This window comes from Anguilla anguilla, chromosome 6, assembly GCF_013347855.1.
Source record: "Anguilla anguilla isolate fAngAng1 chromosome 6, fAngAng1.pri, whole genome shotgun sequence".
In the NCBI taxonomy this organism is placed as follows: domain Eukaryota; kingdom Metazoa; phylum Chordata; class Actinopteri; order Anguilliformes; family Anguillidae; genus Anguilla; species Anguilla anguilla.
The window spans coordinates 31,120,428-31,240,571 of NC_049206.1; the positions used below are offsets into that span (position 1 = coordinate 31,120,428).

General features: G+C 42.3%; 6 protein-coding genes across 10 annotated transcripts; 1 reads left to right on the plus strand and 5 right to left on the minus strand.

Moving 5' to 3' along the window:
* Nucleotides 1–16,595: 16,595 nt before the first annotated feature.
* Nucleotides 16,596–21,117, minus strand: LOC118229834. The gene is given in 6 exon segments (XM_035422279.1): nt 16,596–17,297; nt 17,300–17,483; nt 17,486–17,607; nt 17,610–18,048; nt 18,050–19,788; nt 19,791–21,117. Coding segments are annotated over 6 exon segments (3,966 nt in total). The 5' UTR covers nt 20,848–21,117; the 3' UTR covers nt 16,596–16,872.
* Nucleotides 21,118–26,145: 5,028 nt separating this feature from the next.
* On the minus strand, nt 26,146–30,500 carry LOC118229838. The gene is made up of 2 exons (XM_035422286.1): nt 30,376–30,500; nt 26,146–29,816 (listed from the first exon to the last, which is right to left on the minus strand). Exons 1-2 carry the CDS (start codon nt 30,470–30,472, stop codon nt 28,129–28,131), a joined length of 1,785 nt encoding a protein of 594 aa, XP_035278177.1. The 5' UTR covers nt 30,473–30,500; the 3' UTR covers nt 26,146–28,128.
* On the minus strand, nt 30,375–33,550 carry LOC118229836. The gene is made up of 7 exons (XM_035422284.1): nt 33,443–33,550; nt 32,989–33,267; nt 32,706–32,848; nt 32,359–32,597; nt 32,165–32,224; nt 31,987–32,066; nt 30,375–31,875 (listed from the first exon to the last, which is right to left on the minus strand). Exons 2-7 carry the CDS (start codon nt 33,208–33,210, stop codon nt 30,655–30,657), a joined length of 1,965 nt encoding a protein of 654 aa, XP_035278175.1. The 5' UTR covers nt 33,211–33,267; nt 33,443–33,550; the 3' UTR covers nt 30,375–30,654.
* A 19,523-nt stretch (nt 33,551–53,073) lies between these two features.
* On the plus strand, nt 53,074–55,081 carry LOC118229848. 2 transcript variants are annotated; one of them, XM_035422311.1, is made up of 3 exons: nt 53,074–53,311; nt 53,673–53,749; nt 54,428–55,081. In XM_035422311.1, the coding sequence occupies exons 1-3, from the start codon at nt 53,081–53,083 to the stop codon at nt 54,876–54,878; spliced, it is 759 nt and encodes a 252-aa protein (XP_035278202.1). In that variant the 5' UTR covers nt 53,074–53,080; the 3' UTR covers nt 54,879–55,081. The 2 variants fall into 2 exon arrangements, with proteins under 2 accessions (XP_035278202.1, XP_035278203.1); XM_035422312.1 differs by lacking the exon at nt 53,074–53,311 and having other exon boundaries at nt 53,628–53,749.
* Nucleotides 55,082–98,650: 43,569 nt separating this feature from the next.
* On the minus strand, nt 98,651–106,215 carry LOC118229845. 4 transcript variants are annotated; one of them, XR_004765736.1, is made up of 3 exons: nt 105,926–106,215; nt 102,987–105,385; nt 98,651–99,990 (listed from the first exon to the last, which is right to left on the minus strand). XR_004765736.1 is itself a non-coding variant. In XM_035422307.1 (2 exons), the coding sequence occupies exons 1-2, from the start codon at nt 103,055–103,057 to the stop codon at nt 99,541–99,543; spliced, it is 366 nt and encodes a 121-aa protein (XP_035278198.1). In that variant the 5' UTR covers nt 103,058–105,666; the 3' UTR covers nt 98,651–99,540. The 4 variants fall into 3 exon arrangements, 1 of the variants encoding a protein (XP_035278198.1); XR_004765735.1 differs by having other exon boundaries at nt 105,912–106,215; XR_004765734.1 differs by lacking the exon at nt 105,926–106,215 and having other exon boundaries at nt 98,651–99,835; nt 102,987–105,666.
* On the minus strand, nt 98,874–102,980 carry LOC118229843. Its single transcript, XM_035422305.1, has 2 exons — nt 102,168–102,980; nt 98,874–101,079 (listed from the first exon to the last, which is right to left on the minus strand). The coding sequence occupies exons 1-2, from the start codon at nt 102,943–102,945 to the stop codon at nt 100,553–100,555; spliced, it is 1,305 nt and encodes a 434-aa protein (XP_035278196.1). The 5' UTR covers nt 102,946–102,980; the 3' UTR covers nt 98,874–100,552.
* Nucleotides 106,216–120,144: the final 13,929 nt, after the last annotated feature.

A 120,144-nucleotide genomic window follows, 5' to 3' on the forward strand; every position in this document is an offset into this window, starting at 1 on the left:
GAATTGGACATTTCTATTTTTGTGAATTGTACGAAGTTTTAAAAAATAATTTTTTCCAATAAATATAGCTGCAAGCAAGTACAAATGGAGGACGAAAGCAAGAAATGAAGCTAATTATGTTGACATTGAGACATGATTGAGATATTTTAGTAGGTTAAGTTGGAATATGAAAGTGTTAAGTAACTGCTTTGAAAATAAATTACACTTATAATATGTATACATGGCAAAATTTCACAGAACTCAAGACAGATTGATCAGAACAGGCTTCTCAGAATAGCATTGCCAAATTGAATTTGAAAATACACTGAATGTGTTATAAAATAAAATAGATTTCTAACTTGCATAAAACTATTTGTGAGAAATATTAACTCAGCCAGCCAATCTTGGTAGCAGAGATTCTATTAGTGTGCATATACAATACTGTATGCCCAATTTAGACTCACTTTTAGAAGCAAGGGTAAGACATAGTAATACACAAGCTGATAACTGAGTTTTGATACATGCAAGTAGTTGGTTCACTATGAAAAAACCCAAACAATTATGGTTAATCAAAAGTACTAAGAAAGAATTTTAAATAATCACATCCATTACTCAAAGACAAACAAAGACAACATTAACATCCTTTCATTTAAAAAAAAAAAAAAAAAAAAAAACGAATTATTGCATTCTGACCGGACTCAAATTATATCTTTCAAGCACAGAATACTTGATAGGGCTCTATACCTCAAATTAGTCTAAATTTTGAGGAAAATGGTCTGAAAAGTATGTCTTTGTCCTAAATATTATGGAGGGCACTGTATATAGTTACTTACACAAACCCTTACATTTCTACCAGTTTGATTTCTCAAGTAGCCACTGTAAAGTGGGGTTCTCAGTTGCGTACCTGGTTAAATAAAGGTTAGAAAAGTAGCATGCAGACTAGGAGAACAGGAAGCAGGACTGAAGGTCCATGGGATAGTGCTCTCGCCCAATGATTTAGAACACTGGTTCCCAACCTCAGCCCTGGGGGACCCCTGGATATGCTCATTTTCATTCTAAACACAAATTGTACCTCAGATTTTTTGCTATTCCAGAAACTTATTTTTTTCTTAATGCATGCATATAACAAGTTGATGACTTGGTTGAGACATTAGACAAAATATAACCTGTTGTTCTTAGTTCAAATACAAGACTGAAGTGGGCTTAGTAGCTTCACTTAGTCTATATATTGAATCACTTGATAAAGTACCACAGGAGAGACTTATGGCCAAAAAAGGAAGCCCTATATGAGTTATTTCCAGAGGTGGACATTCCAGGGGTGAGAAAGTAAAAGTCCTGCCATGTATTACATCCACCCTGAACTCAGCCAGCTGATTTAGCTCTACCTCCTGGCTGAAGGATGGTGCTCATTAGCAAATCCAGGTGACTGGAACAAAATCCTGGGATGAACTTTTACTTTCTGAACCTGGATTGTCCACCTCTGGTTATTTCAGAGTGGATGAGAAATTGACAGTATTGCATTCCCACTGAAGGCAGAATACGAGACCAACTGTAGGAATTATCATTTTTAAGAAAGGTTCTATGGGATGTTCCACAAGGATTGTTATTGGGATCTCTGCAAATTAAAGTAGCTAGATTTAAGGAAAATAGGAGATGCTAATTCAAAATTGGGTTATTTTATAGATTAAAATGTTCTCAATTTGAAAGACTTAATGTAGTAGATGACCACAGTATATCATGATATAAACAATGGATATAAATGTACTGCAGCAAAAAAACTGTGGATTCTGAGATATAGAGCACGAAGTACTGAGTATAAATCAAAATAGGGTGTATTGATGTTATACAATGAATGTCAGAATACATTTACAGTATTGTGTTGAGAAATTGTGAAGAGTATTGTATTGTGAAGAGATTAAGTAAAACATTGCATTTCTAATTTGGAACAACCTAATTGCCTTTCTTTAAGCTTTTAGAATTTCTGTGTCTTTCTTGTAGTGTAGTTCCACATTAGAAATACAAATGCTTTACTTAATCCCTTCAGGTTTGGCAAAAAGTTAGTTAGTCATTATGTTTCTGAAGCTTTTAAATTCATAAAATGGATCAACAAAGTGAAATACAAAACATTTTTCAAAACACTTGTGAGCAGAAAAAGGCAGCATAGATAGAAATGAATTAAAAGTAGGACTGCAAAAAAAGTTGTGTTTTTGTCTTGTAATAAGAATTCAAATTTCTTTCAAATTTTCTCTCAAATAGAACATATTACCTTGTTTCAAGTTACTTTTTACTTGACAAGTGAAATTGCCTTACCATACTGACAAATCTTGAAATAAGTAAAACCGACTTTCCTCATCATTGGCAATCTGTCTGTCTTATTTTGCAAAAAGAAAAAAAGTTATGTAAGTGTAAATATGGGACAAAAAATTAAGACTGACTTATTTTTTGGTTATTGCAGTTAAATTTTCTACTGGTATCCAGGTAACATAAAGGATGCAGAGACCGTTGGTGTGTTCAAGTCCAGGCCTGATGCAATTCTGGATACTTTTTAGCCAGTTAAATATGCAATAGGTAACTTTTTTTTTTTAATATTGTGAAATGGTTGTGCTTAATTGGTAGCAATCATTGTGAGCACCATGCACTGTGATTATACCCTCAAATGATGTGTTCTAAATTCAAGGATTCACCCTGAGTTGATTCGGCCACTTGTTTTCAAAACAAAGTGGTTTACAACAGGAACCAATCAAAGAGATAGGCCGGTATACGTTGGATCGATCAACAATGAAACTGACCTTGTGCATTCACATGTGCATTGAGAAAGAAAGAAAGGAAGAGTTTCACCAATGCAGACAAACAACCTGTTCCTGCATCGCAGGCCTTATCCAGTGGCAGAACAGAAGAGAATAAAATTGGAGCTCACTCTAAAGCTCAAAAAAATTAGAGCAAAGGCTGCCACATGCTCTGCCAGATAACAGATAGACTTAGCAGTCTATTATACAATTAAAATAGCATTACATTAAGTTACTTTAAAAAATACATTCAGTAACCACTCAAACATACAAAAATATAAGGTCTGACTGTGCAGTGTGCCTGAAAGCTTTGGGTGTATTGTAGCCCTGGATCGGTGCTCGGATGTTTTCTAGTTCTTTCTATGATTGCGACCAATTAAGCGTGATCGTTCCCCAATATCTTCCTAAAAAAGTTACCTACTGCAGCTTTTAACTCTAAGGGTTACCTCCTGATCTTTCGTATTTAATAAGATCTTCATGTTAGTACATAACTTTACAGATATCATAAAACATGGGGCTTCGGCAAGTAGTTTGGAAGCTACTAAAATAATCCAAAAAGACTTAATAGACTAAATAGAATCCATTATTATTATTAGTAGTACTAGTAGTAGTAATTTATTTAGTTCCTTATTAACAATTTTCCAAAAAGAATGCACATAGAAATAAATAAATAACAATAAGGCATTAAATTAAAAGGAAAACAAAAAATATTTACCGAAAAGGTGTAGGCTGAAGCTTTAGCTTATTATACCTACCCTTTTTACATAACATATTCTAATAGGCAACCCTTTCACTACTAGGTTTAGGCTATACAAAAACAAAACAGAACACAAACAAAAACGAAAGTTCCAAACGTTTCATACACAATAATGATCATAACTGTTTTGTATTTGTTTACCACATTATTTTTAAACATTTTTTTAAATTTGCAAAGTGAACTACACATTCTTAATTCCTTGTCACAACTATTCCACAAATTAACCCCTTTGACAGATATACATCTAATCTTCATATTTGTCTTTACTCTTGTTTTTTAAACATACTTATTCCCCTAAATTCATACTGGCTCTCTAATTTAAAACAACCTCTGAATACAGTTAGGAAGAAAATTATTTTGTGCTTTGTACATTGTCTGTCCAGTTTTAAGATCAACTAGATCACAAAATTTTAAAGCATGTAAGTTAATAAATAGTGCATTGGTTGGTTCGTATAGCTCTCTTCTGTAGGATGAAAATTGGATTAGTACTGGTTTTTTTATGTGTTTCCCAACACCTCCACACAGTAGGTAATGTATGGAGCTATGAGAGAACAATACAATATATATAGTGATTTCTGATTTAAGATATATCTTTAGTTTTATATAATATTGCAATAGTTTTAGACATTTTTGCTTTTACATTATTTGTATGATTTCCAACATAATTTATGATCAATTATCACGCCCAGAAATGTATTTTCATACACTCTTTCTAATTCAACATCATTTATCATAATTTTTACTTGATTACTGATTTGCCGATTACCAAATATTATAAACTTTGTTTTACTTAAATTCAGTGATAACTTGTTAATATCAAACCATTTCTTTAAGGCTTTCAATTCCCTTTTTACTGTATTCAGCAGCCCTTCCAAACTTTTCCCGGAGCAATATAAATTAGTGTCATCAGCAAATAAAACAAATTTTAACAATTTAGACACTTTACAAATATAATTTATATACAATATAAACAGTTTAGGGCCTAGCGCTGAACCTTGTGGAACCCCACAAGTAACCTTCAACAAATCAGATTCAACGTTATTTATTAGTACATATTGACATCTATCATCGAGGTAACTTCTTAGCCATGAGTGTACTATCCCTCTAATACTGTATCTCTCCAGTTTCTTCATTAATAAGCCATGATCAATGATATTGAATGCTTTTTTAGGTCTATAAACACCCCCACAGTATATTCCTTGTTGTCCGTTGCAGTAGATATCTCTTCTACCAGTTCCATCACTGCCATTGAGGTGGACCTATTAGCTCTAAAGCCACACTGATATTTAAATTAAAAAAAAATATATATATATATATATATATATATACATATACCCCCAGGCAGTCCTAACCTAAAGGTTTAGTCTGTCCCAAGGCTTGATCAGCCTCCCAATCCGCAAGTAGGCATGGCCCTGCTCCTCTCGGCGTGGTGTATTATCAGTTAGTGTGGAATGGGGTGCCCCCTGAGACTGGTGGTTGCCTCTTCAGTGCTGTCCTCGCTTGCAAGGCCCCCTCTGCTGCACATGCATCCCCAGGCTGCTCCGGGGGCCGTTCTGGATGGCCTGGCGGCTGAGGAGGGGCTGTCTCCACTGGTCTAAGAACAACTCTGTTGCGATGGTACATGGCCCCCTCCACATCGATGAGGTACGACCTGGGGCCCGCCTGCTGCAGGCACACACCTTTCCTCCATCGGCTCATCCTGTCTCCCGGGAGTGGTTTCATTCTGACGGGCTGGCTGACATTCAGCTCAGGGAGGTCCTTAGCTGATCTATCATAGGTGAGCTTTGCCATTTGGTGCTTCACACGCAGCTTGTCACAAACCCCTGTGACAGCCCAAGGCACCAACAGCTCGTCTGCCACAGGGAGGGGTGTCTTCAGTCTCTGTGACATCAGTCGTTGTGCTGGACTGCAGTGTAAGCCCTCCGTGGGCGTGTTTCTCCAGTGGAAGATGGCCTTCCATGGATCATTGCCAGCGTGCACTGCTTTTTTGTCCCCACAGCCCACTATTAGGATGTCATCGGCTATGGGCTCAATCCCCTTCAAGCCAGTCAGGAGCTCATGCTGCTTCCTCTGATACAGCTCCGGCACAACCGACACACCGAAAGGGAGTTTCAGCCAGTGCTTTCTGCCCCAAGGAGTCCAAAATGTTGTTATCAGGCTGCTCTCGTCATCCAGGCGGAAGTGTAGGAATGCGTCCCGTGCATCCACCAGCGTGAAGATACGTGCCTTCGGCAGCTTGTACAGCACATCATCTAAGGTGGGCATGAGGTAATGGGACTGTTTGAGAGCCCGGTTGGGGGGTTTGGGGTCAATGCAGAGCCTCAATTTATCTGGCTTTTTTACTACGGACGGAGTGTAGCACAGTGGGTAAGGAACTGGGCTTGTAACCGAAACGTCGCAGGTTCGATTCCCGGGTAGGACACTGCCATTGTACCCTTGAGCAAGGTACTTAACCGAAATTGCTTCAGTATATATCCAGCTGTATAAATGGATACAGTGTAAAAAAAGTTGTGTAAGTCGCTCTGGATAAGAGCGTCTGCTAAATGCCTGTAATATAATATAATATATAATATAATATACTATAGATTACCAGATGACCAGATTACTTAACCACAGTCACACAACCCACAGACTGGATAAGTGTCTGTCTTTCACGTACTGATCCAACTACGCCTTAACGGCTACCTTGGGAGCTGCTGGGACGTTTTTGGGAGCGCACTGCACTGGGGCCACAGTGCTGTCCAGCTTGAAGTGAACATTGCCTGACAGACAGTCAATGGGACCACTGAAGACATCATGGTAAGTGCTGATGAGGCCCTCTTTGGTTAGCATGCTCACATTGCTGTGCTCTACTCTATTCAGCTCCTCGGGAATGGTGAAGCATATCATGCCAAGTCTCTTGCACATGGAACCTGAAAGCAAGGGCCTCTGGTCGGATTTTACAATTTCAAAGTCAAGGTTGTGTGTTTTGCCTCTGATAACGCAGTGTGTGCTGAACAGGCCCATTGAGTTCATCATCTCACTGGAGTAGAGTTTCAGTTTGGTAAGACTGGGCTGAAGAGTTGTCATGGGTGCTAGCCTCATTTTGTCTTTGATGCTCATTACGTTGCAGGTTGCTCCAGAGTCGAGCTGGCATCTCTGGTGCCCCTTGTGCAGCTGCAGATCGACTAACCACTTTCTTCTGTGTGTTCACTGTTCCTATGCTCATTGACATGTAGATCTGGCCCTGATTGTAGTCATCGTCATCTTGGTCCTCCAGAGTTGGGGCGTCCATGGCATTTAGCTGACGTGCATTTTGGCCTCTTTTCATGCACACTTTAGTGAAGTGGTTAGCGGTGCGGCACGATTTTCCGAAAGCAGGGCACTGGTCTCGCCCACGTGTGTTGAGTGCCACAGTACTTGCATGCTCTAGGCAGGTTTGCTAGTTGACTCAAATGGCCTGCTGGTAGGCCACCATCCTTGCAGCTGACCCTCTGCCACATTAAGGCTTTCCCTGGGCCTAGAGCTGTCCATAGCTTTCAATTTATTGCCCATAACCTCAGCGGCACGGCAAATCTCAACTGCAGCTGTCAATGTGAGCTCTTTTTCCCTAAGCAGGTGGCGTCTCGCACCCTCATCAGTCATACCAAGGACAAGCTTATCTCTTATGTGTTGGTCTCTTAAGTTCCCATATTCACGGTGCTGCTTTTCTCTCAGTCTTGTGACAAACGCATCAGTAGTCTCCCCTCTTCTTGTTTAAGATTGCCAAAGACATACCTTTCGAATATGACATTCTTAGCAGGCGTGAAGTATCATCCGAGCGCCGCCATTATGGCCGCTACGTCTTCCTGTTGAGCTCGAGTGAGACCCAGGTTGTGCTTGTAAATGTGGCGACATTTGTTCCCCATCAGCCTCCTGAGCATCGCTGCTTGCACATCTGCTTCTTTCTCACAGAGTCCGGTTGCCAATAAGTAATCCTCAAACTCTGCTCGAAAACTTGCCCAGTTGCTGCTCAAGTTACCAGTCATCTTCATAGGCTCTGGAGGCGGAATGGTTGACGGAATCTTCTTGTCGCAATGCTCGAGCTAGCTAGCTAGCTAGCTATATGTGAACAGTAAATAAGACTTGTCCGATCAATACAAATAAAACGTGCATCGCGTTAATGACAAGCTACACTAAGCTCACTTTCGGGTCCTTGTCTATCTGACACCATGTTGCATGTTGGTGAATAAAGACACTAGCCAGATTGTGTCATGACTCCTGTATTCATTCATGCAGCACAAAAACCCAGACAGACACATGCAGCTGTGGCTCTTCCGGTTACTAACTGTCATACACAATTGAACCACAGGGTGGAGCAGTTGACTAAGCAGTTGCAACAAGACACCCTGTAACACTTACCCCAAATGTTGATCACAGGGCACTATGCAAAATGAAAGCTCTTACTAAAACTTCAACAGGTTGGCTTTATGTACACTGAACAAAAATATAAATGCAACACTTATCAATTTCGAAGATTTTATTGAGTTCAAAGGTAATAAACATAAATTAAAGCCGCAAGCGGCGTTGGGATGGGTCCAAGCATTGGCACCGTCGCGCCCACTATGGAGCGAATTTAAAATGGCTTTTTCGCCGTGATCATATGCCTTCACCCAACATATCTACTGAATATCATGATGATTGTATGAAAGATTAATGAGTTATGGCCAATTTTGTGCTAAGAGACGCTGCCGGATGACTTAGTTGCGTCGCCATAGATGTGTCCTGGCCGCTTCCCGTGAAGGCCTTTACTATGTCGTAACACTTAGATGGGATGTTGTAACACATATGTGGCCCGGCGTGTATTTACAGCTGTATTTCCATGTAATTCCATGCCGCAACTGAAAAAGGTGTTACACTAGTGTTGTCACGATTCCAAAATTTTGACTTTGATACCGATACCAGGTTTAGTATCACGATAATTGATACTGAAACGATACTGATTCAATACTCGGTACTAACGATACAGAAATTACCTTAATAGATCAGAAACGTAATGTCCACAAGGGTTGATCTCATTTTCGAATTCACAATTCATTAAAAACCTGGTTTATTAACAACCTTTAACTTGAAGCCTGTTCAACATATCAATAAGCATAGGACTATAGTGTTACAACACTAAAATGCATATTTAAATGTATTATTTAATGTAACCAGCAATAGGAAAAAAGTAATTATTTGAAAGTGTTTTGGAAAATGACACAGAAAAGACTGGGAATCGCAAATAAAATGGCATGTGATGAGAAAAAGACCAAGTAAAAATGTATGCAAAAAAAATGTGAAAAGACAAATAAAAATCATGAACAAAATGCCAAGAGATTAGAAAACACCAAGTGAAAATCTATGGAAATGAAACATATGAAAAGGAAAATCACAAAGAAAAAGACAAGAGATCACAAAAAGATTAAGTATATTTCTTTAATTGTAATATAAATAAAGAAAAAATACAGAGTAAAATCGTAAGTAAAATGGCAAGAGCAAAGGGAAAATAGATGTAAATGTAATATACAAAATAACGCACATGGGCCATCCAATTATTGGTCATCCCCTGTATGCCCCTCTCCACAGAATGAGATTGTATTTTTAGCGGTAGCTGGCTGGGGGGGGAGGCACACGCTTTTTACAATGAGTTATGAAATAATACCATATAAGGTGGGGCACTGGAAATATTTGAATTGGGAAGTACTTTGTGAGAAAGAAATAACAGAATATATACAGTTCAAGTAAGGAAATATATACAGTGGTCTATATAATAGCTTTAATTTGTGTGAAAGAACTGGAAAGCATATATACAGTGAGTGCTCAATTGGTAGAGTTTGTGAAATAAATGGGAAAATATACAGTGACTGCTGCACAGCCTACCTGTTGCAAAGTGTGCACTGTTTGTTTCAACATCTTATTTTACGGGGCTTTGTGGAAAAATATTCCAATGCACTATCATATGGGAAGGCGTCAGGATGGGGTCCATTTATGGAGATGCTGAAGTAGGCAGCCAGGTGTTGTTCCTTGAAGCTGGTTTCGGAGGTCTGTTTCACCTGAGGATAAAGGAAAGAAAAAAGGAAAACCAGAAAGTGCAGTAATAAAGAGAATGCGTAATTATTCGTTGTGCTTTTCAAAGTGATGCTCTTACCCTGTTCATCGTCAAGAAATCATGTTCATACTGGAAATGGGGTCAAGTAGTGCAATGTATTTACAGAATATAGTGTTGTTTGCCAGAGATGGTATTTGTTGATATAATTGTGGTGCATATTGGTTTTCTATTTTCAAAATGTATCCCAAAATGTCTTCATGATTAGAAGAAAGTTTTAGATAGCGCTTTCGATATTGCTTGTGTTGAAAGTGCTGTGACTGAAAAGGGATAGGTGTAGTGTTAGCACTTGCCACATATGTCCAAAATGTAAACAAGTCAGGCAGTTTTCACGGGAGGGGAAAATTTTACAGCCTGCTAACCTTGACAAGCCAGCTGTATTGTAATGTTAAGTTATATCTATCCTTACTAGCTAGGGTCCTTACCTGCTTGCTAATAACTTATTTTAAGAGTTGGGTCTTGGAGATTGACAGTGTTTTGTTAAGAACATAGGTAGAGGAACGTATGAGAGTTAAGTTGAATGCATCAGTTAGGGAAAAATGTGTGCAGAGGTGTTAATGAGACTAACCATTTGTGAACTCTGGATTGATTGTATTCAGGAATTTGGCCAGTTGTGTTGTCTGTGGGGAAAAGCCAACAACAAACCTTCCTCCTGTGCATGATCACGTTTTGAGTGTGCACGGAGAGGAGGGCCTATTCACCGATGGGCTGGGACAAATAAATCAATGTATCGGAAAGAGTTCATTGTTTGCTTCAGTTAGCTAATGGCATTGGTCTTGTATCATAGGCTGCATGAGAGGCAATAATTTGATTCAGCATGTGTTTTCTGGAATTTGTATTGATTTACTGGAAAACATCAATGACAATACAGTTATGGAAACTGAATATGTTTGCATTATTTGAATATCAATTTGATAAGCTGTGTTATCTTTGACATAGATATGGTCGATTAAGGTGGCCTTTTCAGTAGTTGCTTGTTTAACAAGTTGGGTGTATCCATGTTGCTGCATGAAATCTTGAACAGTTTGTGTAATGAAGAGATTTTCATTGAAGTCGCCCATTATTATTTTGGTTCCCAAGAATGTGTCTAGATGATGAATCAAATGCAACAGTTTTGTTCTGAAAGTAACCAAACTGTAAGATGGTGGTCTGTAGAGGATGGCAACGTTTGCTTGCAGTGACTTTATGTTGAATGTTAAACATTCAATGTTTAGACATGGCAAATGTGTGATGTTGCAGTCTGCATCATTTTTAAAGTAAAGTCCAACACCACCATGCTGCTGTTTCTTCAGTTCCATGAAGATATGTTCAGTGTCATCATATGCAAGGCACCTTGGTTTGCTGTGAAATGAAAAGGTGTTGAGATGAGTGTCTTGGGTAGAATGTTGTTGTTTTAGCCATGTTTCTGTCACACAAATGACATCAGCTGCAAAATCTGTCTTCGATATGAGCAGAAAGTCCTTGAACATTGTGCAGAAAAATTCTGTAAGTTGTATTGAAGGATTGAAGTGGTGGCTCAATGAATGCAGGCATGTTTTGTATTGAAGTGTGAATTGTGTCATTAGCATATATAGCAGTGGCTTTAAAATCTTCGATGATGAGTCCTTCAAGAGATGTTACACGACTCAGTGCTACATATGCTTGTCCAGAGCTAAACATTTTCTTGAGAGAGACAACAGCTTTCTCCACTGTTAAACCTTGCACTTTGTGAACAGTGCAAGCCCAAGCTAACTTCAGAGCAAACTGACGTCTCTCACACCAAACTGACACCACCACTGTTTGTTATTCTGTCCTCTTCAGGCTCAACTGGTGTGGCTTTTTCCAGTCCAGGTTTGGAAGATGGTTTCTTATTTCGAGCCATTTTTCCGACTTTTTCATCATCAAAGGTGACATATATCCTTGATGGTGTTGGTAACCAGAAATGTTGCCAAGAACAATAGTGACCGTCGTTCCAGGTAGAAGCAGATCCGAAGTTAGTGTTTAAAATCAGGAAGCATTTATTATACAGAAAGCCAGCAACAGGGATTCACACAAAAATGTTCCATTCAACTGTTAGAGTTTGTGGAGTTTATACAGTTACATTTACATATATTCAAATTTGTGCGCAGAATACAGCATGAACTCTGATTGGTTGTTTGTTATACAGAGTTGCCCTATAGGCTGCAATTTCTACCACTGTGTCTTATTGGTTGTCTTTGTAAAACAATGGCGGACTCTCACATGCACGTGAGGTTTTGGAATACACAAATCTGTCTGTCTCCTACAGCACAAACTTTCTGTATCCTAACAGTCCCTCCTTTTGACACAACATGAATCTCATGGTTAAGTCAATTTTACAGTTACATTTATTTAGTCATTGTTCAGGGTGAGGGCGAAAACCTGTCAAAAACCTGTGTTAGGAAAACTTCAGGCAAAATTCCCTCACGTCCCCCTTACGGGCGAACGAGATGTACTCCAAGAACATAACTTGTAAAGAAAAAAGTCCTTCTGTTGCTGGCTGGATGGATAGTGACATTGGTTTGGTAGGGAAGGCTCGATTCAAGGCTTGGTGGGATTTCTTGCAATTTACTCCTGGTTTGCAGCAACATGGTCTTGGAGGGGTGGTGTCCTCGGCGCCGGTATGGTGTCATGGGAGTGTCCTCTCCGGCATATGAGGAAGAAAACAGAATACCATGTGAGGGCATTATCAAGTACTCCCAAGTTATTACAACTTGGTTCTATATTATGTATGCTGTCGGAGTCTTTGTATAGTGAACAACTTGTGTGGTTTGCTCATTAGTTTTACCACAGATTAACTGTACGAAAATTAATTTCACACCTTTAATTATCAATGCCAGTACAGTTAATCCCAGTATAATCAGAAAAATGTATTCAACTACAATTTTGCCAAGGTTACCCAAATAGCTCGATAACCATTCAAGAAAACCAGGTGTTGTAGGTGATATTTCATGTGCGGACCGGGAAACATTATTGATTTTTGAGATCACACGTTTCAGGTCATCCTGATTATCGGGAATATAGGAACAGCATTCGATGCCAATTATTTTACATGTCCCACCCTGAGCTGAGAGGATATAATCTAATGCAGCTCTGTTCTGTAGAGCCATCACTCTGACAGCTGTCAATTCCTCTGAAATTTTGCCTAGACCTAATGCCGTGCTATTGGCCAAAAGCTCTACCTCTTTGGAGAGGTCGCCAATTTGATCTAGAGCGGACATAACCCCATAAGTAGGAATGAGAGCACCAAGTGCTCTGTTCCAAACAGACTGATGGTGAGTTCCAAAGACGTCAGTTGATCTTTCATATCTGACTCGGTCCGGTAGAATAGATGTAATTCTCATGGCCGGGACCAAATGTCCTAAGGCGCAGATACCAGACCATGAATTAGGCAACTCAGAATAGGCATTGTTCCCACAAACCCAATAGACTCCCATAGCTGTGTGGTTTTGTACAGGTTTATCATGGTAGTTAATAACCGTATTGCAGTCCAGGGTCTCTCCAACATAAATAGAGCCATTTTGTTTGAGGCACCACAGATATGGGCCAAGAGACAGAGCAATGTTAATGGGTTCAGGATCACATATATGTTTAGGTCTGGTAACAAGTTCACTTTTGCTATCGCTATCTGCAGTGTTATACTTGGAGGCGATAGGTACGGACATCATTGGAACACCAAGTGCGACAGAATGTGGTATTAATCCACAGACATAGCAGCCAAGTCTTATTTGCATGTTTGGCTGTCATGTGAACTAATTGCATGTAAATGTTATTGTCCACAGCACTTACTCCACCATGGCTCAAAACTGTGATTATAATTACAATGAATTCAGCATGTTGGATGGGAGCATAACCTTGAATGCTCAATTTGGTTGAGTATGTGAAAAAATGGAACGTTTGCACCTGATTCGTGAAGGCTGCAGTCGTCCGTGGCAGGGAGTTCTTCAGCTTTTTTGAGGTCTTCGGGTGATGGGCATGGTTTGGTCCGGGATTGGTGGATCCAGACCGGGATGCTTGTAACTCGAAAGAGCAGTCTCAGAGGTTAGTAAGACCTGGTGTGGTCCTTGCATCGAGGTTTGGAAAAGATCTAGGATGAGGGGCTCTTATCATAACCCATTGTCCAGGTTCATATGTCTGCGAATTCTTGCCCCCCCTCCTTTTGTTTATCTTTCAGAGTCTCAAGTGGTGGTAATGGTGCAGCTCCACAATCCAGTTTGTGCACAGACCAGCATGCAGGAATGTTGCACATAAAGCTTGGAACTTGTTAGTCAAATCCCAGGAATGGACAATAGGTGTATGCAACAGATGCTATAGCAGTATGGGAAAGAGCAGCTAATGGCAATGTCTTGCGTTTATGAGAAGCGTCACAAACTGATAAAGCCATAGGCGAGTATGCAACAGTAGCTTTCAGTAATCTCATGCCGTCAGAACCGAGGATGGTACCTTCTGCAGTCCTACAAATGAAAAATGATTGTGTCCAATAAGCATTATTGGATTCCACAAGTACTGGAAAGGATTTATATGCTGCGGACAGAATTACCCCCCAATGCCAGCAAGATCAATGGAATGCTTTGTACAAGGGAGCGGTAGGTCAGTGATAGAAACAGAAGCGCCAGTATCAATTAGCATATCGCATGGCCGGCCTCCTACCCACGCACTAAGATACGGTCTGCAATGAGCCTGAGTTTCTATACTACTGACTGAAAAGGAGGCCGGTAATTCCTATGCTTTCAAACTGTTTAACATGGCGACAAGTTGTTCTCGGTTCAAATGCGCGTAATCGTCATTGGAGCAGTGCGCGATAGGCCCAGCTTCTTTGTCTGAGGTTGCGTATTCTCCACTGGAGGCGTGCGCCTTAGGTAGGGCAGCTAAACATTGTGGCGCTCGATGTCCCTGTTCTCCACATCGAAAGCATTTATCTGCTTCTTTGTTTGGGGGGTGTTACGCCTACTTCTCCTATAGTCCCCTCCCTTTGCATCGATCCGTGCTATGGCCCGTTTTCCCACAATTATCGCACTTCAGAGAGTTGTAGCGAACAGCAGCAATGGGATGTAAGTTGAACTCTTCTTCCGTATCTGTTCCTCTAATCGCGAGGCCCACGAAACAATGTCACTAAACGTATTACCCGGGTGTATGCCGATTGCTAGTACCTTCTGAATATGCGGGGCAGCCTCTGCCAGTAATTGTTGCGTACAAACAGCATGTCTCTATTTGGATTAGGGAAGCCACAATGCGTTTCAAATGCTTCCATACTTCCGATCGGCGTATTCAGCAAAGGGCAAGCTATTTTGTACTACTGCCGTGAAACAATGCCATTTTGGCGCACCTTTACCTAAAGCAGTCTTTACAGCCTCGCAGAAGAACCGGTAATCGCGTTTTGTAATTCATATGATTCGCCCAGGGGCCAGATGCCCATGGTTCCTGTCGGAGATCAGCTGGTTCAATTTTCTTCCAGCTTGAACTGGACATTTGCACGCCACAACTGAAAACATGTCTAGAGGGTGTAGAGACATGCTACGCTGTAGCTCATTTAGTTGTCGCCAAAACGGTAAATTGTCGTCTTGCGCATTAAGATTCGGCAAATCCTTTAATAAAGCTCTCATTTCGATCAGGCTTAAAGGAACGTGATCAACATGCAGTCGTTGTTCATTTCCTCTACCGCGAATTTTAGTAACCATAGGTGCCATGGGCACCGTTTATTCTCCTTTTCAAAATACAGTGGGTCAGTTATAGTGTGACAATTTAAATCTGGGTACAAGATGGAACACCTTTTATTTCAGTCGGAATGCACGCAAGCGCTATGCTCTGGTCAGAGCTGTTGCCTTTGTTCTCAAGAGATTCTATCTTCTTACGCAGACCAGCTAATTTCGTATCTTGTGCTTGTAGCGATTATACATTTCGTCACACTTCTCTATGAGCCTCATATGCTCCGTAATTAGTACAATGGTACCGTAAGCCGTCCTATTCTTTTTTTGTTTCCCCCACCATTCTAAGGAATCCGGCGTGGATCCTTCGGGGTCCCAGCCATTTTTTACTCATCGCCTTTGCTTGCTTTACATACTTTTGCTGCAGATATGTGGTTATACTCCCGTTTGCATTCTCCTTGTTTGGGGCCATTTTTGCTCGCGAATTATACTTTGTTGGTAATAAGTTACGTCTCTCTGTATAAACGCACGTTACTGGCTAATAGGTTACTAAAGACAACCAACACGAAACAATAAAGACTAAGAGGCCAATATTAAACGTAAAATTCAATAATGTCCACAAAACTTGTCGGGAGTGCGACACACACGCTCTCTCACGACCTGAAACAGAGACAGACTACCCACGTGAAAGAAACTCCGTCTCTCAACCCTGGGCTCGGGGCGTCACTGACTGACTCTCCCTTAAACGAACAAACAAAGATGCGGCTTTGCGCTTCTTAGGTATTCTTCGACCTAATACCCAGTAGTGAAAATTAATCACTTCTGTGCTGTGGGCGACACACTCGCTTACCACGGCCACGCAACCACGTGTAGAATTTAGCCTGGATTCACACTTTCCATAGGCAGGGGTGACTCACAAACACCCGGTCACAATAGGCTTAATACACAGGCCTATATCACAGTCAGCAGCACTGTAACACATCATCAGCACTGATATTTATAACAAACAATCGTGTAACGTTACACAGACGTTATACCAAAAGACACAGTTTTTAAGCACAAACAACTGATCGCTTCTACACCGGTCAAGATATACGTTATCGTACCACTAGGTGGAGCGTTCCAGACTTCCGCAGTTTTGCCGTCCAATTCGCCAAGCCAATGGTAGTAAAACCCGTTTACTCACTTTTTTGGTCAGGAAAACAACGAAGTTCTGGAAGACGAATCCACCCTGCTCGCAGCGCCAAATTGTTGGTAACCAGAAATGTTGCCAAGAACAATAGTGACCGTCGTTCCAGGTAGAAGCAGATCCGAAGTTAGTGTTTAAATCAGGAAGCATTTATTATACAGAAAGCCAGCAACAGGGATTCACACAAAAATGTTCCATTCAACTGTTAGAGTTTGTGGAGTTTATACAGTTACATTTACATATATTCAAATTTGTGCGCAGAATACAGCATGAACTCTGATTGGTTGTTTGTTATACAGAGTTGCCCTATAGGCTGCAATTTCTACCACTGTGTCTTATTGGTTGTCTTTGTAAAACAATGGCGGACTCTCACATGCATGTGAGGTTTTGGAATACACAAATCTGTCTGTCTCCTACAGCACAAACTTTCTGTATCCTAACAATGGGAAAGTGTCATCATCCTTGTAACATATGTCAGAAACTGTTCCAAAGACTCCATTTGCAAGTCCATCTGAAACATCAATGTTTTTCAGTAACATGACACGTGCATGTATGCCAAGATGCAGTGTATTTACCAAACAAGTATTGTAAACTTTGAGATGGTGTGTCATTTTTCTTTTCAGGCGACCAGTTTTAGCATCCCTGTCAAAATCATGAGCTTCAATGGAAGTGGTATGAGGGCACATTTTGTGCAACATCTGAAAATTATGAGTGTCAACTTGTTGGTTTGTTGCATAAATGTGAAGATCTTCACTGAATTCTCCTTCTCCTGTCTCACGACTTTTCAGCATGTTGATATCTTTTTGTTGCAGTGGTTGCTTTTTCTTGTGTGTCTTAAGCGATTTAGCAACTGTGCAAAATGTGTGTCTTTCTGTCTGACTATTTCTGTGAGTTCTGTTACAGCAAAATGATTTTGCCATAAGTTAACACCACTTGGTTGTGTATACAAGGGTTTTCCTTTGACTGGTGGCAATTGATATAGGTCTCCTACTGCAATGATAGACACTTTACCAAAGAGGAATAGTCACCTGTTTGTTTGATCTGTCTTAACCGTCCGTGGATATATGTAAGAAGTTTATGATCAACCATTGAAATTTCATCAATAATCAGTATTTGGATCTTGTTGAGTTTGGCTCTCAAAGTATTAATTTTTCTTCTGCAAGTGGTTGATATGGTAATGAGACATCTATTCCAATTGAAAAACAATTGTGTATTGTAGCAGCATCAATGTTGTAAGCAGCAACACCAGTTGGAGCAGTGAGTAAGACATGCGTGTCATCGGGGTTTTCTGATAGCTGTGACAAGATACGAGATGCTTCATAATTGATTGCTTTTATCAGGTGGGACTTGCCTGTGCCAGCTCCTCCAGTGATAAATACATAAAAAGGATCTGGGTTTTCGTTGTTGAGTTTTTGTAAACACCAGTGCCGAATCTTGTAAAATAATTGCAGCTGTTTTTCATTTAGTGACCGTAGGAGACACATTGCAGTGTCCTTTTGCAACCCACAGAACCTAGGTTCGATAGTGAAAGTGTTGCTTTTATCTGGCTGCAGATCAGGAAGGATTTCATCAGTTTCCCTCTGTGTTTGTTACATGACTGGTTATTGCTTCCAGACACTGTAGACGTTGTAATTCTGATTCTGGGCAAATTAGCGACCATGCATCTTCTGGTGGTCCATCTCTGTTTAGATGTTCTTGAGCCTTGTCAATTTCGTCAGCTTCTTTTTCAAAGAGTTTTTTGATTGTGTCAATCAGGAATTTCACAGCCTTAAGTTCACTGTTGATGATTTGGACAAAGCCTGTGTGATAGAAGTCCTCAAATGTGTTGAAGTTTGGTGGTTTCAACTCAGAATCATTGTAATGAGGAAGGAATAACTGTAGAATACTGTGGTAATATTTCTCAGGATTTTTTGTGCGTGAGAAGCGGGCATAACGCACAACAGCAGCATCTGTGCGTGTCCTCTTCATCACAAATCCTAAGTCCTGATCCAGTTTTATGCTGTTAGGTGATGACTTGTCTGATTTTGACAGAATTCTGTACTGTGATGCAAAGGTTGCCAAACACATTTCAGGAAATGCTTCTGTTTTTGGTCTTCCTTTGTATTTGTCTGTGATGCTGTTCATCCATATGCTGTCATTTTCAGTGTTGAGTCTTTTCTGAAGAAGATGAAGCGGAAGACTCATTTTGATGGGATGTTGACCAGTTGGAATGAACTGAACCTTTCTTGATCCCTCTTTAAGTCTCATATTGGTTAGTCGGTATATACTCTCTTGTGCAGATACTTCTCGGTTATGAAGATAAACACTGACAAGTTTCCGCAAGGCAAGTTTAGCATCAATGTTATTTGAGGCCTCTTTTTGGGCTTGTTGTAGCAATAATCCCATTTCTCTCTCTTGCTTAGATATGTAAGATATTATATACACAATGCAAGAGTAGGCGTCAACAACATACTGAATATCCATATTTGCATTCCAGCATCGGAGAAGTTGTGTGTTATACTGATTAACCCAAACATCAGATGGTTTTCTCTGTAAAACAACATTAGTTTTTTTTGTCATGCGTATGTATGCAGCTTCAAACAGCTCCTGGGATATACCAATAGATGAAAAGAGGGAATCTGCAGAGTCAAAAGATATGTCAGTGTTCATGACTACTTGCCGTACTCTCTCCATAATCTGTCCTGCAAGTTCCATTGAAAGCCTTGGATGATTGGTTTGTTGTTGAGGTTGTTTTTCGTTAGGCTCACTATTGTGGTGCATTTCTTCTTCAGATATTTTATTCCTTGTGATGAAAGTGTTTTTTGATGGTGGCCACGGGAAGTTAAAGCGACAGATAGTTTTGTTTTTTCTGCAGCTCTTTGAATGCCTTTTTCTGTGCTGTTGCACAGTAGAGACAATGTCGTGCATTTCCTTATCATCAAGAGGTGGCATTTCACATGTCACATATTGATCAATAAATGCTACAACATCAGCATCATCAGCTTTATCAACTTGAGGTGCATTTTCAACCCAGAATAGACAATGAGTATGAGATGAACCTCGTTGTTGAAATTCCACTCTGTAAAAGTAGTCAACAATTTTTCCAATTGGTTGAGCTGGTGACATGATGACATCTTTAAGGAAACAATGAAAGCGATAATCAAACATTCTGGCAGCTGTTACGGGATTCTTTCTCAAGAGATCACATCTCTCTGACCAGTCCAGATCATCAGCATTTATATGTTTGCCTTCTAGCTGGAGGAAAATTTGCAATGTCTCTTTCCATCGCATGTCAGCTGAAGAAAAGGAACAAAACCATGTTGGGATTCCAAGCTGTCTAACCATAGCAAAAGATCTTTCTGAACACTTTGCCAGAAAGCAGGTGTGCCTCTGATAGGTTTCATGAATTTGTATCCCTCGTCAAAATGGAGAATTCTTTGAAGTGAATCTTTGTTCATTAGCATGTCTGATGTAATTTTTCTGCCAGAGTCATATCCTTTTCTTAGTGCAATAGATACATTTGAGACCACTTGGTTAATCTCAGATAAATATTGTGCATAAAAAATGTAGTCCAGGTTCTTTGAAAATCTTCCATCTGCATTGAGTATCCGGTTATTGAAATATCTACATATGGTTAACTTTTCTTCCCTAGTATCATTAAAAGTACCAGTACCTTTGGGGAAAAGAACAGGAAAGCATTTTGCTTCATTGCCTTCATTGGTTAATAATCTGACTGGGTTGTTGTCTTGTGCTGGGGCCAAAGACAAAATGCCATCAAAGTGCTGATCCATCACCTCTTGGACAATATCGACAGGTTGTAAACATGTATCGTTGAACATTCCATGTTGCTGTGTATCATGTATTGATGCATCAATGTGTTCATCATCTGGTGTCGTTTCAGTGGATGCTTCATCATTAGCGTTTTCTGGATTAATCTCAACACAGGTTTCATTGTCAAAAGACAGAGGTTCACACGTGCGGTGATGTATGTCATCATTTTCATTGGGTTGTTCAATTTTGTTCAGTGGATTAATCCATTCGTTGTTGAAAGTAATATCTTTATACCATGGGTTATGTTGTTTCAAATATGAGAAAGCTTTATGAATAGCAGCACTGTTTACATATTGATATTCATAGTGGCCTTTGTATGTTAACTTTCTCTTTAATTTCACACGGATCATGAAATCATCATGCTCTGGTCTTGGAAGTACACTTGCAATCTGAGGGACATTAGATGGTACACACGTGACAGGTCCATGAACACCATTTTGTCCTCCCTTTGGTAAAGCAAGCATCTTCATAAAAGGAATGTTTATTGCAATCAAATGTTGTTCAAGCGAATTTAAGTTCTTCAGCTGTGGTGGAATAGGACTCAAAACCAAATTATTAGCAACACTTTCCGGAGGCATTCTTCCATCAAGAAGTTTTCTGTGACATGTGTAGCAAATCCACAGTGTACTATTAGGATCTGTGCAGTGTTTTACACAGGCGCTTTCGCATTTGTGAAGGTATGTTTCAGTAATGCATTTACTGGCTAATGAAGCTGTAGCATTGCCTTTTTTTCCATATGTGTCTTTTTTACATTGTATGACTTGTTGTTTAAACAATTGTCGATGGCATACGGAGCAAACATATTGGGGACCAGTGCTAACCTTGTTTTGAATTCCTGAACAATGTAGTCCATTTGTTGTCTTTGTTTCTTTGATTCAATCCTTCTGGTAATATTACACTGTTTCAGATTTTCCTTGTGTTGTTCATCAGTAGCATATTTGTCTATGCTGTATTGTTTTGTACTTGCACGGTGTTGGTCATGAGTGGCATATTTGTCTATGCTGTATTGTTTTGTACTTGCACGGTGTTGTTGATCTGTGGCATATTTGTCTATGCTGTATTGTTTTGTACTTGCACGGTGTTGTTCATCAGTGGCATATTTGTCTATGCTGTATTGTTTTGTACTTGCACGGTGTTTGTCATGAGTGGCATTGTTAAAAAGGCTGTCCTGTTCCTTTAAGAGGTGGAGACTGATTAACCAATCACTGGCCGAAAGCGGGAGTGCCTCCTGAATCGCGCGAGAAGAAAATTAGAGAAAAAAAACGGGAGCTCCGGTACAGCATAGCCGAACGCAAGTTCACAAGAACTTTTAGCTTAACGTTCTCTGTTCTGTTTTCTGTAATAAGACTAGTTAAGGTGTTTTGTGCGTTCATGAAACCAGACCACACACACATAAACACCCACACACACCCAGATACAAAGCTATTTCACCTTGATCAATGCCAATAAAACCCTTCATTGCAACTACGGCCTGGTCATTGGAACCCCACCAAGAAGCAAAGCCAGAGTTCTGACCGACTCTCCACAGTGTTTTGAACTATCCATTCACCAGCACAGTAACTATTTTTCAATTGGTCCTTCGAGCCGGATAAGCAAATTGCTGTGGAAAGATGCTACACTCTGAGCCAGATGAGATGGTAGCCCGACGCCAAAGACAGAGAAGAACCCCCCCCCACCTGTCGGACTATGACCTTACTGGAGCAGGGTCCCAGAGGCGGTTCCAGACCCAAGTTCCCCAGAACAGAGAAGCTGAACAGGAACTATTGGGGGCAGAGAGGTCCTCCGGAGCCTCGTCGCCGATCAGCCAAGGCAGTGCACCAGAACGTAGCGTGATACAAGGGGTGTGGGACGAAATGGAGGAAGAGATGCGGCGTGACCATGCCGACCTGAGCCCCAAAGACATTCAGTCTCCAGATCTGTCCACCAGATGGCAGCAGATCAACAAAGAGAATGTAGAGTTGAGGCACCAGGTCAGCCAGTTACCTGAACTTGTTGTAGCATTGAAGGAGATGAAGCAAGAGTATGCTGAGCTCCGCCAACAGTTCCAGAGACTGGCGACAGAGAGAAGAGCCCCATCCTCACCTGTCAACCCACCGCCACCACCACGTTCCCGCTTACTGTCGAGCACAGACAAGCATGGGCCAGAGAGATACCACCGAGAAGCGCACCTCCCCCCTCCTGGCTTTGGTGACGAGGTAGCAGAGGAGCTCTCCTGCCCCAGAGTCTCACGCCAGACTGAACAAGACAACTCCTATTTACCATATTATTCTGCCCCTCCCCGAGTAAGCTACGCCCGGGCAGACCAGTATGGCCAGAGAACCCAGCCGTCGCCATTCTACACACCACGTGAGCCACGGTATGGGTACACAGATGGAACAGAGAGAGAATACTTCCCACATTGTTCCCCCTATGTAGAGCCGCCGACCCTTCCAGAGCGTACCTACAGAGGTCCTAAGCCATCGATCCCAGACCTGACGTCGCCAGACCCGAGGGAGTTCTCAAAGATGAGGATTGCACTGGAGAACATCCTCCCACGTGACGCCACGGAGCGATTTAAGTTCCAGATCCTCACAGACCATCTGAAACATGAGGAGGCTTCGCTGGTGGCCGATTCTTACAGCAACTCCAAGGAAGCCTTACACAGACACGATGCTGGCTCTCACCAAAATGTACGAGCAGCCTCACAAGCTGGCTGTGCAGCGCATTGCAGAGTTGATGGACGGACCAGATGTCCGCAGCGGAGATGTGAAAGCCTTTCGCCTGTTTGCTCTCCGTGTGCGCTCGCTGGTGGGCATGCTAGAACAGCTGGGGAAGAGAGGCCATGTCGAGCTACAGTGCGGGTCCCACGTATCCAGACTGCTGGGTAAGCTACCCCATGACCTCACTGCCAGCTTTAAGAGATTCATCCACCCCATGAGAGTAGCCATCCCCACACTCACAGATTTAGCAGATTGGTTGGAATATGAGCTGGAGGTGCAAGAGGACAGTGTGAAGAGTATCAGCTACAGTAGAGTGGAGTCATCCATCAGAAAGAAGGAGAACCGGAGAGACTCAAAGCATGTGAGCAAGACCACCACCATCCTCCTGGGCACAGAGAAGGCAGCTGAGACGCGTGCCCTAGCACCCCCCGCCCGCACCGGAGCCTCCCGCCAACAGCCACGGTGTAATGGAGAAAAGGAACGCCTACTGTCCATACTGCGACAACACCAACCACTATCTGAACAGCTGTGCCAACTTCAAGCAGCTGAATAGAGAGCAGAAGGAGTCTTGGATCAGAAGCAATAACAGGTGCTGGCGTTGCGGCCGCGGCCATCAAGCGGCGAAGTGCACACTGAAGGCCCCCTGCAAGACGTGCAACAGAAAACACCTGCTTGTGCTACATGACGTGAATGATAGAGCAGAAGGGAAAGCGCCAGCGACAGCCACCACAGAGAACTGTCTCGTGAACACTGCCAGCGAAGTCAGGTACATCGACCGCCCTTCATACAACTGTAAAGTGTTCCTGAAGATCAGCAAGGTCATCATAAGAAACGGCGACAGGTCACTGGAGGCATATGCTGTGCTTGATGATGGATCACAGCGGACCATTCTTCTACATACAGCAGCAAAGAAGTTAGGCCTTAAAGGGAAGCCGGAGGATTTGGAGCTCCGCACAGTCAGACAGGAGCTGCAGGTACTCCATGGGGCGGCTATATCCTTCACCATATCCCCTGCTGCTGAGCCTAAGAGGAGGTTTAGGATTCAAAGTGCATTCACTGCGGAGCAGCTGGGGCTGGCAGAGCACACCTATCCTGTCAGTACACTCCAGCAGAAGTACAGACACCTAGCCGGGTTGCCTCTCCAGTCGCTGAACGGAGTACACCCAGTGCTGCTGATTGGCTCTGACTGCACACACCTCATTACACCCATAGAGCCAGTTCGATTGGGACCTTGTGGGGGGCCAGCCGCTGTGAAGACACGCCTGGGGTGGACTCTGCAAGGCCCAGCTGAAGATATGAAGCACAGCCGCGATGTGACACAGTGCCTCTTCACTTCCACATCGTCCCTGACTGACCTGTTCTCTCATGTGGAGAGGTTGTGGCAGATGGATGTGCTTCCTTATCGCAGCGAGAAGTCAGCTGTGAGATCACGACAAGACCAGGAAGCTGTGCGCATCCTTCAAAAGCAGACGGTGAGAGTGAACATCGACGGCATTGAGCACTACGCGACACCCCTCCTACGGGTCAAGAACATGCCTCAGCTACGAGCCACACCCGAAGCTGTGCTGCCGCAACTTAGAGGTATAGAGAAGAGGTTGACGAAGGCCCCTGAACAAGCTGCTGCCTACCGGGTAGAGATTCACAAGTTAGAAGAGGCAGGCTATGCTGTGAAGTTGGAGCCACATCAAGTGGAGAACACCGAGGAGGCATGGTATATACCACACCACATAGTCCAGCACAATGGAAAGAACAGAGTGGTGTATAACTGCTCCTTCCAGTATCAAGGACACAATCTTAACGAACTCCTCCTTCCAGGCCCGCCCTTAGGCCCCTCGCTGCTGGCAGTGTTGTTGCGCTTCCGAGAGCACTCCCTTGCCTTCAGCAGTGACATCCGTGGGATGTTTCACCAGGTGCGGCTCCTCCCGACAGATAAGCCACTGCTGCGGTTCCTGTGGAGAGATCTGAAGCAAGATAGCCCACCAAGTGTATACGAGTGGCAAGTACTTCCCTTTGGAACGACCTGCAGTCCCTGCTGTGCGACGTTCGCTTTGCAGAAGCATGTGCTGGACCATAGCCAGCCAGAAGAGGATGTCCGAGCTGCCGTTGAGAGGTCATTCTATGTAGATAATTGTCTACAGAGCCTCAGATCAAGAGAAGCTGCAAGGGCCCTGGTGGACAAACTGCGCCATCTCCTGGCAAAAGGAGGGTTCGAGCTGAGGCAGTGGGCAAGTAATGATCCATCCATTATCAGCCACCTCCCTTCTGAAGCCAGGTCGGACAGCTGCGAGCTATGGCTCAGCCACGGTCAGCCAGATGTCCAAGAGTCGGCCCTCGGTCTGCACTGGCACTGCCAGTCGGATACCTTGTCCTACAAGCATCGCCCAGTTGATTGCCCTATAGCCACAATGAGGAACATATATAAAGTCTTAGCGAGTCAATATGATCCCCTCGGCTACATAGTGCCATACACAACTAGAGCAAAGGTCCTTGTGCAGCGCTTGTGGGACAAGAAGAGGGAGTGGGATGACCCGCAGCTACCAGATGACCTGCTGTTTGCATGGCGTTCATGGGAGACAGAGCTGGAACACCTGCCGAAGATAACACTACCCAGGTGCTACTCCAGACCTGAGATGGACCACCCCAGCAGTGTGAGAGACATCCACGTGTTCTGCGATGCTTCAGAACAGGCGTATGGATCTGTGGCTTATATCAGGACTGAGAGCCCAGAGGGCGAAGTGGATGTCTCATTTCTTGCGGCGCGGTCCCGCGTCGCTCCAAAGAAGCAGCAATCCATCCCTCGCCTAGAGCTGTGTGCGGCCCTCTCTGGCGCACAGCTCTCCAAGGTCATTGCCACTGAGTTGACCCTCTCCATCTGTAGCCTCACCCTATGGTCTGACTCAATGACTGTACTCACCTGGTTGTCGTCGGACTCGTGTCGCTACAAAGTTTTTGTGGGCACCCGAGTGGCGGAGGTCCAAGAGCTGACCGAATCTGCTACATGGCAATATGTGCCATCAGGGGACAACCCAGCAGATGACATCACACGCGGACTTGCTCTCCGGGACCTGAGTGAGGGCCACAGGTGGACCCGTGGCCCAGCCTTCCTAAAGCGGCCATCGGAGGAGTGGCCTGGACAGCCTTGTTCAACCCGAACGAGCCGGAGAGTGAAATGAGACGACCTGCTGTTACTGTCCTGGCAACCTCAGTCCATTCCCTGCCAGATCCACAGCAACACCAGACCCTGAGTGAGTATTTGGAAGTTACTGCCCGCCAACTTCATGGGGCGGCAGACGCTGCAGCCCCCATCCCAGCTGATGCCTATGCCGTTGCTGAACTGGAAGCCCTGCGGCACGCACAGGGAGACTCCTTTCCTGATGAGGTAGCCCAGCTGAAGGCAGGTAAACCAGTGACAAAATCTAGTCGTCTCCTACCACTCGCCCCAGAGCTCGACGAGGCAACGGGACTCATCCGAGTGGGTGGCCGTCTTCGCCGCAGCAGCGACCTCACATTAGACGTGATTCATCCCATCGTCCTTGACCTTCAGCACCCCCTCACCAGGCTGATCATACAAGATTATGATGACAAGCTCCATCACCCTGGTCAAGAGAGGGTGTTCGCAGAAATCAGGAGACGTTATTGGGTGCTGCATGGGCGCGAGGCAGTGCGCCACCACCAGAGAAAGTGTGCTGGGTGCAGGAAGTGGAGAGGGCGTCCAGATCCACCCAAGATGGCCGACCTCCCCCCAGCAAGGCAGCGTATCTTTAAACCCGCCTTTTACTCCACGGGTGTTGACTGTTTCGGGCCATACGTCGTTAAGATTGGACACAGGAATGAGAAGAGGTGGGGGATACTATTTAAATGTATGACCACTAGAGCAGTCCATGTAGACCTCCTTAGCAGCATAGATACTGATGCGTTCCTGATGGCCCTGAGACGCTTTATAGCCCGGCGGGGAAGGCCCCACGAGCTCCTATGCGATCAAAGTACAAATTTCAGAGGAGGACAAAGAGAGCTTCAGCAAGCATTCACAGCTCTCCATCCCGAGCTCCAAGATCAACTCGCGAGCCAGCAGATCAGGTTCACCTTCAACCCACCAGGCTCACCACATTTTGGAGGTTGTTGGGAGAGAGAGATCCGCTCCCTGAAAGCTGCGCTTCAGGTCACCATAGGAGCCCAAACAGTCACAGAAGAGGTGTTGCGTACTGTCCTCATTGAGATTGAGGGGATCCTTAATTCAAAACCTCTCGGATACACCTCATCAGATGTTGCGGACCTGGATCCCGTCACCCCCAACTGTCTCCTCATGGGGCGGCGGGACGCGTCCCTACCTCAAGTTGTCTATGAGGGCCCTGAGATTTTGGGCCGACGAAGATGGCGACATAGCCAGATACTGGCTGACCACTTTTGGAAACACTTTATAACGCATTATCTCCCGGGACTCCAGGCTCGCCAGAAATGGAGGACTGATACAGCAGCTGACCTGCAGGTGGGGGACATTGTAATGATTATCGACAACCAGCTGCCCCGTGCCCTCTGGCCTGTAGGTAAGGTCACTCAAGTCTTCCCCGGGGCCGACAACCGGGTGCGGTCTGCTGAGGTGTTGGTGAAGGACAGGACATACACGCGGCCTGTGGCGAGGCTCATCAGTCTGCCTGCCCTTCCAGAAGAGGATTGATCATTGCCTGCTCGTCGGGACCCCATGGCCTTTTTAGATGTTCGAATTCACCTTGTGAATTCGGGGGCGGCTGTTAAAAAGGCTGTCCTGTTCCTTTAAGAGGTGGAGACTGATTAACCAATCACTGGCCGAAAGCGGGAGTGCCTCCTGAATCACGCGAGAAGAAAATTAGAGGAAAAAACTGGAGCTCCGGTACAGCATAGCCGAACGCAAGTTCACAAGAACTTTTAGCTTAACGTTCTCTGTTCTGTTTTCTGTAATAAGACTAGTTAAGGTGTTTTGTGCGTTCATGAAACCAGACCACACACACATAAACACCCACACACACCCAGATACAAAGCTATTTCACCTTGATCAATGCCAATAAAACCCTTCATTGCAACTACGGCCTGGTCATTGGAACCCCACCAAGAAGCAAAGCCAGAGTTCTGACCGACTCTCCACAGTGTTTTGAACTATCCATTCACCAGCACAGTAACTATTTTTCAGGCATATTTGTGTATACTGTACTGTTTTGTACTTGCACGGTGTTGGTCATGAGTGGCATATTTGTCTATGCTGCACTTTTTCTTATTTGCACAATGTTGTTCATCAATGGCATATTTCTGTGCACTGTACTGTTTCACATTTGTTTGGTTTTGGGCATCAGTGGCATATTTGTTTATGCTGCGTTCTTTGATAGTTTTCTTGTAGTTTTTATCTTCATTGTATCTTTTAATTCCGCTTTTATTTTTTGCATCTCTGAATTGTTTGTTCACTTCATATTGCTTGTTTTTTCTGTCAAGCTCACGTCGACTTGAAGAACTGCTTATCTGATGTGACTGTGGACAGTCATTGGATTTCTTGCAGAGTTTAGTGCATAGGTCAGAATTGTGTTGCTTAATGCATGTAACTACTTCATAATGAGATGCGTTGCAGTGTTTTAGGTATATAGCTGTGTCAATTGTCTTTTCATTTGTTGTGGAATACTTGAACCACTTGTTGTGACTGTATGTGAAAACATCAACTCCGAAGAAATCTGCAGCTGCTTGTATTTCCACCTCAGTTGCCCAAGTTTGAACATATTTCATGCGTGATGCTTTTACATAGTTTTCAACAGAAAAATATCCATGTCGGAGAATAGGAGCATACTGTAATGCGTTTGTTTCCATATGTTTAACCACAGCTAGTCGGATTTTTCGGTGATGACCTTCAGTTGCACTAATGGAAAATGACAAAGCTCTGAAAAAGCAGTTCCCATCACCTACAATAGCCTTTGTCTCACAAGGATCACTCATTGGGACATTCCTTGGAACTGGTTCTTGTGTATGAACGTATTCAGGTGAGTTGTGGATGATGTTAATTTTTGAACAAAGTGATTTTTTTTGCTGCATAGTGAAAGGAGAGAATGTGAGACATGGGCTTTCCATTTGATTGACAAAAACAACTTCATCTGCACTCGGATTAGGCATCGTTGGGTTGCTCTCAGACATGTTGTAATGTAACTGACATTGTATTGACCTGCTCAAATGTAGCATCAGCCTTTGAAATGGCTTTTGACAGCCCTTGCATACATCTAGGGAAGTCATTGTTATGGTATCACTGGTATTATTGGCTTCGTGTAGATTGTGGAATTTAGGACGTATATTTTGAATCTGGTGGTTTTCTTTGGCCTGCTTACATATTGTTTCATTTGTTCTGGGACAATCTCTTTGTGTGTTTTTATTTACATTACACGGTGCAACATTTCTTCCTGTGACTTCTACAGGATTACCCTGCAACTGTCTCTTCCTTGTAACATTCATCTTTATTGCACTGGCCTCAATTGGAGTGGCCTCTTTCGCTTTCTGACATGGTAGAGGTTGTTGTTCAACATGGTTTAGGCCTACATTGACCTCAGTTTGGTTATGTTTTTCCATTTTTTGACGTTTAGGACCTTGCCATACATGTTTTTGGTCTGCGTGTTTCACAATTACTTCTTGATGCAAAGATTGGAAGTTGTAATGTAATTGACATTGTTTTGATCTGCACAAATGTACCAGCAGCGTTTGAAATGGCTTTTGACAGCGGTTGCATACATCTGGCAAAGTTATGGCTACGGTATCGCTGGTATTATTGCCTTCAACTAAATTGTGGGATTTTGGAGCATAATTTTGAATCTGCACATTACTGGTTGTAGCTGCAAGCTTTGTTCTTTTGTCAGGAATGGGTACGGGATGGACCCAAAAGCAGAGTAAAAACAGAGGTTCCAAAAATGGGGAAACAAGACTTTAATAAAACAGAGAACAGGGAAACAAAGGGACTTGCAGGGCAAAAATCACAAACAGAAATCCTCAAAAATATACAAGAAAACAAAAATACAAAAATCCAAAAACGAGGGAAAACAGGGCAGGCAGGGAACAGGCAACAGGCGACAAACAAACAGGCAGGCAGGCAGGTAGCAAACAGGTAACAGCAAAACAGGTACAGAAACAAACAGGCAGGCAGGTAACAAACCAAACGGGTAGCAAACCAAAAGAATCCAGCGCCTGAGTCTGGGGAGAGGGAGACTTAAATAGAAAGACGCAGACGAGACACAGGAGGGCACGATGAACAATCAAGCCACAGAGAGGGAGGGGAGCACGAGACAAAACGCAACTAATAATTAGATAATAAGAACCAATAAAACAATTAACAGAACAAAAAGCAGAGGTGCCGCCATCTGGCGGCCCAACAGAGAACAACAAGGGGGGGGAGACACAGAACCCTGACACTTTTCTGGTTTTCTGTGGCCTGTGTACATATGGTTTCATTTGTTGTGGGAGAATCTGTTTCTGTGTTGTGTAAATCATTTCCAATGAGCTGAAACATTTGTGCTAAAGACCTAGGAGTCGTATACGTGCCAGTCTTATATGCATCCACCAAAACAATTGTTTTGTTAACATCAACATTAGAAACAGGAATGAGGCTTTCAAAATGATGGCCATTGTATGCCAACACCAATGGAACATCAGTATCTCTTGCATTTGCTGGATCTATTGCATCTGCAAATATTACATATATTGGACTATGAGGTTGAGCAGTTGTTGTTTTCCAAGGTGTGTTGAAAACAAGGATATCTTTCTTAGTAGTATGAGCACAACTAAGGATACATCACCAAAATAGTCAAGGTCATATTGGTTAGTTGTTTGCAAAGTTTGCCATGCTTCTCTCCACTGCTGTTCTGTATATATGCTTGGATAGTATGGAGATGCCTTAATTTTCTGTTCACCTACAGTATTCCAGACCTTTCTATAGTGCTCAGGCCTTTCTGGCAAATGTTCTGCAAAACATTGTCTTGCATTTATGTTATCAATAATAGATTCATACAAGCAATTACCATTGGCCTTGTTTGGATTGCCACTTCTAAGTTGGATACCATGCTGCTCTGCTATGCTAATTGCCGTCTCAAATATTGAGTTGCCTCCACCTACACCTCCTCTTATGTGGTTCTTGGCCTTTTTTATGGCAAGTACTGCGGCTGGTCTGCTGTTTATTTCTTTTTGTTTGTTTTCAATATCAGCATGAGCTACTGTCTGTAAGCACACTGTCTTGTTATGGTCTGAATCTCCCCGACTTGTGTCATGCACAGAAGGTATCCCCCCTTTGTTGTACAGTGTATTTGATGTCTTACTTGGCAATGATTTCAGCCCATTTGGCTTAGAAGTTACTGGCAATGTGTTGTCATCACACAGTTCTGCAATACTAAACTTATTGGGACATTCAAAAGTGAGCTGGAAGGGAACACAGAAATTACTTACCATCACCCAGCTATATACCCCATTTATGTGTTGTGTATCCTGAAGCCCTTTGCCTACTTCTGAAGGCATGTGACCCCCTTCCCCCTGACCAACAACACTTCCTTCATATGTACCAAACTTCTGTTTCTGTACTAGTTGACTAGCCAACTCCTGTTTCAGTACTCTCTCAGTAGGCAACTCCTGCTTCTGTTCTGTCTGTGTAACACTGGTGTGTATGTTTCCCATCTTTCTCCTCCTTACTACCTTGTCCCTAACATCTTCCTGTTCTACAACTTCTCTGACCCTGTCAACTACAACCAGAGGCCTACGACGTGAACCAGCACCACTTAGCTTTTTGATGTGCAGAGATTTCTTCTCAGCCACAGACTTGGGTGCTGGGTCATGGACAGGCTTGGCGTTCTGGCGGTAGCCCGAAGGGTAACATAGGACGTATGTGTCAAAGATGCGTTCCATTGTACCCCCACTGAGAATTCGCTGTAAAGACAAGTTGATGTTAGGAGTTAATTACGTTGAATACTTACGGCCTACTTTTTAGAAAATGTCATTGAACAGTTCTACAAAGTGTATACATCAACACAAACGTACTTGCTGTATGTCAACAAACAGTCCTTTGGCAGCATGCTGACGTATACAATGACGCCGGTCCCGAACCTGCATCCTTACATCTACAAACAAGGACAAATAACATGAGTTAAATGAAATATGGGTCTCCAATGTAACAGTAACACATTGGGACACAGACACATTGGCATGCAAGAATTACCTGGAACAGTAGGCAGCAGGTGTGTCCATTGGTCATGGTCGACATACTTCATTTTAACAGCTGCACAAAAGAACATACAGACGTATGGGTTTAGAAAAAAAAAAAAAAAAAAAAAAGCAGAGACAGAACATTGTTCAAATATTGGACACCACTAACACTGGACAATTTTATGTAACACACAGAGCAGTTATTACCTGGAAAGGGCTGATAGGATGTTGCTGAGCGCTGAGATGGAGCAACACACTGTGGCTGTGATGAAGTACCATGCTTCTTGTTTTTGTGGAAGCATCGTTTGAGTGTAGGATGCACTCCAAGTGGCACAGGATTGACAGGGATGTGCAGGATGCTGTATGAAGTGTTCCAAATGAAGTCCGCAAGGAGAGGCATACCTTTGTCATCACTTAGGTGTACCAAATCCTGACACCAGAGATGCCTTAAACAAACAGTAATGACAATAATAAAGTCCCAGACAAACATGCATAAGAATGTACTATGTACTCCAAGAACAGTGATGTTGTATCCACAACTTCTTGGAACATACCTTTTGGATGGCTGGAAAACATCATTTGTTGAGAAATACCGCACCCCCATCTTTGCTGCAACTCGGTGATATTCCTGCTTTAGCAGAAGCTGGTATTCCAGTGTTGCATGTACATGTCGTATGGGGAAATCCACCACAAACACCTACAAATAACAAATTGCTATTAGCATTAAAACAAAACCTACTTAATTTCTGTGACTATTACTAGTCCCTTTGTGAACACATAACATTTTACTGAAGGACAGTATTGCCTTTGTCTGAGTGTTTATGATTTCACACATACCTTGTTTGGCCAGTGTTGCAATGCAACACTGAGGAGAGTCCCAAAGGCCCTGGCAGCCTCCTCAATAGTGCGACTTGAGGTCATGTTGTTCCCTGGAGCAAGCAGGCACACTGCATCTGGAGTACGTGGAGTATCACCAAGATGGGAGATCTCCAAACGCAACGCTGTTGCATCTCCTCCAGGTGTGGCCATAAAACCAAAGGACAGCCGACCCTCTGGCATGTTCACAACTCTATCAGCAAAAGATCTGAGATGTGAATCGCCAACAACAAACACAAACTGCATAAAGAAAACACAAATCAAACATGTTAATAAATACGCTAATGAATGTTGTTACAACACCAAGTGATGTAACAACCTTGCATGTATCCAATTATGTTGTATGACATGCTATACAGTACATAACATAGTATTAGATGCTATAGACTACATAAGGAACTTTTGTATACATCACCTCTTTCGCATTAGCGTGACAATTGTCAGGAAACACAGTCTTGTGCTGATGCCCAGTGATGTCTGACACAGGCCATTGGCGGACTTTATGACGTGAGCCACACCCTGCCATGGCTTAACAGGAAGAACTATATTAAATTGATGCCACATGAAAAAACATAGCATTACTGCTGCTACCTGTTGTTTGCACATCAAAGTCATGCACACATGTGTTTGCCATGAACATGAAGGCCACTTAGTCCTTTCATTCATCTGATAGTGTGCATTACAGCTTTTTTGAAAATACAGAGCAAACAACAACTTTCACCACTTAGCGCACATGCCAAATCTGGCCAATCCTTGGCCATTTAGGGGGTACCCTATTTAAAGCTTTGTAACCCCAGATGTGAACACCACAGACACTTGAAAAATGTCTTAAATAAAGGAAGACGTTTGCACCATGTACAATACTAGCTTAGATTACTTTATATTCATAATTCTTAACGAAATAAAGTGCCACAAATGCAACTGTCTAGGCAAAAAATCTAAAATGAGTTTGCTGTTTTTTAGTCTACAAAGAAATACTGGGAGATTGCATATATGCAGCAGGTTAAAGTATACCAAAAACTTCTTGATCACAAGTTCATGAAATGTAAAGGGATATGTAGAATTACTACAGGGTTAAACCGGTTTGATTTCATGCAAACTGACTGAACCGTCATTTGTCATTATAAGACGTTCTGGCAAATGAAAAAGTAGACTACATGAGCAACCTGTGCCGATGGTTGCTAAATACAACTTGTATTGCATTAGTAATAAGCAATATGACAACGTGATTAATGTAATATTAAGTTTGTTTATAAACGGAGCCACTAGTGTCTGAGTGCAAAAAAAACACTGACAGGCTGTGTGCAATTTAGTGCCGAGGCCGGCAACAAGGAGATCAAGTTTTATTATACAACGGGTTGGCTGAATACTCGATTCTGATTGGTCCAAGGGTGGGCATTATTTCTCAGTAAAGGGACAGGCTCGGCCTTTTAACAGAAAATCAGTGCGCTACAAAATCCAGCATTCTAAATGTTTTAAACAGCAACAGTATGGCTACTCGTGGCTACAGACGCATTTTCATGCGCATGTTTGTGAACGATTGCGTTTATAGTAACCGCTGTTTTGAATACAATTCAATAGTTAGCTAGCTAGCTAGCCAGGATAACAAGCATGTTGTGAGACCATTCTGACCTAAAACCAGAAAGAATTTTAATATTGGCTACCTGACGCGAACCTATCATAAAGCTAGCTGGCATTCAAAACCCGTTTCAGAGGGTCTTAGAAAAACAGTATGTCTACACTGCGCGACCACACCATTTAAAAAAGCAAGACAGTGCTAGGGAGATTAATTTGATTGACTTATGGTTTCATGCAGTTTTATTAAATAATGTAATGACAAATTACCTAAATTGGTGCTAATCGTATGGTATAAAACGAGAAGGAAGAATTTTTTCTTGGTAGAATCATTGTTTTCATAGAATTAACGACCAGAGGTTTTTGGTTAACAACGGTGGAAATAGAAACCAACCAGAGTTTTTGCATAACAACGGTCCAAATAGAAATTCCAACTAGCGTTTTCCTTGACAACGGTAAAGCCTCTACACTCTCATTCATGTGCTCTTATTATGTTCCACTCGGGAGCGGCTGAGTCACGTGCGACACCTAGTGGTAAAATTCGGTATTATCGGTCCGATCCGGTATTTGTCCGGTATTTGAACCTGTGTTTTATAGTTGTCCATGACCATGAAATGCACTTTTTGCAGCGTCCGCCAAATAAATGTAATGCAATGTAATATAGCAGAAAACAAGCACACGTCATAAAGATTTTGTTGCTGAATTGATTATTTCGACTCTCATCGTTATTTCCATATAATCGCAAAATGACAAGAATAAATACAATGAAAACTCGGACTTGCGTGAAATTTTTAACTAATATTGCAGTGGTACACCCACCGTTTGCTTTCATCTGTTTTACATTCCTTCAAACTTACTGCTAGCAGCGCAGCTAAATACTTGAGTGCAATAAAATTCTGGCACTTTGCCAAAGCAAAGGGACGATTGCAAGAATTAACCTGTTATTTTACCCTGACAAAAAGTGCGGAAGGCGATTTTTCCCCGTTTGATTTTACTGTATATCCAAAGTAAATTACGCAGAACTACCACATGCCTCACATAACTGTGTCAAATATTTTGAGTCAATTATAAGGGGCTAAGAAACAAAATCCGGATGGAAATATTCAGCAACCGAATTAAAGCGTTTGCATGTTTTGCTACACCTGATATTTTACCCTGACAAAAAGTGCGGAAGGCAATTTTTCCCTGTTTGATTTTACTGTATATCCAAAGTAAATTACGAAGAACTACCACATACCTCACATAACTGTGTCCAATGTTTTGAGTTAGTTATAAGGGGCTAAGACTAAAAATCCGGATGGAAATATTCAGCAACCGAATTAAAGCGTTTGCATGTTTTGCTACATAATATGCTGTCCGAGCACGAATGCTTAATATTTTATAAAAACAGACTTGATGCTAAAGCAAGAAAAGAACAGAAGAGCATACATGTTATAATCCTCAATCTTAATTTCTCATCTGTTCCAAGAAGTTGGCAGGCTATAACCAAAAGTAGCCTACTGCGCGACATAACATAAAAGTTTGAATTGAAGTAATTATTATGAAAATAATAAATCACAGCGGCAGATTTTTACTTGACCAATGAGAAATGTTCAGCGCTGCTAGGCCCACAGCCAAAGTTCCTGTACTTTTGGAAAGTACTACCCGCCGAGCAGGGACATTTTTGGGGGTAAAATAATTTAGACCCTGTTCCTGCAGTGGAAATGCACTGAGATCCTAAAAAGGTTCCTAGTTTCTGCGGCAGAAACGGCAGCACTTTGAACCGCGTACTGAAAGGTGGATTACACAGTTGGGCGCAGTATATTTATTCGCCTCCGGGCGGCAGTGTAATGATACGTGTGGACGGGGCCTAGCAGCCAAGTTAACGTTGACCGAGTATTTTTTATGATCTGAAAGAGTACATTAGCAAACGGTGCAAAAGTAGCTGCATAAACAGTTGATTACAGTGAGTTTTAGCACATTCGGTAAGGTTTCATATGTATTCTATATATATATATATATATAACAAGTCAAATACTGTGACAACGAAATGCAGTGTATATATATATATATATATATATATATATATATATATATAATGAAGTTTAATATAATGTCATGTAATGATGCTGGCCTCTGTGCTCTCCTGTTTGACTGAGGACAGCAGATATGAAACGCTGTTTGCGCGTCATCCAAAACCGGTTAAATAACTGAACAGTTTATGAGTAATACAAACGTTTTGGATTGATGTTTGCAAACATTATATACAGTTTCACGGCGTAAAAGCCTGTTTTTTTTTTTTCCCTTCGTGTCCCCCCACTACGTGGTAGAATCCGGCGCCAGTGGGTGTAGGTGTCAGAAATGGTTCTAAGGGGACGACACTACCTGATGACGTTACGAATAGCAAAGGGTCGCAGAGTATTTAATAATGAGCGCGAAGAGCTCGGCCACACAAATAATACAATGGCTGAAGGAACACCTCAACACGCGTCGCCATCCAAGTTACCAACGGTACACAATGAAGACGGGAAACAGCTGCGGGAAAAATTCCAGCTACTTGTTGTAAGTGCAAGCCTATATACTAAAATCAGCAGTAGTCTACATTATGAGTATACAACTGTTGAATGGCTTAAATGTGGCGGTACAAATAACATGAACCAATACTTCAATCAGGACGTACAGTGACGGTTTATATTTTCATGTCATATTACAGTATGCCTGCCGAGACGAGTCTGCCAGTCGGGACGAACTGGCAGCAGAGGCCTTGAAGACGGCCACATGGGCACTGGCCACTATAGGCAGGTTGGAGCGGCAGAACCGCGCCGCCAACCAGCGAAGTCGCCATCTGCACGAGCGACTGCTCAATGCGCAGCACAAACTAGAGGCCTCTGAGTTGGAAGTCACAAAGCTAACAAGCGACCGTGGCTTTGCAGTTTGACGGTACGTTGCTACTCTGAAGGAGAAATTACGTATTTGTAATGTTAAAGCAAACACAGATCGCCTGACAATAAATGACTGTTCAATCCATGTATTCCTTTAGATCGGAGAATGGCGACCACAGCTCGTGCAGATGTGGAAGAAGGAGCTGATGCAAGCGCAGACAGCGAGCCAACTTACGACCACCTGCCAGACTGAGGGAGGGCAGAAAATACAAATACAGACTTTATTCCTGTGTGCCCCCAGCCCTTGCTCCGTTTGATGAAGCCGCAGCACTAATTTTGTGTACATACGTGCGTGCACATTGTGTTAATGCCAATAAAATTTCATTTGTCCCACATTTATTTTGAATCGTGTCAGTCTCTCCTCCAAACTGTGTAAATGTCTGCTGCGTTTTCTGAGGGTATCGACTTTACATAACTGCCGGCCAGATGTATTTACTCCCATTTCTTCCCTACTTTTGAGACGCGCTAGCAATTAAAAACGCTAGGCGACGGCAAAACCTATAGCCTAACTATGAAGCTATTATATAGTCTATGCTGCTGCATACTATCTTTTCTTCAACATCATTCCGATACTTTTATATGGAACGCATCAGTTTGTGGAAAGCAATGCACGCGCATTTACGCAGATACCTTTCACTTTATTTTAGATCTACCAGTATGCTTTCGTTACACTTTTCTGAGCAGCAGCTGTCTATATCTCGGTTTTCCCCCCACATATGATTCGTGCAGATAACACCGAAGCGTTAGATACGCTTGTATCCACCGACATTGTGCGCATGAGAACTACAGTCTCTTGATGTGTGAACATTTCCAGCCTATTTGTTGTTGCATAGTAAGTGTGGCTGCTTGTCTCTGAGAATAATGTGAGGACAAGCATTGGATTGTTCATCCTGCGTCCTATGTATATTGGCCCTGTTGTTTTAAAGACATATGAATGCAGCCATTGCCCTCCTCCTCATCTTCATCATCACACTATTGTCAATATAAGTAGGCGCTTTTCATGCAAAGTGGTCATCACTGCATGTGAATGCATGAACGCGCCAGATCTCCGCTCCACAGGACAGCCATTCACACGTCTGGCCTCTCCGGAGGCCAAGCATTCACACGTCTGGCTACTACCGCCCAGTTGTGCGCATTGCCTTTCACTTTACCTTTTTTTTTTTTTTTTATAAATAAACTTTATTTCAATTATACAAGTCATTACAAACAATTACATAAACAAGAAAATCTAAATACATTAGGCAAAGCATCTTCTATATTAAAAGTCCAGAGTTTGCCAAAGATTTGCATTGCCGTGCTTGATGTCAATTGTCCTTCGACGTTTCAGTTCTGTTAAAATGTTCTTGCATACAGATTCACTTGACACGTAGATGTGATCAATCGTCATTTTACTTCGCATTTTCCATATGTGCTGGTTCACTAGACATATTATTAACCAGTATAAATCTTTAAGTTTATCATCAATGTTATATATTATTCCATAAAATACAGTTTCTGGTGTAATTGAAATATTAACACCAATAGATTTAATTTGTTCCCATATTTTTCAGATCTACTGCATTCAATCAACAGATGCTCCAAAGTTTCATCTGCATCACAATCAGGCATTGGGCAGGATTTCGTTGTAACAAAGCAACTCCATTTTACAACAGCTCTCACTGGCAATCTCCTCACTGATATTAGCCAGGCTATATCTCTCATACTTTCAGAAATGTTTTTGCTCCATATTCGATATTCCATACAACTCATCACCTCTCATCGCGCAACCACCTGTCCACTTGACCCGATCCCATCTAAAATTCTCCAATCTATCTCCAGCGAGCTCCTTCCCTATCTGTCCTCTATTGTTAATTCCTCTCTCTCCTCTGGTCATGTTCCCTCTGTTTTTAAGACGGCTCGTGTTACCCCACTACTCAAAAAACCCACCTTAGACCCCTCCGATGTAGCAAATTATCGACCCGTATCCCTTCTACCCTTTCTGTCCAAAACCCTCGAACGAGCAGTTCTTAAACAATTAACCTCTTTTCTCCATCAGAACAACCTGCTAGACCCTCACCAGTCTGGCTTCCGATCTGGGCACTCAACAGAGACTGCACTCCTAGCTGTGACGGAGGCACTTGCCACTGCAAGAGCCTCACGCCTTTCCTCTGTCCTGATCCTTCTTGACCTGTCTGCAGCTTTTGACACGGTCAACCATAAAATACTCCTCTCCACCTTGGCTGGGATGGGAATTGCCGGAACTGCCCTGTCTTGGTTCGCTTCCTATCTTGCAGATAGGACCTACCAGGTCACCTGGAAGGGGTCTGCCTCTGCTTCTCATCCACTTGTTACGGGAGTGCCGCAGGGATCTGTACTGGGTCCTCTGCTGTTCTCCTTATACACCAGATCTCTTGGTTCAGTAATTAACTCACATGGTTTTTCCTATCATTGTTATGCAGATGACACACAACTCTTCTTTTCTTTCCCCCCCTCGGCCACACTGGTCAATGATAAGATCTCTTCCTGCCTGGCTGACATCTCCACCTGGATGGCCAGCCACCATCTGAAGCTCAACCTCAACAAAACTGAGCTGCTCTTCTTCCCGCACAAGACCTCCTTGCTTCGTGAACTCTCAATCACGGTTGATGGCACCACAGTGACTGCCTCTCACTCTGCCAAGAGCTTGGGGGTGGTCCTGGATGACCAACTGGACCTCAAGGAGCACATCAAGGCAACATCAAGGTCCTGCAGATTCCTCCTATACAACATCAGGAGGATTCGACCATACCTGACGACGCACTCCACCCAGCTGCTCGTCCAGGCTACGGTGACCTCTCGCCTTGATTACTGCAACTCTCTCCTTGCAAACCTGCCAGCTTGTGCCATACAGCCACTACAGATGATTCAGAACGCCGCTGCCCGGCTCATCTACAACCTCCCCAAATTCTCCCACGTCACTCCTCTGCTGCGATCGCTTCACTGGCTACCGGTCGCTGCCAGGATCCGATTCAAAGCCCTGACCCTTGCCTACACTGCCGTCAACAGGACAGCCCCCATCTACTTGCAGGACATGACTCAATTCTATGTGCCTGCTCGACCACTCCGCTCTGCAGCAGCAGGGCGTCTTGTAACCCCTCCCACCCGCCCAAAGGGATCACAGAGCTTCTCCACCCTAGCTCCCCAGTGGTGGAACGAACTCCCCGTCCCTCTCCGAACCTCCCCCTCACTATCCATCTTCCGCCGTGGCCTGAAGACTCATCTCTTCAGACTATACCTAGAATAACCACCACCATGCTGTGTATATATATATATATTAAAAAAAAAAAAACAAAAAAAAAAAAAAAAACTTTTTCCTTGTCACTTGTTACATGTTGCCCCATCCCTGCACTCCTTGGTAAATTGTATTTGTCCTAATACTCTAGCTTAATCTTCTGCCTAGTTTGGCTTTGCAGATGTTAGACCAGGATAGTGTTCATTGTTCTCGGCTAGAAATAGCTGTACAAAATAAGTAATTGTACCTTACTGAACCCGTGTTCAGCAGTTGTCTACGATCATGAAAATGCACTTCTTGTACGTCGCTTTGGATAAAAGCGTCTGCCAAATGAATGTAATGTAATGTAATGTAATGTGTGACCATTCTTTCACATTCTAAATTATTACTTTCACTTTACCCAGTGGCTGTCATTCTGTTAGACCGCTTATACTCACTCTGTTTATACTGTATGTCCTCTCAATTTTCTTCATATTGTATATACCTTTCCTTTTCATACCTTTCATTTTCTATATAGGCTATATATATAATACATATGTCCATACGCTGCATTGGACTTTACTGCTTCTTTTGCACTTCAGGTGACATGCTAACTGCATTTCATTCTCTAAGAACTTGTACTCTTTGCAATGACAATAAAGCTGAATCTAATGTAATGTAACGTTCTTTTTTTTTTTTTTTACTTTGTCTCGTTTATTTCGTTATTCTCTCAGCAGCGTTTCACTGCCGTATTGGCATATCTTAGTGCTATTGTCGGGTTTACCTTGTTGCTATGACGAAAAAAGATTTTTCAGTGGTGAAAGAATACTTTTATGAATGCCCAATATTGTCCCTTAAGAAGTTCAGACCGTCTAGACCCCACGGTCTAAAAACTAGACCCGACGGTGTCGGATTACTTAGTTGCATCGCCATGGATGTCTTCTAGCTGCTTGCCGTAAAGAAGTTTACTAGATGTCGTAACCGTTACAATACATATGTCCATACGCTGCATTGGACTTTACTGCTTCTTTTGCACTTCAGGTGACATGCTAACTGCATTTCATTCTCCCAGAACTTTGCAATGACAATAAAGCTGAATCTAATGTAATGTAATGATGCTGGCCACTGTGCTCTCCTGTCGGACTGAGGATGACAGATATGAAACGCTGTTCGTGCGTCATCCAAAAACGGTTAAATAAATGAACACTTTATGAGTAACACAAACGTTTGCATTGATGTTAAACATTTTATAGACACTTTCTTGGAGTGACCACAATTTGCCACGCACAGCCCACGGCGGTACTCCTGCGGGGCGCCGTGGGATATATATATATACTGCATTTCGTTGACTTCTACTCTTTGCAATGACAATAAAGTTTAATATAATGCCATGTAATGATGCTGGCCATTGTGCTCTCCTGTTTCACTGAGGATAACAGATATAAAACGCTGTTTACGCATCATCCAAAAACGGTTAAGTAACTATGAAGCTATTATATAGTCTATGCTGCTGCATACTATCTTTTCTTCAACATCATTCCGTTTCTTTTATATGGAACGCATCAGTTTGTGGAAAGCAATGCACGCGCATTTACGCAGATACCTTTCACTTTATTTTAGATCTACCAGTATGCTTTCGTTACACTTTTCTGAGCAGCAGCTGTCTATATCTCGGGTTTTCCCCACATTTCATGCCCTTACAGCTTAGCAGAGCATGCACATTAACAGACAGACATCATGTCCGAAATCTCTCCAAAAAGTAATATAACGCTTTTTGTCCATTGTAAAGCATTTAAATGAGCCCTTCATGAAGGCTTAAGATGGAACATTGCTATCAGATTTTAAAATAATTCACAAATATTGTAACACAATGCTCTACAGTACCTAAATGTGTAATCATTCAGTCTTGTATGTATTTGTGTACTCTGTACTCTCGTATGTTTTCTTGTATGGGTATGGGACGATATGAAAACTATTTTCAACCGTCCACCACGTTTTGGCAATGTTCCAATACACTCCTCATCACTGTTGTAGGCGTCACAAAAACTATTACATTACTAATAACTAACGCTTACCTTGTCTGAAATACTAATGCGTACAGTGTGAAATATCCATATTATGCAATACCACTAACCTATTTAAAGACACTCAAGTGAATGCAATGACAAGCAAAATTTCGGTTACGCTGACCTATAAAACGCTATTCCAAAAGCAAAATCAGACATGTTATACATCGTTAGAAAGCTTATACTCTCACCTACGGAATGAATGAGTTGTCAATCAAGCCAAATTGCACTAAAAAGGGCGACAACGCCGTAAGCAACAGGTGTGGTATTACGCACAGCTATTATTGAACGTAGCCTACCCAGTGATAAAAAATGCGCGTATATTTCACAAACGGATTGTCCAAGACAATATATGACCACTCAGACGCAAAAGGGACATATCTACGCGTAAAACCAATGGTAAGATCGTATATTTATTCAATGTTTAGTCCAACCAATGGTAAGATTGTATATTTATTCAATGTTTAGTCCCAGATATTGACTGTAGAATGACATGGTATAATGTAAAAAACAAAATTGTCTCGTTTATTTCGTTATTCAGTGAGCAGCGTTTTCACTGCTGTACTGGCATATTTCAGGGCTAACGCCGGGTTTATCTTGTTGCTACGGAATATTACATTAGCCTACATTACAGGCATTTGGCAGACGCTCTTATCCAGAGCGACGTACAACAAAGTGTATAACCATAACCAGGAATAAGTGTGCCGAAAACCCTAGAGAGAAATACCGCTCCAAGTGCAGGGAACAACCGCACAGTTCAACTTGGACCCAGTAGGTAAAACTGATTAACGCAAACACAAACAAGAACAGCAACAACGCAGTCTATGAAAACATTCAAGCAATAGTTAAGACGAGTTAAGACTAAGTCACCTACGGAACAACTACCTAGTTACAACCCTAAATTTACAGTCAATGTAGAGATTAAATTGAGATTACGATTTCTCTCAGCACAATGACGGATTTAAAGACTAAACGAGCTCACCCGATATTGTCTTCAAATGGACCGTATTATGTATTTAGACACTGGCAGACTACAGAATGAATTGCGTCTTTTGTTTACATTCAATATTAGTAATTGCAGCGAGAAACTGCAGCTGTAGGTCGTTATGTTATGGTAGCAACGGAACGAAGCGGACTATATATGCATTACCGTCATTGTTTTATTATACCACAACCAGAAATTTACAGTCGATTTAGAGATTAAATTGAGGATACCATTTACAGCATAAATTGCGTCTTTTGTTTATATTCAATATTAGTAAATGCAGCGAGAAACTGCAGCTGTATGTCGTTATGTTAGCAACGGAACGAAGCGGACTATATATGTATTACCGTCATTGTTTCATTATACCAGCGTGTTTTCGCGCGTTTGCACAGAAACTCAGAACCTATCAATGAAATGGTTTAGCTATTTCTCAGCATAATGACAGATTTAAAGAGTAAACGAACTCACCCGATACTGTCTTCAAATGGATCCATGCCAAAGAAAAGTAATTATTCATCCTCTCAAAGCTTTACCGGAGCGTATTATTTATTTAGACATTGGCAAAGTACAGCATAAATTGCGTCTTTTGTGAATATTCAATGTTTGAAATTGCAGCGAGAAACTGCAGCTGTAGACACAAGATAGTCTGTTATGTTATGGTAGCAACGGAACGAAGCGGACTATATATGTATTAGGCTACCGTCATTGTTTCATTATACCAGCGTGTTTTCGCGCGTGTGCACAGAAACTCAGAACCTATCAATACAATGGTTTAGCTATTTCTCACCATAATGACAGATTTAAAGACTGAACGAACTCATCCGATATTGTCTTCAAATGGATCCATGCCAAAGAAAAGTAATGATTCATCCTCTCAAAGCTTTACCGTAGCGTATTATTTATTTAGACATTGGCAAAGTACAGCATAAATTGCGTCTTTTGTGAATATTCAATGTTTGAAATTGCAGCGAGAACTGCAGCTGTAGACATAAGATAGTCTGTTATGTTATGGTAGCAACGGAACGAAGCGGACTATATATGTATTACCGTCATTGTTTTATTATACCAGCGTGTTTTCGCGCGTGTGCACAGAAACTCAAAACCTATCAATAAAATGGTTTAACTATTTCTCAGCATAATGACAGATTCAAAGACTAAACGAACTCACCCGATACTGTCTTCAAATGGATCCATGCCAAAGAAAAGTAATTATTCATCCTCTCAGAAAGCTTTTACTGAAAAACTTTTGGTCGCCTATCCTAGCATGCACGCTAGGTGGCACTGTCAGACCGTGCTTTCACTGAGAAAAAATAGCGTCGCCATGGTTGTCGCTTGCCGTAAAGAAGTTTACTCGATGTCGTAATCGTTTGGATTTGGAGCTCCAGCTTTTCCGCACCCCACCTAATGAAAAAGTCCAAATGGTGTGCAAACCATATGGCGGACATAGGTGCTCCCAATAGGAAAGTTGTAGAGCACATTCAGATGCATCAGTCGATGAAGTTTTGTGTTGATCTGACTTACGGTGTGGGAGTTATGACCTTTTAAACTATGATCCTTTGTTATAGCGCCACCATCTGGTCGACATAGGTGATTTTTAGTGCCTGGGTAGTGGGGTGCCATAGGAACCCACCTACCAAATTTGGTTGGTCTACAACTTATGGTTGCTGAGCCTCAGACATTTTTGCGGAGAAAACTGCCACGCCCCAACTAAAAAGTCTAAATGGCAGGCAAACAATATGGCGGACATAGGTGGGGCCAATGGCAAAGTTGTAGAGCACGTTCTGATGCATAGGTCGATGAAGTTTTGTGTTGATCTAACTTATGGTGTAGGAGTTATGGCCTTTTACGCGTTACCCTTTGCTATAGCGCCACCATCTGGCTGACATACGTGATCTTTAGTGCCTGAGTAGTGGGGGGCCATAGGAACCCACCTGCCAAATTTGGTTGCTCCAGGACTTATGGTTGCTGAGCCTCAGACACTTTTAGCGGAAAAAAATAAGAATAATAATCCTAACAGATACAATAGGGTTCCACCAGCTTCGCTGCTTGGACCCCTAATTAAAGCCGCACGCGGCGTTGGGAGGGGTCCAAGCATTGGCACCATCGCGCCCCCTATGGAGCGATTTTAAAAAGGCTTTGTCCTCATGATCATATGCCTTCACCCAAAATATCTACTGAATATCATGATGATCGTATGAAATATTGATGACTTATCGCCAATTTTGTGCTAAGAGACGCTGCGAGATGACTTAGTTGCGTCGCCATGGATGTGTACTGGCCGCTTCCCGTAAAGGCCTTTACTATGTCGTAACACTTAGATGGTCCGGCGTGTATGCACAGCTGCAGTGTTTCTGCGCCGCAACTAAAAAAGGCGTCACACTAGTGTTGTCACGATACCAAAATTTTGACTTTGATACTGATACCAGGTTTAGTATTACGATACTCAATACTGAAATGATACTTGAAACTTAAACGATGCTAATTCGATACTCGGTACCTAACGATACTGAAATTTCCTTGATAGATCAGAAACGTAATGTCCACAAGGGTTGACCTCATTTTCGAATTCATGGTTTATTAACAACCTGGTTCATTACAACCTTTAAGTTGAAGCCTCTTCAACATATTAATATGCATAGGCCTATAGTGTTACAACACTGAACAATAGAAAAATATGTTAAATATATTAAAAAAATTAAACAGTGTAAAGTAAATAATTTTTAAAACAGGTCTTTCACCTTTAAATAGATTTAAAAACAGCATATTTTAAGAACAATACAGCATCTATCTATAATGAAATATTTCCAAATTGGAACACCTATTGTTACTGAAGTGAACTGAGTCAAAGCTTGCGCTGTATCAAGGAGCTGAGTGCACAAGCGCAAGTCACCTCACTTGGCAACCTTAGTTGCTACTGCCTTCTAGTGAAGATTCTGACAAATTACACTTTTCATCCTCTCAATCAGTAATGCGGGAGACAATTTTCCCTGGCTTTTACATTTGACTCAAAACTACCGAACGTCGGAAAATTCTAATAGCGAACCGTTCATTTTTATTTTTATTTTTTTAAGTACCGAGAAAGTGCTGAAGTTTTGGTATACCGTGCAACACTACGTCAGACACATATTCCAATCCATTGCTCAGTTTAGCAGAGAATGCACATTTCAGAGAGCCACAGAGACAGATAGAATAATAACACATGAATGCACATTTCAAATAATAAATACGACATTGAGAAAAAACAGAAAAAAGACGTAATATCAACTTGCGAACTGCAAGCTGAGCGCAAAGTAGCCTACCGTTTTATTTATTTAGACATTGGCAGATAAGAAAAATTTTGGTTACGTTGACCTATAAAACGCTATTCCAAAAGCAAAATCAGACATGTTATACATCGTTAGAAAGCTTATACTCTCACCTACTGAATAAATGAATTGTCAATCAAGCCAAATTGCCCTAAAAAGGGCGACAACGACGTAAGCAACAGGTGTGGTATATATTTCGCAAACGGATTGTCCAAGACAATATATGACCACTCATTTGCAAAAGGGACATCTCTACGCGTAAAACCGATGGTAAGATTGTATATTTATTAAATGTTTAGTCCCAGATATTGACTGTAGAATGACATGGTATAATGTAAAAAACAAAATTGTCTTGTTTATTTCGTCATTCAGTGAGCAGCGTTTTCACTGCTGTATTGGCATATTTTAGGGCTAATGTCGGGTTTATCTTGTTGCTACGGAATATTGCATTACATTACATTACAGGCATTTGGCAGACACTCTTATCCAGAGCGACGTACAACAAAATGTATTACCATAACGAGGAACAAGTGTGTCGAAAACCCTAGAGGGCAGTAGCCTACCGTTCTAAGTGCAGGGAACAACCGCATAATTCAACTTGGACCCTGTAGGTTCAACTGATTAACACTAACACAAACAAGAACAGCAACAACGCAGTCTATGCAAAAATAGAAGCAATAGTTAAGACGAGTTAAGACTAAGTCACATACGAAACAACTACCTAGTTACAACCCTAAGCTTACAGTCAATGTAGAGATTAAATTGAGAATACGATTTCTCTCAGCATAATGACGGATTTAAAGACTAAACGAACTCACCCGATATTGTCTTCAAATGGACCATATTATTTATTTAGACATTGGCAGACTACAGCATAAATTGTGTCTTTTGTTTATATTCAATATTAGTAATTGCAGTGAGAAACTGCAGCTGTAGGTCGTTATGTTATGGTAGCAACGGAACGAAGCGGACTATGAGGCTACCGTCATTGTTTCATTATACCAGCGTGTTTTCGCGCGTTTGCACAGAAACTCAGAACCTATCAATAAAATGGTTTAGCTATTTCTCAGCATAATGACAGATTTAAAAATTAAACAAACTCACCCGACACTGTCTTCCAATGCTTCCCGACGGTCAGACCGTCCCCTCACTGATAAAAACTAGACCCTACGGCAATAGTTAAGACGAGTTAAGTCACCTACGAAACAAATACCTAGTTACAACCCTAAGCTTAGAGTCGATTTAGAGATTAAAATGAGAATACGATTTACAGCATTAATTGCGTCTTTTGTTTATATTCAATATTAGTAAATGCAGCGAGAAACTGCAGCTGTAGGTCGTTATGTTATGGTAGCAACGGAACGAAGCGGACTATATATGCATTAGGCTACCGTCATTGTTTCATTATACCAGCGTGTTTTCGCGCGTTTGCACAGAAACTCAGAACCTATCAATAAAATGGTTTAGCTATTTCTCAGCATAATGACAGATTCAAAGACTAAACGAACTCACCCGATACTGTCTTCAAATGGATCCATTCTCAAGAAAAGTAATTATTCATCCTCTTAAAACGCTTTTACTAACGTTCAGACCCTCCCCTCACTGCTAAAAACTAGACCCTACGTTGTCGGATTACTTGCGTCGCTATGGATCGCTTGCCGTAAAGTTTACTAGATGTCGTAACCGTTTAGATTTGGAGATCCAGCTCTTCCGCACCCCACCTAATAATAAAGTCCAAATGGCGGGAAAACAATATGGCGGACATAGGTGGTGCCAATGGCAAAGTTGTAGAGCACATTCAGATGCATCGGTCGATGAAGTTTTGTGTTGATCTGACTTATGATGTAGGAGTTATGGACTTTTAAAGTATGACCCTATAATTTTTTTAAAGAAATTAGTCTCGCTTATTTCGTCATTCAGTGAGCAGCGTTTTCACTGCTGTATTGGCATATTTTAGGGCTAATGTCGGGTTTATCTTGTTGCTACGGAATATTGCATTACATTACATTACAGGCATTTGGCAGACACTCTTATCCAGAGCGACGTACAACAAAATGTATTACCATAACGAGGAACAAGTGTGTCGAAAACCCTAGAGGGCAGTAGCCTACCGTTCTAAGTGCAGGGAACAACCGCATAATTCAACTTGGACCCTGTAGGTTAAACTGATTAACACTAACACAAACAAGAACAGCAACAACGCAGTCTATGCAAAAATAGAAGCAATAGTTAAGACGAGTTAAGACTAAGTCACATACGAAACAACTACCTAGTTACAACCCTAAGCTTACAGTCAATGTAGAGATTAAATTGAGAATACGATTTCTCTCAGCATAATGACGGATTTAAAGACTAAACGAACTCACCCGATATTGTCTTCAAATGGACCGTATTATTTATTTAGACATTGGCAGACTACAGCATAAATTGTGTCTTTTGTTTATATTCAATATTAGTAATTGCAGTGAGAAACTGCAGCTGTAGGTCGTTATGTTATGGTAGCAACGGAACGAAGCGGACTATGAGGCTACCGTCATTGTTTCATTATACCAGCGTGTTTTCGCGCGTTTGCACAGAAACTCAGAACCTATCAATAAAATGGTTTAGCTATTTCTCAGCATAATGACAGATTTAAAAATTAAACAAACTCACCCGACACTGTCTTCCAATGCTTCCCGACGGTCAGACCGTCCCCTCACTGATAAAAACTAGACCCTACGGCAATAGTTAAGACGAGTTAAGTCACCTACGAAACAAATACCTAGTTACAACCCTAAGCTTAGAGTCGATTTAGAGATTAAAATGAGAATACGATTTACAGCATTAATTGCGTCTTTTGTTTATATTCAATATTAGTAAATTCAGCGAGAAACTGCAGCTGTAGGTCGTTATGTTATGGTAGCAACGGAACGAAGCGGATTATATATGCATTAGGCTACCGTCATTGTTTCATTATACCAGCGTGTTTTCGCGCGTTTGCACAGAAACTCAGAACCTATCAATAAAATGGTTTAGCTATTTCTCAGCATAATGACAGATTCAAAGACTAAACGAACTCACCCGATACTGTCTTCAAATGGATCCATTCTCAAGAAAAGTAATTATTCACCCTCTTAAAACGCTTTTACTAACGTTCAGACCCTCCCCTCACTGCTAAAAACTAGACCCTACGGTGTCGGATTACTTGCGTCGCTATGGATCGCTTGCCGTAAAGTTTACTAGATGTCGTAACCGTTTAGATTTGGAGATCCAGCTCTTCCGCACCCCACCTAATAATAAAGTCCAAATGGCGGGAAAACAATATGGCGGACATAGGTGGTGCCAATGGCAAAGTTGTAGAGCACATTCAGATGCATCGGTCGATGAAGTTTTGTGTTGATCTGACTTATGATGTAGGAGTTATGGACTTTTAAAGTATGACCCTATAATTTTTTTAAAGAAGTTAGTCTCGCTTATTTCGTCATTCAGTGAGCAGCGTTTTCACTGCTGTATTGGCATATTTTAGGGCTAATGTCGGGTTTATCTTGTTGCTACGGAATATTGCATTACATTACATTACAGGCATTTGGCTGACGCTCTTATCCAAAGCGACGTACAACAAAGTGTATAATCATAACCAGGAGCAAGTGTGTCGAAAACCCTAGAGGGCAGTAGCCTACTGTTCCAAGTGCAGGGAACAACCGCATAGTTCAACGTGGACCCTATAGGTTGTACTGATTAACACTAACAAAAACAAGAACAGCAACAACGCAGTCTATGAAAAAATACAAGCAATAGTAAAGACTAGTGAAGTCACCTACGAAACAACTACCTAGTTACAACCCTAAGCTTACAGTCAATTTAGAAATTAAATTGAGAATACGATTTCTCTCAGCATAATGACGGATTCAAAGACTAAACGAACTCACCCGATATTGTCTTCAAATGGATCCATGCCAACGAAAAGTGATGATGCATCCTGTCAAATTGCGTAAATTGCGTCTTTTGTTTATATTCAATAATAGTAATTGCAGCGAGAAACTGCAGCTGTAGACACAAGATGTGTTATGTTGTGGCAGCAACGGAACGAAGCGGACTGCATGTATTACCGTGGTTGTTTTATTATACCAGCGTGTTTGCGCGCGTTTGCGCAGGAACTCAAAACCTATCAATAAAATGGTTTAGCTATTTCTCAGCATAATGACGGATTTCAAAGACTAAACGAACTCACCCGATATTGTCTTCAAATGGGTCCATGCTCAAGAAAAGTAATTATACATGAATTTACTTTTCATTGGCATGGATCCATTTGAACACAATATCGGGCGAGTTCGTTTAGTCTTTAAATCCGTCATTATGCTGAGAGAAATCGTATTCTCAATTTAATCTCTAAATTGACTGTAAGCTTAGGGTTGTAACTAGGTAGTTGTTTCGTAGGTGACTTAGTCTTAACTCGTCTTAACTATTGCTTGTATTTTTGCATAGACTGCGTTGTTGCTGTTCTTGTTTGTGTTAGTGTTAATCAGTTTAACCTACAGGGTCCAAGTTGAACTATGCGGTTGTTCCCTGCACTTGGAGCGGTATTTCTCTCTAGGGTTTTCCGACACACTTATTCCTGGTTATGGTTATACACTTTGTTGTACGTCGCTCTCGATAAGAGCGTCTGCCAAATGTCTGTAATGTAATGTAATATTCCGTAGCAACAAGATAAACCCGACGTTTGCCCTAAAATATGCCAATACAGCAGTGAGAACGCTGCTCACTGAATAACGAAATAAACGAGTATTTTAAAATAATGCCATGTCATTCTACATTCAATATCTGTCTTCCATTGCTTCCCCGACTTTCAGACCCTCCCCTCGCTGATATAAACTAGACCCTACGGTGTCGGATTACTTGCGTCGCCATGGATGTCGCTTGCCGTAAAGAAGTTTACTAGATGTCGTAACGCTTAGATTTGGAGCTCCAGCTCTTCCGCACCCCACGTAATAAAAAGGTCCAAATGGCGGGCAAACCATATGGCGGACATAGGTGGTCCCAAAAGCAAAGTTGTAGAGCACATTCAGATGCATCGGTCGATGAAGTTTTGTGTTGATTTGACTTACGGTGTGGGAGTTATGACCTTTTAAACAGGACCCTTTTGTTATAGCGCCACCATCTGGCCGACATAGGTGATTTGTAGTGCCTGAGTAGTGGGGGGCCATAGGAACCCACCCACCAAATTTGGTTGGTGTACAACTTATGGTTGCTGAGCCTCAGACATTTTAGCGGAGAAAACTTCCACGCCCCAACGAAAAGGTCAAAATGGCGGGCAAACAATATGGCGGACATAGGTGGGGCCAATGGCAAAGTTGTACAGCACGTTCAGCTGCACAGGTCGATGAAGTTTTGATCTAACGTATGGTGTCGGAGTTATGGCCTTAAACGCATAACCCTTTGTTATAGCGCCACCATCTGGCCAACATAGGTGATTTTTAATGCCTGAGTAGTGGGAGGCCATAGGAACCCACCTGCCAAATTTGGTTGCTCTAGGACTTATGGTTGCTGAGCCTCAGACACTTTTAGCGGAGAAAAATAATAAGAATAATCCTAACAAAAACAATAGGGTTCCACCAGCTTCGCTGCTTGGACCCCTAATAATCCGAACAGATACAATAGGGTTCCACCAGCTTCGCTGCTTGGACCCCTAATAATAATAATCCTAACAGATACAATAGGGTTCCACCAGCTTCGCTGCTTGGACCCCTAACAAGGTTATTGGGGTAACGGTATAATAGTTTCTTGTAAATCATTGATTATCTAGTGGTATAATACTATGTTATTCATCATCAGGTCTCTCAAAATAAAATTGATCACTATAAGGTACAGTATTAACAAACCGTGCTATTGTTTTTATTTAATTGTCACATTTGCCCCAGCAACTTACCTACTACCAAAATCAGTGCCAAATGTTTTGCTCTCTGCTCTATATTTAAGAACACTCAATCAGTGTCATGTTACCAAAGTTTTCTCCATGTACTTTTTTACAGATAGTACTCCGGGATTCAGACCCTGTCATACTGACATCATATCGATGTTCATGTCTGGCAGGCACTGCAGCGTGTAGTCATACGGTTGTCCTGTTGTTTCAAACCGCACACTATTCGGAGCTTAATGTGAAGGTTGTACCCCCCGTCCATGCCTGCACTGAGTCAGAGAAACAGTGGCACGAGCCCAGGACAGCAGTAAGCATTGAGATGCCATTCATATCATAGACCTAATAGTCCTGGTATTAATCATATTTAAGTATAACCAAAGGAACAACAGCATGAGAAGTCTAAAATTGTGTCGTATTTTTTAAGTGCAACTTAAAAATAAATTTGCTCTGTCATTGCTATAGTCCTGATTTATACTTTCCCTGGACTATTTGAAGGAGAGCAGTCCATATTTTAATGCATTTTGTTTTGTTGTCTTAGTATCTTAAAATATTACACATATTTTGCCTTACCAGGTTTTATTTTTTTTGTTTGTTTCTTTTTTGTGCTGTTTTCCTTTTTCCCTTTCTTCTCTCTTGTTGTGATTGTATGTTGTGTCTTTTTTTGTCAGGGAGTGAAACCTGGGCCAGTACACAAAATGGTCATCACCAAACCTAAGTCCAACCGGCTCACAGAAGGAGAAATCAGGTGAGCTAATGAACTATTACTGTAATTACTGTATCATACAGGGCGAAGCAATCTATAGGCTCATATGCTATAAGGAAAATGTTACCATGCACACACATTCAAGGGGATTATTGAATACCCCTGTTGTACACTTGTTGTCACAACAAAGTTGCAGGACTTGAGGCCAGAGATGAGCAGCTGATAAACCCAAAATTGCCATGCTGCATGTGACAATATTTAGAATCCACATAGTTCTTTACATTAGGGAACTTTATTTAAATGAGTTCAAACAGTGGCTGTGCAATAATCATTTGATCAGGTGAGGCACTAAGCCAAGGACTGAGTAGACACTTCTGACCATTACTCCCCAAGAGGCAATGGGAGGTTATGCGGTGGAACTGTTGGTTTATCTTGACCTAAATTGTGGGCAGTATGGGCTGCTAGTATGACGGCACTTTTTGTGCTAATCCCAAAGCTTTATGAACAGTAGCCTCATCACTGATGCCCATGCTTGCTACTAGAGGTTTCTCCACTGCGTTCGTTTTCATAGGTGTCTACAAATTCCAGTGTACATCGAAGGGGGGTGGGGATGGGGGTTAGAGTGGGGTGCACTGGGTGCAACAGACGGCATTTTGTCCATACAATTACCTTTGTCAATACATGACATGGGATGTCTAACACTCTTTTACTGTCTTTCAGAAGTACACTCCAAAAAGGCTTGGTTGGTGACCCCCTGGACCTCTCCTTGCTACAGATTGAGGACGCATATAAAGACTTCGATGTCACAGAGAAACCTCTGATAGCAAATATGGGCAATGGTGATGAGAAGACCCTTGTTCAGACAGCTTATGGCTTAGCACAAAAGGGAAGTGTGCTGTCATACCAGCAGCCCATATTGCCCACAAAGTCTGTCAGCATGCATCAAGATACTCCACTTTACCCACCACCGCCTCTTGGGGAGTACAGGCTTGCTCCGACAGTGTGTGTGCATGTGTGCGCCGAGGAGGAGCAGTTCCACCTGAAAAGCTTGACGGTCACACTAGACATGGCCAGAAAAATTGAGGTGTCAACAAGGGAGCAGGCATCAGACCAGGAGAGGCATCAGCTCCGTAGGCCTAGGATCACCTCCTCAGAGAGGTGTGTTTTGTGAAGGGTGAACACAATGCAGTCTCTTGCAGAGAGGATCCTAAAAGGAACTAGGCAGACAGCTGAGATGAGAAGAGGCACAGACATGGAGTTTGCAGTGGCAATGGAATACTGCAGGATGAAAAACGTCAGCTACACATCATGCAGCCTTGTCATCCACCCTGATGCCCCGTGGCTTGGAGCCTCATCTGATGGGTTCATTTTTGATCCAACTGCACAACCACTGGTTGAAATTAAATGTCCTAATGTAAAGAATTATGTAGACTGTAAATACCTTAAAATGCAGCATGGCACTTTGGCTGTCCATGAAAGCCACTCGTACTACTGGCAGGTACAGGGTCAGCTGTTGCTCACTGGCCTACAGTGGTGCAACTTTGTGGTTTTTGCCCAGGAAGACATGCTGGTGCAGCGCATCCATGTTGACTGAAAGATAACAGCGGTCATCAGAGAGAGGGTGGACCAGTTTTATATTAACATCTACATGCCAAAGTACCTGTTTGTCTCCAAAAGGCCTTGATCATTGGCAGAGGAGGGCTTTGATTGTTACGTGAATGGAGAAATAAACAGGTACTTAAAACTGATCGTGTACACAATGATTTATTTGTCAACCACAAAAATAAAAACATTTTACATTAATTTCTCATAATCATATATTTCTTGTGGTCACTATATTTGATATATTTTATGATTTCATAAAGTAATTTCTTACATTTTCTTGTATACACATACAATTATAATAGCAATATATATGCATAATATATACAAGTGTTAAAAACATCAGTTGGTACGTTTTGACAAACCACTCAGAACATACTGTATATGTAGCATACACATCTGTATATGTATAAATCTGCAACATTACTACAATTATTGTTAAGATCCTGTTGTCTCTAATCTAAAAGCTAGTGAGTCAAGAAACAAAAGAGATGGCTTCACAGGTGAGTTTGGGGAGCAGACTTGTGACGAACAGATAGGGCCAGATTTACTAACAATTTGCGGGGGGTTTATAGATGTAAATGAGTCAAACAGCATTTTTCTAGATTTACCATGGTGCCACAGCAGAGTTTTGCGCTTGTCTAATGAGAAAAAAGCTGCATTGCTAACATGTGCATATTTGGATTGATGCATATGTAATTTGGGGCATCCCAATGGAATACTGCAAAATACGGGAGGAGAGAATGGAGATTTAAGGATATGTTAAAAATGAGACACATACAAATATTCCTTAAAAAGGCATTTCCATGCTTCCACAAAAAACTCTCCATCATTGTTTGTTCCCTTACTGTTGTCAATAATGAAGCAACATAGCAAGCCTTTGAAATGAAATGAATAATGAAGAATAACCATCATTGCGATGACAGCTACTGTGAACTATGCAACCTAGGATCAGTACAATTTGGTTAAACTGTAAACTATTGACTAATTTGATGAGAAGGAGGAAGACAATAGTTAGCCTACATGGATGTGCAGTGTATGGGAACATTTGACGGGAATACTGTAATTTATTCATGAAGAGCAACTATACAAACATTAATGATTCTAACGATTTTAGTTTAACTGCCCCCCCCCCCTCACTCCGCTCAACTGAAAACATGCGGCGATGTAGAATTTTACGGCCCTGGCAGTAATTGGTAGTACACAGTAAATATGGCCCATAGAGAGGCTATTCAATTAGCAGTATCCGGAGAGGCTGGCTCAGTGAGACTATGCTCAGGCAAGTTCCTTGGCCCAAGACTTAACCAGTGGCTTGTTCTGATAGTTTGAGAGGAGGCAAGCTACTGCAAAAAGCTGGTTGATATTTCCAGCAATGGCCAGAGGGACAAGTGTCAAACAATTTGTTCTCTTAAATTCGCCGAATTATCCTCTCCACATCTATCCTCAACAGTGCTATGTCCTGAGTGACCGGCACTTCATCATGCGACAGCTGTGACTTTCTATTCAGAAAAGGTGGCCGGTAAACTTTGCAGGGCACTAGGCCATCGATTCTAAATCCCTTGTCCACCATGACAGCCATATCTTTGTCCAAAAGAGGGATAATGCCTGATTGCTTGAACAATTATTTATCACTGACAGAGCCTGAATACAATGAGAATACAAAAGTGACAGCACCATGGGGAGACACACCTAGCATTCCTTTGAGAGTAGCGTGGGATTTTTACTGGGAGAACATCTCACTCTGTAAGAGTAAACATGAAGGGGTCTGACATTTCAACTCTGTACAGTCAATAATGACTTGGGTATCAGCATACTTGCCAAACACACTCGGCATCTTGGCTCGCACTTCCTCAGCAGACATCCAGATCCCAACAGCGCCTAATAAGGTGTACAAAAAGTTAACCCATGTTTTGATGATTCGGCTGACAGTGGACTGGTGGATGTTGAACCGATGACCTAGATCTTTCTCCTTCAGGCCCAGGGACAGGTACACCAAGAAGAGGAACAACTCATTGATCAGTGGTAGGCATCTGTAAGGGTGGGAGAGGGTGGGGGGAATAACAGCCTGATCATCACATTTTAATGAGAGTAGTATTCTCATAGGTGCAGATCAGAGGAGGCTGGTCCATACAGGCAGAGGAGGTTGCTCCTCTATTTTTGAGAGGAAAGAGGGAGATCAAAATATAAAAAGAGTAATTGGTTGAAATAAACCATTACCAAATCTCAGTATCATTTTTAAAAAATTTCTCTCTTCTTTGGAAAAAATCCATTATTGAAATTCTGATTAAAATGCTTCAACAGCTACACCTGCAGGGCAGGCAAGAGGGGAAAGGGCTGTCTGTGTGAAGTGGTGGGGGGGGGGGGGGGGGGGGGGCAGAGGAGGACGGGCTCCTGCTGTCATCCTTAGGGCGGGATCTCTTATATCAATTTAATGTACTTCATTTTTTTTCATGCTAATCTGTTATTAGCCAAAAACGTAAAATGATGCTCCAACAGAGGACGTCCTCCCTAACCAATAAACAACCAAAAAACAATATTGACATTGCGTTGGTCCAATGATAATTTCCAAATTTCATCTTCAATTCTCTACCACTGTATTGTATTATAATGTGCAAATTGTGAACTACTTTTAAAGGAGTACCATGCTGATTTTCACACTTTCTCAGTTTTATGTGCTATTTGCACAAGAGGCATTGAAGAAACACAATGAGTAAAGTATTAAATATGTCCGTTCTGTATTTTTGGAGAAATATGCGTTTTAAATTTATCGTCCTATTTTCAACCGGTTGAGAAAGTTGTCAACTTGGTGCGTCACGAATACAGTAACCACTCCCCTTTCCACGCCCCGTAAACCCATGGATAACTCAAGACCCATAGTTTGCGCCGCTGGCTTACAGGCAAGACAATGCAAATATTTGACTAACATTAGGTTCACTTAAATTAGAGTGCCTTTTAAGGACTATTAGATTATTTCTGGTTATATTCATTTAGCTAGCTAGCTAACGTTAGCTAGCTAGGTAGTTTGATTTCATAAGGCAATGTTATTGATAACGTTAGCTAGCTAGTTTGCTTTTATGATGACGTTATAGTTGTGCTTTTATCTTAACTTGGCTAGCTAGATAGCAAAAATTATAATTGGATATAAGTCAACGTCCTTACCTTAGCTATCTATCGATACTTGATATACTACTAAGCTAGCTAGCTTGTGAAAATTCAGTCTCCCAAAAAGAGCGCGTATCATGGGGGTAGCTATGGTAACGGGGCACGGTCTGTCAATCATAGCTAACTGACAGTTCTCATTACCACGCCCAGACGGTTCGCGTGAACTTTTATAGTGGGAAATTTAGGCTTAGAAAAATAAGTTTTAAAGTACATTGAAATGACTGAATAATAAAAAAATTATGCACATTTGTTTTGTTGTTGCCTAAAGACAACTGGGAAGTGTCACGTTCAACCACCATTTTACTCCTTTAAACACATCGCTAAAAAATTACATTTCATTTAGGCCTTTTCAACCAGAGGAGGCTGTTCCCTAGAGGCAGAGAAGGTTGTCCAAATTTCCTTTTTTCAGATTTACGTTTCCCTTTTTTATCGAGCAGTAGCGTTTCTCAACCCTGGTCCTGGAGACCCACTACCCTGCATGTTTTACATGTCTCCCTGCTCCAACACACCTGATTCAAATGAATGGGTTGTTATCAGGCTTCTGCAGAGCTTGATGACGACCCATTCATTTGAATCAGGTTTGTTGGAGCAGGGAAACATCTAAAACATACAGGGCAGTGGGTCCCCTGGACCAGGGTTGAGAAACACTGAGTTAGCTTGTTGTAGCAGCCCTGAAGGACTGTTAAGCTAACAAGCTAATGGCGAGAATGGATTTGGAGGAAAGTGGTGCTGTTATTGCTAACAAGGCAATTAACGGCAGCATGAGTGAGGGGGTTACAGAGAGGCATGGACGCAGACGCAGAGAGTGGGATGGGTAAGAACATCTTGTGGATTATTTGTTGTCACAGCTATTCCACAGTTTGGATTACGCAGCAAAGGTAAGGATCAAGTGATTAGATGTGTCTTTCCCTCTTGTTCACCTGGCCCCTTTTTTATATTCATCCTTTGTGTAATATGATATATGATAATATTATATTTGTTTCTTATGGAAGATGGGGATAAACTTCAGGTGCATTACCTTACCTTAGTTGTATAGTAAATTTGCATTAGGTTGCTAGTTGGACTATTGCTACATTTCAACTAGTGTTGCAGGGTATACCGGTACATTTTCGGTACTTTTTTTACTATGTAAAAAACGGTTTGGTATTAGAATTTTCCTATGTTCAGTACTTTTAGGTCAAATGTAAAAGCCAGGGAAATGTGTATCCCGCATTACTGATTTAGAGGATGAAAGGTGTAATTTGTCTGAATCTTCGCTGGATGGCAGTAGCAACTAAGGTAGCCAAGTCAGGTGATGTGCGCTTGTGCATTCAACCCCGTTGATACAGCGCAAGCTTCGATCTATTTTAAAGTGAAAGACCTGTTTAAAGACTCTTTAGTTTACAACTGTTTAATTTTTGAAATATATTTAATAGATTTTTCTATTGTTTAGTGTTCTAACACTATAGGCCTATGCTTATTAATATGCTGAACAGGCTTCAACTTAAAGGTTGTTGATAAACCATGAATTGAAAATGAGGTCAACCCTTGTAGACATTAAGTTTCTGATCTATAAAGGTAATTTCAGTATCGTTAGGTACCAAGTATCGAATCAGTATTGTTTAAGTTTCAAGTATCGTTTCAGTATCGAGTATCGTGATACTAAACCTGGTATCGGTATCAAAGTCAAAATTTTGGTATTGTGACACTAATTTGAACATAAGAACATAACATAACTTGAACATAAGAAAGTAGAGATAAGTAACCAACTAGTGTAAAATAACATGACGCCGTGGGTTGGTTTTCCTCCTGTCCTCCCCAATTTTTTGAGTCACCAGCCGCCACTGGTGCAGATTAATCTGAAAACTTTCTATCTTTCTTCGGGAGCACCAGTCTTGGGGTTACCATAGATAATTTTGAAACTGTCACTTTTATAATACTGTTAAGTTATACACAACAAAATGAGGTAATGTGAAATATACCTACTGGTCGACGAGGTGGATCAGTGGCCTTGTCAGGAGCTGCTGCTGTGGCGGTGGAAATGGATGATTGTGTACCACCACGCGCAATTCTCCAAGGTTCAATCCGTTTCCAAAATACCAGTAGGTGGCGGTAGCTTGCAAATCTAAAAGTGTAAGGAAATTATATATGACCTTTTATAGCAAAGCATAACCTATTATTGATATTCTCTCAGGTGGTCCCTCAAGCAGTACATTGAACCAACTAATATTGTTATGCATACACAGCATCATATGTGTGTGTTTATGTTTTAACAAACATGTGGCACCTTTTTTAAGTTTTATGGAAAACTGGTGTAACAATACTTATTATTGTGGCCAGTGAGTGTATGTACATTACTGTATACAAGTTCACCTGCATATACTTTTTTTGTCTGTATTTTAGTATACTAGGTGGAGATAAACTCTTTAAATTCTTGAACATGAACACAAATCTAGAGGGTATAGGATATATTAACTTACCTGGTAAAAAATTGTGTCATCATCCGATCCTGAAAACCTCTCCAAGGCAAATGACTGCTACAGCGTAACCTCCTCCAGCTTCTTTCGTAGCTCTTCAATCTCAAGCTGCTGGGCCTCTATTTTCTCTTGTGCTAGGTCCAAAGCTTTATAATCGTGGCAGCGAAGAACCGAAGTAACATCCATCTCTTCCTCTGTTTGTTCATCCTCTGGCCATTGTGTTCGCTCCCACACACTTGGTCTGGCTACCGGCAGAGTATTCATTCCACGCAAACAACACCGGAACAGCCCCTTCTTTCAACCGCCGTTGCCCACCCTGAATGACATCTGAGATGACAAAATGTCTGCTACACAATGTGGTGCTTCGTGAAATGACCAAATTCTCATGTCTGATATTACGTTTACAAACTTTTAAAAATTTTCGTCTCTTCACTCAAAAAAATGAATGAGGTGGGTCGTGCACTTTATACTATTTTTTTATTTTCAGTTTACTTAAAATACATGTCTTTGTTAAAGTGACAGTCTCGAAGATTTCAGTTTCGTTCTCTATGGCGGTGCCAATGGCGAGAAGTGGTAATTGCAGGTGTGTTTTTGGACCTCACTTCCCACAGATCCAACCGGATCCAACCAGTGTCGCCTGTGTGACGTCAGTCAGTTGGCACGCCAACTATAACGCTTACATTGATCTGAACTGGCCTTAAGTTAGCTACACTACAACGTTGCAACAAGGTAGCATTGCATTCGAGAGACGGTTTGCGAGGTCGGTACCGGTCGGTAGCGTTAGCTATGTAATTTAGTAAAGTTACATTGTCATTAAATGTAATACGAAATCTACATCAACAAATAATATGATCTCTCATGTCACACAAAAACTTTTTAGGGTTCCATAACTCCCCCAAACCCCCCCCCCCCCCCCCTTCTCTGTTTTTGTAACGCATGCAGACACTGGAAAAAACAGTACGCCGCTCACACACAAGTGAGTTGAAGAGCGAGCCTGTTGCGTTAGTTCCGCCTACCCTCTCTGGCGGACTAACCAATGATGGGTGATGAAAAACGCGTCACTAACTGTGCGCCACTTGTGATTTTTTCCCGGGAATGTCGCCACAGACACCAAGTTTTTTAATCATGAATTATGATAATGATAGTATAAATTAATAGAAAAATAGGCTCAATCACCATTGTGTTACCCAATGCAGCGATAGATAGTGACTTAAAAGACATTTATTTTAATGAAAATCTTCGAGATTATTACTTTAAGTTAAAATATTTTTTTCTAACAAAGTCCATGTAATTGTGTCTCTCGTTATCTGTACAAAATATTAATGTGTTGTTTAATCACAAAACATTTAAGTTAAGTGAATTAGGATTGAGATACTTGCATCCAGAAGGTGGCCGTAATGCAAAGCCAGATGCCGTAAAACCCCAAAGAACAAGAAGATTAAGATGCTTCAGACTGCACATGCGCCAGGCCTCTTGACTGCTCCTAGTTTCCCTCCAAATCTTCATTGATTTAATTTTGGCGGACAAGTTTCTGTTGGTCTTCGTTTTCTGAATTGAAAGAGGTAGGAGGACATTTCTTTTCACCCGTACCTATTTTTTGTAGTATTTTCATATTGAGCATGATTGTATTTTGTGTTTGTGATACAAAAGTCAATGTTCTTTTTTGGCATGCTTGTTTAGTTTTAGAGAGCAGGTGGGTCTTGGACATGTTAGCTAGCTAACTTAGCTGCATGACCCAGGTCGATCTGCTTTTATCCCGCCGAGCCCCGCCAGTCCGTGAACACCTCTGGTGAACACATGTTACCACTGTGAAACCATATCATAGTCGGTATGTAAATATCATCGCATAAAAAACACGTTTTCAACGTACAAAAATGCCAAGTTACTCACACATACAAGACCAGTCCAGGCCTGCCATTAAAAGTATTGATATCAAAATGATGCCAAGTTACGGTACTACAAACAATATAGGCTATCTTGCCTCACCGAAATTAAATAAGATGTATTCCAAAGCAATGCTACCCAATATTTCCTCAATTCTTTCAAGTCACACAAGGTATCCTTGCGGTGGCGTAAGCGTAAACGCAACAGAAACGCAGGTGAAATATGGCCAGTGTATGTACTCACGGATTTGACGGCCATCCAACGAGCCTTGATTGAGAAAAGAATCAGCAAGCCCGTAGAATTAGAGCTGCCTATGTCGCAACTTGTGTACCCTACTGTCCTGCTCCGTTTTCTGTTATTTCGTGGAGATGCACTTTTAGTGTTTGTACGGTTTATAAGGCATTTTGATAGGCTTATCTGCAGGTAGGAATCCTCTTCGCTGTTTTGCTAAGCTAGAACCAGAAAACTTGATAGTGGAGAATAGGAGCAGACACATATGTCCCAGCAGGCTTTGCATGAGAAAATAACAACAGTGTGAGAGAAATTAGGATGGAATGATGAAATTGCGTAGTTGAAACAATATGTTTATAGCAGAATGGGCATGTAGGTGAAGGTTGACATGATAACAAACTATAGTGCGGAGTAAATAAAGTGACCATGAGCGAGCTTAGTTTCCTTATCGAATGGTATATATAACAGTCGCTATAAAGCATTAGCCGTTGAAGTGGAGGGTTAAGTAACGTGTGAAATCTATTGCACTAATGTGCTTTTCTCATGTTCAGTACTAGTGGTTATACTTATGAGTGAGTCATGATTTTAAATGTAATGTTTTAATGGGGAGTTGCAGAACGTACATACGTAGTAATTGTCTGTATGTGGCTAGATAGAGAACAGGGCGAGGTAACATTAATGTAGAAACGTGGCGTTTGCTGATAAGAAGGTTTTGTACGGTAGCCAAGTGAAGAAATATAGTTAGTAGAAATGGCAGTGGTGAACTGGTGTAACTTTTTAATAAAAGGAATACATTTGCCGTCATGAAATGCATATGGGTGGCCGCGAGTGAGTTTTGGTAAAGAAAATACAAAAGCGTAAGAAAACGTTAGTGTAAAAGAGGAAATTATCTGCCTGAGGGCGAGGCGAGATTCAATCCTTCAACCGGAGGTTTACCAGTCTGTGACTTTGTTAGTGCAGCACCATGACATAGCTATGCAATGTGTGAAATATCATTAGCAAACCTGTCCGTGGTTTTAAAGAACACAGGCCTTGCAATATTGTAGCCGGTTAATAACTGAACGTGCAGTGTATACGTCGGCGGGTAGAACGGCGGGTAGATATGGTGCAAAAGCAATAATTGAGAAGTAGTAGACAATTATTAGTGATGGTAAAAGCAGGTTAAAGAAACGTGTCCCTAGCTGGGCTTGAACCTACGACCCCATGTTCACAAGACTATAACCTTACCCACTAGGCCACAGGCAGATTAGCTGTTTAAACTGGAAATGTGTCAGAGTAAAAAGGTATGGGTATTTTGCGTGTGTATGCGAGTTTTTGATTGGGTCGTGAGGGTGAGGATTTGGCTGATGTCGGTAAAATGTCCAATGGGGAGACATATTGTTTTCTGAGATAGGCGGCAGGAAAAATAAGAATGAGAAGAAGAAGAAGAAGAAGAAAGAGAAGAAGAAGGAGAAAACGCAAAATCCCCTTAGTTTGGGGCTTTATTGTGTGGACATGTGGAGTTGTTTATGAAATCTGTCTGTTGAAATGGGGTCAGAATGTACAGAATTTAATGTTTTTAAGAGCTGAGTGTCTGGGGCTGTTGTGGTTATTTCTGTGGGGAACCCTGGAAAGTGCTAAACTCTCGGTGCTGTATAGGTATGGGGGCATGCCCCCGCCAAGGCGTAACTTGGCGGGATGGCGTACCTGCCATCCTAATTATATGTAAAGGAACAAACCAGGACGGGCTGTCTCGTTATTGGAAAATAATGTAGCCTACGACGGTTGTGGTGATGCGGCCGAGGCGAAGCCAATTGGAGTACCACAGCCGAAGTACATTATTTTTTATTACATTATTATTATGATTATTACATTATTTTCCAATTACGGGACAGCCCAGAGGGGTTTATTCCATTTATACAACGGGTTACCAACAATGACTGCATATGGTTACTTTTATATTTAGTAATTTTTATCGACTTAATCAGCTAAAAGTGAAATATTCCGCGGCCGTATGGGCATAATAATATTATTTTACCGTTGTCAAGCAAAATTGTGGTTGGTAGTTCTATTTGCACCGTTGTTAAGCAAAAACCTCTCTGGTCGTTAGTTCTATGAAACCAACGATTCTATCAAGAAAAAATAGTTCCTTTGTTTTATACCATAGAATTAGCACCAATTTTGGTCATTTGTCATTACATTATTTAAGAAAACTACATGAAATCATAACTTAATGAAATGAATCTCCCTAGCACTGTCTTGCTTTTTAAATGATGTGGTCGCGCAGTGTAGACATAGCGTCTTTCCAAGACACTCTGAAACCGGGTTTGAATGCCAGTTAGCTTTATGATAGGTTCGCCGTCACTTGTCACCTAGCTGATATTAAAATTCTGGGTTTTAGGTCAGAATGGTCTCACAGCAGGCTTGATATCCCGGCTAGCTAGCTAGCTAACTATTGAATTGTATTCAAAACAGCGGTTACTACAAACAGAACCGTTCACAAAGATACGGATTAAAATGCGTCCCGTAGCCACGAGTTAAATACGGAACGCCTATTCTACTGTCCAAATAAGGGACAATTCCGTATTTTTCGAGATGGTTGGCATCCCTAAATGAAGCCAGTAACTAGAACCGTGATTCAACGTTGCCATCTATTGCGAAATTGGACATTGAAAATGTGAGGGGACGTAACAACAATTCAAAATCGAAAGAATAATGTTGCTGTTTTAACTGCTTTAGAATGCTGGATTTTGTAGCGCATTGATTTTATAATTGTTAAAAGGCCGAGGTGTCCCTTTACTGAGAAATAATGCCCACCCTTGGAATCGAGCAGAATCGAGTATTCAGCCAAGCCATTGTATAAAACTTTATATTCAGTCTATGAACGTTACTCTTTGCAGGCGATAGCAACACTGTTTACAGGCAGTTCAACACCTGAGTCTGTGCTGGTGACCACAGAGAAAGCTCTGTTTTTACATGTCTGCGTTTAGCTCTGAATAGGCTGCTTTTGTAACCGAGTGATTAGTTTTACTCTCGTGTTCCTGTCTGTACTTTCAGATATCAGGCTTATTTTGACGATTTTGACTGATCCCTGTCAGCCGTTTCAGGGCTGTTGAAGTTCCATCATCTTCCTGCTGCTGCTTCATATTAAAAGATTTCCATCGGCGAACCAGCGGGAGGCTTTTATTGTGAAGCAGGTACAGGAAATGCTACGTGTTTGCATGCGAGTAAAAACAGGTAGTTTTAAACAACCAGATATTTTGGGAGTTCCGTGAAATGAGCGACAGTAAGACGGCAGATTCGTCGGAAATCGTTCAAAATAAAAGTCTGCCTGCGCGAAAGCAAGAAATGCGTATCTCAAAGTTTATTTTCTAAACTAGCGACGTTTTGACATGTAAAAATACTCCATTATAATTATAATGCCAATTAAAAAGGCAGTGTATTTTTATGAAACTTTCTTTATATTTCTGCCATGTTGATTTTGGAAGTGCAGTAACTCTCAATATGAAATACCATGATCTTGCTTTTTTTTAGGAGAATATAAAACTGATTCCAGCATATTTGTCATAATTAATAGGTCATGTTACCACTGAGGTGTTCTAACAACTCTAGATGATAGCTTCCTGGCTAATTGTTATAGGATAAACTATGTGGCATGGGTTTGTTAGTACACAATAAAATGTCCAGTGCTAATTCAACTCTAAATAGATACCATTTGGACCAACATTCCAGAGTCAGACCTACATTCCTGTCAACACTTGAATTAACAATGCACATTTACTGCATACAGCCCTTCACTAAATTGATATGATTACAAAGATATCAAATAAACATGATAGAAAATTTGATAGAAAATGTTGTGGTTTAACTAAACTCTACTGCTAGTATAGGTCAATGGATCATGTACATCAGGCTCTGCTACCTCCCCTGGACATGTTGTCTCAATGAAATGGGGGTGTCTTGAATACCTTGGACCCTCCACTCTTCAGATATGGTGTCACTTTTATCAAATAAGCGTCATAGAAAATGTGGCTGGGGTTTGAAAATGTAGTACATAGGCGAATTTCATTCAATTAAATCCCAATTGCTTTCTGATAGCATAACAGATAACATGCTCTGCTGCCTCCCCTGGACATGTTGTCTCAATGAAATGGGGGTGTCTTGAATACCTTGGACCCTCCACTCTTCAGATATGGTGTCACTTATATCAAATAAGCGTCATAGAAAATGTGGCTGGGGTTTGAACATGCAGTACATAGGCGAATTTCATTCAATTAAGTTCAAATTGCTTTCTGATACTATAACAGATAACATGCTCTGCTGCCTCCCATGGACATGTTGTCTCAATGATATGGGGGTGGTTTGAATACCTTGGACCCTCCACTCTTCAGATATGGTGTCACTTATATCAAATAAGCGTCATAGAAAATGTGGCTGGGGTTTGAACATGCAGTACATAGGCGAATTTCATTCAATTAAATCCCAATTGCATTCTGATAGCATAACATATATACTGCGCTGCTGCCTCCCCTGGACATGTTGTCTCAATGATATGGGGGTGTTTTGAATACCTTGGACCCTCCACTCTTCAGATATGGTGTCATTTATATCAAATAAGCGTCATAGAAAATGTGGCTGGGGTTTGAACATGCAGTACATAGGCGAATTCCATTCAATTAAATCCCAATTGCTTTCTGATAGCATAACAGATAACATGCTCTGCTGCCTCCCCTGGACATGTTGTCTCAATTAAATGGGGGTGTCTTGAGTACCTTGGACCCTCCACTCTTCAGATATGGTGTCACTTTTAACAAATAAGCATCATAGAAAATGTGGCTGGGGTTTGAAAATGTAGTACATAGGCGAATTTCATTCAATTAAATCCCAATTGCTTTCTGATAGCATAACAGATAACATGCTCTGCTGCCTCCCCTGGACATGTTGTCTCAATGATATGGGGGTGTCTTGAATACCTTGGACCCTCCACTCTTCAGATATGGTGTCACTTATATCAAATAAGCGTCATAGAAAATGTGGCTGAGGTTTGAACATGCAGTACATAGGCGAATTTCATTCAATTAAATCCCAATTGCATTCTGATAGCATAACATATATACTGCGCTGCTGCCTCCCCTGGACATGTTGTCTCAATGAAATGCGGGTGTCTTGAATACCTTGGACCCTCCACTCTTCAGATATGGTGTCACTTATATCAAATAAGCGTCATAGAAAATTTGGCTGGGGTTTGAACATGCAGTACATAGGCGAATTTAATTCAATTAAGTTCAAATTGCTTTCTGATACTATAACAGATAACATGCTCTGCTGCCTCCCATGGACATGTTGTCTCAATGATATGGGGGTGTTTTGAATACCTTGGACCCTCCACTCTTCACATATGGTGTCACTTATATCAAATAAGCGTCATAGAAAATGTGGCTGGGGTTTGAACATGCAGTACATAGGCGAATTTCATTCAATTAAATCCCAATTGCATTCTGATAGCATAACATATATACTGCGCTGCTGCCTCCCCTGGACACGTTGTCTCAATGATATGGGGGTGTTTTGAATACCTTGGACCCTCCACTCTTCAGATATGGTGTCACTTATATCAAATAAGCGTCATAGAAAATGTGGCTGGGGTTTGAACATGTAGTACATAGGCAAATTTCATTCAATTAAATCCCAATTGCTTTCTGATAGCATAACAGATAACATGCTCTGCTGCCTCCCCTGGACATGTTGTCTGAATGAAATTGAGGTGTCCTGAATACCTTGGACCCTCCACTCTTCAGATATGGTGTCACTTATATCAAATAAGCGTCATAGAAAATGTGGCTGGGGTTTGAACATGCAGTGCATAGGCGAATTTCATTCAATTAAATCCCAATTGCTTTCTGATAGCACAACAGATAACATGCTCTGCTGCCTCCCCTGGACATGTTGTCTCAATGAAATGGGGGTGTCTTGAATACCTTGGACCCTCCACTCTTCAGATATGGTGTCACTTATATCAAATAAGCGTCATAGAAAATGTGCCTGGGGTTTGAACATGTAATTTCTCGGCAAATAGTGTATTCTTATCCTCTGCTAGTACTGTTGAATACATACAGTTTTTTAAAAGTGCACATACAAGTCAAACAGTCTTGAATGCATTAAAATCTCTTTAAGAACTCAGAATATGACACACATAGTCATTGGTCATGATACATTTCATAGCAGGAAACAGCCAGTATTGGACACCTGGGCTTGTAACAGGATGTGAAGTACAACTGGCCTTCACATTAAGCAGTAACTATAAACAGTGAGCAGAATTTTTCACATTTGACATTTTTTGTGTGACTTACAAAAGCAAAACTTGTTGACTTAATTCATAGTGCAGATATGTCCTCATATCTGTGTTGAAAAATGTAGGAATTAATATTCCTACCAAACAAAAACATTTTTGTAAAAAAACACACATACAATCCACAGCTACTTGCATCTCTTGTGAAAAAGTGGGCAGTTTTGGGAGAATTCATAATTTAGTGATAATTTCACAACTGTGCCAAATAATGCCAATTCTAAAACCAAATACTTTTGAAGAGAGAAAAGCACAGTAATTATATCATTTTCATATGTTTTTAATGAATCAAGAATTTTCACTTTTAGGGTAATATTATTTTCTTTGTCTTTTATGTTTTGCATTTCAATGATTATCACAGCCCAATGAGTTGATTTGATATTTAAAGGAATTATAATGTTTTCAAAGCACCACCAGTTTCTTTGACTTTTGGAAATGTTTGGGAGAACCTCTATATTTTCCCAAAATAAACAATTCAAATTCTGGCTGACAAAGGTTGAAGCGACCATGAATACATAATTTTCTTTTAAGTTTTTTTTCCAGGAGGTCCAAGTATGAATCAATTATTTGGTCACTTAACCATCTTCCACTTTTAATTAAATCTAGATCCTCTGGTGATGTATTATTAGGCATATCCCTACCTGGATTTTGTGGCAATTCATTAATTTTAAAAGGAAATTCATTCTGACATTGGTCAGTGCATGTGTGACTTATCTGGAAAATTTTGATATCATGTAGCTTTTCACATGATTCTACCTCATTTGCTGCAAGAAAAAAATCAGATTTGGATAAGTCTGAATTTATCTTTTTTAATGTACTTAAATCATTGTTTATTATCATTTTATTATACCACTTTCCATTTTTCAATTTGCACCAAGTTACAAGTTACCAAGTTTGCACCAAGGGCTTTTGGCTTGCAAAATACATAATATTTCTAAGTTCATATAATTTTTGGTTATAAATTGAGGACATGGTAAATCGTTCATCAATTTCATTTTCAGACCATTTTGCAAGCACAAGCATAGTTTTTGGTAAATGCTTTTTATGCACCCTTTTCAATTCAAGGTTGCCTTCATGTCTACAAATTGTACAGGCATGTTTTTTAGGAACTGAATCATGACACAGTATTGATTTTTCAATAGCTTTTTTAGAACTTCCACTTGGTGTAAGTACAGTAATTTTTTCATTTTGGCTATGCATTAAACTATTATTGCATTTGCTGCATTCAAAAGAATACAGGATATGTAAATGCAGTAAATCATTTGCAAGAAAAGGTGATGTTAAATTTATGATGGTAAGTACATTCCTATATTGCATTGGGTTCTCAAAGGCACTTGAAGACTGACACAAATTGATTTTATTCAGTTTGGATATGGTACGCTTAAACTGTTGGCAATTTGTTCGCTGATGAGCCAAAATTAATCTTCCAAGACATTCTGTTATAGCACTGGTGTCTGTAAGAAACTGTAGGATATGGATAGTTTCATTTTTCATATGGCTGGATTCAATCATATCAGCACTCAAAGGGGAATGTATGATAAGGTCGTTTTGCGATCGAGGTGATATTTTGATGTCTGCCTTTATATTTTCCATTACACTTCCTTCTTTTTCCATAAAAAATATGACTGCAGTGGTGTCCTCATTACTGTTAGCAAAGTGTATGTATTTATCATTGGCACATATTTTTGCTCTGTCTGTGATAAGAACAGACCAGTAATGGCCAATTAAAGAGGATCTTCCTGCATGGCATATTATAGACTTTAGGCTGTATCTCTGCTTCCTACAACAGGAATGTCAATCACCTCAGATGGAAAAACGGGTGTTCGCAGCAGTGATACCCCATCTTCACAGGCACGAGAAACATGAAGCACCATAATGTCAGGAGGAGTTACCCATAAACTTTCTCTGAACAGCTGTTTTTGACATCTTGTGCATTGCTTGTTTGCTTCTGTTTTTAGTGTTTTCAAAAAAAGGTCACTCAAAGAACTTTGTGTCGTCAGTATGGGAATATTAAAAACAGAAGTGCTGTGTAAATCCTGGAAAATATTTTCAGTAGTCTGGCATGATTCACGCTTGTCAATATACATGACCTCAACTGCTGAATTTATGTTCAGTTCATGTACCCATTCCATGAATGGATAAATTAAATCTAATGGGTCATTTTGGTTGTTGAATGGCAGTGACTGAATGCAGGAATTTAGCTCTATCAAAACAAGATGAATTTCATTGGGTGAAAATGAATAACCAGGGTTTTGGACAGCATGGCGTAGCATTTAATAAAATTTCTGTGGAATTCTTGTCATGTATTGTGGACCTATTGTATTCAAGCAGAACTGTATTGATTTAAGATTCAGGAAGCTTTGCATTGAGGAGTTAAACCAACAGTTTGAGGACTTATTAGAAAATTTGCATATTTTAGACAGTAAAGCGTTAGATGTTTCCAATTCTTTGGTCCGCGTATTGAGGTAAAACATTTTGTTTTTTTTCTGCGGTGGCTTCTGGAAAGACCTTCAAAGGTGTTTTGGGACTTTTTTCTTTTTATCCCAGGCTTCTTCTGGCTCTTTAAAAAAATGTCTCCTTTTTCTTGTTTTTATTTTTATTTTCTCACAGAATTCCCGTTCTCTGGCTCTATACAAATTGTATAGCTTCTCTATGCATTCATCAAGCCTGTGTTTTTTGTTGTTTAAGAATAATGTTTTTGTATTCTTGAAGGTGACCTCTGAAATTGAAGTGGTTTTGTTAACATGTGGTGTCTTATCTTCATATGAACTTGAAAACCGTGACAAATTTCCTGAAAGCAGGTCTGACCAGATTGCAATTACTGGGAGGAAATTTTTTAAAAGTTTATCCAATAGAATAGGTCCAAAGTAATGATTTTTCCCATTTAAATCCATATTTTCAGTGTTCTTGACTGAATTTTTGACTCAGCCCAAACACTGTCAAAGTATTTTGAGAATGGTGATTTTGTCATATCAGGTAATGCATCAAAGGTTTGTTCAATTGGGGAGTTCAGCTCTTTATACTTACTGCTGCTTATTTTCATTACTCTTGTTTTAAGTTTACTGATGCTCTCTGATATTATGAAAGAATGGCCTCTGTTACCCAAAATAACACAAACATCATATATTATTGCACGCATATCCTCAAGAGTGTTGGAATTAACAAGAAGGCTGAATATGTACATTCCAACTTTATACCGGTCATCTTTTCCACTGTATTGTTTCTTACATAAATCACTTGCTTGTCGCATTAGGTGACTTTTGCAAGAGCGAATTATGCAGAAACTTAAATCTTTCTGTGTAGCACTTCCCGTTACGATCCTCCAACAACGCTGGAGATATGTGTCCATATTATCGTTGTTAAAGACTTGCATAGATGCCTGCAAAAGTACAAGGGACCTATCACTAGTCATTTGGACTGGTAATGTGTTACTTTGAAACAATTTCCGCTCCTGGTTTCTGATTGTACATAAGAAATGTTCTACAGAACTTTGAGTATGCTCATCAGTTACCATACATGCAACAGGAGCTGATAAGTGTGGTACTGCTGGTGTACAAACTATAATTTCATAGAATAAAATGCATTTTTTATTGATTTTTGATTTAATGATACCACCAGTTGCATCCCAAAATACTGGAGTGCTCTGGGACATCTCAGCCATAAATGTATACCTCCCTCTGTAAAACAGACTACATTAAGCGGTGATAGCTGAATGAGGTGGACAAATCATTTTAAGTGACAGTTATTCAAATCTTCATGTTCTAATTTTTCTTTCAAAAGTTTGAGTGCCTTCATTTCATCAATATCCAAGAAAGTTTTCAGATGTTGCTCAGATTTGATTTTCCGGAAGACTGCGATATCTGTCCCTATACCAGTCCTATTCTGTGCAGCCAAGGATTTCAGATCAGCAGTGCCTAGCCGGTCATTATATAATTTATACGCTGAGCTATTTTCCATAGCTGCAGCTATTGCTACCCTCTCAGGAGCCCTGAAAGGCCTTGGCCTTGCTTTCAGTGTGTTGCCAGCATGTAATATCTGCCCTGTGTAATACACGCCAAATATTGGCTCCTCTGCATCATATGCAGTTACAGTCTCTTGCATCCCACATGACTTTTGGGAACAATAGCCTTTTATTGTTAGATATGGTGCTTTTTTCCTCCTTATCTTGGCTGTGCAAAATGAATGGCTCTTAAAGACAATGGTGCAATATGGATTTGATTTATTTATCTTACTCACAAATATTGACTGCCATGAATACTTTTCAAAATATCACCCATTTCTCATATTCAGTAATTTTGTCCAGGACTCAGAAGGTATTTTGAAATAGGTGTCATCAGGAACAGAAATATGGAATTCTCCAATTGTTGCCTCATTAGACAAAACGCATTTCATATATTCCTCACTAATTAATAGTTCTTGATCTTCAGCTTCATTATTTACTATATTAATATTATTCTTGTTGCTCTGCGCATCCATACAATCAAATGCGTTTTCCTCCAGTTGTGTTGTTTCAACCTTGTTTATTACCTGTAGTTCTTGTTGGACTGTTTTTATATCATCCAGTAATATGAAATCTTTCTGTGGTTCCTGTGTTTGTCCTATTGGTTTATTAATAGTATTTTTGGTATTTGCAATTTCTATTTGTATTTCAGCATTACCATTTTTCAGATTGGTTAACAAATTACACCCCCCCCTTCTTAACATATAACCTGTCTTCGTTGGCTCTAACTGGATTTTACAGGCATTAGAGCTACAAATAAACCCAATAGAATCAAAGTTCATCTGACTATCACTATCTGATATGCCCACACATTGGAAATGATACCAGTTTCCACAGATATCACAGGCTAGCATTGGCCTTTTGCTCTTGTTTGGGGATTTGCAAACACAAAAATATTTTGAAACTTTTATTGGTAGTTCTGTAATCCAATCTTCCCCATATTGTTTTGGTATAATTTTTCGTTTTTGCTTTTCATTTCTGACTTCCTTTGTTTTTTGGATAACATTTGCATCATGATTATAGTTTATTATCTGTGTCTATCTCTCTTCAAAATGAGTCTTACTCTGTGTGTTTTGTTCCATTGAATAGACTAAGGTCTTTATGTTCCCTTTATTGCTGAACCAAATTTGACGTAGTAGTTTAATGCTTCGACTTGATGCACAGGGGGGCTTGTAGGGCTATTGTAGAGTTTTTGCCACCTCTGTCCAAAATTTTTTATTAAATAAAACCCTGCTGTTTTTTGTTTTAACTACATGAATGGCATTTCCAATTTCAAAAATATCCAATTTGTGCATTTTTTTTCCTTTAAATATGCGATGTTTGACTGCTTGTTTGCTTCCACCACATAACTTCGACCGTTGGTTTATTTTTTTAAATTTTCCCACTTCTCCACTATGCCCTTCTTCACACACTCCATAAAACATTGTCACATCCTCTCTTTCACTTGATCCCTGCTCCCTCATTCACTGCAAATGTAATTTGCTGTCCAAGCACAACCCCCTCTTGGTATTCTAGCCCACGCCCAAATTCTACTTCCACTCCACACAATGCTTTTCCCATTTCATTTGCTTTTCTATTCTTAAGTCTCAATTCATTTTTCTTTGTGCAGACTATATGAACTACCTTAGCACACCCTTTAACAGCATGTTTTCCCTGAGAATTTTGCTTGTTTCCCTGGGTTCTGTTTTTGACCCTTGCCTTTCTCCTTGCTCTCTCCTTCTTGTCCTGTCCTCCTCGCTCTGATGTCTCCCTACACCTCTGCTGCACCCTGATCACCTTGGGATCGATTATGATCGCAGTGCCAAGTACATGGCAAACACTGCCACCAATACCCTATAATTATACACATGTATTGATGGTATAAGTCAATGAGTTCTACAGTATATTTTTTAATGGACATAATATAAATCCTTGATAAATAAGAAAAGTTACTCTTTAAAAGAAAACAAAAAACTTACCCTGCGAAATTCCTGAAACTGGACATCTGCCTCTGTCCTTCTGACTCTGCCCTTATGAACCTCTGCCCACTGCATGGTGTCTTTTCCTGCAGGAATTTTAACTTCACCCTTCACCACTAGGGTTGAAATGAAGCGATTAGGCGGGGCTGGAGGTGGGGTTTGTAGGGTTGGCCCATTGGTAGAGGGAACATAGAGCTGCATGTAGGCATAGCACCATATGATTTCTGCTAACATGGGCATGCCAACATTGTCATTCAGATGGACCTGTTTAAAAAAGTCAGATGCAACAATTTGCAGTATGTCACATTTAGCATTATATATATATATATATATATATATATATATATATATATATATATATATATATATATATATATATATACCTAGTTATTTCCAAAGTAGTTTCTCCTTGTTATTTTTGAGTACAAATAACTTTTCATACCCCAGCCTTGCTCCACTGATCTAGTGCCTTTGTGGGAAAGTACCCTACAATTTCTTTGTAGGGCACACTCAGGCATGCTGCAGTGCGGTGATATTCATTCCTCAGCATCTCCTGGTGGCTCCAGTCAACCGTTAACCGAGGTGGAAAGTCCAGCACAAATGCCTGTATGAAAATTATCAAAATGATCCGTCTATGCAATGTGCTGTTTAGCCACAATGTAATTATGCTTAATTTCTGCACCTCTGGTTGCATTATCTGCTTATTTCAATTGACACTCTGGATGATATGGACAAGGAATCTCACATGGTAGAATGAAGAAGTATGAAAGTTTATCATATTGATTTACATTGTACTTTTTACATTCACTGTACCTTTGGCCAGTGGTAGAGTATAGCCTGAAGCAACGATTTAAAATCTTTTGCAGCTCCCTCAATGGTTCTGCTGGTTGTTAGTGTCAGGGTTCTGTGTCTTCCCCCCCTTGTTATTCCTGGTTGGGCCGCCAGATGGCGGCACCCCTGCTTTGTGTCCGGTTAATGGTTTTATTGTTTCTCATTATCCCATTATTAGTTACTGATTGTCTCGTGTTCCCTTCCCTCTCTGTGGCCTGATTGTTCATTGTGCCCTCCTGTGTCTCGTCTGCGTCGCTTCTATTTAAGTCTCCCTCTTCCCTCACTCAGGCGCTGGATTCTTGCGGTTCTGTTCCTGCCTGTATGCCTGTTTGTGGTTCTGTTACCTGTTTGTGGCTTTGTTACCTGCGTGCGTGTTCCTTGCCTTTCGTAGCCTGCCTGCTCCTTGTCTACTCTGTTCTCTGCATTTTTTGGGATTTTTGTATTTTTGTTTTTCTGCGTTTTTGAGGTTTTCTTTGTGTTTTTTCATAACCGCCCTGCGAGGCTTTCTGTTCCCTTTGTTCCCCGTTCTTTGCATTAAAGTCTTTTGTTTTCCCCATTTTGGAGTTTTGTGTTTTTGGCACTCTGCTTTTGGGTCCATTCCCGTGCCCCGCCCTGACAGAAGAATCCAGCCAGAACTGGACCCAGCAGAGTTTTTTTTTTTTTTTTTTTCTTCCCCCCTTTTTTTTTCTCTCCTCAGGGTTGTTTGTTTTTTGCTGGCCATGCCACCGGTGTGGAGCAAGCCGGTGGGGGCTGGGGAGGCCTCCGACCCAGGTCCGGCCATGGAACGGGCTCCCCTGTCCAGTAGCCAGTGGGCAGAAAGGCTGTTCGAAACATGCCAGGGGTCGCGCCCTTTCCTGGACTACGTGGGTGAGTTCCGCGCCATGGCCGCTAAGGCCAACCTGCCCCAGTCAATCGTGTGCCAGCTCTTCAAAGACAACATGAGGGACCCCCTCCACGGCGGGCTCATGTATTCTGGCGTGGACAAGTGCGGGGACTTCGACGTTCTGTTCGCTACGGCCCTGCACTGGGACGAGTACCTCCGGGGGGTTGCAGAAATGCCCCCTCTGGCGGAGAGGTACTCGCAGCCCAGCGAACCGGAGCCCGCCATCCCGCCGGAGCCGCCCGCCCTGCCAGTTGTCCCGCAGGAGCTGCCTGCCCGGCCCTGCCAGTTGTCCCGCAGGAGCTGCCTGCCCGGCCCTGCCAGTTGTCCCGCAGGAGCTGCCTGCCCGGCCCGCCGTCCCGCAGGAGCTGCCTGCCCGGCCCGCCGTCCCGCAGGAGCTGCCTGCCCGGCCCGCCGTCCCGCAGGAGCTGCCTGCCCGGCCCGCCGTCCCGCAGGAGCTGCCTGCCCGGCCCGCCGTCCCGCAGGAGCTGCCTGTCCGGTCCGCCGTCCCGCAGGAGCTGCCTGTCCGGTCCGCCGTCCCGCAGGAGCTGCCTGCCCGGCCCGCCGTCCCGCAGGAGCTGCCTGCCCGGCCCGCCGTCCCGCAGGAGCTGCCTGCCCGGCCCGCCGTCCCGCAGGAGCTGCCTGCCCGGCCCGCCGTCCCGCAGGAGCTGCCTGCCCGGCCCGCCGTCCCGCAGGAGCTGCCTGCCCGGCCCGCCGTCCCGCAGGAGCTGCCTGCCCGACCCGCCGTCCCGCAGGAGCTGCCTGCCCGGCCCGCCGTCCCGCAGGAGCTGCCTGCCCGGCCCGCCGTTCCGCAGGAGCTGCCTGCCCGGCCCGCCGTCCCGCAGGAGCTGCCTGCCCGGCCCGCCGTCCCGCAGGAGCTGCCTGCCCGGCCCGCCGTCCCGCAGGAGCTGCCTGCCCGGCCCGCCGTCCCGCAGGAGCTGCCTGCCCGGCCCGCCGTCCCGCAGGAGCTGCCTGCCCGGCCCGCCGTCCCGCAGGAGCTGCCTGCCCGGCCCGCCGTCCCGCAGGAGCTGCCTGCCCGGCCCGCCGTCCCGCAGGAGCTGCCTGCCCGGCCCGCCGTTCCGCAGGAGCTGCCTTCTCGGCCCCGCGTCCCAGAGAAGCCCCCTGTCCTGCCTGTCGCCCAGCAGGGGCCTTCTCCGCCTGCCCTGCCTGTCTCCCAGCAGGGGCCTTCGCCGCCTGCCCTGCCTGTCGCCCAGCAGGGACCTTCGCCGCCTGCCCTGCCTGTCCTCCCACAGGGGCCTTCGTCGCCTGCTCGGCCCGCCGCTCCCCGGGAGCAGCCTCCTGCTTCGCCCCGCGCCCTGGAGAAGCCTCACGCTTCGCCCCGCGCCCAGGAGAGGCCTCCTGCCCAGCCAGGTTCCCTACGGCTGGGGTCCGCGTTCCTGTCTCCGGCCCAGCCGGGTTCCCTGCAGCTGGGGTCTGTGTCCCTGTCTCCTGTCTTGCCCAGTGCTCCTGTCCTGCCCAGTGCTCCGGCGCCCCCTGTAGCTTTGGCGCCCCCTGTAGTTCCGGCTCCCTTGTCCCCCGGTGTAGTCGCGCCCCCTAGTGTCTGTGCTCCACCCAATGTTCCCGCACCCTCCAGTGTTCCCAACCGTGCGTCCGTGTGTTCCCCGGCCCCCCTGTCTAGTTGTCTGCCCGTCTGTTTGTCTGTCAGTTTACCCGCATGTGTGTCAGCCAGTTTGTTGGCCTGTTTGTCTGCCCCCCAGGCCGTCGGCCCATCGGCCAATGTGTTTGCCCGCCTGTCTGCCTGTCTGTCTGTGTGCCAGTCCGCGTGTTTTTTGTCTTGTTTGCCCTTGTGTCAGTCCCTGTGTCAGTCTTTGGGCTCACCCCTCTCCTTCCCTGTCTGCCTGTCCCTTTGTGTGTCGGTCGGTGTCGCTGTGTGCCTCCCCGCCTGCTTGTCCCTTTGTCTGTCTGTGTAGGTTTCCTGGTGTTGTGCCTGTATCTGTCAGTCCGTTTTTCCTTCAGTCTTGTCCAATCCAGTCCAGTGTTTTGTCTTGCCCCATCTCGTTACTGTCCAGTGTACTGTCTCGTCTAGTCCCAGTCCAGTCCTGTGTCTACCTCGCCCCAGTCCAGTCCTGTATGTCTGCCTTGCCCCTGTCCGAGTCCCCTGGTTTTTCCGAGTCCCCTGGTTTTTCCGAGTCCCCTGGTTTTTCCGAGTCCCCTGGTTTTTCCGAGTCCCCTGGTTTTTCCGAGTCCGGGGTTCTGAGTTCTGAGTTTTCTGTCGCCCGAGTCCGGGTTCTGTTTTTCCGAGTCGCCCGAGTCCGGGTTCTGTTTTTCCCAGTCGCCCGAGTTCGGGTTCTGTTTTTCCGAGTCGCCCGAGCCCGAGTTCTGAGTTTCCTGTGTCGCCCGAGTCCGGGCCCTGAGTTTCCTGTCGCCCAGGTTCTGTCCAGCTCTGAGTCTCCTGTCGCCCGAGTCCTGTCTGGATCCTGAGTTTCCTGTCGCCCGAGTCCTGAGTCTCCTGTTGCCCGAGTCCTGTCCAGCCCTGAGTCTCCTGTCGCCCGAGTCCTGTCCAGCCCTGAGTTTTCTGTCGCCCAAGTCCTGAGTCTCCTGTTGCCCGAGTTCTGTTCCAGCCCTGAGTCTCCTGTTGCCCTCAGTCTCCTGTCCAGCCCTGAGTTTCCTGTCGCCCAGGTCCTGCCCAGCCCTGAGTTTCCTGTCGCCCGGGTCCTGCCCAGCCCTGAGTTTCCTGTCTCCCGGGTTCCTGAGTTCTGTTTTCCTGTCCCCGCCCTCCAGTTCACCCCCTCCCAGGGTCGGCCTCCTGGGACGTCAGGAGCCGTCCCTTGGGGGGGGGGGGGGGTACTGTCAGGGTTCTGTGTCTTCCCCCCTTGTTATTCCTGGTTGGGCCGCCAGATGGCGGCACCCCTGCTTTGTGTCCGGTTAATTGTTTTATTGTTTCCCATTATCCCATTATTAGTTACTGATTGTCTCGTGTTCCCTTCCCTCTCTGTGGCCTGATTGTTCATTGTGCCCTCCTGTGTCTCGTCTGCGTCGCTTCTATTTAAGTCTCCCTCTTCCCTCACTCAGGCGCTGGATTCTTGCGGTTCTGTTCCTGCCTGTATGCCTGTTTGTGGCTTTGTTACCTGCGTGCCTGTTCCTTGCCTTTCGTAGCCTGCCTGCTCCTTGTCTACTCTGTTCTCTGCATTTTTTGGGATTTTTGTATTTTTGTTTTTCTGCGTTTTTGAGGTTTTCTTTGTTTTTTCATAACCGCCATGCGAGGCTTTCTGTTCCCTTTGTTCCCTGTTCTTTGCATTAAAGTCTTTTGTTTTCCCCATTTTGGAGTTTTGTGTTTTTGGCACTCTGCTTTTGGGTCCATTCCCGCGCCCCGCCCTGACAGTTAGGTTGTTGCTGGGGGCAAGAAGGCACACAATATCTGGGTCCTCTGGGATTGCTGCCCCCATTACTTCCCTTTGGAGATCCAAAGCAGATGCTCCGGGGTTGCACAGGTACCCAAACGACAGACAGCCGCTTGATGTGGTCACAATCCCATCCACCAAGCTTCACAAATGTGAGTCTCCAATTACTAAAACAAACTGAGTGAGAGAAACTAAATGAGGCATACATTTAAATGGAAAAAAAAAACATTTCAGTTCAGCACAGTTCAGCTAACCTTTTGGTCCTGAGCGATGTGTGGAAGGACCAGCTTGTGTTGTCCTCCAGTGATTCTAGAAAGGGGCCATGAACAAGGCTGGTGGCGGAGTCCTTCCCCGTAGATATCCATATGTAGTACTGAATATTAGCAACTGGGTCTTGAAAGTTCTGACAATTCAAATAGTCCTGGGCTGCGTTTCCGAGTTTCGATGTACCTTAACGTTTTACGAAGGTTCTTAAGGTATACCTTCTTAAGGGAAACCGCTTTTTTACGAGTGTTTCCCAGACTATACCTTAAGGCAACTCTTAAGGGACAACTTAAAGGTACATCGTAAGTTGGAGCTGGCCTTCACTGTGGTGCTGAAAAGTTTATCAATCGATGCCAAGCGAATCGATTGTCTCACTTGTAAAGGCTTGTGAATGACGTTTTAATATAACAAGTGTTGTCATAATCATTTTACATCAATCTAATATTGCAGAAGAGGAAGCTATGCCTACTAGAGATCATCTGCTAATCTCTTTAAGAGTCCGTTAAGACGAGACGTTGTGATAGTTTCAATAAATACGTACATATAGGCTACAAAGGATAAAATTAAAAAAGCATCAATCGGGACATATAAGCCATAGTCTGGGACTTTGTGGAAGCCCAGGGAAAAGGATATAGGCTACATATGGGTGAATTATTTTGTTCTTATTGAAACAAAGGTCTAATGTTAATTTGTTTCTGTCACACAATATATAGGCAACTGTAGCAGCATATCACTGCACTGCACTGATTCCCGCGAACTTTTCTCTGCAATGCAAAAATGATCAAAAGCGCGTCTGTGGAAATTGACCATGATGAATTCTGCCTTATGAATAGGTCTACCTGTTAAAGTGATTTGTTCATCCACCTTAATTTGCTGTTGGATAATCAAGTTTAACCAAGAATATCATTATTGGGTTGTTTACCGAAAATCGTAAAACAACATGGTAAGAAAAATGTTCCGTAATGTTGATATTTACCCAGTGCTATTTTGTTTTATATAGGAGGTGTGAGCTAAAGGAAGGGGATGTAGATCATTTGGCTATGTTTGTCCATTATGAGCCACTGTACCTGTATGTGTGTTTATGGCTAGGCCAATCAACGTGTTCTAGTTCGGTCATGCAAGTAGACTCACTCAACGTTGTTTTTGCACACACAGGTTTTATATTCTTAATAAACCGGCGGTTTGTTCCAAGTCAGTGCGATCATTGACTCACACACAAACGAACTAATTTCTACAGGGTATGCAGTCAGAAAAGCCATATCCTAAGTTAGCGCCACTACGTATGAATTCAAAAAACTTTTTTTTTCTTTTCACAAATTGGATTAGTATCATGGATAGGCCCTATACTTAATTACCATCATGATGGGGATAGACAGGTAAAACGACAACATTCTCACGACGTGCTATGCACAGAAACGTTGATTGGATAATTAATTTTCGTAAAGTTAATATTAAACTATCTATGTAATTTTCGCATGCAGATGTGCTACTAGATGCGCACTGTAGTACAACTGTCGATTTGAAAAGCAAAATGTTGGCATAATAAGGCTGAAACCGCGGAGCGCATCGCTAAGAGACAGCTTACGAGTGCCTCAGACCACCCTTTTAAAGGTATACCTTAATTAAGGTACACCTTAGCTGGGAGACGCTGGGAAACAGCTCGAGAGCTAAAGGAAGAGCTTAAGGGATACCTTACGACGCACGTAGCGCTAAGGAGACTCTGGGAAACGCAGCCCTGATATGTCTTAGCTCTGACAGCTCTAAGGGTTCTGACAGTTGTGACAGTTATTCTGTTCTGTGTGTCTGTTAGAGTGAGAAGGCAACTCCCCCTACCCATCCCCCAACATGTTTGAATCTAAACAAAATGTTTAAATTGTAGGGAAAAATCAGCAAATGCAGGTGAAATTAGGTCAATGGCATGCAAAAGGAAGACAGTGTAGTTAGTCTGACAGTAATAATAACAGTGTAATTACAAGAAAGCCCCCTGAGCAATAAAAAAGCATGAAAAGATATTTTTTGTGAATAAATATTTTTATTTTCAGAAAAGTAAGGCATACATTACAGAGAAAATCTTTCATAAAAGTATAGCATGTCAGCCTCCTCCCAAATTTGACGCAAACAAGATTCAGTTGAGTCTACACACTCCAACAGTCCCCTTCATCCCCGGGAACTATTACTTTCTCGCAGTATGGACTTGCACTCCCTCTGGCACCCCCCCCCACCCCCATTTCATTGAGACAACATGTCCAGGGGAGGCAGCAGAGCATGTTATCTGTTATAGTATCAGAAAGCAATTGGGATTTAATTGAATGAAATTCACCTATGTACTGCATGTTCAAACCCCAGCCACATTTTCTATGACGCTTATTTGATATGTGACACCATATCTGAAGAGTGGAGGGTCCAAGGTATTCAAAACACCCCCATATCATTGAGACAACATGTCCAGGGGAGGCAGCAGAGCATGTTATCTGTTATGCTATTAGACAGCAATTGGGATTTAATTGAATGGAATTCGCCTATGTACTGCATGTTCAAACCCCAGCCACATTTTCTATGACGCTTATTTGATATACGTGACACCATATCTGAAGAGTGGAGGGTCCAAGGTATTCAAAACACCTCCATATCATTGAGACAACATGTCCAGGGGAGGCAGCAGAGCATGTTATCTGTTATAGTATCAGAAAGCAATTTGAACTTAATTGAATGAAATTCGCCTATGTACTGCATGTTCAAACCCCAGCCACATTTTCTATGACGCTTATTTGATATAAGTGACACCATATCTGAAGAGTGGAGGGTCCAAGGTATTCAAGACACCCCCATATCATTGAGACAACATGTCCAGGGGAGGCAGCAGAGCATGTTATCTGTTATAGTATCAGAAAGCAATTTGAACTTAATTGAATGGAATTCGCCTATGTACTGCATGTTCAAACCCCAGCCACATTTTCTATGACGCTTATTTGATATAAGTGACACCATATCTGAAGAGTGGAGGGTCCAAGGTATTCAAGACACCCCCATTTCATTGAGACAACATGTCCAGGGGAGGCAGCAGAGCATGTTATCGGTTATGCTATCAGAAAGCAATTGGGATTTAATTGAATGAAATCCGCCTATGTACTGCATGTTCAAACCCCAGCCACATTTTCTATGACGCTTATTTGATATAAGTGACACCATATCTGAAGAGTGGAGGGTCCAAGGTATTCAAAACACCCCCATATCTTTGAGACAACGTGTCCAGGGTAGGCAGCAGAGCATGTTATCTGTTATAGTATCAGAAAGCAATTTGAACTTAATTGAATGAAACAGCGGATAGTTGATGTTACAAGGTAGCATAGAATGTTGAAGTAATGCATTTTAAATTACTCTAATTCTTCCCTTACCATTCAGTTAAACTCATGTACTGATGTAATGTTGTATTAGATATTGCAATAATAATTAAAAGTAATGGGTGTATTTTATCTTCAATTCTCCTTTTAAATTTTTGCATTGTCATTGTTAAAAATGTAGGGAAAAAAATAGAAAAAAAGAAGACATATTTGTTTGTAATTAATATTAGTTTTGTGAATGGTTTTACAATGTCTGTGTTTAATATCAAAGTTGTTTTAATATTGTACAAATAGAAAACGAATAGTTCATATTTTAGGACAACTGCAGTCCGATTTGTCATTAATTAATTTCATTTTGTTGAACGTAACAGTGGTTTTATCGTCTGAAATTTTCAGACCCGCGCGAAAGTCCTTACTGTCGCTAGCTTCACACTGCTAAAATAAATATATAATTATTTTGGGCTATTCTGTTAGCGGACCAAAAGTCAGTGTAACGTTACACGTAACTTACTGAAATAAAGCACCAGTAAGTGGCTGTAGGCTTGAGGTAAAGTTACCACCTCACATTCTGCTCACGTCTTATAATTAGGGTTGTCTTGTATTCGGCCAATACGTTACGTTTGTAGTGTTTATGAACTTGAATGAACCGCTATTAGCCTAAAGTTGTGTAGGCTATTATGCTAATATAAATGGAAGAAAGAGTGCCGCGTCACAGAGCAGACATGGGTTTTAGGTAAATTTAATGCTACAAAATTACGAAATTTAGTGTGCCTCTTTTTCCCTCTCTGAATTTACAAAAATGAATCGCACCCGCGATAACGTTATATGTAAGTATTTTAACTCTAAGCTAACCGTTTTGTTTTTGTATTACATTTTATTAAAAGGTGCAACACATTTTTTTACAATGATTAGCTAAAGGAGGTTTTTGTCCTTATTTTTCAAGTGTGATACAGACAGTTAATGCCATAGGCCTAATGAGAAGCTATGTATTGTGGTCCAGCAATGTTGTGCTGTCAGTGAAGACTAGAAATAGGTATTGCCACAGTTCACCATTGGTATGAATTTTGTTTTGAGTTACAGCTACAGAAATCAAGTGCCTAAATAAATGTTGGGCAATTGAAGTGACCACAACAAAAAAAATCTACAGTTCATTTAGCCAGTAAGTGAAGTTTCTCACATCGCTGAGTTGCATTTGTAGTGAATTTTTGATTTGCAGTTGAAAAGAATGTGTTTAGGGGCCCGGCTATGGTATATTGTATCGGACTTGCTGTGATATTTTACTATACTTGCTCGATATGGATAAAGTCAATGTATCTTTAGCCAAAAAGAAGGTTGTTCATATCATATTTTCTAATTGAAATAAACTAATTGAAGGCATCTTTTTGCATTCAACACAGATAAAAACTGGGAAAGGTACCCATTTGTGGACCTGAGGCATGGTTAGCTGTGACACTGCATGGCACTCATCTTCTATTTCAAAGCAGTAGGGCAGCACCCATCTACTTATTTGTGGTGAATTTGAAAGTTTACTTTGCACATTTATTTAGACTATGAAGTATTTTCTTTTTTTCTTCTTTTTTTAAATTATTTTTTAATTGGGTTGAGTGATTGGAATGATATAAAAGCAGGCTTGAAGGAAATTTATCTATTGTAGAAAGTAAGTAAGTATTGTAAAAAGTGCACCAATAATTAATCTGTTAACATCTTTATAAATTTATTTTGGTTTATTTTATCTCTTTTTGTAATCATCATGTTGCAATATTTCAGGTCCTGAATGATGGTTCATTGATTTGTGCTCCCTCCTGTCTGGCCAAGGCGCTGTACTCATAACAGGTATGATCACAACTAGCTACTTAACTGCGAATCGGGCTGTCAGTATTTTTATTTTTAGAAACATTTATTAGATGACAGCTTCATTCTCTTGCTCTCGTTTTGAATAGCTTATTTATTTTTAGATCTCTAGTTCTCTTAAAAGCAAGTAATGAATTTCATTAGTTGATGGCTCCTGTTAACATGTTGAATTTCAGATCCTGGCTGTGATAGCCTTTATCTGCTCTCTCCTTCTTCGATGTGGTGTAGACGGCACTGCTGAGCTTGCGCGCGGTATGTTAACAGTCAGACTTTTCTAAAGAAAACTGTTTTACAAGTTAAGTTTCCTTTACTGATATCACTTTGTTGTTGTTTTTCCCCAGATTTGAATAAAGGTTGCAGTTCAAAGACCTCAACTAGGGGCCAGTTACTTAAACATTATAGGTTAAAACATCCACATTATGGGGGCAGGCACCCATATCCTTGCCCATATATTAGTTGTCCATGTACATTTAAGTCATGGAATGCGCTCAGGTGACACATCTGTAGAGTCCATAACAGAGAGACATCACAGCAAACATTGTCATTTCCCACATTCAACTCTCATGTTTGTGGATTCTCTGAAATTGCCCCTGAAAAGGAGTATTTTACTCATATAAAATGTCTAAGCTTAGTAAAAGTAAAAATGTATGGCAGAGCTGTTGTATTGGATTGTGTTAGATTGCACTTGTGTTCCTAATAAAGTGCTTGGTGAGTGTATGTTAAATAATATCAAATTATATCAGGTTTGATAGAATCACCCAGCACTGCTTCATCTTGTTATTCTTATACACATAGCACTGTTTGAAGTATCATGCTATTTTCATTAAACTATTATGTAAGGGAAACCTGAAATGCAAAAGTTACTCTTTAGAATTCTGCAAAATCTGTGTGTGATTTCATAGTTTGGTTTTGTCCTTTCTTTCTCTCCTATGTAAAGGATTCCGATGCTACAGCTGTTTCGAGGGAGCTTCAAAGTTATCCTTGGCATCTACAGCATCAATGTTGAGGGAGGTGATGCCACCACTCCTCCAGCCGATGTTGGAATAGTGATCGAGGGTGTTGAAGTTCTGCATGACTTGGGAGACATCGCATCTGCATGTGCACTCTTAATGGGTGTAATATATGCACTGAACCTCAGTTATCCTCAGGAACTGAAAGCCTTCTTTGAAGTACTTCAGAAGGTCTTCCTTCACCTGTATGCTTGCAGACTCTCAACCAAGGTACAGATGCTCAAGAACCAACTGTATGAATGAGCCAACCATTTGATTTGGATGCTGAATGTTCTGTGGAATAGGCAAAATTATATTTTGGGCCAAAACTGAATAAAATGATTACCATTACCTGTTTGAAAATAGGAGAGCAGGGAAAAACTACATGTGAGAAAAATAACCAATGATTTGGCAAACTTTTGGAAAACTACTACCATAAGTAAAAAGTGGTAGTCTAGTGGTACTACTAAGTGACAAGTGAAAGGATGTGGAATTGAGAGACCATGCAGCACCAAAATTGTTGACAACTGAATGTATATTTTGCGGACTTTGTAACACCAAGCTGCACCAAAAACAACTGCAAGGAAGTTGGATTGTCAGACCGTCTTGCATATACTGGCAAAACAAACACTACTTTAACAGAATGCTGCAACACGAGTTGACATGTTTGTTAAAATGTTTGCATCTCAGGTTTTTTCCCCCCACAATGCTAAAATAAATGTTGACAGCGTCAAGTGTGTTGTTAGATGGTTAGACCATTATGCTGTTACAAAAAAAATTTGAAAACTGCAAGCCTGTTGTATTGTTAGACCATAATATTGACAAATAAAGGGATATTTTGTTGGATTTTTATGCTGCATCAAGGCAGTTTACAACTGTTAGTGTTGGACCATGCTGCACCATAATGTTGCCAACTGAAAGTATGGTTTAGTATATGTAGGGCTGCAACTAACGATTGTTTTTTAAAAATTATTATTATTATTATTATTATAATCTGTCGATTATTTTTCCTATTAGTCGATTAGTTGTTTGGGCTTTGGGAAACTGATTGACATTTTGACCATTTTCTGACATTTTATACACCAAGGTGCAACCTAAAGTGTTTTATTTTGTCCCGACCAACAGTCCAAAGATATTCCCAAAGATATTCAGTTTACTGTCATAGAGGACTAAAGAAACCAGAAAATATTCACATTTAAGAAACTGGAACCAGAGAATTTTAGCATTTTTTTTTGACTCAAAACAATCGATTCATCAAAATAGTTGGCGATTAATTTTCTGTCATTGATTAATCGACTAATAGTGCAGCTCTAATTATATGTGTTACACTTATGGTGCCAAAAATGTTACTCTATTGTTTTTTTGGACCAAGTGCACCAGAATGTTAACTGAATAAGTGCTGTGTTGGTGAATAAAGGAAATAACAAAAATTTGTTGGGTGTACCAAATTCATTTGTGTGGAACCTGTTGACAAACTAGAATTATGTCAAACTAATAAGTAAAAAATAAATTGGATGAAAACCTAATGTTTTAATTAATTGAACTTAAATGTATTATTTTACTACTACAAATAATATCTATGTTGAAAAATGTAAAATATGTAGCCTGTAAATATATTCTTTAAGTCCATATAACATAACTGACTTAATTTGGGTAGGCTTAAATATCTCTTGTTGATCAGAAGTTATTTTTTTTAGTTGGCACAATTCACAATCATTGTGTTACTGTAATACAAGTTCATTAACTTAGATGACCTTAAAAGCAAAAATGTTAACTAACCTAACAAAATTATGTGGAACCTGTTGACAAAATAAATTTAATTAAAGTCAATGTTTCAATTTTTTGAGTGTTGGAAAGTGGTGGAAACTTAGAGCAGAGTTGAAGTTCCCTGACATTGCACACTGAGGTATACAGCAGAAATCACTATTAGTATTAGCCCACTTCTGACACGTTAATTGTCTTGAAAAAGACATTTTCCCCTATTCACGAAAATTTCATATATGGAAATAAAATAGGACACCAATAATTTCAAGTTCAGACAGAGTAATAGGTTATATACAAAGTAAATTCTCCATCAACCTTAGTTCATTTTCAGCTCATTTAGCGACAGCGGCTACCTTGACCGTGTTGACTGGTGGAAGTCAGGAGACCTGTTTTCCGGTTTGGTCACGTTCAACATAACCCCTATTACACAAAGGCTGATACGGACAGAGAACCTGTGACAAATAATGCTTGACAGGGCAGGGTTTACATAGACAGAGTCAACTGAGAAATGGTGTGTAACGAGGGCGGAACAATAGGGAAAAGGTGGCAACAATGACGAAGGGGAACAGATCACTGGCACAGGTAAATACACAGAAGAAAATGCAAGACCCCTGCAAGGCCAGACATGATCAGCAGGGGCATAAAAACAAAAGTTAATGTAGGAGTCCTGATAGTACCCCCCCCTCCTATGGGCGCCTCCTGACGTCCCAATTAGTGGTACGGGATGGTGCTTGTGGAAGTCCCGGATGAGTGTGGGGTCCAGGATGTCCCGAGCAGGGACCCAACACCTCTCCTCAGGACTGTAGCCCTCCCAATCCATGAGGTACTGGAGACCACGACCCTGCCGGCAGACATCCAGCAGGTGACGTACCATGTAGGTTTCAGCACCATCGATGAGGCGGGGGAGAGGAGGGGGCTTGGGGGCAGGGCAGAGGGGGTTGCAGATGAGGGGTTTGATCCGTGACGTGGAATGTGGGGTGGATACGGCAGAGGGTGGGGGGCAGTTTCAGGCACACTGCGACTGGGCTGATCACCTTGGCGATGGGGAAGGGCCCAATGAACAAAGGAGCCAACTTGCAGGAGTCTACCTTCAGAGGGATGTCCCAGGAGGATAGTCACACTCGCTGAGCCTGGTGATATCATGGAGCCGTGGTATGATGAAGGTTGGCCTGTTGATTTATCCTGGCTCCGGAACGCAGCAGGGCCCTCCGGGCACGCCTCCAGGTTCATTGGCACCTCTGGATAAATGCCTGTGGAGATGGAATGCCAACCTCCTCCTCCTGGGACGGGAACAGGGGGGTTGATAGCACAGGCAACACTGAAAAGGGGACAAACCAGAGGAAGAAGAGGGTAGGGAGTTGATCGCGTCCACCCAGGGGACTTGCCGGCTCCAGGAAGAGGGCTCTTGGGAGGACACGCAACAAAGCACCGTCTCCAGCTGCTGGTTAGCCCGCTCTGTCTGGCCATTAGTCTGTGGGCGGAAACCAGAAGAGAGGTTAACCCTTGCCCTGAGCAGCTTACAAAAAGCCCTCCAGAAGTGGGAGGTGAAGTGAGGACCTCTGTCCAACACTGATCCCGTGGGTAGATCGTGCAGCTTGAAGACATGGTGGATGAGGAGGTTGGCAGTCTCCTTAGCAGAGGGTAGCTTGGGGAGAGGGACCAGATGAACAGATTTTGAAAAACGGTCCACAATGGTTAAAATGGTGGTGTTACCGTCAGATTGAGGCAGTCCAGTAATAAAGTCCAGCGCAATGTGGGACCAGGGTCTCCCGGGAACTGGCAAGGGCTGTAGCAGACCAGATGGGGGTCGGTTGGAGGTCTTGTTCTGAGCACAGGCTGGGCAGGCTGAGACGAAACTGTGAATATCCTCCCTCATGGAAGGCCACCAGAACCTCTGACCGATGAAGGCTGTCGTGCGTCTGATGCCAGGGTGACAAGCTAGTCTTGAGGAGTGTCCCCACTGGAGAACCTGGGAGCGGACAGGCTGAGGAACATACAGCAGGTTAGCGGGACAGGAGCTGGGACCCAACTCACCCTGCTGTGCAGACCGGACTGCGGATTCAATATCCCACTGGGCTGCTGCGACCAAGCATCGTTTGGGGAGAATGGTGGTGTCCTCCGGAACCTCCTCGAATGCCAGGAACTGCCGGGAGAGGGCATCTGGTTTGCCATTCTTAGAGCCGGGACAATAGGACAGGGTGAAGTTGAACCGGGAAAAGAAGAGTGACCAGCGGGCTTGGTGGGAGTTGAGGCGTTTTGCGGACCTGATATATTCAAGGTTTTTATGATCAGTCCATACCAGAAAGAGGGTGCTTGTCCCCTCAAACTAATGCCTCCATTCCTCCAGAGCCAGCTTGACAGTGAGTAGCTCCCGATTCCTTATGTCATAATTGCGCTCGGTGGGTGTTAATCTGTGTGAGTAGGGTGCAGGGGTGCAGTTTACCATCCTCTGATGAGCGCTGGGACAACACGGCACCTACTCCCACATCAGACGCGTCAGTCCCCACAATGAATTGGCAGGCGGGGTCAGGCTGGATCAGGATGAGGACAGTGGAACCGCCTCTTAAGCTCAGAGAAGGCCTCCTCAGCAGCTGGGTTCCAACTAAATCTCACTTTGGAGGAGATCAGGGAAGTGAGGAAGGCAACCAGGGCACTGAAGTTATGGATGAAGCGGCGGTAAAAGTAGGAAAACCCTAAGAAACGTTGCATCTCGCAACGGGACGTAGGTTGGGGCCAATCTTTTACCACCTTGACCTTTTGGGAACACCTCCTGCTGTAATCACGTAGCCCAAGAACGAGATCGTGCTCTAGTGGAACTCGCACTTCTCCGCCTTCACAAACAGCTGATTCTCCAAGAGACGCTGGAGCACCCGTTGGAAGTGCTGGACGTGTTCAGAGAGCGAGCTGGAAAAGATCAAGATGTCATCCAGGTAGACAAAGACAAACTGGTTTAACATGCCTCGGAGGATGTCATTAACCAGAGATAGGAAGACTGCAGGGCTGTTAGTAAGCCCAAATGGCATCACTAAGTACTCATAATAGCCTGACAGTGTATTAAAGGTGGTCTTCCACTCGTCCCCCTCCCTTATTCAGACCAAATGATAGGCGTTGCGGAGGTCAAGTTTAAAAAAAACGGTGGCACCTTGAAGCAATGGCAGAGGACATCAGAGGAAGCGGATAGCGGTTCTTCACAGTGATCACACTGAGACTTCTGTAATCAATGCAGGGACGGAGTGACCCATCCTTCTTGGCGACAAAGAAGAATCCTGCACCCGCTGGGGAAGAGGAAGGACGAATTATGCCAGCAGCTAGAGAGTCCTGGATGTACTTGTCCATGGCCTCCGTCTCTGACGGTGACAGGGAGTACAAACGACCTCTAGGTGGCAAAGTCGCTGGAAGGAGCTCTATGGCACAATCGTAGAGACGGTGAGGTGGTAGGGAGGTGGCCCGTGTTTTGCTGAACACTCCCTTGAGGTCCAGATATTCAGGAGGGACAGTAGACAGGTCAGGGAATTCCTCTGGGGACGAAGGCACGGAGTTTGGTGAGGCAGGAGCCGCACGGAGGCAGTGGTTGAGACAGAAAGGACTCCAGCCTAACACCTTGTTACTGGCCCAGTCAATGTGGGGGTTGTGCTGAGCAAGCCAGGGATGGCCTAGAATGACGGGGGCCTGGGGTGAATCGATCAGATAAAGCATGATGTTCCCCCAGTGATTGCCCGAGATGAGAAGACTCATCACTGTGGTATGAGTGATCTGGGCTAGTTTCACTCCTGTCAGAGTGTTGGCTTCCGGGGGTGGCTGCAACCGAGTGGAAGGGATACAAAGTCGGACAGCCAAACTGGCATTGATAAAGTTCCCCTCTGCCCCTGAGTCGATGAGCACCGATACAGTGTGTCTTCGGCTGTCAGCAATGAAGGATGCGGGTAAGGGGATTGGGAAAGGCGAGTAACGCACACCAATAGTCCCCTGTTCCTGGGTGAACGCTGGCCCTTTACCTGACAGGTGGACACAAAGTGGCCGGCTGGCCACAATACAGGCAGGAGTTGGTGCTGATCCTCCTCTGTCTCTCCAAAGGGGACAGGTGGGTGCGGTCAACCTGCATGGGCTTGAGAACGCTGGTCGCTGGTGACTGATGACTCGGAGAAGACAACCCCGACACAGGCTGGCGAAAGAACGCATGATCCCTGGATGGTCCCCGTGACCCACCGGTGCTCTGCCCCTGGTGACGCTGCTTCATGCGGCTGTCGATCCGGATGGCCAGATCCACCAGATCCTGGAAGCTAGCGGGCAGCTCACGGGTGGCTAGCTCATCCTTAATGACCTCGGACAGTCCGTGGCAGAAGGCGTCATACAGGGCCTCTACATTCCAGTCGGTCGTGGTGGCAAGAGTGCGGAACTGGATTGCATAGTCCAAAACAGAGCAACCTCCCTGCCAGATCCTCAGCAACTCTCGGGCGGTCTCTCTCCCATGCTGGGAACTGTTGGACAAGCAAGGATTAATTGAGAATATTTGACGGGTGCTGGAGAAAAGGAGAAAAGGTCCGCAAGTCGCAAATCTTGAAATCGCGCTAGGAGGCAAAAAAGGTTTTTTAAATTTTTTTTTACTGTTTTCCTTTTTTTCATATTACGAAAGTTAAAGTGTTGAAGAAGTCACTCAATAGAATAAACAACATTTTTAGGGTCACTAAATAATTATAATTTGTCAGCAAAGTCGGCTTGTTTTAGTGATTCTTACAGCCTGGTTTTGGAGGCGTGATGGGGATGCAGTTGAATTAGCATGTTTGATTTCGTTGGCTATTGTCACTTTGTTTCGGTCAAGCCACCGCCCATAAATAAAGCCGTGTGGTAGTAGCCTATGTTTGTTTACTGTGTGAGGTTGCTAAAATGGCGGACACTCAATCAGTAGGTGAGAGTGTAAGCTTTCTAACGATGTATAACATGTCTAATTTTGCTTTTGGAATAGCGTTTTATAGGTAAGCGTAACCGAACATTTTCTTACCATGGCATTCGCTCTATATGGTAGCATTAAAAGACGTTGCACCTAACGAAACGTTGTCAACTTTTTTTGTGCAATTCCTTGGAAAATACCATTATTATTGAGGACTTCTGGGCATAGCTAAGCCATATGTTTGCTGATAGACCTATCTGACATTGTTTTCTGGAGCAAAACAGAAGCGGATATAACTGTCATTGATTTACTGTCTCTGTCTCCATCTACTGAACATTGATAAGATTTCATCATTGCTATGTAAGTATTACTGCTCAAAATATATCGGTTATTACGTTATTTTAGAAATTGAGTGTCTTTAAATAGGTTAGTGGTATTATGTAATGTGGATATTTCACACTGTAATGTAAGCGTTAGTTAGTAGTGTAATGGTTTTTGTGACGCATACAACAGTGATGAGGAGAGTGTTGAAACATTGCCAAAACGTGGTGGACGGCTGAAAAATGTTTTTATATCGTCTCATTCCCATACAAGAAAACATAGGAGTGTACAGAGTATAGAAATAGGCTACATACAAGAGTTAATCATTACACATTTAGGTACTGTGCAGCATTGTGTGACTATATGTTTGCATTATGTTTAAATTATATCTATGTTTCATCTTAAACCTTCATAAGGGGCTCATATGCTTTACAATGGACAAAAAGCATTATATTCCTTTTTGGAGAGATTTTGGATTTGTTTCTGGACGCTTAGCTATTTTAGACCAGTGTTAATAATTTAGACATTGTGGGTAGATTTGGAGATGCTGGGTACACTGCTTAGTTTTTGCTTCATAGATCTTTAGTAGTTCTACATATCCACCCTTAGATTTTATGAACTTGTGGTCAAGAAGTTTTTGATCCAGGACATGTATACTTTAACCCGCAATCTCCCAGTATTTCATTGCAAACTAAAAAAGGAGCAAATTCATTTTAGATTTTTTGCCTTGACCATTGCATTTGTGGCACTTTATTTCTTACAAAATTATGAATATAAAGTAATCTAAGCTAGTATTATAAATGGTACAAATGTATTGCTTCATTTAAGACATTTTTCTAGTCTCTGTGGTATTCACATCTGGAGTTATAAAGCTTTAAATAGGGTAACCCCTAAATGGGCAAGGATTTACAGGTACTCTAGTGGGGGAGTGGTTGGGGTGGAGTTAACTAGCACCACGGTTAACTCCACGGTTATTGTTCCCACCCATTATCTCCCTGTGAGAAGTGTGAAAAGTTCAAGATCTTTCAAGGGGATTTTCTTTGCTACTTGATTTTAGGAGTACCAACATTCAAATAAGCATATCTTCTTCAACTAACCTACATGTAAAATATATTTTATTAGATTTAATTTTATATTTATGTTTATAATTAGAATTATCAATTAAATTGCCGATTTCTTTGATAGGTTAGTCTACAAAAAACTGGTGGAATCAACTAACAAGTGTAAACTAGCTGTACATCAGGTTTTCAGATTAAATAATTGAATTCAATAAAAAGCAATTATATTAATGAATTGAAAACATACATTCTTTATTGAATGCAGGCACACTACTTCTAAATCACACAACAAAAGACATACAGCAAAACATTAAACAACTAATCTAGAAATACCAGAAAATAGAGAGAGAGAGACGGATGAGAGAGAGAGAGAGAAACAGATCGACCAGACCTTGCCAAAGTATCACCCACTTCCAGTATAAGCTCCTCAAGGAAACCAGTTAAAAACACACAACCAAGGAACCACCGCCAAAATAAAAAGAGGAAAACTTCTTCCAGGCTGTGAAATCAAATGCAACGCAACACAACACTTTTTCCTGTGGCAATCTTAAATACCTTACCCAGCATGGCTTGAGGATGTTTGCTCTGATTGGGTGATGCCGGGTTAAGGTTTAGGAAAGAAGGGAAGGGGGTCAGACTAATTTATGACAAAGACTGGCCTACCTAAAGATTGCATTCAAACTTAAAGAGGGAAAGGGAAATGTTAGGCATGTAGGGTCACTGACCCCCGATATGGTGTCCTGTGTCATCTGGTTTGTCTCTTCGGAGTGGGTGGGACCCATAGATTGTCTGCCTAGATTAGGGTATCAGTGGATTTTATATTGCCCCAATCACATTTGCTTTGATGCTTGTGAGGGGGAGGCCTGGCCACATTCTTACTCTTCTTACCACATTCTTATTCTCACTGATTCCCTCTCTAAGGCCAAAATCTAAACACTACATATCCTACATTCCCTCTCTTGGTGAATGCACCTGCTAAAAGTCTGTTTTCCCATCACCACATAAAAATGACACAGTATAATCATTATAATCATAGCTATATAAAAACTACACATTTACATTTCTGAGATGCAGTTAACAGTACATTACATAATATTACAGCCATTGAGCAGATGCTTTTATCCCGAGCGACTTGCACAACTTTTTACATAGCATTAGTAAACAAAAACTAAGTGGTACATCCGCCATCTTTTAAAACACTTAGTCCATGTCAAAATTGAGTAGTCCAATTGTGACCGGCTGACCTACCGCTGGACACAATCCCACAATGGTAAGGTGTGGTGTGGAGACATCAACAGTCTCTTCTGGCTGCTGCTGTTGTGACACCATAGTCTTTTCCTTCTCCGTTGCCTGGGTATCAGGACTGGCAAGGGAGAGGGGGTTCCCTGGACTATCTTGGGCAACCTACAGTGCTTTTTCCCATTAATGTTGCCCTTGTGAAATGAAAGGCAATCCATTGCCCACAGTGTTCCTGCCAAGTTGTGCATAGTATGCGGGGGCTCTGTCTCCTTTGACAGGAAGCCGGACAACCCAGAGCTGACTAAGTGCAGCGGGCATCTCTTAGCTGCTGAGTGGGGAAGCGCCATATTTCCTGTGGATTCCTCTTTGGCTCCTGTAGCCGGGGTCCAGTCAGGTGGGACTGCAGACAGCAGTCATTTAGGCAAGCTCCCAGTTGCAGGGCGTGGATCCGGTTGCACTTACGTACGTGGGTGTCATTCGGGGGATGGCAGGAGAGAACTGTGGTACTTGTAGGTTTAGACCTTTTCATTCACCGCAACATACGAAGACAGCACTGCATGTGCAAGGTGCAATCAGTCCATCAAAGGGAACTTTCTTGACTGTGTTTACAGTCATAGGATTGGCAATTCAGTTAAACCCAGGCATCGGGCAAACCTGTCCATTGGTATGCACTAATAGCGCATGAGGGCACCTACACTTTGGGAAAGGGACATAGGCGGACACGGTTCCATGTTAAAAAGTTGTGGTCAGGACATCGGGAGGGCTGCCAGTTTTACCTCCAAGAACAGCAGTTTGGCTACTGGCAGTCCTTTGGCAGCGGAGGGAGGCACAGTTCAGGGTACACGAAAGGTGACAGGAGGAGTCATGCCATTTTGCTTCTTCCGCACGTGGATCCCCATTAACCATGCCTGTCTCATCTCTGGCCCAGGGTCTATACTGGGCACTGGATGTGCACCCTCTCTGGGCAGATGGGCTGAAGGTCCCTGGTATGCGCCCAGTCTATTACCGTCCCACCACTTCAGACGTCGGGGAAAGACTTTCACGCTTCCCGTGGATGATGTCGGTGTGTGGAGCTTGGAGGGATGATGACCAGGGGGTTGGCAGACCAGGGTGTGGGAAGCTGGTGTTCCAGCTGTGCTCCGTTTATCTTGCTTTGGAGTGCAAGATACAACTCTGGCCGAGACGGTGAGGGTCCGGGAGGTCATAAAACGGTGGGGGGTAGGCTTCCTGGTCCGTTTCTCGCGGGGTCCCTTTGAATCCCTGACAGAGGCCCATGATTTTCTCTTGAGCCTGTCCTCTGTGTGAGCCCTGTCGTGGGGCTCTCCAGATGTGATGGGAGGATTGGTGTTGTTATAAGTATTGTCCATGGGGGGTGGTCCGGCATTCTCTGCTCCACAGAGCACTCCACTTCTGTCTGCGCAGGTGATAGAGGTTCCCCAGATTCAAAAAGCGAGGAAGGGGATTCTGCAGCGTGTGCTGCAGTGTTCTATATGTGGACTGGTGTGACAAAGTCCACAGAGCAAACCAGTTCTGTCTGCGCAGCTGCGAGATGTTCCAGGGTGGGGGTTGATGTGGTGAAGTCTGCAGTGCTGTGCGCAGTAGGGGGTGGTTCCTGGGTTGTGGGGAGACCAGAGTAATCCACTGTGCTTTCTTGTGTTCACTGTGCTGCCACTGAGCTGACTCCTTCAGCAGTAGTATGCAACTGGCCATTATGTTTTTCCCAAGCTTCTCTCCACATCAGGTTTACCTCAAACCATGCCTCTCTTGAGCGACAAAGATAAAGGAAATATTGTCTTTTTTCAAGGTACAATTTTATCCTTTCTATCACGAAACACTCAGTTCCATCATCGTGTGGGTATACAAGGGAGTCCAAATGTACAGTCCGTAGTTTGTGGATTGCCTCCTCATCCAGTGTGTCCATGGTATCAAGTCTCCCAGCAAGTTTCGGCCACAGTGTCAACAAGCGAGTCCATTCTGAGACCATATCATACAATTGTTGATTCCACTTTGACTGGCCCGGGTATGCTGGCAGGTCAGAATGGGTGAGGGACAGAGAGAATGAGGGTAACCGAGACATCTCTCTCTTTATCTGGTACTTCCTGACTTATTAAAACAATTCAGTTAATCTAAAACCTTTCAATAGAAAATATTCTGAACTTGTCTTAGGGTTTACTGCAGTTTACTCAATAGAATAAATTACTATACTATAGGACAACCTATCTCTGTGTCTAGGAACCGACAGACTTCAACGCCAATCTGTAGAAAACAATTTCACAAGGGTAAAGACACCACCGCAGCAAGCTCTTCAGAAAGGTTAGACTTTATTTGCACAGGTGCACAAAGCCGGATCAATTCAGACGAATTGAACCCCGATTGTCAGTTTTGCATACATTTTATACACAAATTGTACCCCACAATTCCCCTTAACACATTTCTAAAAATACCAGCCATCTGGTCTTTTTGGCACCACAATGATTTTGATTTCCTGCTCTTGGGTCAACCTGACCTTCTTGGCACCACAATGATTTTCTGTTCTTAGGTGATATCGTCATTGTGGAAAGTTACCCCAACTTTCCCTTTGAAAAATATCAGTCTTTACTCTGTAATTTTCCATTAAGCATACAAGTCACAGCCTTCTGTAATTTTCCATTAAGCATACAAGTTACAGAGTTATAGCCTCCTGTACTTTTCTACTGTATTCAGGTTACACAGGGGTCACTGTAAAATATTAGTCTTCTAGCACTTCTATTTGGTAATAGCGTTTTGTTAGTTTTTGGATTATATTTTAGCAATATATGATTAGTTTTTTGGTTAGTGTTATCTGCTGAAGTTATAGGCAATAGTGTATGATTAGTATTTGATTAGTGTTTTCTGCTGAGTGAGTAAGTGTGATTTTTCTTAAGCCTTCTGCGTTTGCCTTTTTTTCTACAGTGGATACTGTGGTTTCTTGCGTTTCCATAAGCTTTGCTGCAACTACTGATATAGATTTATTGGATTACACATTGATTATATGAGTGTATAGTTATACATGTGATATATTTTTATCATGAAGCATCGAGAGTTTGGAGGAACCAGTTTGATCAACATTGATGGGAATTCCCTAACTTTAACATGTGACGCCATCTCAATCATGGGGAGTCTCAAACTTTTCCTACATTTCCCCCCTTTCGGGGTCAAATCTTATGGCCCCGAAAGACTCCCCTCGCTGTATTCTTATTCTCAGCGTCAGACAGCGTCGGGTGTGCACCACCCCATGTATATTACGTTGGGTGCCTGCGCATCCCCTGCTGCCATAGCAGCATCCAAATGTATCAGATTCCTCAATGTAACGTTGTTCCCATGGTTCCTCCAACACTCTCTCCAGTCGCAAAATTTGATTATACATATCAAAGCTCTATATATTATTCTAAGTGACCCAACAAAGTTATCATACACAGTTTCTTAACACGTTGATTCGTAGCACGAGGATTTGCCGCAGTCCTCGTAGTTGGTGGGCTCCTGGTATATCTTCCAATCCAGAGTACGCGGTCTGCACGTCACTCCACTGGAAAGCCGGCTTGCGATTCTCATACTGGACCCGCAGGGGCACTGTTGGTGCTGTTGCTCCCTGGAATGGTGTCAGCGCCCGCAGTCCCTCCGCTCTCCCCGTCTCCCTGGACTGTGACAGCTTCCGCCGGAAACTGGAATCACCCGTCTGGCGCCTGGCTCCTGCGTTAGTCACCCTGTACGACACCAATTGGATGCCGCCAGCCGTGATTACTCTTCCCAAGTACTCCACCTCCTGAGAGCAGAGCTGCAGCTTCTTCCTGGACACCTTGTGTCCCCCCTTTGCCAGTTTCTCCAGCATTTTCATCGCTTATGCACTGCCCTTTTGTATCTGCACATAGTAATAAGTCATCAACATATTGCAACACCACACTTTTGAGGTCCAAACCTTGTAAGTCATCTTTTAACCCTTGGTTGAACACATGCGGCGAATGTTTAAACCCCTGCGGCATTCTGTTGTACGTATATTGCCGGTTTTCATATGTAAAGGCAAACAGCTCTTGGCTTTGTTCGGCCAACAGAACGCTGAAAAAAGCAGAACACAGATCTATTACTGTACACCATTTTGCAGTATGAGGAACATTGGTTAACAAAGTATGAGGATTAGGCACTTCTGCCGTCATTTCCTGCACTACATCATTTACTGCTCTCAGATCATGCACCAATCTCCATTTTCCCCCATCTGCTTTTTTTACAGGCAATAAAGGCGTATTATATGGACTTTGCGTTGCTCTAAGCACTCCTGATTTTAACAGACCTTCTATGGTTTTTCTCACTCCCTCCACTGCTTCTCTTTTTAAAGGATATTGTAATTTAAATGGACCTTTACAGCCTGGTTTTAAGTACACTTCAACCGGGTTTGCTGATTTCACTTTATCTACATCAGTGTCATGTTAAGACCATAGTTGACTTGGTAATTGGTTTAAATGTTCTTCTATGCCCAAATTTTCTCCAGATTTCTCCCGTTTTGTACCCTCTTCCCACGGTACCCTCACCATTTGGGGCTTTCCCCACATCTGAGCACTTACCATAATTTTGATCATTTTTTGATCTGCTGTGCACCAAATTAAAGAATTTTCTGTTGGCCTGAACTGGAGCTCTTCTGCTCTCTTAACCATAGGACCTAAGTCCTTAGCTTGGTACCCTGGATTTACTTTTAACGTTATGTGTGGGGCCGCATGTTCCTCCTGAAACCACTGCTCAATCCATGGGGTCCTTTCTATGTTTAATGCTGCTCCTTCCTGTCCTATCAGGAGCACAGTTGACACCAAATGTTGTCTTTCTCCTTTTCCCTTACTCCACTCTCTTTCTAGATCTAGGTCCTGGTAGGAATCAAACCTCATAGTACAATGTAAGTCATATTCTGGCTCAATTGCCTGCGGGATCTGAGCCTCAACATATTTTTGCCAAGTGCTCCACACTTGCCTGAGGGACATACAGAGCTGGATGGACAATCACCACCTGAAGCTCAACCCGGGAAAGACGGAGCTAATCTTTATTCCTGCTCTATCCTCTCCCCTCCTCGACTTTTCAATTTCCCTAGGGGACACCTTAGTGACATCATCACCCTGTGCCAAGAATCTCGGAGTGGTGATGGACAACAGGCTGTCCCTCTCCAAGAACATTGCAGCAGTAAGCCGGGCATGCAGATTTTTCCTGTATAACATCCGCAGAATCCGCCCCTTTCTCACCACCTACTCAACCCAGCTCCTGGTCCAAGCAATGGTTCTATCCCGCCTGGACTACTGCAACTCTCTTCTGGCTGGACTACCGGCATCTGCCACCAGACCCCTGCAACTCATTCAGAATGCTGCGGCTCGTCTGGTCTTCAACCTCCCCAGACACTCCCACGTCACTCCCCTGCTCACTACCCTCCACTGGCTGCCTGTTATAGCTCGCATCAAATTTAAAACATTGGTCCTAGCATACCAGGCAGTCAAGGGATCAGCCCCAGCATACCTCCACAAGATATTCAAACCCTACATGCCAGCCAGATCCCTCCATTCTGCTACCTCAGGACGCCTAGCACCTCCCCCTCTTCGCACCTGCACTTCCAGAACACGTTTCCTGTCTGTTCTGGCCCCACGATGGTGGAATGACCTCCCTGTGGAGGTCAGAACAGCTGAGACACTGTCCCATTTCAAACGACGACTGAAGACTCACCTCTTCAGGCTGCACCTCTCCCCATCCCTCCCTACCCCCCTGTAAATGACTGTAAGCTTAGGGTTGTAACTAGGCAGCTGTTTCGTAGGTGACTTCGGTGCATTAACTGTCTTAACTACTGCTTGTATTTTTTCCATATACTGCGTTGTTGCCGTTCTCGTTGTTAGTGTTAATCAGTTTAACCTTCAGGGTCCAAGTTGAACTATGCGGTTGTTCCCTGCACTTGGACCGGTACTTCTCTCTAGGGGTTTCATCATACTTGTTCCTGGTTATGGTTATACACTTTGTTGTACGTCGCTCTGGATAAGAGCGTCTGCCAAATGCCTGTAATGTAATGTAATGTAACTTGGTCTTTTACTTGTGTCTTAATATCCCCTACCCAATATACATTTGCCATGTGGAGGTTTTCACTTCTCATATAGTACATTCCTGTTAAATCTATGCCCCCTCTTTCACAGTTTAATTTTAGTCCTAAGGCCAGAATTGCATCTCTTCCTAGAAGGCTTATGGGGGAATTTTTGCATACTACTACCTCTAATTTTGCTTCTTTTGCGCCTATTTTTATTAATACCGGTTTTGTGGTCGGGCTTAACATTGTTTTCCCAGAGAACCCTACTGTTTGAATAACTTCTCCCGACAGTGGCAGATGTGAGGCATATTCTTTCCTAATGCATGTACATGTTGCTCCAGTATCTATCATCATAGGGACAATTTTTCCTCCGATTTGTACATTTATTATAGGTTCTTGTTCTGGCCCGTTTGTTATCATTACATGCTGTCCTACTCTGCCTGGGTTCTCTGGGCACCCCTTTTGGGCACCTTGGTAATTTACAGGTCCCCCACTCTGATATGGGGGCCTAGCCTGGGGAGGTGGGGCCAAGTTGGGGTAACCCTGCGATTGCTGAGGCTGATTAGGTACCCAGGTCCCCTGGTTACCTGGGTACATCCCTTGGGCGTTTGGACACCATCTTTTTATGTGCCCCTCCTGACCACATCCATAGCAAACTATGGGGCCCTGTCTCTGTTGATTAGGAAAGCCTTGTTGGTTCCAATTTCTATTTTGCATATTCTGCTGCCCTTTCCACTGATTATTTTGACCACCATTCCCTGGCCCTCCCCCCATTTGATTCCCACCCGGTTGTGGCCCCCCCCCTTTCATATTACCTTGCATGGCCACTGGGTGAGGGATGAAGTTGTAGATCACCGTCGGCCAGGGCACCATCAGGCTGCTCCATGGTTCAGGCGAGGGGGGTGGCTTCAAAGTCAAAGAATTCATTGTCCATATTCTGTATTTTCACAGATGCCACTTTTTTTGCCTCTTTTTCTTTATCCAGCTCTTTTATTTCTCTCGCCTTTTTTTCTTTGGCTCCTCAGCTCCTCCAGCTGCAACTGCAGTAGCTTCCTTTGAATGTCTTTTGTTTGATCTCCCAGCTTTTTCCCCTCTTTCCGCTGCCTTTCTACAGTGTGCGCCACATGATCCACAAATTCTCTGTGTGCCATGGTGTTCAGTCCCACCACCTCATCGAGGCGGCGCCCCACTTCCTGTGACATCCCCTCCCGGATGGCTTTGCGGAAGAGGGTGGTCATTATGGGATCTGCCCGTACGTCCCTTTCAGTTATCAATCTCCACCTGCGCAACTGCATGTGGATGTATGCTGCCGGTGGTTCATTGTCTTTTAACGGCAGTCCCGTTAAGGTCGTTATGTCCGGTCGAGCGGGATACAGGGCTCACAAAGCAGTCCAAACAACCCCACGCACGTTATCAAACGGCCCACCGTCCACTGCTGGAGACTGCGCATGGTTTCTGTCAAAGCCAGCCTGCTCAAATATGTCCAGCATTGTCTCCATCCCCACAACCTTTCCCAGGAGAGCCTTCAGGTCCCCCACAGCCAGGATCCGGCCCGTCATCTCCTCCTCCAGCACCCTGATCCAGTGGCTCGCCCCATTCTGCAAATCAGGGAGATTGGTTATTACATTATGCATATCTTGGGTGGACCAGAGAATGTATCGGGGTACATCCCCTTCCTTAATCAACAATGGTGCTATGGTATTGGGGTTTTTAGCATTATGGCTATATCCTTCTGCTGCTGGGTTACGCCGGGTTGGCGGTCTTTCTCTTACGTTTTGATATCGCCCAGCTAAATCTCCCCCCACCTGTGCAGGCCCCTCTCCCCCGTCTGACTCTTCTGCCTCGCTATTACTTGCCTGGCTTGCCTCACTGTCGCTCGCCTCACTTTTTCCTGCTGGGGAGAACTCCTCCTCCCCTTTATTATATTCTAATTTATATTCTGCATGGGGGGTTTGCTTTTTATTTGTAGTGCCTTTTGCTAAACTTGGCTTATGTTTATCTCGGGAATCTGTTCCTTTGGTAATTTTTGGCTTCAGCTCTTCCCACGTGTTATACGGGAGCTTTTCCCATCTAATGTTTCCCCACCCCGCAGTTTTGCGTCTTTTATGTGTTTCCCCGTCCCTTTTTGACCCCACCTGTTCAGGCTTTTGGCATATTTTAGATGCTCGCTGTTTTTTCTCAGTGTCTCTTATCTCTTTTGCCTTTTTTATTAACCGGCTATGGTATTCATCATACTGGTTATATTTTGCTTTTAACAGCTTTTCTAATTCCTCCACTTCCTTGTACTCTCCCCTTAGCTCTGTTACCCTTTTATCTATTTTTCCCTTTTCTTCCTCGAGCCGTGCTCTCTCTATCCTGAGCTGTTCCTCACCTTCCTCATGTTCTACCCACCCTTGTATCTGAACCTGTCCTTTTACTACTGGACACACTGTCACTGCAGATGTTACCGGGCCTATTGGATACAAGCCTTTCTCTTTTATTACCGTATGTCCCGATGACTGCGGGGCATACGGAGGAGGAGTCATTATTTCACTGTGACCCCTACTTATTCCTACATATTTTTCTAGGGAAGCGGACCTAAACCATCCTAAAATTGTTTTTTCCTGTTCTCTTTTTAGCTTTCTTTTTTCTGACTTGTCTCCTGTTCTATAATTTGCTATTACCCATCTGATCGCATATTTACCTATCAAACGTACCCCCTTTAGGCCATTTTGTCGCCATTCTTTTAGTTCTTTTTTTCCATTTTTCTGATATATGTTCTATCTCCCGTTTACATTTAGGATATTTTCCCGTGATTATTTCAACCGGCGTTTTCTCTCCCTTTTCCATTATTTTATGTTTATTTTAATACTTTTATTCTATTTCTTATTTATATTTTATTATATAACCTTTTATTATATAACCTTTATTCCCCCCGTTTATACCTTCTACACACTTCACGTTTCTTTACTTATTTTCCCCCTTTTTCCTTTATAGTTGTACATACACATAAATCACAATTTTTACCTCAGTTGCCTCAATACAACGTTAGTTCCGCGCAAGCACAAGCATCTAATCTAAGCATAAGCACGGTTTAACAATATTTTACCTTACCAACAATATTTTTTCTCTTACTTTACACCTCAGAGGACAGTGTTTTTCCCAAAAACGCTTTTACCAGAGCTCTTGCAGGTGGCCCTTCTTGGGTTTCTCTCCTCCCAAGTCTCTGGCACCTCTTTTTAAAACAACAGCAACAGTGTAAACCTTCAGCAGCAACAATATATTCAAATATATTTCTAGTTCCAGCACACTTTGCAACAAAACAACAGCAACAGTGTAAACCTTCAGCAGCAACAATGTATTCAAACATTATTCCTAGTTCCAGCACACTTTGCAACAAAACAACAGCAACAGTGTAAACCTTCAGCAGCAACAATATATTCAAATATTATTCCTAGTTCCAGCACACTTTGCAACAAAACAACAGCAACAGTGTAAACCTTCAGCAGCAACAATGTATTCAACATTATTCCTAGTTTCCAGCACACTTTGCAACAAAACAACAGCAAAAGTGTAAACCTTCAGCAGCAACAATATATTCAAATATTATTCCTAGTTCCAGCACACTTTGCAACAAAACAACAGCAAGTGTAAACCTTCAGCAGCAACAATGTATTCAAACATTATTCCTAGTTCCAGCACACCTTGCAACAAAACAATATACGTTATCCTTTCACTCATACCACACTCAATTCACTCACGGTTCACTGCGCACGTTTCTGAAGAACTCGCTGCTTCCTTCCCCTCAATTTTCGGTGTTAGTGTCCGGGTTAGTTTGACGAGAGGATTTCACTCCCGGCGTTCATGGAGAGGAGGTCAGAGGGGACAGTGCCCCAGTCCGAAACAAATAGTTAAATAGTTAAGCTCCGCAGCTTTTTAAGGGGCCTCTGCCTCTGTCTCCAGGAGCCGGGAGCTTCAGCGATCCCTTTTTCGTATCCCGGACGAGCCCCCAAATGTCGTGTCTAGGAACCGACAGACTTCAACGCCAATCTGTAGAAAACAATTTCACGGGTAAAGACACCACAGCAGCAAGCTCTTCAGAAAAGTTAGACTTTATTTGCACAGGTACACAAAGCCGGATCAATTCAGTCGAATTGAACCTCGATTGTCAGTTTTGCATACATTTTATACACAAATTGTACCCCACAACTCCCCTTAACACATTTCTAAATATACCAGCCATCTGGTCTTTTTGGCACCACAATGATTTTGATATAGTGCTCTTGGGTCAACCTGACCTGCTTGGCACCACAATGATTTTCTGTTCTTAGGTGATATCGTCATTGTGGAAAGTTACCCCAACTTTCCCTTTGAAAAAATATCAGTCTTTACTCTGTAATTTTCCATTAAGCATACAAGTCACAGCCTTCTGTAATTTTCCATTAAGCATACAAGTTACAGAGTTATAGCCTCCTGTACTTTTCTACTGTATTCAGGTTACACAGGGGTCACTGTAAAATATTAGTCTTCTAGCACTTCTATTTGGTAATAGCGTTTTGTTAGTTTTTGGATTATATTTTAGCAATATATGATTAGTTTTTTGGTTAGTGTTATCTGCTGAAGTTATAGGCAATAGTGTATGATTAGTATTTGATTAGTGTTTTCTGCTGAGTGAGTAAGTGTGATTTTTCTTAAGCCTTCTGCGTTTGCCTTTTTTTCTACAGTGGATACTGTGGTTTCTTGCGTTTCCATAAACTTTGCTGCAACTACTGATATAGATATATTGGATTACACATTGATTATATGAGTGTATAGTTATACATGTGATATATTTTTATCATGAAGCATCGAGAGTTTGGAGGAACCAGTTTGATCAACATTGATGGGAATTCCCTAACTTTAACATGTGACGCCATCTCAATCATGGGGAGTCTCAAAATTTTCCTACAGAACCTCCAATATGTCGAACAAGCAAGGATTAATGAAGAATATGTTTATTTTCTGAATCCATCGGTTCCAACAGTCAATGTCCTTGTTAAAATGTTCAGTACTCTGAATACTGAACGAAGTGATATTGCAGGCTAGAACCCCTCACTTAACCTACATGTAAAATATATTTTATTAGATTTAATTTAATAATTATGTTTAAAATTATAATTATCAATTAAATCGCCAAATTCTTTGATAGGTCAGTCTACAGAAAACTGGTAGAATCAACCAACAAGTGTAAACTAGCTGTATATCAGGCAGAAAAAACAGGCAGAGTACAGACAAGTAATTACACAAAGGCCAGTACGGACAGAGAATCTGTGACAAACTGACAACTAATGCTTGACATGGCAGGGTTTACATAGACAGAGTCAACTGGGAACAGGTGTGTAACAAGAGGGCGGAACAATAGGGAACAGGTGGCAACAATGAGGAAGGGGAACAGATCACAGGCACAGGTGAATACACAGAAGAAAATGCAGGACCCCTGCAAGGCCAGACATGCCCAGCAGGGGCATAAAAACAAAAGTTCATGCAGGAGTCCTGACACCTTAAATGTATTTTCAAATACATTTTGTAAATTAAATACTCAGTATTTGTAAATGCTAAATTTCAAATAATTTCTAAATAAGTATTTAAAAGGAAATACTTCAAATATGTATTTGACCCAGGACTGCAAAGACAACATGAAAAAAGAAAAATAAATTTCCTTCCTCAAGTCTGTGTGGAAAGGTTTCTTCTTCTGTCAGAGAGAAAGAAGGGGCTTCAGTGTTATCTCAACGGTGTCATTCTGACATTTATAAACTCAACAACAGAGCTTTAAAATGAGAGGGATATGTCAGATTTAATATACACAAACATAGGCAATCATATACAAAGCCCAAAAGCCATACAACTCACATCCAGTCAATCCATGTCAAGAGCGTGTTCTTGAAGTCTGCAGGTAAGAGTGAGGATCTGGGAATATTAAGCACCACACAGTTCTTTTAATGAACAGGTCTTTACACTGTCACTCAGACTTGAGGTCTCAATAGGACACCACTGCCAAATCAAGCATACAGCATTTATGAGTTCATTGGGAAACAATGCGTCAAAATCCGCTATGAGTCCACTTGGTGCAAAGAACCACAGCTTGCAGCTTTGAATTGGTGAAACACAGAGCCCCTTAGTGATGTGGGATTGTCCATAGTATCAAGGGAAAAGCCATGGGTCTTTATGCAAAAAGGGGTTAAAGGGCTCACCCTGGTCTCAATATCAATATTCTATTAGAGTCTCTCTCTCTCTCTCTCTCTCTCTCATTTCCCATGTTTCCCATATCATTTCTCTTTCATCAGCTGCTTGCGTGTATCTGATCTTATTGTGATGCAAGCCCTTTGATGACAATTTTATTTTATTCTCCAAAGAGCAACGCATATGATTTGTGTAAGTTGTGTGACATCTGGAAGAACATAAAAGAAACAGTTGTGAATGTAAAATGTACTGTACACAGGTGGGACATCACAACTGCAGATGATATGGTTCTGGCCCAGGCTTGACATGACTTAGTATTGAGATTAATGGGTTTGTAATGAAATTAAATCTCATTGTGCAGGATAAGAAAGTGACAGTTTTAGTGGCTGCCTGTATAAGAAGCTGTCCTTTTTAGGAGTGAAGGACAAACAGTGATGTATGTGATATAGTTTTCAAAAATAAGCCAAGCTGAATAGGTGCCAGGGGGAAATGATGCTGCCACAGAGTATCTTGTACTCACAATATATTGGTACCACTTAATAAAAATTCAGAGCTTAGTATTATTATTTTAGTCATAATAAATAATTTTGTTGGATATGACCAAAATATTATTATTATTAATTACATTTATATAGCACTTTTCCAAATGCTCAAAGTGCTTTACAGTGAAGGGGAACTCACCTCACCTACCACCAATGTGTAGCACCCACCTGGGTGATGCACGGCAGCCATTTTGCGCCAGAACGCTCACCACACATTAGCGAAGGTGGAGAGGGAGAGAACATTTATTTAGCCAATTAAATCTGGGGATGATTTTTAGTGGCAAGTTTTTTGCGAGAGCCAGATCTGGGATTTGGCCAGGACACCGGGGAACCCCCTACTCTTAGCGATAAGTGTCAGGACCTTGGTTTAATGTCTCATCCGAAAGACGGCATCTCCTACAGCACAGTGTCCCCGTCACTGCACTGGGGCATTGGGGTTTATTTGTACCAGAGGGAAGATTGCCCCCTGCTGGCCCACCAACACCACTGCAAGCAGCAACTCAGTATTCCCTGGTGGTCTCCCATCCAAGTACTAACCAAGCCCACACCTGCTTAGCGTCAGTCATTTGGCACAAGCAGAGTGCATGGAGGTATGGCTGATATTTAACTAATTTAATTCGCAACATATTATGTTGTAGGGTGCTGGTCAGCTTTGTGATACTCAATTGCTTATGTGCTTTTACCATGAAAAACATGGTTACTTTCCCTACTGCAATAAAGGATTTTGCAAAGATACTAAAATGAAAACATCATACATTCAACTTTAGTTATTTTCAAAGGAGTATATGCAAACTGTGAAAGTGACATATCTGTAATACAGGGGGAAAGTACATGCATTGTAACGACACAGCTGTGTCATGAGACAATCAAAGAAAGAATAATGTCAGACATGTAATTCACCATTTGGCTGTTCTCAGCCATAGGAAGCTTCAAAGTGATCAGCCAGCATAGCCCGATATAAGACAGAGCAGGAACTGGGGGGTTACTATCTGAGGTGTGATTCTGTGTGTCTGCATGTATGTGTGTGTGTGTGTGTGTGTGTATGTCAGGGAGGGTGTCCATGCCACTGCCCCCTCCTCATTTTCACCAGTTAAAATATGTGGCTTTCTTTTGGTCAGTCAGCTAAGTTTGGGCAACTTGGAAGCGAGAAGTTTGTAACAGTTAGAAGTGGGCATCTGAGTCCTACACCTAGGTCTGCCATTCTACATTTCATCTTTGATTCTTTTGGACTATTCTGTTATCTTTTGGTTTCTGCATTTTATATTACTTTGGAACAAAAGCTGTGGTTTGGCAACTTGTCTCATTAATTTCTTGTTTGTGTCAGGATTCTGCTTTTTCCTTTTCTGGGCCGCCTGATGGCGGTACTTCAGTTTGTATTTCAGTTTGCTCCCTCTTTAGTTACCTCTGTATTAATTGTATTATTGTTTTAAATTATTCTATCATTGTTTCGGTTTGTGTCTTGTTATCCCCTCCCTCTTTGGTTTTATTGTTCTTTGAGTTCACCTGTGTCTTATTAGTTTCCTTGTCTATTTAAATTCTCTGATTCTCTGACTCTGGTGCTGGTTCCTTGTGTTTCTGACTGTGTTTCTGCCTCTGTGTGCGTATCTACCTGCTTGTGTTCTGCTAGTGTGTTCTGACCTGCCTGTGATCTGCCCCGACTGTTGTTTTCCCTCGCTGTTTGTTTTCCCGTGTTTCGAGTTTCTCGAGTTCCCCCGTGTCTAGTATTTTCAAGTTTCTCTGCCTTTCGAGGATTTTCAAGTTCCCTTGCCTATAGTGTGTGTTGAGATTTTTGAGTGTTTTTTGAGTTTCTTTGATTGTTTATCTATTTGGAGGATTTTTTGGAGTTTTTTCAGGTTTTTTTGGCCTCATTTTGGTTTCTGGTTTTTTGTTATTTGTTATTAGTAAAGTCCTCGTTTGAAAATAACTTTTGAGTCTCCTGTGTTCACTCTGTGCATGGGTCCAACCTGTCCAAGCCTATCAATGAATTTGGCGATCTAATTGATAATTCATATTTTTGATCATAATTACCAAATTAAAACCAATAAATATATTTTACATGTTGGGTAAAGTAAGGTGTTTTAATGGTTTATGCACTTGTGTTTGGTATTCAGAGTGCCGGACATCAAACAAGGGTGTTCACGGTTAAAACTGCTGGGTTCGGAAAATTTAACATATTTCAATTAATCCTCACTTTACTGACTTTTGCACTATTTCATATAACCAAATCACAATCCTTACACTTTTATTTAGTCTGATATTTTATCTAATTACTCATCCGACTCATACTCAAAAATTTCATATTCATATTGGGTCTCATGCAAATCATCATGATAATTTGAATTTTAAGGACCAGGACTTGCATACACAAAACTCGCAGTGCAAGTTGCGGGCTGACGAGGGCATGTTGGTGCATTCGCAGTCAGCCTGAATGTGTCTTTTTTACTAAGCCTACAACAAATGGTCCTGCCTACTATTCACATTTTGCATATGAAGCACAACTTAAAAAGAGCAGTTCAACAAATACTCCTGTTTAGTACATTGAAAGCACAGTAAAATGTCCAGTGTTAATTCAACTCTTACAGAGTTTATATGAATCCATCCCAGCCATAGAGCTGATTTTACACTGAACATTGCACAGTGTATCTTCATTGGATGCAGGAAAAATCTTCTGGTGCCTCGTAAGGGCATATCAAGCACTATAGACAGCACTGAAAAAATGCATATATTCCAGATTGCCAATTGAATTAATCCTGATGCGAGCGTAATGTTGCAAGGAGCTTGACTATTGCCGGGATGGAATGGGAATGTGTGGGAGGTTCTAGGTCAGCTTTTATTTCTGCCATGATGTTTGTCAAAGAAGTCACGTGTCATTTATTCCATGTTTTTTCTGCAGTCTTTTTGTCTTTTTGGTAGTGCCAAATTTTCATGAATTTCACAATTTTTGTGCTTTCCATGATTTTATGAGCTCCCATCCTGCAGCTACATGACACTGCCGCTTGAAGACTCAAACCTTGCTACATGTTACAAAACTAACATTAAAGAAATAAAAACAAACACACAGTACCTTGTTTTTATTATTTTAGTAATGCAATTCACAAGTTAAAGACCCCACCATCAATAGAGTGCAGACAAGAAGGTTTATTGAACAGGTGTTTATGGTTTATGGCAATAAACTGTAAATAGACAGTAAAACGAATAGATGAGTCTGCAGGATGGGTAATATTTGGGGGCAGGATTCACCCATAGCGCTTGGGCTCAGTGAACCCCAGCTGGACCCTGCAGTAGAAAGCGGGAAAGAGAAATGAATGGGAGAGTGAGGTACATAAACGAGAGCAAACAGATGTGGTGGGAAGGAAGGCTTTGATAGGAAATAAGCAGGGGAGGGATTGAGCAGTGGCCCTGCTCCTGAACCGCAGCTATTATTGCCCCATTTCATGAGCTAAGGACTTCACCATCAACAGAGCGCAAACAAGGGTATTTATTGAACAGGATTCCATAGGTGATGACAATAAATTGCAAATAGACAGTAAATGAATAGATGAATCTGCAGTGTGGGGAAGACTTCAAAGCAGGATTCACAATTTGAATTGGAATTTGAGTTGCAGGAAGTTGTTAAAAGTGTAAATAATTTAGCTTTATTGCTGGAATGATGGTAGGTGTAATAGATGGTAGGGACTATGATGCTGATTTAGTTAGCTAGGGTGCTAGTTCAGCGAGTGTTGAATCACTGCAGGTGTGTCCAACAAGAACAACAGCAACAACAGAATTGAATATTTAATAAGGAAATGAGTGTGCCTGGTTCTACAAAATTACAGCTAGGCACAAAGTAATACAATTACTTATACTGCAATATAGCAAGCGAGCCGTTACAGCATGCCAATCCCAGTTTAGCTCAGTACTTTAAGAGGGCGGAGAGTGGTTTTGGGTTTGTTCCAGTGTTAGGCAAGGAAGTTTTCCTCATTCAGAATGGTTTGTTATACAGGCAGAGTGAGGAAGGCCTACAGCTCATCGTGCCTGAAAGGTTTAGGAGAGCGGTGCTGGAGTTAGGACACACTATTACATGGGCTGGCCACTTAGGCTACATGAAGACACTGCAAAGGATAGGCAAGAGATTCTACTGGCCCAAGTTGTATGAGGAAGTCAAAATCTTTTGCAAAAAATCATGGCACATGCCCCATTGATTCCTTCACCCGTGGTAGAAACCCCATTTGTGCACATTGGATTTGATGTAGTGGGATCTGTAGAAAAAAGCAAGTCAGGAAACCGGTTTATTTTGGTCATTTGCGATTATGCAACCAGATATCCTGAAGCATTTGCCATGAGAGAAATCACAACCAGGAATGTAGTGACGGCCCTGTTACTGCTTTCTCTAGAGTTGGCATAACCACATGAAGTTCACACCGACTGAGGCACAAACTTTTTGAAAAATACACTTAAGTAGGTCTACCAGTTGTTAGGTATTAAGAGAATCAGAACCACTCCTTATCACCTACAGACAGATGACCTGGTGGACCAGGTCCTCAGTTGTACAGAACATTTCACAGCAGCTTACCTGGAAGATATTGTCGTCAGCAGTTCCAGCTAGGAGGAGCATCTGTTGCATGTGTTGATCCGGATTAAGGATGCAGGTTTGACAGTCCATTCAAACAAGTATGCTTTAGCCAAGGGGGAGACCTCCTGTTTTGGCTATGTGCTGGTCCATGGTGTGATCCGACCTCAAGTCAGGAAAGTTGAGGCGATCATGTCTGCCGATTAGCTAACCACCAGAAAGCAGATCCGTGCGTTCCTTGGGCTTGTTGGGTGGTATAGACGTTTTGTTCTAGACTTCTCAGTCTGGCCGGTTCAGACTGACCTGACCTAAAAAAACCACCCCAGTGGACAAGGCCCAGTGGACATCCGAGTGCAAGGCAGCTTCTAGAGACTTGAAGGACTCTCTGTTGTGAGCCTGAGCTGCTGAATCCAGACAAATGCACCTGAACAAGGTCTTGGGGCAGTGCTATTGCAAGGGGGGGGCCAGACAGCTTCAGCTCGTTGCGTACATCAGCCATAAACTTTTGCCATGAGAATGCAACTAATCTACAGTAGAGAAGGAGTGCTTGGCAATAAAGTGGGTGCTCAATGTGTTCAAATATTACTTGCAGGGGTGTAAATTTATGCTGGAGACTGACCACCGACACTTTCTTGGCTCGGACAAATGAGTCACAAACGCCTGAATCACAAGGTGGTTCCTGGCCATTCAGCCTCTTGACTTTGAAATTCTTTACCGGACTGGAAAGTTAAATTACACTGCACTTTTCCTTTCCAGGATGCCGCAAGTAGAGTCTGAACAAGGGGGGAAATGTCACGGAGTGAGCCGTGTCATGAAAGACATTCAGTGCTGCAGTCATTGTGGGTGTCTAAATGCTGGCAATTATAACACCAACAATTAATTATTATAGTTCCATTATTGTAATTGACCCTTCGCTAAGCCCCTCCCTAGAACGGCCATTGTCAAATCCTAGGTTAGCAACCATAACTAGACGCGGGTGGTCTGGCAAACAGCAAAGGTGGCTGAATAATAGCTAATTATAGGATACATAAAAATAAACAAATGCAAATTAATGGCTGACAGTAGTCCTTCGAATCTTTCTTTCTAATAATTTTATTTTTTTATTTTTTAACGTGGATGCTCCGTTTGGGCAAGGATCCACTCCAAGAATCGGCTCGGAAGTATCCTGGAATATACTATGCGCGTAATGTAAATTTTCTGGTAGAAATTTAATAATGAAAGCAATAATAGGAGCCAGGTTTAAACGTTATCCTAAAAATAAATAAAACCATATATTGGCTTACCCTGCAGTGCAAGAACATTGTTGCTCCTTTATATAGTGGTCATGCACATGAACTGCCAAAACGTGAGGTGCCTGACTCTTGCATTGCGATCTGTGCGCTTTAGCCACTATTTTAATGTCATTACTGTCACTATTCCGAAATGGTATCATGAATGTAGCCTTCAAAAGCATATTGCAGTCCTTTCTGTCTACTTCTCTCTGATATTTGTAATGTATTACTCCAGAAATCTGTAATAATTTCCTTTGGAATATCTCTCGCTGGTATAATTGATAACTCCATATTTTGATATGTGGGTCCGAAAGCTTGCCAGGCGTAGCAACAGTAACCAAGGGGGGCGGGACTTAGCAAACGGTCAATTTGGATTTTCTCAATGTTAATATTTCACTTGCATTTCAGTCCCATTCAATCATTGTTATCCAGGTATACCCATGCATTTAAGCCTGATTTATACTTCTGCGTTGAATCTACGCCGTAGGTACGGCGTAGCCGCGTTCCCTACGCCGTAGCCTGACGTGCACCTCCTCAGAAATGTAACTACACGTTGCAGCGATGCAGACTGCAACAACTGTGCTTGGTCCGCTTGGTAGCATCGCATTTCCAACTAGCGTTTTAGCAGTGTATTGCAGAGCGATGCAGAACATTGAATCACGGTTCTAGTTACTGGCTTCATTTAGGGATGCCAACCATCCCGCAAAATATGGAATCGTCCCTTATTTGGACAGTAGAATAGGCGTTCCATATTTAACTCCTGGCTACGGGACGCATTTTCATCCGTATCTTTGTGAACGATTCTGTTTGTAGTAACCGCTGTTTTGAATACAATTCAATAGTTAGCTAGCTAGCTAGCCGGGATATCAAGCCTGCTGTGAGACCATTCTGACCTAAAACCCAGAATTTTAATATCAGCTAGGTGACAAGTGACGGCAAACCTATCATAAATCTAACTGGCATTCAAACCCGGTTTCAGAGTGTCTTGGAAAAACGCAATGTCTACACTGCGAGACTGCAACATTTTAAAAAGCAAGACAGAGCTAGGGAGATCAATTTGATTGAGTTATGGTTTCATGTAGTTTTCTTAAATAATGTAATGACAAAAATGACGAAAATTGGTGCTAATTGTATGGTATAAAACAAGAACGAACTATTTTTTCTTGATAGAATTGTTGGTTTCATAGAAACTAGTTCAGATAACTCGCCCATCCTCCACAATCAGGTAAGTCTAACTAAGAGCGCGGGGGGGGTGGGGGTCGATGCTGCGGGCAACCCAGAAAATAGGGCCTATTAATAGGCTATGTGGTTATGTATTGGGAAAAGTAACTTACACAGAGTGACAAAGTTACCAATTCAGCAATGCATTTTCTGGTCTTTTTCAGAAAGCAGTTACTGTAATGCTATCCATTTTAAGGAGGTGCAAGCTACAGTACATGCATCCACTGAATACCTCAATACTAATGACCAAAATTGGTGCTAACTGTATGGTATAAAACACGAAGGAACTATTTTTTCTTGATAGAATTGTTGGTTTCATAGAATTAACAACCAGAGGTTTTTGCTTAATAACGGTGCAGATAGAACTACCTACAAGAGTTTTTGCATAACAACGGTCCAAATAGAACTACCAACCACAGTTCTGGTTCGTGCAGCACACGTAAAAGAAAAAGTGTATTTCTCAAAATTATGTTGTAGGTTATTCCTCAAACACCTGAATAGTCTTTCCAACTTTCCCTAATGAATTTAAGGTGGGAGTAACTGACGTTAACTCTAGCTATTTATTCAATTAGCAAACGTTACTATCGTTCAAAGTAACACTCTGCTCCAACGGTAACTACTATGCAATAAATAAACTATTCCTTCATCACCTCTGTCTTTTTCCCGTTTTTCCACCTCTTATCTTCTTCTTTTTCTTCCCTGGGCACCAGAGGGCTTTGGTCTTTTTGATATGATATATATATATATATATATATATATTTGAATTAGGCTACTGTTGTTAATCGTATCACGTTTCACGGTCAGTGTCACTCACTAGTTCAAATAACTCGCCCATCCCCCCACAATCAGGTAAGTCTAACTAAGAGCGTGGGGGGGTGGGGGTCGATGCTGCGGGCAACCCAGAAAATAGGGCCTATTTAATAGGCTATGTGGTTATGTACTGGGAAAAGTAACTTGCACAGAGTGACAAAGTTACCAATTCAGCAATGGATTTTCTGGTCTTTTTCAGAAAGCAGTTACTGTAATGCTATCCATTTTAAGGAGGTGCAAGCTACAGTACATGCATCCACTGAATACCTCAATACTAATGCAGTATAATTTTATTGTTAAATACTACTGTTAACCCTTGAAATGACCATCACTGTATTTTTTATGAGAAATTTACTTTGACAAACCAATGTTTGATCGCCAATGTCCCTCCAGTTCATTATTACAAAAAATATTTTCTTGAAATTATATGCTGCAGATAAATTGGTAGATTAGTACATAATTTATTTATCCCTAAAATGTTGCATTAATCATGAAAGATGATTGTCACACGGCAGAGTGACACCCCTGGGAGGGAGATGCGGCAGTGTACCCATGCCAATTTTAGCTACTGCTCTGGGGTAGGCACCAAAGGTACTATCCGTGCTGCAATTCGATACTGCAGGCCGTTGATTCGTCAAATACGTCATCCCATGTTCAGTTTGTTCACCGGCAGCAACCGCCATTTTTAAATACCGTCAACAGTGAAACTAGCAAATTCGAATAACTTCTACTTCTACTGAGTTATTTAAATATGGAAAAAGGAAATTCATCCAGTTGGACAGTCAGCGAGGTCCAGGCCCTCATCTCTGTTTGGTTGGAAGACCAAATTCAGCTAGACCTGGACTCTAGCATTTGAAATGGAAAAGTTTTCCAGGCTATCTCTCGCCGTTTGCTGGAGATTGTGGTTCATAAGACACCCAGGCAATGTCGAGAGAAAGTGAAGAAACTAAAACAAGATTACAGGAAAATAAAGGACTTCAACAGTCGCAGCAGAGCTGGTTGGAAAACCTCGCGGTGGTACGACGCCATTGATGCGGTAATCGGCCACAGACCAGCCAACTGCGGGAGAAGTGAGAGGATGGACTCGGTCTCAGTGGTTTCGTTGTTTGAGGCAACGATGGGCGAGGATGTTGAGGAGGAGCAGGGTAAATTCTCTATACATGATATGATACAATAAACATTGCTAGATAGATATCTGCTAGCAACTACTAGCTAACTACTATCGTGACTTTATTTGTTGTAGCTGCTAGGTAGTAGTTGTTAGTAGCACCGAACATTGTTTGGCTACGTTCTAGCTGCTAGCTAGAAGCTCGTCTTCATCTAGCTAGCTACTATCTTAACATTATTTGTTGTACGCAAGGCACACGCGCTTAACGGGATCTTTTAATAATCCGTGTTGTTGATGTAATTTGCTTTTCAGAGCATACACACATGGAGGCGAGTTTTCTGGATGAAGCGAGTACCTCCTTCAGGTCCAGCACTCCTATGCCGGAGGCTCCTGCACCAGAAAGAACCCCCTAACGCCCAGGTAGAAAATTTGTAACTTTGTTGGGGAAAACGGTGTGGAGTGTCGTGATTCATTCACGCACTACTCCGGATTCATATACATTAGTGATATTTTACATTCTTTTCGCTACTGCGGACTCATATAGATATACACTTATTGATATTTTGTATATTTATATGTTATATTCTATGCACTGCTCTGGACTAATATGTTTTTGTTGATATTTGTTGATATCTTTTATGATTCTGATAAGTGGATAAACGTCGACTGAGTTCTGATTTTCTGTGGGCTTGAGTGTGGACTTGAGTGTTTTGTTGTGCTGGTCCATGTATTAATTGTTAACTTAAATGTACTTCTTATTTTAGGCAAAAAAAGGGGCCAGGCATCTGAACACATGGCCTTCCTGAAGGAGACAGAGTGGATCCACAGTGACCTGGCAGAAAAGGACCATCAGCAGTGGGAAAGACATTTTCAGCTGCTAATGGAGGACACAGTCTCTGCTAGGGTGGAAGAGTCAGCTGCCAGGGAGAGGGAGGCTGCCATCCGGGAGAGGGAGGCTGCAGAGCTGTCTTCGGGCAGCTTGCCAAGGCCCTGGGAGGACATTGTGCCCCAGAACAGGACCGAGAAGACTGATCTTGCAGTTATTTGTATATAGTTTATATACACTATACATTGCATGTTGTAAATAAAATCTTTTTTATCCTTTATTCAATTTTATCCAATTATTCAATTTGCAGGGTATCAGTGACTACACCAGGGGTGGGCAAACTTTTTGACTCGCGGGCCACAATGGGTTTTCAAATTTGACAGAGGGGCCGGGCCAGGTGCATTTGGAGGGAGTGTTTGGGCCGGATATACTAAAGCATTAAATGTAGTGTGTGCAAACCTCATAGCACAGTAAGAACACTACAACCCAATTTATTAACTGTCTTTCAAATGTGAAAAATAGCCCTTATCAATTAATAAATTTGTCTCAAGGAATATGCAAGATATGACATTTACATACTATTTCGCAGATACTGGGATGAGGAAATGTAAATAGATTCAAATAACACACGCACTGTGATTTATCAAGATTGCGTCTGTTTTTAATAAGTTTCAATTTAAGGTGCAAAGTTAAAGAAATCAACATTTATTGAAAAATGGAATCACTTTCAACATTCAAAACATATTATTACACAACGAAATACTCAAGCTCAATAATATCTACTTGTGTTAAACTCCGCAAAATCATAAATGGATTGTCTTGACCGCGCGCTCTACAAACTCGCTACGGAAGACCTCGCCTTCATGCGCAAACAGTACACGTGTATTGTTGCCAAGCACACAGACATGGGCTGTATTAAATATCCTACCTGTAGCTGAAAATTTAAATTAAGAGCGATGTGCGGCGTGTTAATTGAGCTACTGTACCGGTGCTGTGCGTAAATACGCATTGCTCTTAATTAAAAGACGCACTTCCAAACTTTCCAAATGCATTTTTTCAAAACACAGAAGAAAAACTCACCATTTCAGTGGGAACAGTGTTGTTGGTCTCCCTTTTTTGCCAGTGCATCAAAGTCTGGAGTTAGTTTTGTTGTGGCAATTCTCAGGACAGATCTGAGGTGTTGGTCAGTTAACTTGGATCTGTGATGGGCTTTGTTGATTTTCATGACGCTAAACGTCTGTTCACACACGTAAGTCGAGCCAAACAACACCAGCATCTTCTGCGCCGTCCTCCGGAGGTTTGGAAACGCGGTCTCGTTAAGTGAAGCGTAAAAGTCATTCAGTTTAAGAGACTTGAACTTCTCCTTTGAGACGGAGTCAGACTGAAGATCGATCAGTTCTAATTGCAGCTCCTGCGGTGCTAATTCGGGGTCTTGTGACAGGGGACAG

Bases quoted from the DNA above. Each gene is read 5' to 3' on its own strand.
- LOC118229838 (XM_035422286.1), bottom strand. From the start codon at position 30,472: ATGTTTCAGCTCATTGGAAATGATTTACACAACACAGAAACAGATTCT. The intron at 29,817-30,375 runs GTGTCAGGGTTC...TTCCTGACAAAA, and splicing joins GGCCACAGAAAACCAGAAAA to GAACAAAGCTTGCAGCTACA.
- LOC118229843 (XM_035422305.1), bottom strand. From the start codon at position 102,945: ATGGGGGGAGGGCCAGGGAATGGTGGTCAAAATAATCAGTGGAAAGGG. The intron at 101,080-102,167 runs TTACATTACATT...CCCTCAGGCAAG, and splicing joins GACACAAGTAAAAGACCAAG to TGTGGAGCACTTGGCAAAAA.
- LOC118229836 (XM_035422284.1), bottom strand. From the start codon at position 33,210: ATGCCAGAGGGTCGGCTGTCCTTTGGTTTTATGGCCACACCTGGAGGA. The intron at 32,598-32,705 runs GTATGTTCCAAG...TGTTTGTTTAAG, and splicing joins GTTTTCCAGCCATCCAAAAG to GCATCTCTGGTGTCAGGATT. The intron at 32,067-32,164 runs GTAATTCTTGCA...CCTTGTTTGTAG, and splicing joins CCTGCTGCCTACTGTTCCAG to ATGTAAGGATGCAGGTTCGG.
- LOC118229848 (XM_035422311.1), top strand. From the start codon at position 53,081: ATGTTACCAAAGTTTTCTCCATGTACTTTTTTACAGATAGTACTCCGG. The intron at 53,312-53,672 runs GTAAGCATTGAG...TTTTTTTGTCAG, and splicing joins GGCACGAGCCCAGGACAGCA to GGAGTGAAACCTGGGCCAGT. The intron at 53,750-54,427 runs GTGAGCTAATGA...ACTGTCTTTCAG, and splicing joins CTCACAGAAGGAGAAATCAG to AAGTACACTCCAAAAAGGCT.
- LOC118229845 (XM_035422307.1), bottom strand. From the start codon at position 103,057: ATGGAGCAGCCTGATGGTGCCCTGGCCGACGGTGATCTACAACTTCAT. The intron at 99,836-102,986 runs GTAATATGAAAG...GGTGTCGTACAG, and splicing joins TCACCCAGTGGCCATGCAAG to GGTGACTAACGCAGGAGCCA.